This window comes from Bos indicus, chromosome 18 (genome assembly GCF_029378745.1).
Source record: "Bos indicus isolate NIAB-ARS_2022 breed Sahiwal x Tharparkar chromosome 18, NIAB-ARS_B.indTharparkar_mat_pri_1.0, whole genome shotgun sequence".
Taxonomy (NCBI): Eukaryota; Metazoa; Chordata; class Mammalia; order Artiodactyla; family Bovidae; genus Bos; species Bos indicus.
The window spans coordinates 15,748,062-15,892,240 of NC_091777.1; the positions used below are offsets into that span (position 1 = coordinate 15,748,062).

The 144,179-nt window shown below is 39.7% G+C and overlaps 1 protein-coding gene, 1 long non-coding RNA gene, 1 other non-coding gene and 1 pseudogene across 3 annotated transcripts; 2 read left to right on the forward strand and 2 right to left on the reverse strand.

Moving 5' to 3' along the window:
- Positions 1-1,038: 1,038 nt before the first annotated feature.
- C18H16orf87 (chromosome 18 C16orf87 homolog) lies at positions 1,039-35,158 on the reverse strand. Its single transcript, XM_070770510.1, has 4 exons — positions 34,867-35,158; positions 29,848-29,944; positions 10,618-10,800; positions 1,039-2,805 (listed from the first exon to the last, which is right to left on the reverse strand). The coding sequence occupies exons 1-4, from the start codon at positions 34,930-34,932 to the stop codon at positions 2,687-2,689; spliced, it is 465 nt and encodes a 154-aa protein (XP_070626611.1). The 5' UTR covers positions 34,933-35,158; the 3' UTR covers positions 1,039-2,686.
- A 117-nt stretch (positions 35,159-35,275) lies between these two features.
- Positions 35,276-67,257, forward strand: LOC139177061 (uncharacterized). Its single transcript, XR_011561468.1, has 3 exons — positions 35,276-35,409; positions 57,159-58,291; positions 62,030-67,257. It is a non-coding gene; the product is annotated as an uncharacterized lncRNA (long non-coding RNA).
- A 27,433-nt stretch (positions 67,258-94,690) lies between these two features.
- Positions 94,691-94,817, reverse strand: LOC139177404 (small nucleolar RNA SNORA11). Its single transcript, XR_011561850.1, has one exon. It is a non-coding gene; the product is annotated as a small nucleolar RNA SNORA11 (small nucleolar RNA).
- Positions 94,818-103,648: 8,831 nt separating this feature from the next.
- LOC139177062 (branched-chain-amino-acid aminotransferase, mitochondrial pseudogene) lies at positions 103,649-108,480 on the forward strand (annotated as a pseudogene).
- The last annotated feature ends 35,699 nt before the right edge of the window (positions 108,481-144,179 follow it).

A 144,179-nucleotide genomic window follows, 5' to 3' on the forward strand; every position in this document is an offset into this window, starting at 1 on the left:
AACATGATTTATTTACTATTTAAAGCTCACTATTAAGACCTACTCCTCAGAATAGGATTCCTTTCAAAATATTAATGCTCATTGACAATGCACCTTTGTCACCAAAGAGCTCTGATGGTGATGTACAAGCAAGATTAATATTGTTTTCATGTCTGCTAACATAACATCCATTCTGTAGGTCATGGATCAAAGAGTAATTTCAACTTTCAAGCCTTACCATTTAAGAAATATACTTCTTAAGGCTATAGCTGCCACAGGCAGTGAGTGCTCTGATAGGTCTGGATAAATTGAAAACCTTCTAGAAAGGATTCACCATCCTAGAAGCCATTAAGAACATCGTGAATCATGGTTAAAAGTCAAAACATCAACATACATTGGAAGGTTGGAAGTTGATTCCAACCCTCATGGATGGTTCAAGACTTCAGTGGAAGGAAGTAACCAAAGGTGTGATAGAAATACCAAGAGAACTAAAACCCTAAGTGGAGCCTAAAGATGTGACTGAATTGCTCCAACCTCATGATCTAATTTTAACAGATGAAGAGCTGCTTTGTATAAGTGAGTAAAGAAAGTGGTTTCTTGACATGAACTCTACCCCTACTGAAGATGCTGTGAAGAATGTTGAAATGGCAGCGCAGGATTCAGAATATTACATAAACTTAGTTAACAAAGCAGGGTAATAAAGGTGAGAGGACTGACTCCAATCACATGCTACAGAGAAATTGTTCATGAAAGGAAGAGGCAGTCAATGAGGCAGACTTCATTACTGTCTTATTTTAAGAAATTGCCACAACCACCTTAAGCCTTCACCCAGATCAGTCAACAGTTATCAACATCAAGCTAAGATCCTCCACCAGCAAAGACTATGACTCTCTGAAGGTTCAAATGATGGTTAGCATTTTTTAGCAATTAAGTATTTTTTAAAATTGAGGTGTACATATATATATATATATATTTAAAGACATAATACTATTATACACAATAAATTACAATATCATACAATATATACATAACATTTACATGCACTGAGAAACCAAAAAATTCATGTGACTTGCTTTATCACAGTATTTGCTTTATTGGAGGGGTCTGGATTTGTACCCACAATATCTTGGAGGTATGCCTATATAAGTTCATAAGCATTTTAAGATATTAATCATATAACTTTTCTTCTCAAAATGAAAAGCTTCTTATCATTTTATTTCATAGATAAAAGTCACATTAACATTCCTGGGAATAAACTTTATTACCAGGGTTTTAAAATGCATAAAAGATAAATGTAGTAGTACTTGCAGGTAAATATGGAGATTGAGGGAAAAGGAATTCTTAGGAAAAATCCTATATCCTACCTAGAGTACCTCTTAAGCTCCCTCTGCTGGCTACCATTTAAATAAAGAAAAAAAAAAAAAAAAGTAAACCTCTTTTCCTTGGAGCAGTAATGGGAGAAACAGCCTGAAGCTGACAATGCTGTTGTTGAAATTGAAAGGAAAATTCTCCCTAAGCAAGGGCAAGTCTAACTGCTGCTACCTTTCCTAATAAGGCTTTATAATTTCCAAACAGATTTGGGGGGTAGGGGGGAGGTGGGAGAGGCCACAACCAACTTAAAATAAGGAAAGTCATTACCAAGTTTGAATGTGTTAAGCACAAAATTGATATACAAAAATGCAAAAGCATTAAGTATAAAACAAATCAACTATAAACAATTATCATTAACACTAGGAAATTAATAATTTAAATACAGTTCACAAATTTCACTATAACAAAAAGCTTATAGCATACTATTTAATCTATTCGTTTCAATATTAAGGTTTATTTTCTTTTTCCTCCAGAGTGAGGTTAAGTAACAACTTAAATAATTTTCAGGATGTATAAATGAACATCCATTCAGAACGAACATTACTGCTTAAAAGTGGCTAAGAAATATTTTGCATGTAATAAATATATTCTATGTTTAGGTTAACAGGCACCATCTCGAGAGCAAAAAAGTTTTTTTTAACCAATAAATAAATTACATTCAAGAAAACAAAGTGTTTATATCTGAAGTATGATATATCCTTAAATGTTTTTCTTCATATATAGCACCCAAACTTCCAAACTATCTAGAAAGTAGCTTCTAAAATATAACCCATACCTTAAGTCATAAAAATAAAAGGCAAAAAAAAAATCAATTTAAGACAAAACTTACAGTTTATATTAATTCCCCATTCAATAAAATATTAATTGCCAATTTATTAAATGAACTGTAAATATGCAATGTTAGTGCTCAAATCTGAAATATATATTTTTAAAAGTCACTCTTTCTCAAAGTATTTAAAATATTGCATCTCTGGTGGCAAACCTGAAAACTATCATTTTATTTCTCTGGTTTTCAAACTTCTACTCTCAACCCTCTCCTTTAATTCTTTAACAGCCAACCAGTTTGTTTACTTTTTTTTCTTTTTTCTTTTTTGGAGTAAATACACTATATCCCAAACACAAACACTGACAATACTCCTTGGTAAACAAGGAAATCCCAAAACAGTCCAAGCCTATAGCTTCACTCCAAAAGTGTGGCACAGGCTAAATGATAAGGAAAAAAACCAATCAATGGCCCTTATTGATGCAATCAGAATGCTCCTGAGAGTCCACAACTGTTTTGAGAATTTGCTGATGTAATCCTGAAGAAAGTTTCAACACATTTTGCAGACAAATATCAGAGAATAAGTCTTTGATTAATAATTTTTCTATTTATTTCTGCCAAGGCGACTGAAAACACGAAAGCCTTTTCATCAGAGAGGTTAGCATAGATGTCAATTTCCTTTTCCTGTTTTTCTGTTAAAAGAAAAAGGGAAAGCTTTTAACATAAAGGCAGTAGATTCAGTAATTTTTTGAAGTTTTCACTATTTCTTTGACAATAAATACTACACATACTATGATGCATACTAAATGATATAAAGTATCATGTTATTAAACTGAAATATTAAAATTATACAAAGGAGTTACTAAAATGCATTAACTTAATTCTAAGACTAAATAGAGACTGGATATATATTTCTATATACACAGTCTAATATTTCTGTAAGAATCTCAAATATTTCTTTCTTCTCAGTAGCATGAGGTCCCTTGTCTCAATCAAAATGAATTTCCTCACCATAAATACAGGCCCTTCTGAACATCAATGGTGCCTTTATGAATATAATAAATTCTTCACCTTAGCCCTGCTACAGAATATAAGAATAATCAACACTTATTTCTACTTTGCCCCATCTGATTACAAATGTAATCCAAGCTCATGGTAGAATTTTTTTTTAAATACAGAAAACTAAAATAGAAAAGAAAAACCACCTATTTATCTCAAGCCAGCTAAAATCATGATTAACATCTTTGTGGATTACAAATTACTTTTTCAGGTTCTACTATCACAATAAACTGTGGAAAATTCTGAAAGAGATGGGAATACCAGACCACCTGACCTGCCTCTTGAGAAACCTGTATGCAGGTCAGGAAGCAACAGTTAGAACTGGACATGGAACAACAGACTGGTTCCAAATAGGAAAAGGAGTATGTCAAGGCTATATATTGTCACCCTGCTTATTTAACTTATATGCAGAGTACATCACGAGAAATGCTGGGCTGGAGGAAGCACAAGCTGGAATCAAGATTGCCGGGAGAAATATCAATAACCTCAGATATGCAGATGACACCACTCTTATGGCAGAAGGTGAAGAGAAACTAAAAAGCCTCTTGATGCAAGTGAAAGAGGAGAATGAAAAAGTTGGCTTAAAGCTCAACATTCAGAAAACGAAGACCATGGCATCTGGTCCCATCACTTCATGGGAAATAGATGGGGAAACAGTGGAAACAGTGTCAGACTTTACTTTTGGGGGCTCCAAAATCACTGCAGGTGGTGACTACAGCCATGAAATTAAAAGACGCTTACTCCTTGGAAGGAAAGTTATGACCAACCTAGATAGCATATTCAAAAGCAGAGACATTACTTTGCCAACAAAGGTCCATCTAGTTAAGGCTATGGTTTTTCCTGTGGTCATGTATGGATGTGAGAGTTGGACTGTGAAGAAAGCTGAGTGCTGAAGAATTGATGCTTTTGAACTGTGGTGTTGGAGAAGACTCTTGAGAGTCCTTTGGACTGCAAGGAGATCCAACCAGTCCATTGTAAAGGAGATCAGTCCCGGGTGTTCATTGGAAGGACTGATGCTAAAGCTGAAACTCCAATACTTTGGCCACCTGATGTGAAGAGTTGACTCACTGGAAAAGACCCTGATGCTGGGAGTCGGACACGACTGAGCAACTGAACTGACTGACTGACTATAATTCCACTTTTGTCTGGATTTTTTATTATGCTTTGATTTTTAATCAGTTAAACATGTATATAGTTTACTTTTGTTGTTCACTCGCTCAGTCGTGTCTGACTCTTTGCGACCCCATGGACTGAAGCATGCCAGGCTTCCCCATCCTTCATCGTCTCCCAGAGCTTGGTCAAACTTATGTCCATTGATTCGGTGAGGCCATCCAACCATCTCATTCTCTGTTGTCCCTTTCTCCTTCTGCCTTCAATCTTTCCAACCATCAGTCTTTTCTAATTAGTCAGCTCTTCATGTCAGGAAAATATTAAGAATTTCAGCTTCAGCATCAGTCCTTCCAATGAATATTCAGGGTTGATTTCCTTTAGGATTGACTGGTTTGATCTCCTTGCTGGCCAAGGAATTCACAAGAGTCTTTTCCAACAGCATAGTTCGAAAACACCAATTCTTTGGCGTTCAGTCTTCTTTATGGTCCAACTCTCATATCTGAAAATGACTACTGGAAAAACCATAGCTTTGACTATATGGACCTTTGTTGGCAAAGTAATGTCTCTGCTTTTTAATACGCTGCCTAGGTTTGTTCTAAGGAGCTTTTCTTCTAAGGAGCAAGCATCTTTTAATTTCATGGCTGCAGTCACCATCTGCAGTGATTTTGGAGCCCAAGAAAATAAACTCTGTCACCGTTTCCATTGTTTCCCCATCTATTTGCCAAGATCTTAGTTTTTGAATGTTGAGTTTTAAGCCAGATTTTCACTCTCCTCTTTCACTTTCATCAAGAGGCTCTTTAGTTCCTCTTCACTTTCTGCCATAAGGGTGCTGTCATTTGCATACCTTAGGTTATTGATATTTCTCCCGGCAGTCTTGATTCCAGCTTGTGAATCATCCAGCCTGGCATTTCATATGATGTACTCTGCATATGTTAAATAAGCAGGATGACAATATACAGCCTTGACACACTCCTTTCGTAATTTTGAACCAGTCCGTTGTTCCATGTCCAGTTCTAACTGTTGCTTCTTGACCTGCATACAGGAGGCAGGTAAGGTGGTCTGGTATTTCCATCTCTTTCAGAATTTTCCACAGTCCGCTGTGACCTACACAGTCAAAGACTTTAGTGTAGTCAATGAAGCAAAAGTAGATGTTTTTCTGGAATTCCCTTGCTTTTTCTACAAACCAGCATATCTTGGCAATTGGATCTCTGGTCCCTCTACCTTTTCTAAACCCAGCTTGAACATCTGGAAGTTCTTGGTTCACATACTACTGAAGCATAGCTTGGAGGATTTTGAGCATTATCTTGCTAGCATGTGAAATGAGTGCAATTGTGCAGTAGTTTAAACATTCTTTGGCATTGCCTTTCTTTGGGATTGGAATGAAAACTGACCTTTTCCAGTCCTGTGGCCACTGCTGAGTTTTCCAAATTTGCTGGCATATTGAGTGCAGCACTTTAACAGCATTTATCTGATGCAACATCTTGGACTTCTGGTTTCAGGCATTATAAACTGACTTTCCACCGTGAAAAATTAGGATTTATTGTTTTCTGTCTCTTGCCATCATACTCTTATCACATCTTCCCATTACAGTTATATTATCATTTTGATGAGATCAATATTGTGCTTACATTATTCATAACATAAATTATTTCACTTTTCATGTACATTGTTTTCCCTGAAAAGATTCTCTTTCTTCATTTGCTTAGTTTTCATTACTAACTGAACCCAAATTCTCTCCTAGTTGGATAAATCTTTCAGAATGTTTACATATATCAGTTTTATCTTCTTGAAGAAATTCTTCAAGAAAGTCTTCTGCTATACTCCAATCTGACATGGTTGCTTTCTAAGCCTACTGCACAATGATCATGTTGAGATCCCTCGTCAATATCATGCTGGAGATTTCTTATCTCTCTCTTGAGTTGGACCCTGTGTTCTAAGTTCAGGATACGTTCTTGGTTTATGTCTTCATTTTGATGCCATGTATCTTGCAGTAGCTTCCTGAGAAAGGGCGTATGGGTAGCAAATTTTTTGAGATCCTAAATATTAGAAAGTGTCTTGAGTCTTTCTTCACACTAGTTACTAGTGTGATTAAGTAAAGACCTGAAGATTTCCTCTTAGTATTTAAAGGCAAAATACTATATTCCAAATACTGGTGCCACTGCTAAGAAAATTCTATACCACTTTTTATAGTTATTTTTTAAGTTGTTGCTAATTTACCTAAAATGAAATATATGATCTTAAGTGTACAACTGGATGACCCACACCACAATCAAGATACGAAAATTTCTCATTCTCCTCTCCAGTCAATCCCTCTCCACCCTACCAGAAATATTAGTCCACCACCATAGATTCATTTTGCCTGTTCTTGAACATCATATAAGTGGCATTGTATAATATGTACTGTTTTGTGTCTAGCTTCTTTCATTCAACATGCTTTTGAAATTTGTTGATGTTGCTCATCACAAGCAGTTTGTTCCTTGCTGGATAGTATTTCACTGTACCATTTTGATTATTTCCTTTGAACACTTGAAGGATTTTCCTTTTAACCAAAGAGAGATAATTTATGATGATATAATTTTGCATAATATCTTGTTTTAACCATTCACTTAATTTGGTGGGGTATTTCAATACAGAAATTCAGTGTCCTTCAGGTTTGGGAAAATTACTCGAATTATTTCATTGATGGCTTCCTTCTCTTTCATCTTCTGTGTTCTTTTTCTGCAACATCAATTATTTACATATGTTGACCTCAAACTGGTCCTCTAAATTTCTTATGTTTCCTATTCTATTTTTAATCTCTTTTCCTATTGCTATACATTCTGGTACATTTCTTCAATTTTGTCTATCAGATTTCCGTTAAAGTTTGCCATTTTTGCAAATCATATAGGCATATCTATACACATATACACATATATGATTCTCATTTTAAAGTTACATTTTATATATATATATATATATATATATATATATATATAAGATTCTCATTTTAAAGTTCATTTTCCAGGTACTTTTTTGACATCTTCAATTTCCTTTTGAGAAAAAGGAAATTCCTTTTTGTTTCATTACTACCACAACTTCTCTTACAAAGAATATTAATGGCAGTTTTCATTTTGTTTTCACCCTGGAAAAACTCATCCAAGTTACTTTTTTTTTCCTTTATGAAAGCCTGACTGGAGAACCCAATATTTACATCTCTAATTTTCACCTAACTTTCCTCATTTTAATTTGATAGCCCTGCCCTCAATGATGCCTGGTATTTCCAAGACCAGAAACTCTTTTGCCTTATCTTTTATCAAAGGATAAACAGCCCTAGCAAGATATTAAAAAAAGACTTTCAAATAAAGTTTTTTAGCCTCACCTTCACCTCTACACTTCCAGACATAACTCGTACCAAAAATTGCTGACCTTAAGGAAGATGTAAAACAAAAAAAAGTTTCTTTCTTAGCTTTTCTCAAAGGAGCTTACAATTTAGGTTTCTTGGGTCTACTAAAGAAGTTATTACTTTCCAGAATTTTGCTGTTTCTCCTATTCCCTCTCCTTGTGGAACTTTGCCCTTGAAAAACAAAAAGTCCCTTTCCTACTTTACTAGGGTTTGGGGAGAGCATAGAGCTAGATGTGTTTATTCAATCTACCATCTTTAACTTGAAGTCTACCTTAATTCTCTATGTTCATTAATAAGATATTCAAAATTGGCTAATAAATTTTAATCAGTGAAAATGTCACTCTTACTAATATCCAAAATAATCATAACCCCTAATATAAAATGAAGACTTATTTTAAACCAACCAAAAATTAAGTTTAATGACTGGCTTTTATGATGTTGTTACCTAGATGTCTAAAAAGATTTCCTTTCATTCTTCTATTTTTCTCAAAATATACAAAATAAAGTCAATTAAAAATGTGCTTTTAGACACATTGTAAGGTTTTCCTTTTTAAAATAAAGGTAAAGCTTGCTTCAAATTCTTTAAGTGTCCTATGAGCAGGGAAAAATACTGAATCTAAGTGGCTACTAAACAATACGAGGAGAAGGCAATGGCAACCCACTCTAGTACTCTTGCCTGGAAAATCCCATGGACGGATGAGCCTGGTAGGCTGCAGTCCATGGGGTCGCTAGGAGTCAGATACGACTGAGCGACTTCACTTTCACTTTCATGCATTGGAGAAGGAAATGACAACCCACTCCAGTATTCTTGCCTGGAGAATCCCAGGGATGGAGGAGCCTGGTGGGCTGCCGTCTATGGGGTCGCACAGAGTCGGACACGACTGAAGTGACTTAGCAGCAGCAGCAGCAGCAAACAATAAGAAGTATATCAAAGAAGTCTATTCTAAAATATATAGACATTTTAAATGTTCATATTTCCCACCAGTATTATATTTAGAAAACATGGTGTGCCTTCAGGGACCGTAAGTACAGCCCAAGAGCAAAATCTAGTCTGCAACCTGTTTTTATAGTCTTACTGGAACACAGCCATGCCCATTCATTTACATATTTTCTATGGCTGCTTTCCAGACACAATGACAGAGCAGAGTGGCTTTGACAGAGACTTTATAGCCCTAAAATATTATCTGGCTCTTTACATAAAAAGCTTGCTGACTGCCCCTGTTCCTGACCTACATTAAAAGATTCCATTTGATTATACAAAAATTGCTTTGAGGTCTTCCTTGTTTGTAGTAAAAGCATATCTTACTCTAGAAACAACTTTCTTAAACCTTTTCTATAACAAACTAAAAATAACTGAAAAAAATGTATAGCCAAATAAATGCTTCTGTTTTCAAGTTAACACAAAATAAAAGATTCAAACCTGCACAGTGAGTACCAGAACTACAGAGTCTTCATTTCCCCAAAGAAAAGACTGTCGTTATCTATTTTCTCATCTCCTCTGACCCACCACCAGAAGCATTCCTTTTCCATTCTTTGGATTATGTTCTCTTTACTTCAACTGTAAAGAATGTTCTGTTTTCTGGGCCAAGCAGTATTTTCCTTTTCTCTTTTTTCTCTGTTAGACTTTCCTTTACCTAGTTTCCCTATTGAAATAGTCTTTGGCATATACTTTCTGGTCACCCCATTATTAAAGAAGCACATTCAAACTGAGAAGAAAACTCAAACTCTCTGGAAGACCAGCATAATAGAAGAAAAGAGAAGAAGTAGTAAAATTAGCCAAGGAATTAAGGAGTATCTAAGCACAGTCTTCACAGAATATACTTAAAGACATTATTAACCTTAATTCTTTAGCCATATGATATTAAGAAATCTTTAACTTTGATAAAAGCTATAAAGATGAAGTTATTTACACTAACAGTAGTAATTTTATTCAAATAGAAATACACAAAACAGGGAGAAATGGTGAACAGGTAAGAAATTCTCAATGTCTATAATATATTTATGGGTGAATACCTGAATACTTAAGACTGAATGCCTGAAAAGTATAGCGTAGCTCACAAATAACATAAAAAATTATAAACGCATTTAACTGAAGATGAAATTATTCTAACAGAGGTTTTTTTGATGTCTAATAACATTGTTATTTATTTTTAATTAAAGTGCAGTTGATTTACTTGATAGAGACTTTAAAAGAATTATAGAAAGCAACTATCTTTTTCATTTAATTACTGGCTTGAAATTAGGGGCATATGGGGGTTCATTATACTATTCTTTTTAATTTGTGTAATTTAAAAAATTTTCCACAATAAAAGGTTTTTTAAAAGATAAACAAAAATCAAAGAAAAAGAAGCTGAAGTTTAAGTTGATGGTTAAAAACATCATGGTTGATGGTTATTGGTAGGCATACTAGTTATCCAAAGAAAAGAGAAAATCTATAAGGAGAATATGAATATGTTTTAGACAAAGAAGAATTCACCTTAGCTTTTGGATACTGAAGAACACTGAAAATTCATACTGAAGAACACTTTCAATAGTAAATTTTTAAAACTCACAGTATAATAGTTTGAAACAAATCTTAACAGAATTTAGATTTATCTTTTAAAAAAGTATAACCATTTTAACAGACTTATTCAGGATGTCATACACAAATTATTGTCTCTGAACTTTACTATCATCAGTTTATAGGAAAGTGAATTTACCTAACTTAAGCCTTTATTTTTCCAATAAGAATTAAATTTATGGAAAAAAAAAAAGAATTAAATTTATGGATTAAAAAAAAAAACAAAACAAGTATCTACCTGAGAGAAAAGGCTTTTACAAACTAAAATATAAGTTGGAATTTTAAATCCAGGAGTTAAATGCCTACCAAATACTTTCTTCACTACTATCTAATTAAGATCTTAGAAAACTTTAATACTTGGGGGAAAAAAAAACTGCTTGGATTTACTCATACCTCTTTCTTCCTCATGTTTTTTGGCAGATGCACTTTTAGGTCTTCCTCTTCCTCGTCTGATATGATCTGAATGGCTGTTACTTCGAGACCTCTTTCTGTTTTCTAAATCTTTATTTACTGTAGAATTTATCTTCTCTCGCCTAACTCTCTCTGTTCGCCTCCTCTTGGCCTCATGCTTGTTTTCTGTATGGATGAATAAAAGTGATATATTTTAGGGCTTAAGCAAGAACTGTTTGCCCATGTTCACAATGCTTTCTTCTTTTTCTTTCTAAATAGCGCTAGAGTTTGCTGCCTGGCATATTTTATAAAATTACATCCATAACATCTATGCCCTTCAAACCCATGCAGAAAAAAAAGAAACAACAGAATTCAGATCCATATTAACATGTAAGGTAGGAGGAATATTAGAAAACAAGTATCTCTATTTGATATTCAGCCCCTGTAAATTCACACAATTCCAAGGCAACCTTTCTGCCTTTTTCCTTTTCTCTGTTTCTAAGCTAAAAATGGTGAAGTATTAAAAAGGAAAATAAATATTCCATTCCTTTTTTCCCCCTACCCAAATCACAGATTGAAATATATAAAATACACAGAAGTAAAACTGACCTTAGCTATACTATATTAATGTTATGGAAAAAAACAAACAGAAAGTATCTAGGGAAAACATAAAAACACTAGGGAAGTAAGCAGTTTCACTTTAGTTACAGACAAAGTCATTTCTGACATTCTAAGAGCATATTTATCCCAATTAGAATCCAATAGGGGAACTTTACTCAACATGGTGATTTAATTAATGCAAGGAGCCATCCTTCTCACTCCAAACAGATTCAAAGGTTGGGTAAGACAAACAATAAATTTAATACATACCTGACTTTAAGAGAAAGAAAATTCCTCAAATGCCTAAAATAATGGTGGTAAAGGGGCAAAACAAATAAAAAAATTCATATCCCAAACACTAAAGGGAAAAAATTCAAAGGCTATATAAATTAAGTATGCTTAATAGGTACTATAAAGCAAAATAAATTTAAGTAAAATATTAATAGTTATTTCCAAATACCATATCCTTAGAAAATTAGTTAATTCCAGGTCTCAAATGAGACATACACCAGATAATGCAAGAACATTTAATTATTCCAGATTGTAAGAAAGTTCTTAGTTTAACAAATAATTTGCAAGGAATAAAAAAGAAAATAATAGAGTCAAAAGAGATATCACCCATATACAATGTGAGGACCTTATTTGGAATCTGTTTTTAAAAACCATTTATGAGAAACCTGAAAATGTCAACACCAGTTGGATACTTGGTATTACAGAATTAGTGTTATTTTTTATTGCATGTAAGTTTTTAAAAATTATTTATTTATTTGGCTGTGCCAGGTCTTAGCTGTAGCATGTGGGATCTAGATCTTTGACCAGGGATTGAACCCAGGCCCCCTCCATTGGGAACATGGAGTCCTAGCCACTGGACCATCAGGGAAGGCCCTGTGCTTCAGCTTTTAAAGGTCAACCTTTCAGAAACATATAACGAAATATTTATAATTGAAATTATATGAGATTTGCTTAAAATGATATACAAAGACAAGAAATGGATGTGGATGTGACAGTGCATGCTTAGAATTTCTCAAAAAAATAAAAAATTGATTTGATACAGTTTCATTTATTATGGCATCTAGTATTACTGCTAAAGGCAGAAAGCTTATTATTTTAGTGATTTAAAAAAAAAAAAAACAATTTTAAATGAGGCTTGACACTTCTAATCCAATTCTGAAAATATAAAGAAATATGTTGTTTAAAAAAACAAGAAATTTACATGTGATTCCAGTATTATCTAAAGTATAGATTTTGTTCAAATTTCACAAAATTTTATACATGTCCACTATTGGTTTTCATACCTAATTCAAGATTTCACATTGTATTTCTTGGATTGACCAGTTTCAGCTACATGCAATGAATTCTGATAACTTCTCTTTTCATCTTTATTCTTTACAAATATTTTCTAATTTCTCTTGTTACGGCTTCTTAGATACACCCATTATTTAAAAGTAGGCATTTAATTTCCATAAATATGGGTTTTTTAAAGTATTTTTTATATTAATTTCTCATTTAAATGCTTTATTCTCCACAATCACCCTGTGTTTTTTCAGTCTTTTACTTTCTTGAGGCTTTCAATGGGTAAGACAAAGATCTCTCTTGGTTAATGTCACACTGCACTTGAAAATATGTGGACTATTTTCAAGTATCTTTTAATATTCATTTCTAACACAATTCCACAGTTATAAGAGAACAATAGACTCTGTTTGATTTCAACACTTTTAGATGATGAAATTTTTGCACCTTGTTTTATGTCCCTGGATATGTTTCAGGGTCTCCTGGTGTACAGTCTATAGGAACGTCAATAGAATTTGTACCCTGCTGTTGTGTGAAAATTGTATAAATTTTAATTATGTTGAATTGGCTCATAAGGCTAGTCTACTATATCCTTCTACTTTTCTGTCTATTCATTCTATTAATTTTTGAGAGATTTTGATGCAGAAACTCCACCTAAAAAATCTTAATTTATCTACTTAAAAAATAATTGTAATACAATGGAACTATATGTAACTTTGATCTGTATTTTCCAAGTCTCCAATAAATGTATTATCATAAAAAATTCAAGAGGACTACTCTTTTCCTTGAAATTAATTTCGTTGATTTTTCAGGTTCTCCAGGCTCCCCATCATACCAGCCATTCCTTTTTTATCTCCTTTGGAGTCTTCTCCTCCCTGTAGATTCTTTTCCATCTCTAATATTAAAGTTCTAGGACTCTGTCCTGAACTCAGATACTCCATGGACCCAAAACATTAAGTGCTGCTGTTATAATGGTTCTAAAATTCATACTTTCAGCTGTGACTTCTTCACAAAGCTCTAGATTGCCTACCTGACAGCTTCACTTGTATGACTCACAAGCATTTCAAAAGTGCCCAAAAAAATAACTCTTGATTTTCCCTCCTCCAACCTTCATTATAATAGTAAATAGCACCAACAGTTACAAAAGCCAAATAACCTAGTCATTTGTGACTCAGATTGTTTCTTCCATCATCACAAAAGTCCACAGGTACTCTGTGCAAAATATATCCACAATTTCATTTTTCCCATTTCTGTGGGCAACATCCAAACCAAATATATTCCCTAAACAGCTGTCAAAATTACCTTTAAGAAAAAACCAGACTATATAAGTTCCTTTTCTAAAATCTTTCATTAGGCTTTTCACTTTATTTAAAATAAAGTCAAATTTCCTGACAGAAGACTACAAGTCCCACTATGAGACCTGACATTCACCTCTCACCCATCTCATTTCATACCACTAGCCATTTTGTTCACTACTCTCCAGACATGTCTTCCTCTAAAACAAGTTCCTTCCTCCTCTTGAGGCTCTGCATTTGCTAATCCTTCTGCCTAGAGTTCTCTTCCCAACACTCTTCATGAGACAGGCTATATTTCCTTCAGATGTCAATTTACAGGTCACTCCAAGTCTCCAAGCCCAAGTTATTTGCTTCTTCTACTATTACTATAGTCTGGTTTTTATTTACATATATGCTCAATATGTCTCCCCCATCAAAGTATAAGCTCTACGAAAGTTGGGACACTTGTTTGTCTGTCTCATTCAAAGAAACTAGAACATTATGTACGCATGTTAAGTGGTGCTAAATAAACAAAATTAGACTGAGTACATGCATTTATCTCACTATGTTCTCAAAAATTCTACTGAAATGCAAATAAACATGGGTAAAAGGAAAAAGGAAAATAAATCAGCAGGGTTTGAAACAGGAAATAGTGGTATTAGCAATCTGAAATTACAGAATTCCAGCAAGCTGGCAAACTGACAGATTCTGATTAAGTAACCAGAAAAGAAGAAACTAAAATTCAAAATAAGACTATGAGGTGGCTCCTATAGAAGGGGTAGCTGTTCTTCCCAAAGACACTCCCAGGATAGGACAAAAAGTATAAAAGGAAGAGTAGGCCACAGAGTGATCATCAGAATAACTCTACAACTACTGTAGAACAGTTGGGCCTATGTATACAAAGCAACTGACAAAGAAATAAAGCTTTTAAGAACCAAGCAATGTTCAAGGGAACTCTGAACTTCCATATCATAGAAATATGAAAGGGGTTCCCAGGTGGCACTAGTGGTAAAGAATACAATTGCAATGCAGGAGACGCTGGAGCCTTCGGTTCAATCCCTGGGTCAGGAAGATCTCCTGGAGGAGGCAATGGCAATCCACTCCAGCATTCTTGACTGGAGAACCCCATGGACAAAGGAGCCTACGGGGCCACAGTCCACAGTGTCACAAAGAGCTGGACACGATTGAGCAGGCACACACATCAGAAATAAGAAATAAACAAAAAAAAGTAGTTCCTCATAAAAAAGAAACACTATAAAGGATTTCACATTCTGCCTCAGAATGACGCCTTTCTTATTTTGGCAATCATGGATTTCAACAGCATCTCCCAGCTTACCTAATTTACATCTAAAGTCTGTTTCTTCCAATTATACAGAACCTCAAACATTAGCTTCTTCCAAATACACACTAAAAATAAACTCCTTCCAATTATACACTAAAAAGACGATGTCAAATGGACCTTCAAAATAGTGTGAGAAGATTTTCCTGGTGGTCCAGTGGTTAGGAATCCACCTGCCAATGCACCTGCCAATCCCTGGTCCGGGAAGAGCTACATGCTATGTGCAGCAACAAAGATCCAGCGCAGTCAAAAACGAATGAATGAATAAATAAATAAATATTTTTTTAAAGTGTAGGATATGCATGCAAGTTACCTACACTGATAAACCAAGGCCTTCATTTACAAGCATCAACAGAAAATTAAGGATTACCAGCTATTTGAGGAAAATAAAGAGAGCAAGAGAGAAGGAACAAGATAAAACATGAGGAACAGGGAGTTTCCTGGTGGCCTAGTGGTTAGGATTCTGGGCTTTCACTGCTGAGGCCCAGGTTAAATCCCTGGTCAAGGCTAAAAACAGACGACAACAACAACAACAAACCCATAAGGAACAAAGGTATTCTAGGAAACAAAAACATCTTAAAATGCTTCAGATGATACCTTCAGAGAATATTATACCATTAACATTCTTTTGCAGAAACAGAAAACACCCTTCCAATCATATGGAATCTCAAAACCCCATATAGAAAGACAATCTTAGAACAGAACAAACAACCACACTTCTTGATTTCAAAACTTTTCCTAACAAAACTGCAGTAATCAAAAAATATGATACTGTGTTACCAGAGACAAACAGACCAACAGAATAAAATATCCGGAAATAAATCCACGGTCAAATGGTTTTCAGGAACGGTAGCCATGAAAAAACAGAACTTGCAATAAATGGTAATTGGGAAAACTGGATAGCCAGAGGCAAAAAAATGAAAGTGGACCCTTATACCACCTACAAGAATTAACTCAAAATGGACTGAAGACCTAATATAACAGCTAAAACCATAAAAGGCTTGGGGGAAAAAAACAAACAAATAGGAGAAAAGCTTCATGACAGTGGATTTGCCAGTGATTTCTTGGATAGGACACCAAAAATATAGGCAACAAAATAAAAACTAGACAACTTGGATTTCATTTAAAATTGAAAAACTTATGTACATCAAAAGGACACTATCAACAAAACAGAAAGGCAACTCATGAAATCGAAGAAAAAAAATATTTGCAAAAATGTATCAGGTAAGGAATTAACATCCAGAATAAAAAGAACTTCCACAATTCAACAACGAAAAAAAGGTCGAACTTCAACAAACATTTCTCCAAAAATAGACAAATGGCCAATAAACACATGAAAAAATGTTCAACATCACCAATCATAAGGGAAATGCAAATTAAAATCACAACATGACATCACTTCAATCCCACTGGATGGTTAATAGGAAAAGCACATAAAATAACAAGTGTTGCTGAGGATGTGGAGAAATAGGAAACTTTTTGCATTGCTGGTGGTAAAGAAAAACAGTGAAAACACCATGACACTTCCTCAGAAAATTAAACAATTACTATATGATCCAGCATTTCCCCACACAGGTATATGTCCAAAAGAAACGAAAGAAGGGCACTGAGCAGTGTGTACACACATGCTCACAGCAGCATTTTGCATAACACCCAGAAGGCGAAAGCAACTCAAGTGCCCATCAGTGCATTAGAGATAAACAAAATGGGGTATGTAATACAATAAAATATTATTCAAGAAGGAAATTCTGACATGTTACAACATGGATAAACTTTGAAGACATTATGCTATGCGACACAAAAGGACAAATATTGTATGATTCCATGTAAGAAGATAACTACAGCAGTCAAATTCAAATTCACAGGCACAGGAAAAACACAGGTGGTCTGGGGCATGATATGGGGATGGGAGGAAAATGAGGAGTTACTGTTTCAGGTATATGGAATTTCAGTTTGGGAAGATGAAAAGAGTTCTGGAAAAGGATAATGGTGAAGATTAAGCACATGATAATGAATGTATTTAATGCCACTAACCTATACAATTTAAAATTATTAAAATACTAAATTTTATAATAAAAGATATGAAAAAATAAGATTCAACGAAAAAGAAGAAATCAAAAAACAAAATGAACTGCTAATAACAAAGTGCAAAAGACAAGTTAAACAGGGATTTCCCTGATGGTTCAGTGGTTAAGAATCCACCTTCCAATGCAGGGGATGCAGGTTCAATCCCTTGTCAAGGAACTATAATTCCACATGCCACAGGACAACTAAGCCTGCGCATCACAAATAGAGAGCAGCTCACGTGCCACAGCTAAGACCCAATGTAGCCAAAAAGATACATTTTTTTTTAATTCTTAAAAAGACAAAATAATGGACGTGTCTGAACACAGAATTCAGGCATGTCCATTATGAGAAAAGGAAAATACTGAAATTTCCTGGAACAAAATGAAAACAGAATATATGACAATAAGGGAAGAGAAATACAGGAAAGATCTAAGAAATCTAATACTCATCTATAATATAATGTGTAATTATCTACCCAATATTCATTCTCCCCCTCTTCCTTAAGAATAGAATCCTGCTCTGGTCAAGAGGAAAATGTGCCCAGTTAAAATATACACATTCAAAGATTCTCCTACAGGTGAAGAGGCCATGAAATTTAGTTCTGACCAATGACATATAGTGGAACTGGTTAAGGTTTCCAGAAAGTTTTAAATTTTTTTTAAGGAGTATGATCCCTAGGTTGGGAAGATCCCTTGGAGGAGGGCATGGCAATGACCTCCAGTATTCTTGCCTGGAGAATCCCCATGAACAGAGAAGCCTGGTGGGCTACAGTCCATGAGATCGCAAAGAGCTGGACATGACTGAGCGACTAAGCACAGCACATGGCTGCTTTGTCCTGTCTGTGTCTGTCTCTCTTCTTTCTGCTTAGAATACTTAAGAGATGCCTGGATGTACAACAATTACTTTGTAACAATGAGCATGAACTGACTGGTTCCAAATTGGCAAAGGAGTACTCAAAGATGTATACTGTCATCCTGCTTTTTAACTTAGATGCAGAGTACATCACCTGAAATGTTGGGCGGGATGAATCATAAATTGGAATCAAGATTGCCAGAAGTAACATCAACAACCTCAGATATGTAGATGATATCACTCTAGTGGCAGAAAATGAAGAGGAAGTAAAGAACTTCTTGATGAGGGTGAAAGAGGAGAGTGAAGTTGGCTTGAAACACAACATCCCAAAAACTAAGATCATGGTTATCCAGTCCCATCACTTCATGGCAAATACAAGGGGAAACAGTGGAAGCAGTGATATTTTATTATCTTGGGCTCCAAAATCACTGTGGACAGTGACTGCAGACAGGAAATTAAAAGACGCTTGCTCCTTGAAAGGAAAGCTATGACAAATCTGCTGCTGCTGCTACTGCTAAATCGCTTCAGCTGTGTCCGACTCTGCTCGACCCCATAGATGGCAGCCCACTAGGCTCCCTCGTCCCTGGGATTCTCCAGGCAAGAACACTGGAGTGGGTTGCCATTTCCTTCTCCAATGCATTAAAGTGAAAAGTGAAAGTGAAGTCGTTCAGTCGTGTCTGACTCTTCGAAACCCCATGGACTGCAGCCTACCAGGCTCCTCCACCCATGGGATTTTCCAGGCAAGAGTACTGGAGTGGATTGCCACTGCCTTCTCTAGACAGGGTATTGAAAAGCAGAGACATCACTTTCCCAACAAAGGCCCATATAGTCAAAGTTTTTCCAGTAGTTATGGATGTGAGAGATGGACCATAAAGAAGGTTGAGAGCCAAAGAATTGATGCTTTTAGCTGTGGTGCTTGAAGAGTCCCCTGGACTACAAGCAGATCAAACCAGTTAATCCTAAAGGAAATTAACCCTGAATATTCATTGGAAGGACTGATGCTAAAGCTGAAGTTCCAATACTTAGGCCACCTGATGTAAAGAGCTGACTCACTGGAAAAGACCCTGATGCTCAGAAAGACCGAAGAAAAAAAGAGAAGGAGGCAGTAGAGGATGAGATGGTTAGATAGCATCATCAACTTAATAGACACGAATTTGAGCAAACTCTGGGAGATAGTGAAGGACAGAGGAGTCTGGTGTGCTGTATTCCATGGGATCACAGAGAGTTGGGCACGACTTAGTGACTGAACAACAATGAGCATGAAAGCCACATCTTCTCAAGAAAGGGAAGAGCTTAGGTCCTTGGGGACAACACTGAACAGTCCTGTACAGTGGTCCCTTGGTATCAATAAGGGTTTAAAAACCCCTGACAGATACCAAAATCTGTAGATGTTCAAGTATCTTATATAAATGGTATATTATTTGCACAAAACCTACACACATCTACCTGTATAGTCTGTCATTTCAAGATATAATAACTAATACAATATAAATGCTACATAAATACCAGGGCACAGCAAATTGAAGTTTTGCTTTTTGGAACTTTTCGGAATTTCTTCCCCTGAATATTTTCAAACCATGGTTGAATGAACGTGCAAACATGGAAACCCACAGATGCAGAGGACCAACTGTAATGCCAACTTTATTTTTCTTCACTAAAGGAAAAGTAAACTATTTGTCCAATCCAGTGTCAGCCAGGTTTTCCATGGATGGCGATCATGACAACAATTATCCAATAAGCATGCCAGAAAGAAAAGAGAATGGGGGAAAGAAATAGGTAAAAATTTCCCTAGCTGAAGACTGGAGCCTTCGGATGAAAAGGACTTACTGAGTAACAAGGAAGAATGACAATGACATTTAAGTGTGAGTACAAAGTAAAGGCGATCTGTGAGTACAAATCAGAAGATGATTGCTTCTTGGCAGGAAAGCAATGACAAACCTAGACAATGTGTTGAAAAGCAGAGACATTACTCAGCTGACAAAGGTCCATATAATCAAGGCTATGGTCTTCCCAGTGGTTATGTAAGTTCTCAGAGCTGGACCATAAAGAAGGCAGAATGCCAAAGAACTGATGCCTTCAAACTGTGGTGCTGGAGAAGACTCCTGGAAATCCCTTGGACAGCAAGGAGATCAAACCAGTCAATCTTAAGGAAGATCAACCCTGAATATTCACTGGAAGAAATGATGCTGAAGCTGAAGCTCCAGTATTTTGGCCATCTGACATGAACAGACAACTCATTGGAAAAGTCCCTCAAGGGAAAAATCTTTCCCTCATTGGGAAAGATTGAGGGCAGAAGGAGAAGACTGCGTCAGAGAATGAGTTGGCTGGACAGCATCACTGATGCAATGAATATGAACTTGGGCAAACTCCAGGAGATCGTGAGGGACAGGGAGGCCTGGTGTGCTGTAGTCCACGTGTGGCAAAGAGTCGGACATGACCAGGCTACTGAACAACAACAACAAAGTAAAGGTACTCTCTCCAATGGAAGACAGGAAATGTACCACCACGTATCTTTCATGAAAATTTTTTCAGGTCTAAAACAATTTTTAGAAAATTAGTTCCAGAAATAAAAACACATGGGTTTTTTTTTTTAAGTATGTAAGAAAAATTGAGATTATCCTTGTAGTACAACGGAAAGAAATTTTAGTATGACAGCTCTGCTGTGGATCTAAAATCAGGAATAAAATTGTAAGGAACGATTTTTCTGAAATAACAATACCAAATCTTCACTGTCAAGTAATTCAGAGTTAAGGATAACTTACTACTGAATTAATGTTGACTGACTTTGGATTTCTAAAAGGTATTGGTGATAATAATTTCTTCATTTTTCTCCTTAACAAAAGTGAGTACGCAATTTGTAGATTCTTGCTTACTTACCAGCCTTTGCCTATGAACTTAGAGAATAATTTAAAAATTGGGTTTAATATTTCTATCCCTTTGTTCCTTCTCCCAGTAAAAACTGGGGAGGTGGTTGCTTAACCTAAAGCTTGTGCTCACTGAGAAATTAACAGTTAAATATAAATGAGCTATCCCAATATCTTATTGTTTTAAGTCTTTTTCTTACCTTTAGAGGAAGTCTTCTATAAACTAGTATCTCATTTAGATTTTTGAGTTTATTTTTTCTTTACAGTTTTTATAACAAAAAAATGTATAAAGGAAAAAGGTATATCCATTGCTATTTAGTGCAAAATAGCATTCTTGATGCACTAAACCATCCAGGAACACCCATGTGGAAAACCAAATTTAAAGATTTGGAACAAATTGAGTTTATTCTCACCAAAAACTGCTTGTCAATATTATCTTTACAGGTATATATTATCCATTTTCATTTCTCCTATAAATTCTCTGGTAATTAAAACTGAAATGTTCTAGATCCTATTGACAACATTCATTAGAACTTGATAAAACTGGGGAGATTTTTTTAAAAATTATACTCAATTCCCTATACATAATGGACTAGCCAAGGCAATCTTACTTTTAAGAAATTTAATTGTAAAAATTAGTATTTATGTACCTATAACATATCAAGCTTTCTTGATATTCTGTTCAGTTCAGTTGCTCAGTCGTGTCCTACTCTTTGCGACCTGATGGACTACAGCACGTCAGGCCTCCCTGTCTATCACCAACTCCCGGAATTTACCCAAACTCATATCCACTGAGTTGGTGATATCATTCAATCATCTCATCCTCTGTTGTCCCCTTCTCCTCCTGCCTTCAGTCCTTCCCAGCATCATGGTCTTTTCAAATGAGTCAGTTATTCACATCAGGTGGCCAAGGTATTGGAGCTTCAGCTTCAATATCAGTCCTTCCAAAGAACACTCAGGACTGATTTCCTTTAGGATGCACTGGATGGATTTCCTTGCAGTCCAAGGGACTCTGAGTCTTCTCCAACACTACAGTTCAAAAGCATCAATTCTTCGATACTCAGCTTTCTATACAGTCCAACTCTCACATCCATACATGACTACTGGAAAAACCATAGCTTTGACTAGATAGACCTTTGGTGGCAAAGTAATGTCTCTGCTTTTTAAGGCTGTCTAGGTTGGTCATAACTTTCCTTCAAAGGAGTAAGCGTCTTTTAATTTCATGGCTGCAGTCACCATCTGCAGTGATTTTGGAGCCCAAAAAAGTAAAGTCTGACACTGTTTCCCCATCTATTTGCCATGAAGTGATGGGACAGGATGCCATGATCTTAGTTTTCTGAATGCTGAGCTTTAAGCCAACTTTTTCATTCTCCTTTTTCACTTTCATCAAGAGGCTCTTTAGTTCTTTCCTTCCTGCCATAAGGGTGGTATCATCTGCATATCTAAGGTTATTGATATTTCTCCCGGCAATCTTGATTCCAGCTTGTGCGTCCTCCAGCCCAGCATTTCTCATGATGTACTCTACATATAAGTTAAATAAACAGGGTGACAATATACAGCCTTGATGCACTCCTTTTCCTGTTCGGAACCAGTCTGTTGTTCCATGTCCTGTGTACATGGAACAACTGTTGCTAACAGTTGCTTCCTGACCTGCACACAGATTTCTCAAGAGGCAGGTCAGATAGTCTGGTATTTCCATCTCTTTCAGAATTTTCCACAGTTTATTGTGATCCACACAATCAAAGGCTTTGTCAGAGTCAATAAAGCAGAAATTGATATTTTTCTGGAACTCTCTTGCTTTGTCGATGATACAGCAGATATTGGGAATTTGATCTCTGGTTCCTCTGCCTTTTCTAAATTCAGCTTGAACATCTGGAAGTTCACAGTTCTCATACTGTTGAAGCCTGGCTTGGAGAATCTTGAGCATTACTTTACTAACATGTGAGATGAGTGCAATTGTGTGGTAGTTCTTTACATTAGACATTTTCATATGCACTTCATCTACACTTTAGTTCTCGAAGGTTGGTACTATAAATCTATGTATATACAAGTAAACAGCAGCTCCTCATGGAGGTTAATTAATCTGTTACACTTACCAAACTAGAATCTGAATCTGAAGCCAGATCTTCCATGTAACAACATATAGCTCATGTCTGTACTATACCAAACTGATTTCCAGGCTCTGAATATTGTTAGTCCTTAAGGGCTTCCCTGGTGGCTCAGTGATAAAGAATCTGCCTGTTAAATGAAGGAGATGTGGGTTTGATCCCTGGGTTGGAAAAGGTGGGTTTGATCCCTGGAGGAGGAAACGGCAACCTACTCCAAGATTCTTGCCTGTGAAATCCCATAGATAGAGGAGCCTATACAGTCCAAGGGGTCGCAAAGAGTTGGACACAACTTATAGACTAAACAACAGCCCTTCTTAAAACCCTTTCTTCCTCTGGTTCTATAGCACAGCTTGTTGTTCAGTTGCTCAGTTGTGTCCAACTCTTTGCAACCCCAAGGACTGCAGCATATCAGGTTTCCCTGTCCTTCACTATCTCCCAGAGTTTGCTCAAACTCATCTCCACTGAGTCAGTGATGCCATCCAACCATCTCATACTCTGTCCCCCCTTCTCCTCCTGCCTTCAATCTTTTCGAGCATCAGGGTTTCTTCTAATGAGCTGGCTCTGTGCATCAGGTGGTCAAAGTATTGGAGCTTCTGTATGAGTCCTTCAAATGAATATTCAGAGATCATTTCCTTTAGGATTGACTGATTTGATCTCCTTGCAGTTCAAGGGATTCTCAAGTCTTCTCCAGCACCAAAATTGGAAAGCATCTGCCTTTTCTAAATAAAGCCAGTACATCTGGAAGTCTCAGTTCACGAACTGTTGAAGCCTAGCTTGAAAGATTTTGAGCATTACCTTGCAAAATGAGTGCAACTGTATGGTAGTTTGAACATTCTTTGGCATTGCCCTTCTTTGGAACTAGAATGAAAAGTGACCTTTTCTAGTCCTGTAGCCACTGCTGTTTTCAAAATTTGCTGGCATATTGAGCGCAGCACTTTCACAGCATCATCTTTTAGGGTCTGAAATAGCTCAGCTGGAATTCCATCACTTCCACTAGCTTTGTTTATAGTAATGCTTCCTAAGGCCCACCTGACTTCACTCACACTTCAGGATGTTTGGCTCTCGGTGAGTGATCACACCATCATGGTTGTCCGGGTCATTAAGATCTTTTTTGTACAGTTCTTCTGTGTACTCTTGCCACCTCTTCTTAGTATCATCTGCTGCTGTTAGGTCCATACCATTTCTGTCCTTTATTGTGTCCTATCTTTGCATGAACTGTTCCCTTGGTATCTCTAATTTTTTTGAAGAGATCTCTAGTCATTCCCATTCTATTGTTTTCCTCTATTTCTTTACATTGTTCACTTAAGAAAGCGTTCTTATCTCTGCCTGCTGTTCTTTGCAACTCTGCATTTAGATGCAGATATCTTTCCTTTTCTCTTTTGCCTTTCACTTCTCTTCTTTTCTCAGCTATTTGTAAGGTGTCCTCAGACGACCACTTTGCCTTTTCCATTTTTTTCTTGAGGATGGTTTTGATCACCACCTCCTGTACAATGTTACAAAGCTCTGTTCATAGTTCTTCTGGCATTCTATCAGATCTAATCCCTTGAATCTATTTGTTACTTCCACTGTACAATCATAAGGGATTTAAGTCATACCTGAATGGTCTAGTGGTTTTCCCTACTTTTCTTCAATTTAAGTCTGAATTTGGCAATACGGAGTTCATCATCAAGCCACAGTCAGCTCCCAGTCCTGTTTTTGCTGACTATAGACCTTCTCCATCTGCAGCTTCAAAGAATATGATCATTGTGATTTCAGTATTGACCATCTGGTGACATCCATGTGTAGAGTCATCTCTTGTTATTGTTGGAAGAGGGTGTTTGCTATGAGCAGTGTGTTCTCTTGGCAAAACTCTGTTAGCCTTTGCCCTGCTTAATCTTATGCTCCATGGCCCAACTTGCCTGTTAGATAGCAAAGTCTATCTCTGATATTTCTCTGTCCTTTCTATTCTTTATTTATTTTGCTGGTTCTTCTTCCTCCTCCCTAGGATTCCTAGGCTTCAGCGTTTCATCTGTACTTCAAGGCCACAAGGCTACTCTAATTTATTAAACAACATTTAGGAAATGCCAAATGTAAAATAATAATGAATTGCTTCTCACTTATCACCCTGACATGTAAAAGCCACTGTTGGCTGTTCTCCTACAGCTGACATTTTTCCTCAGTTGACAGGACCTCCCTACCTACTTCTACCCATAAATACTGGAGTCTGCCAGAGTTCTCTTCCTTCCCTATAGACTGTAGAACTAGCCCATCCATTCCCATGATGTCAACAACCATGATTATTTGAAACCTTTATCTCTAGCTAAGGCTACTCCCTGAGCTACTCCCAGATTATATCTCCAACTGGGAAAAAAAATCTACATAAATGGTATTTCACAACTATATCCAAATCTAGTTTCTTCATCTTTCCCTCAAAACTTGTCTTCCCTTTTATCTTCCCTTTCTAGCCACTAATCCCAGTAAGAAATCTGGGAGTCATTCTAAAGCCTTCCCTCTCCTTCAACTGATTCTAACTTCTTAACACTTGGAGTATCTGACCCTTTCCACTGTCCTTATTAGGTCTCCACCTTACCTCACTTCTCACCTGAATAACTGGTATACAGAGGATCTCAAAGATATTTGTCCAATAAAAATAAAATAACACTAACAGCATGGACCACGTCTTACTCATTTTGGAGACTCAGAAATGAGTTGACATGCCTCCCCAGAAAATCTACAGAGTGAATCATTCCAGAGTTTCCATTCCTTGAATCAAACTCTTAGGAAGTAAGAACCAGGAATCCATTCTTAACAAGCTCTCTAGATGATTCCTATATAACCCAATCCAGCACCAGTCTTTAAGAACTAACGAATTAGTAGTAAATGCATTATCATGTTGAAAAGGAGCAAACTCAGAGGCAGAAATGGAATTAAAACAACTTTTTGAAAACAGTATGTTGATTCCTTAAAAAACTAGGAATAAAACTACCATACGACCCAGCAATTACCACTTCTAGGCATACACCCTGAGGAAACCAACACTAAAAAAAACACATGTATTTCAGTGTTCATCGTAGCACTATTTACAACAGCTAGGACACAAAAGATGTCCAACAACAGATGAATGAACAAAGCTGTGGGACATATATACAATGGAATACTTCTCAGCCATAAAAAGGAATGCATCTGAGTCAGTTCTAATGAGGTGGATGAACCTATTATACAGAGTGAAGTCAGTAGCAGAAAAACAAATATCGTATATTAATGCATATATATGGAATCCAGAAAGAAACTATTTGCAGGGCAATAATGGATACACAGACATAGAGAACAGACTTATGGACAAGGGCGGGGGAGAGGAAGGACAGGGTGAGATGAATAGAGAGAGTAGCATGGAAGCATATACACTAACATATGTAAAATAAATAGCCAATGGAAATTTGCTGTATGACTCAGGGAACTCAAACTGGGGGGTGGGAAGGAGGTTCAAGAGGGAGGGAACATATATACACCTATGGTTAATTCATCTTGCTGTATGATAGAAATCAAACCAATATTGTAAAGCAATCACTAAATCAATTAAAGATAAATATAATTATTAAAAAAATGAAAGAAGGAAATAATCTTTAAAAAAAAAAAACTTTCCACCCATCCCTCCATAGACCTCGGATAAACAGGCCTCCCACAGACATAAATATAAATAATCCTTGAATCACCTCCTACTATAACTATTCTTTGTCTAACCTGGCGCCCTTCACTTCCATCTTGTAACCCCACAAACTATTTTCTAGATAGTAGTCAGAATGATCTTTCTAAAAGGCAAATCAAAGCATGCCACCGTCCCCTAACCTCATCCCACCACCCAGGGATAATTTCTTCTCACACGGTAAGAACAAAAACCAAAATCTTACTCTAGTTTAAAAGACTTAAATAATCTGGCCCTTGCTTATCCCTCTGGCTTCATCACAAACTCTCCTGGTTTTACTGTCTACATTGCAACCATGCAGGCCCTTCTGTTCCTAAAATATATCAAACTTTTAACAACCTTAGAATTTTTGCATTTGCGATTTCTGTCAAGAATGGTCTTCTTCGTGGCTACTACCCCCCTGCCATGTTCCTATTCAGTCTCAACTTAAAATGTCACCTCTCAGAGAAGCCCTATTATTGTCACCCTGCTTATTTAACTTATATGCAGAGTACAACATGCGAAATGCTGGGCTGGATGAAGCACAAGCTGGAACCAAGATTGCCAGGAGAAATATCAATAACCTCAGATACGCAGATGACAACACCCTTACGGCAGAAAGCAAAGAAGAACTAAAGAGCCTCTTGATAAAAATGAAAATGGAGAGTGAAAAAGTTGGCTTAAAACTCAACATGCAGAAAATTAAGACCATGGCATCTGGTCCCATCACTTCCTGGCCAACAGATGGGGAAACAATGGGAACAGTGAGAAACTTTATTTTTGGGGCTCCAAAATCACTGTAGATGGTGACTGCAACCATGAAATTAAAAGATGCTTGCTCCTTGGAAGAAGAGCTATAACCAACCTAGAGAGCATATAAAAAAGCAGAGACATTACTTTACCAACAAAGGTTCATCTAGTCAAAGCTATGGTTTTTCCAGTAGTCATGTATGGATATGAGAGTTGGACTATAAAGAAAGCTGAGAACAGAAGAATTGATGCTTTTGAACTGTGGTGTTGAAAAAGACTCTTGAGAGTCCCTTGGACAGCAAGGAGATCCAACCTGTCAATCCTAAAGGAAATCAGTCCTGAATATTCATTGGAAGGACTGATGCTGAAGCTGAAACTCCAATACTTTGGCTACCTGATGCAAAGAACTGAATCATTGGAAAAGACCCCGATGCTGGGAAAGATTGAGGGCAGGAGGAGAAGGGGACGACAGAGGATGAGATGGTTGGATGGCATCACCGACGCAATGAACGTGAGTTTGAGTGGGCTCCAGGAGCTGGTGATGGACAGGGAAGCCTGGTGTGCTACAGTCCATGGGATCACAAAGAGTCAGACACGACTGAGCAACTGAACTGAACAGACAAGCCCCCAGTCACTAAGTCAAAAGCAGTCTTACAGTCACACACCACAGCACTCTATTTTAATTCCTTACAAGGCATTTATTACAAGTTGATATTCTCCCTATTTGTTCTCTATTTCCTGTCCACAGGAATGTAGTAAGATCTATGACAGCAGTGAACCTGCCTTGAGAGTAGATTGAGTCATTACTTTAGACCCAAGGCTTAGAACAGTGCCTGGCATACGGCAGGTGCTCATGTATACATCTGTAATCTCTACTCTTATTTGGGGTTCAAAAACATACAAAGTTCTTTTATTTTATCAAAGATGACAAAATTTAATTTCTAATAAATACATCCACTGAATACACCCAATCTGTCTATATTAATGGGAAGATAAAATTCAAACAAAAAAATTTTTTTAGATATTCTATATCAGAATTAATGTATCTAAAAATTATATTCACATCAAAGTCAGGCTGTATATTTTTCAGCCATCAGTTTAAAAAATACTACTTTAAAGTTGTTACAAATTTTACCAGCATTATGAGGGGAAAAACCAAATGTCTATCAAGCAGCAAACAAGTACACAAATTGTGGCATATCCACACAAAGAATACTATTAAAACTAAGCAATAAAAAGGAACGAATTCTTATTGATATATATAACAACATGGCTGAATCTTAAATTATGCTTAGTGAAAGAAACCAGGCAAATGAGTACATACTATATGATTTTATTTATATAATACAAAGTTCTAAAACAGTAACAGCAGATCAGTGGTTATCTGAGGGAAGGGGAAATAAGATGGACAGATCACAGAGAGGAACTAGAAAACTTATGGGAATGATGGACATGTTCATTATCTTGATTGTGGTGATTGTTTGATTAGTGTAAACAAAACTTATCAAAGATACACTTCAAATATGTGCAATTTATTGGATATCAATTATACCTTTATTAAACATTAAAAAAATTTTTTTCTTAAATCAGATTAGGTCACTCCCTAAGCCCTTCAATGGCTTTTCATCCTCCAAAAACAAAAAATAGAAAATCTGTCACAAGCTTTACCAGATTGGTGAATTAACATTTAAATAAAATGAATGTGGTACATATACACAATGGAGTATTACTCAGCCATTAAAAAGAATACATTTGAATCAGTTCTAATGAGGTGGATGAAACTGGAGCCTATTATACAGAGTGAAGTAAGCCAGAAGGAAAAACACCAATACAGTATACTAATGCATATATATGGAATTTAGAAAGATGGTAACAATAACCTGCTGTACGAGACAGCAAAAGAGACACTGATGTATAGAACAGTCTTATGGACTCTGTGGGAGAGGGAGAGGGTGGGAAGATTTGGGAGAATGGCATTGAAACACGTAAAATATCATGTAAGAAACGAGTTGCCAGTCCAGGTTCGATGCACAATACTGGATGCTTGGGGCTAGTGCACTGGGACGACCCAGAGGGATGGTATGGGGAGGGAGGAGGGAGGAGGGTTCAGGATGGGGAACACATGTATACCTGTGGCGGATTCATTTTGATATTTGGCAAAACTAATACAATTATGTAAAGTTTAAAAATAAAATAAAATTAGAAAAAAAATAAATAAATAAAATAAAATAAAGTAAAAAAATAAATAAATAAAATAAAATGAATGGCATATTAATGTCATAAAGCTGATTTCCAATAGCTAATAAAAACCAAACACATATTTCAATAGATTTTATTTAAATTCAAGAAAAATTGAATAGTAAATTCACAAAAACTAATTTTACATTTCTACATCGAAAAGCTAAAAATATGGTAAACTCACAATTACCTGTAGAAGATGGTGCTTTTTCTGGGTGTTTTGCATTTAAAAGTTTTCTGCTAATAAATATGTAACCACAGGGACATGATTTACATGCAACAGGAACCTATAGACAAAAAAAAAAAAAAACACACAATTTATTATTACTACTTTTCTGTTGTTAAACTTCTCAGTGTTTATTTAGTTTCCTGAGCTGAATGATAAATTACTTGAAGTAGGAATCATGGGTTTATTTAAACTCCAATTCCTTACAATAAATGATGAGATGGGTATTGGGTCCTCTACATCTTCACATTCTACTAACGCATTACAACACTAAGACTATAGCAAATACACGATAAAAGTGTGCTGATGTAAGTGAATAACAGAAAACCACAATAGGATCAGAGCCAAGGAAAATATATTGGAAAAAAGGTAGCATTTCCTAAAATATTAGTTTGATAGCAGTTGATAATAGAATAAGTTGGGGGGGCATGGTTGGGAAGTCATTAAAGTAATCCCAGCATAACATCTTGAGGGCCTCACTGGAATAATGAGATTAGAAATAGAGAAAAGGTAGATCTGTAAGACATTTCAGAGGGTAAAGAACTGAAAACAACCCAGGTTCCAACATGAGAGGGTAAGATGCCAATTACTACTGACAGGAAAACAAAATAGTTAACAACAACCAGTTTGAGAGGCCAAAGTACAGTATAAACAACAGAGAATGTAGGACAAAGCAGAAGTTGAGATCTAGGATTTTATAATCTCAGGTCCAGGAAGGAAGTTTGATAAAACACTTAAATTCTCCAGGCTTCTGTTTCAAAATCTATAAAATATTTTTACAAGAGGGTCCTTTCTCCATTTCATACAAATATTTTTTTTAAGTCAAATGTTACTGAAAATTACTGAAAAAAGTTTTAGATTTTCCTCTACAATTGTTTCATAATATTAACCTTAATGTTCCTTGGACTGGGGACACATCCACTAAGAACCAGAAATTAATCTCAACAAAAAGTACTCACAAAATAGTAATTACAATTCTGGTTTGTAAGATAAATTCCATTTGTCATAAAAGTTTAATTATGATTATAAAGCTTTCATCCATTTATGTTCAGAATGCCTCATATTACAGAATATAAACATTTGATCTAAATAAGCTAAATCATAATTTTGGGAGAATTCCTTTTCAGTAAAAAAACTAAAGAACGAACTTGTGTATTCATGAAAAATAACAATGAATCCTATTAAAATAATCAAACTCCAGTATGTCTAACAGGTTCCTTTATCAAGAATATAATGAGATTCTTTAAAAAAATGGCAGAAAATGTTACATTTCTTAATAGTGAAAAATATGCCTAAAATAGGTAAGTTTTGTCATTTTAAAATTTCACATCTTCACAGAAACCAAGCTCAAAGGTACTGACTCATTTCCTTTACACTTAAACACATCATTAAGGGCATAGCAGTAATATAAATTGTTTTAAGTTAAGGCTACCCCAAAAAACAACAGAACATGATGTTCTTATTCAACAGATCCTTTGCTACTCAACAGCCATTTTCTTTCAGCTACTGAAACTCAACAAATTGAAATTTGATTCTGTGTCTCATACACAAAAAATACATCAATCCAATCCAGAATTAACAGGGTGCTACAGTTAGATGAGAAATATAACATTTGGCTTTCAGATGACTAACGCAATCGATAGGCTGATTTACATCCCTTAATGAAAGCATCTTATGTGCAATGAACATTTAGGTGCCTGAGCTAAATCACCCTAAGGGCCTTTTGAAAATGGAAAGTTCCTTTCCCTCACACCAACCCTGGAAAAAAGCCAACTAACCACCATCACAATACAGATCCTGTAAAAAGAATTATTAAGCAGGGTGGCCAACTTCAGTAATATTAGTGTCTTTAAATTATTGTATAATTTAGATTTTTCAAAAAAAATCTAAAACTTTCTTTAAATTTCAGTTGTAATGCCAAAAACAACAGTAATGAAAGTTCTAATGCTATACTTTCAGGATTTTAAAATGGAAGAAAAAAATTTAAAGTTTTGTTTACTGATGGCTTGTGAATCAATTTATTCCTTGAAAAACAGGTATTTGGATTGTTTGCACATGCTTTACAAGTAAGACAGCTTAAAAAAAACTGCAAAAAACAAAATCCTGGCCCTATATTGTTTCACTGATTTAAAAAAGCTAAAAAAATAACCATTTTATGGAGAATACATTTATATTCTTTGTTGCTAAGGGGAAAGTTACCTATAGCAGACATATTTGCTAAAGGTCACATAAAATTTTCTAAAATTTTTTTCCAAAAAGGGGAAAAGCTGATCTAATAAAGGAGTAAACAAAAATGCAAAAACAGATACACCAAAGACACCAGAAAAATAATAAGGATCTTGACTACTACTATACTCAAAATGGCTCAGTAATTTGAATTAGTGGATGTGAAACCTATTGAAAATGAAAAGTATTGTGGTTTAGATGTTTCAAAACTATGTTTTCAATAGAGGCATGTAAAAGGGGATGTTATAAAGCAACTGAAAATCTAGGTCTTTCTTGTTTACTGATCTCTGTACCCGTTTTTAAACTTACACATACAGAACACATGTAAATCTACTCAGCTGAGGCAACTTCCTCAAACTTTAAAGATTTTTACATTTATGCTTATACACTGTATTTAAATTGTAATTTAATGTTCACCAGGCAACTTAGAATAACAGCAGTATTTTTAGTTTTTTTAAAATGGCTTTCAGGATTATGATTTTTCTCATTTATAAGAAATCTATACTTTCAAATAATTAGAAAGCTAAAATTAATCTATTATTTTCTTCGATTGAGTTACTTTTAGTAAAAGACAAACTGCTTTTAAGAATTACCAAAAGTTTGAATTAGTCATCATTTACGTTATCTTAAGTATTCAGAATAAAGGACAACACAAACTAACATTTTAAATTATGTTGTAGCTTGCTATGCAATGAATTGTGTCCCCACCCTGCCAAAAACATCCCAGCAATAAATTCATCTGTTAAAGCCCCAACTCCTCAATGTAATGGTTTTTAAAGATGAGATAATTAGGTTTAGATGAGTTCATGAGGGTGGGGCCCTCATGATGGCATTAGTGTCCTTAGAAGAGCTATCAGAAAGCTCCCTTTTCTGCCAGGATCTTGGGGCTTCCAGCCTCCAGAACTGTGACAAAATAAATGACTGCTGTTTGAGCCACCCAATCTACAGTATTTTCTTATGGGAAAGGGGTTTCTTTCTTTCCCATATTTTCTTATGGGAAAGCTGGAAGAGGGGTTGTGTGTGTGTTAACAACAAAATGAAATACGGTATTTCCAAATAAAATGCTGATCACATTTTGATGAACAGATAAAAAGACTCCTACAAGTTTACAATCCTTTCCTCTTTCTTCAACCAGGATATTCAAAACAGGTTAAGGTTACTTCATGCCAAGTACTGCAAGGTCATGATTCACACTAATTGATGCCCTTACAGACACTGGAATGCATAATCCATACCATGTAAACCTTATATTTCTGCACAATTGGAACAAATGGAAATGATTTAAATATTGAAATAATCTTCGACAAGGAGACTTAAATAAAGAAGTCCAATTTTTTCAGAATTTAACAAATTTAGTTCAATGGTAAGAATGGAAATTTAACTTTGGTTTGGAAAACATGGCTAAATTGTTTTTAAAGTGCATAGTCAATAAATTCATAAAATCAATAAACCATAATTCTCCTTGCACAGCCTTCCTCTAATCAGTATATCTACCATTGCCCATAAAAGATACTGAATAAAACATGTAACATTTTCTGTTAAAAGATTTGCTCAATCTTTAAGCTTGCTCCTTAAAGAATGCTCTAAAATCAGCTTATTAAAAGAATCTTCAGCCATTTCAAATTATTCCTCATTTTAAAAAGAAAGAAAAAGAAAGGGGGAGGAGAGAGGTAGTCATTTTGAAAAAATTCTCCCAGTGGAAAAGGAAAAAACACACCCAGATCAGCATGCTGGCGAGAAACAAGGGCCCTTACTAATGCTTTTAACTGAGAGTTTTAACTCATTAGATTATAAGGTTTTAGAGGAACGGGTGAAAAATGAGGCATTCTTAAACTAAAAGAGTAAATGAGATTTAAAACATTACAGCTATGACACCATTAATTCTGTGTGGAAAGCAGTCATTTAAAATTCATAAAACCCCATACATATTTTTTAGAAGATCTGGAAGCAGAAATCCTAAATTTTTAACAGTGGATACCGCGGCGGGTAGGGGAACGTGAGGAGCGCCCAGAAAGGAAGGGCTTCAATGGGGACGTAATTCAATTATATTCCATTTAAAACAATGTACAGAAAAGATTCGTGATTATTTACGGCAAAAATAATACGTTTTAAGAGAAAAAAAACTCCATATTTCGCCAAAACTTATAACTATTACACTGTGGGCCTTATTGTCACATTTAAGCATCCGCCCAAGTGGCGGGGGGACAGTTTGGGGGGTCCACCGTACACATCTGAAATGGGAACAAAGCAACCCTGAGTGGCAGGAGGGGGATTTGGGAGCCAGGAGCCCTGACTTGGGAGTTTGCACATCAGGCACTCTCGTCGGGGCAGGAGGGGGCTGAGGGACCGTTCTCGTCCACTTGGGCCGCTGCCCCACTCCTGCCGCTGTCACCGGAGCCGGCCAGGCGACTCGGGGAGGCTCCGGACAGGGCGCCCCGTCTGCTCAGGATAAACCCACGCCCCCTCTCACGCAGCCCAGCCACAGGGCACGACACTCGCCCGTCTGACCGCCGCCAGGTGGACACCGGCCGGGCCGCGGCTCCGGGCGCTTCCCCGGCAACCCCTCGGCTCGGCCCGGCCCGGCCGGTTCGGGGCTCCCGCGGTGGCCACAGAGCCCGAAGGCCGGCCCACTCGCTCGGTCGCCAGGACCCCGGCGAGGCGGCCTCTCCACAGCCAACGGCCACAGGCAACGGCCGCCTGCCCGCGCGCACCCGCTCCGCTGGCCCGCGTGTTCGGTGCCCGGCCCCCGACGCCCACCTGTTGGTCGCACTCGGGGCATGATTTGGTGGCCATCTTCACTTTCTTAGCTCGAGTTGCAGACATGCTTCTCTCAGGCGGCGGCGGCGGCAGCAGCAGTGGCGGCGGCGGTGGCGGCGGTTCGGACTCCGCCCCTCGTACCTCAGCAGCCCAGCCTCTGCCCGCGCGATCCCCGCTGGCCAGACCGAGGCTCTGACGGGTGCGCGCGCGCGCGCGTCCGCGAACTCAAGGAGAGCCTGCGGGCCGAGGAGGCGGGGTGCGGCGTGCGCCGGCTCCAAGAAACTGCGGAAGACGCTTCCACCCACACCGCTCCGGTCCTCCAGCGGGTCTCGATTCTCACGAGAAGACACACATGGATTTTCCGACGGGACAATGGACACGCCCTCTCTCGGCCGGATGAACGGCGTGGGGGCGTGGCTTAGCCGGATTCGGCAGTAACGGGCGTCGGGCTCCACCAACGAAAGCACAGAAAGGGCGGGTCGTGGTGCTGAGCACGCCCCCTTCCCCGGAGGAAGAAGGTGAGAGTGAAAAAGCAGGTGGGAGGTAAGACTTTTCGTACAGATACCGACATTTGATAGATTTCAATAAATGTTAGCAAGTTTAATCACTGATAAATTATAATATACAGCTGATGAGTCTGCTAGATGCCAGCCTTGAGCTCATCACCGGGAGGTGTGAAATTCGTTGAGTCAAATATGTATTGAGGGCCAAATCTGCCAGACAAATTTGAATACTGGGAGGTGCCTGTCCTCAAACACGTAGTCTAGAGGTGTAGAGGGCCTAACATTCGAATACAGGGGAAATGAGTTGTTGGGAGGAGTAATTCGGTTGACTACAATATCAAAATTTAAAATTCACCTCGCCTTTGATCTTGCAATCCCATCCCTAAGAATTTGAAAAGATATCCTCCCTAAGAATTTGAAATATATTCACCAGCTGTGCTTAAATGCATTTGTGCAAAGATGTTGCACTTCGCAGCACAGCTTGATCAGAAACAGCCCGGGTGTCCACCAACAAATTGCCTGAGCAAATTTAGGTATGCATACATCAGAATTATCATTGCAGTTTTTCAAAAGAATGATAGTTCTATATGAAGTGATATAATGATCTCCAAAATAGTATTAATTGGAAGAGCAAAGTACTCTACACCTGTTTAATATTGTGTAAAATAACATGAAAATATATTTATGGTTACATATACATTAAGAGCCGGAGAAGGCAATGGCACCCCACTCAAGTACTCTTGCCTGGAAAATCCCATGGACGGAGGAGCCTGGTAGGCTGCAGTCCATGGGGTCGCTAAGAGTCGGACACGACTGAGCGACTTCACTTTCACTTTTCACTTTCATGCATTGGAGAAGGAAATGGCAACCCACTCCAGTGTTCTTGCCTGGAGAATCCCAGGGACGGCAGAGCCAGGTGGGCTGCCGTCTCTGGGGTCGCACAGAGTCGGACACAACTGAAGTGACTTAGCAGCAGCAGCAGCAGCATACATTAAGATACTAGAAAAGAAAGTGGAGGGCAGGAAGAGGAGGGAGACATATTCCATATAGTATTGTATTAATGTGAATTGTCTACCAGGTTAACCTAATATAACATAGGACAACCCCTCACCCCCCACCCACTCCTCCACCCCCCGCAAAAGAGAAAAGGATTTGTATAGTTACTGAAGTCAGCTGACACACTGTCAAGGGAGTTTGTGTTCCTAGGCTTTCTAGTAGAGCTATCTCCAATGCTGAATCCCTAAGAAGATCCAATTGCCAACATCCACTGGATCATCGAAAAAGCAAGAGAGTTCCAGAAAAACATCTATTTCTGCTTTATTGACTATGCCAAAGCTTTTGACTGTGTGGATCACAATAAACTGGAAAATTCTGAAAGAGATAGGAATACCAAACCACCTGACCTGCCTCTTGAGAAACCTGTATGCAGGTCCGGAAGCAACAGTTAGAACTGGACATGGAACAACAGACTGGTTCCAAATAGGAAAAGGCTGTATATTGTCACCCTGCTTATTAAACTTATATGTAGAGTACATCATGAGAAATGCTGGGCTGGAGGAAGCACAAGCTGGAATCAAAATTTCCGGGAGAAATATCAATAACCTCAGATATGCAGATGACACCACCTTTATGGCAGAAAGTGAAGAGGAACTAAAAAGCCTCTTGATGAAAGTGAAAGAGGAGAGTGAAAAAGTTGGCTTAAAAGCTCAACATTCAGAAAACTAAGATCATGGCATCTGGTCCCATCACTTCATGGGAAATAGATGGGGAAACAGTGGAAACAGTGTCAGACTTTACTTTTGGGGGCTCCAAAATCACTGCAGATGGTGATTGCAGCCATGGAATTAAAAGACGCTTGCTCCTTGGAAGGAAAGTTATGACCAACCTAGATAGCATATTCAAAAGCAGAGATATTAATTTGCCAACAAAGGTCCGTCTAGTCAAGGCTATGGTTTTTCCAGTGGTCATGTATGGATGTGAGAGTTGGACTGTGAAGAAAGCTGAGCGCCGAAGAATTGATGCTTTTGAACTGTGGTGTTGGAGAAGACTCTTGAGAGTCCCTTGGACAGCAAGGAGATCCAACCAGTCCATTGTAAAGGAGATCAGTCCTGGGATTTCTTTGGAAGGAATGATGCTAAAGCTGAAACTCCAGTAGTTTGGCCACCTCATGAGAAGAGTTGACTCCTTGGAAAAGTCCCTGATGCAGGGAGGGGTTGGGGGCAGGAGGAGAAGGGGACGACAGAGGATGAGATGGTTGGATGGCATCACCAACTCGATGGACGTGAGTTTGGGTAAACTCCAGGAGTTGGTGATGGACAGGGAGGCCTGGCGTGCTGCGGTTCATGGGGTCGCAGAGTTGGACATGACTGAGCTACTGAACTGAACTGAACTGAACTGAAGGAAGTCAGGTGGAGTTGCCCGATCAGAGGTGAGAAACCACCAGGCAGATGAGACAGAGTAAGCAAAGGCAGAGAAGTCAGTAGCTTGGTGTTGTGAGTGCACCAAGTGCAAGACAGAGTTAAGACTGGAGATGTGGATCATATCCAGCTGGGCAGACAGGGTCTTTGCTACCATGGGAGGGAGTTTGGGCTTCTTCCTGAGTGCAGTGGGGCAGTAGAGGTTTTAGTTTGGGGAGTTAACAGGGTTATATTTGAAGTTGGTAATGATTGGACCAGTAAAATACCTCAGATATTACGACCTGAGGCATGGGGAGAGGATGGACAATAGAGGAGAGGAATTTTAAAAATATGAAGGCCATAGTGTTAGTAAAACTTAAGGAGCTATTTTATTTTGTTGGTGGAGAGCAGCAGCCATGGATATTTCCAGGATGACTCTCAAACTTCTAATACAAAGAAATGGAGGAATAGAAGTAACAGAGGAAGATAGTACCTCAGTTTTCCTTGGAGAATAGTGTAGGCCATGAATTGGGAACCCAGGTCCTGTAATCCTGGCCTTGAGGAGTTTTCTGAAAATTGCATTTGACTAGGTCCTTTTTAGGAAACTCTCCCCAAAAGGGCACTTGGTTGGTGTGGGTAAGGAAGAGGTCTTTATCTCTTTGGGGTTTTTGGCAGAAACTGACAGTTGACTGATGCAAACTCTATCTAGGCCCCCCCTCCCTTCTCTCTAGCCATCTTCTAAGTAGGAATGGGTCATGTGTTATCGCTGGCCAATAAGATATAAACCGAAGTCCACTGAGTGGGATTTTTGGAAAGGCTCTGAGTTCCTGATAAAAATGAAGCAATTCTTGTCCAGAAAAATCTCTTAGTCCTTTGCCTTTCACACTTTTCTTACTCTCTGGAGCATGAACTTGAGGCCCTATAGGTAAAGCAGCCATCTTATGACAATGAGACAATGAGGTATTGGTTATATATTGTTACATAACAAATTACGCCCAAAATTAGTGGCTTAAAACATACCTGTTTCTGTGAGTCAGGAATACAGATGTAGTTCTGCAATCTCATCTATGAGTGCTCAACGATGGGGAGATCCACTTCTCAGTCAGTTCAGTCACTCAGTCATGTCCGACTCTACGACCCCATGAACCGTAGCATGCCAGGCCTCCCTGTCCATCACCAACTCCTGGCGTTTACCCAAACTCATATCCATTGAGTCAGTGATGCCATCCAACCATCTCATCCTCTGTCGTCCCCTTCTCCTCCTGCTCTCAATCTTTCCCAGCATCAGGGTCTTTTCCAATGAGTCAGCTCTTCACATCAGGTGACGAAAGTATTGGAGTTTCAGCTTCAGCATCAGTCCTTCCAATGAACACCCAGGACTGATCTCCTTTAGGATGGACTGGTTGGATCTCCTTGCAGTCCAAGAGATTCTCAAGAGTCTTCTCCAACACCACAGTTCAAAAGCATCAATTCTTCTGCACTCAGCTTTCTTCATAGTCCAACTCTCACATCCATCCATACATGATATACTTCTAAGCTTACTCATTTGATTGTTGGCAAGCCCCAGTCCCTCATCACATGGAGATCTGACCTATGGTAGAGTAGAGTAATCAAAGAGGACTTCCTGGAGTAATCAAAGAAGAAATGTGCATGATAGGTAGAGTTAACGAGGTAAAGAGGAATAGCAAATATTCAGCCAGAAAGAGCAGCTTGGGCAAATTAACTGAGGTAAAAGGAAGTGAAAGGAAGCTATTGTTGCTGAAGCACCAAGAGAAAGAGGAAGAGAGAATCTGACATATTGAGGATGGGTGCTGGAGAATCTACTTTCCACTGGCTTTCAATGCTACTTCTAACTTTGTTCAAGATCTTTTATATGTGCTGTTAAAGTGGCTGTAGGTGCTCTAGTCTCATAATAAGCAATTAGACCAGACAGGAACTATAATATTTTAATACAGGGATTATGTACTTGAGAAACCAAAATGGCCATTTAAATGTGGTTGTTTTTTTTTTTTTTTTTTTTTGGCTGAGCTTACTCAGCTTGTGGGATCTTAGTTTCCTGACTAGGGATCAAATCCAGGGCCTCGGTAATGAAAGTGCAGTCTTAGCCACTGGACCACCAGGGAATTCCCTCAAAGCTGTTCTTTATACCCTTTTGTATACCCAAGCTGTGGGGAGGTGGTGGGGAGGAGGGATGGTGGTAAGAAGAAGTGAGGCGTAACAGCCTCCATCTCCATTCCTTTATTTTGATACTCAAAGTTTCTACCAAGGAGCCCTTTAAAGCTTCTCTTTCTTTTCTGGGAAAGGAGAATGAAAGCACTTGGCTGCTTGGGAGGTCTTGATTTCCTTAAAATTTCTCATTTTTCTTGAAAATCTAATATAGCTCCTAAATTAAAGAGTTAAAAGTTTAAAGCTGTAGTTCCTACTTTTCCAAAGCAATGGAGAGATGATCATCACAATGATGAAAATGTAGTCATTTTGTGTTGATTCTGTTCACAACACTATACTCTGGATTTCCAAAAAGGAGCAGTCCATGATTTTAAAAAAAGAAATATCAAATAATAGACAAAGAAGATGCTATCTTTCTCCTAAAAGAGAGCTTTTCTTTTCTCCCAACGAAGCCAATAACACACTGCATCAAGGAGCACTCACTGCAGGAAAGCCACAGGCTCAAAGCAACTCAAGAGGCCAGCCCTCTTTTACAGCTGGGTACCTCTGGCCAGTTCAAGACATGTACCAGGCTTCACTGAGTACTGAACTCAGCCCACTGGCCTGCCCTGGACACAGAGGAGCCTCCAGAGGTGTTCCATGCCTTGCTTTGCCTCCTTTTTCTTTTTCTCTCACAGTATTAAATATTACTTTATTAGGCATCTACTCTGTGCCTATCCTTACATTATGTTCCTCTTCCTCCCCAAATCCTGCAGAGTATACAGTTAAATAAAGGCTCAAGGAGCATTATCAGTCAGGAATTTTTTTGTTGTTGTTTTTTGCCAAACAAAAAACCCAAATCAAAATGGCTTAAACAAAAAGGGTTACTGGCTCACGTAACCAAAAAACATGAATAGTAGTACCAGTTTCCAGAGAAGGCAATGGCACCCCACTCCAGTACTCTTGCCTGGAAAATCCCATGGATGGAGGAGCCTGGCAGGCTTCATTCCATGGGGTCGCTAAGAGTCCAACACAACTGAGCGACTTCACTTTCACTTTTCACTTTCATGCATTGGAGAAGGAAATGGCAACCCACTCCAGTGTTCTTGCCTGGAGAATCCCAGGGACGGGGGAGCCAGGTGGGCTGCCGTCTATGGGGTCGCACAGAGTCGGACACTGAAGTGACTTAGCAGCAGCAGCAGTACCAGTTTCAGGCACAACTGGATCCATGTTCCCACATAAACAACAGCATCCATTTTTGTCTTTCGGGTCTACATCCCTTCTTGGAGGTGATAGGAAAGATGGCTCAGGTAGCTCACCATCCTATATTTGCTCCTTTTCCTGTCTCATTACACTTCACTGCTTCTGTTTGGTTTTCCTACCTATACCAGAATCACTCATCTGGGCTGGACAAGGACATCCACTGATTATTTTGGACCAAAATTCAGCATCCAGCTCTGGAAATCTTACAGGGGGTCTGGGAACTGAGGGAAGGATGGGTGGGTCACGGAACAACTACCATCCAGAGTAAGTAACTTTACAACAGCACTTTCTTTCACAATGGCCAAGCCACTGCCTCTCTGCCCTGTTACCATTTAGCCTCACCCTGACCTTGATCCTGGGAAAGACTGAAGGCAGAAGGGGATGGCAGAGGATGAGATGGTTGGACATCACTCATGACTCAATGGACATGAGTTTGAGCAAACTCCGGGAGCTAGTGATGGACAGTGAAGCCTGGCATGCTGCAATCCATGGGGTTGCAAAGAGTCGGACACCACCGAGCGACTGAACTGAACTGTGCTGCCTTTGAAATAAAGTCCTTCCCACACTTTTGGTCTTAGTCCTCTTACCCCATCAGTCTGAACTAAATCAGAAGCTTCACTGTCCTGGATGTAAGCAAGAGTCCACAGAAACTGTAGATTCCTTGATAAACCCATAGATGTAGTAGTACAACGAGCATGTGACTCCCAACCAGGGCATCCAGCAAAGAGAGTAAATTAAGACTAGAAGCAGGCTATGCTCTGCTCACCAAGCCTTGTGTCATGGTGCAGGACTGCAGCTACCCCAAGGAAAGAACACTTTTTTTTTCCTTTTCTGCAACAATACGTCCCATTGTCCTTAATCCTTGGGATCATAGTCAATTTTACTTTAGGGAATTTCCATGCCCTCTCTTCTTCCATTTCTCTCCTTCCCTCCCTTTCAGTGTCTCTCTCCCTGTCCAGGTTAAGATTCATTCCAGAATGTCCTCTTACCTCTTACCTTTCAAGATTCCTTAACTCTCCTCTCTTTCATGGATTAGACATAGCAGGTTGTCAGCAGGGAAAGAGGCAGAAAGAGGACCATCCCAGTATCTTTATCACAACTTAATCCCTGGATGCGGAGAAGGCAATGGCACCCCACTCCAGTACTCTTGCCTGGAAAATCCCATGGACGGAGGAGCCTGGTGGGCTGCAGTCCATGGGGTGCTAAGAGTCCGACACGACTGAGCAACTTCACTTTCACTTTTCACTTTCATGCATTGGAGAAGGAAATGGCAACCCGCTCCAGTGTTCTTGCCTGGAAAATCCCAGGGACGGTGGAGCCTGATGGGCTGCCATCTATGGGGTCGCACAGAGTCAGACACGACTGAATCGACTTAGTAGCAGCAGTAGCAGTAATCCCTGGATGCCACAAAGAATAACTGCAATTTAGTTACAAAATCATAAAGAGGCCATTAGCTATGGCCTCTGACAGGCCACTTACATTTAAAAAAATAATAAAATCAGAATGGAAAATATATGAATGAAAGGATTGGCTCTGTGTGACAGAATGAGTATTATCATCCCAAAGCATCACTGAGCCATGTGTGCATGGCATTTAGTATTAGAAACATGCTTTCATTTCTTTAGTGAAAAAATATTTTCTGAGAGCCTCTGATGAGGCAGCTCATCTCTCTGGAACCCACTTTACTCAGACCTTTGCATGACTGACTCCTAAGCATCTTTCACATACACATACACTCTGGGCTCCACATTCCTCCAGTGAAGCAGCCCAAAACTCAGGGGCAGCTTGTAGTTTTCCAGCACCCTAGGTTCCTTTCCATATTCATGTTCTGCCAGGCTCTGGGAAGGTATCAAGTTGAACCACATGAAATTGCCTTTTTATGGGCTAAATGAAAATGTTAAATATTTTGGAGAAAAAATGCTATACTCAACCAAAATATGCACTGTTAGCATTAACTGCTTTCCCCAACCGGTAAGGTTCCCCCAGTATTAAATGGTATATACTATATTTATAAAATTCAGCATTATTAATATTTATTCAAATCCTCCAATTACTGCTTCTCAGTTGGAGAAAGTTTTGTTTCTTAGAGTTCCAAATGACAGGAAAGGTGGTAATTGGTTGAAAAAAAGTCAGGTAAATATGATGAATGTGGTAAAATTTCTTAGCTCAATTAAATTAATCAATTTAATTAATAATTAAAAAATTATGGTGGTTTGTGATTTCTGTGGTCAGATGTCATGGAAAAATATAGGTTCATGTCTGCTAACCAATACAGAGTACTTTTAGGTAAACTTTTTATATATAATTTAAACTTTTTGGCAATAAGATGCTACCATTAGTTATACCTGGGTTAAAAAGCAGTAATGAAACAGTCTTTGTAGACCACCATACCATTACCAGAACCTTTTTTTTTTATTACAGTGATGGTTTGAACACATGTTCAGGAACTTCATCAACATCTATCCATTGTCCAGATCACCTTCAATGTCATTTTTTTGTCAAAGCTTATGATCCTCTCCAAAATATGTCTCTGTTCTCTCAAATCTTAAGAGATGAGAATATCTCTAACCATCTGAGTTTATGATCATCCATTAACTGGTGTGGTACCTACCCATGCGTCCATTTTTTTTTAACCTTTCCTATTGCAGCCAGGTGTCGAGAAACTATTGTAGCAGAAGCTCCTAAAGTCTGCTGCAAGACTTCGAATTGCTGTTTTGGGGTTAGCTTCTACCATAGCTCTCAACTGATCTTCATTTAAAACAGATTTGGGTTTCCCCAAAGGCTCATTTTTCAGACCCAGAACAAAATTTTTCAAACTAACATCCAGCACTAACAGAGCCTTTCCCAAAGACAGAATTGATATTTCTACTTGCCATGGCTGCACTATGTCCTTAAACAATAAAAACTCAATCATCAAAGAAAACTGAACATATACAAAATTGTATATTTAGATTCTGTTACAAAACTTTTATTTTCTTCAAATTTTCACTCACTGATTTTACTGCCTATCAGTTCATCTTGTCTGCAACAAAAATTACTGTTTAGCTAATGCTGGTTTTCTATTTCCTGTAGTTCTTCCACAGTTATTAAACTGAAGTTCTACTATGAAGGAAGAACTGTCCCTTTCCCCTCATTTTAAAATTTATATCAGTAGGGCTCACAGATATATACTTTATTAATTCAATGATAACATTATTTCTTTTGCTCAAACTAGTCCAGCTTTGGCCATTAGGAACTCCTTTAGTTTGGCTCCTGTGTTCTTTCAGCAATATTCTCCCATTTCTTTCTTTAAAAAAAAAAACAAAACTTTTTTTTTTAATTATCTGGCACACCTAAAGATTTTCCAGCCAGCTTTATCCCATCTTAGTCCTGTAGTTGACCTCTTCTCTAAAGATCCCTGGTTCCTTTTATTGAAGAATCATACTTAAAGATTGGATGCTAAGTTTCTTCATCACTGCTGAGGTGTCATCACTTCTAGTTCCTCACACTGAACAGTTAGGAAAAATATGTGTGCATACTAACTGACACGTATAGTGATAGCTCAGATTCCAATCCAACCCAGAAGAGTTCATTTTAGCCTCGTCCTCTCCTTATGAAAAACCCAGTTCTTATCTAAAACATATTTACCGGTTTGTTCAGTTTGAGTACACACATAAAGCACAGAATTGTTCATCTATACCCCTGTGAGAAATACATTTACTGACTAGACTACAGCATTAACCCACGGTTCTTTGATGTCTTTAACATTACTGTATCTACTCAAGATAGTATTTTCCACAATTGCTTGGGTTAGTTCTTTTCTTCCCCATCCTATTCAGTGTCACTCTTTCCTCATTCCACTACCCAATTCCCATCTTTCCATTTCCCTACACCCCTATAGATTGCCAGTCACTTCATTTTGTGGTTTAACTCCACTGGCATTGATTTTGGACAAATGATCAACTACATATATGTATTGTCTTATGTCTCCTTTCTTACATAAAAGGTAGGATACTATAAATACTATTATGCTTGATTTTTTTTTTACTTAACTGTATATTCTGGAAAGAACTGCAAAGAACTGACTCATTAGAAAAGACCCTGATGCTGGGAAAGATTGAAGGCAGGAAGAGAAAGAGTTGACAGAGGATGAGATGGTTGGATGGCATCACCAACCCGATGGACGTGAGTTTGAGCAAGCTCTGGGAGTTGGTGAAGGACAGGGAAGCCTGGCATACTGCAGTCAATAAGGTTGCAAAGAGTCAAATGTGACTGAGTGACTGAACTGAACTGGTATTCTGGAAAACACTTCAGATAAATTAATAAAGATTATCCTCATTTCTAAAATATAGCTCTATTATGCTGCTGTACAGATACACCAGTTTAATTACTTTCCTATGTACAGGCATTCAGACTGTGTCCAATATTTTGCAGTTACATACAATGCTGCAGTAAATATCTACATGTGTTTTCATATTGCTGGAGATATATCTTCATGGTAGATTCTCAGAAATGGTCTTGCTGGGTCAAAAGGTAAATAAATACTAAAAAAAAATACTATGTAACTTTTTTTTTTTTTTTGCTAAGTCGCTTCCGTCGTGTCCGACTCTGTGCGACCCCATAGATGGCAGCCCACCAGGCTCCCCCATCCCTGGGATTCTCCAGGCAAGAATACTGGAGTGGGTTGTAGGTATTGCCAAATCTCCCCTCAGAAGAGTTACAGCAATTTGTATTCTCACAAGCAATGTATGACAGTGCCTGTTTCCCCACAGTTTCACCAACAAAGTGTGAAAAATTACCATTTTTATATCTGGTTGTTAGAATTTTATCTCTCAATTTTTAAGACCTCTTTATAGATTAAAAAATTAATAAGCACTGACTATAAAGTACAGGAAACTCTACCCAATACTACGTAATGACCTATATACAAAAAGAACCTAAAAAATATATAATATACACACTATGTTATATAGCAGAAACAATATTATAAATCAACTATACTCCAATAACTAAAAATTAATTTAATAAAGAATTGTAGAAGTATTCTCATCTAAAATATTATCATCTTTATGGCATAGATTGTGAATATTTTTCCCCACAAACTTTGTCTATGGGACTTTTGTCATGCAAGAATTGAATTTAGTGACATTTATAAATCTTTTCTTTTAATGCTTCTGGATTTTAAGTCACAGTAAGCCTTATTTTCTAAACCAAGATTATAGAGGAGCTAGTTTATGTTAGCAGTGGATTGAAGTGAACTTTTAAATAATATTACAAGGACAACAAAAGTAAAAATAGGTAAATTGAACTACATCAAAATTTAAAACTTCAGTGATGAGGACACAATCAACAGAGTGAAAAGGCAACCTATAGCATGGAAGAAATAATTACAAATCAGATATCTAATAAATGGTTAAATATTCAGAATATATAAAGAACTCTTAGAATTCAACAAAAAAAAATTACCTGATTTTAAAAAATGGGCAAAGGACCTGAATAAATATTTCTCCAACAAACATACACACATGGCCAACAAGCATATGAAAAAATGCTCAACATCACTAATCATTCAGTTCAGTTCAGTTCAGTCACTCAGTCGTGTCCGACTCTTTGCGACCCCATGAATTGCAGCACTCCAGGCCTCCCTGTCCATCACCAACTCCCAGAGTTCACTCAGACTCACGTCCATGGAGTTGGTGATGCCATCCAGCCATCTCATCCTCTGTCGTCCCCTTCTCCTCCTGCCCCCAATCCCTCCCAGCATCAGAGTCTTTTCCAATGAGTCAACTCTTCACATGAGGTGGCCAAAGTACTGGAGTTTCAGCTTTAGCATCATTCCTTCCAAAGAAATCCCAGAGCTGATCTCCTTCAGAATGGACTGGTTGGATCTCCTTGCAGTCCAAGGGACTCTCAAGAGTCTTCTCCAGCACCACAATTCAAAAGCATCAATTCTTTGGCGCTCAGCTTTCTTCACAGGCCAACTCTCACATCCATACATGACCACTGGAAAAACCATAGCCTTGACTAGACGGACCTTTGTTGGCAAAGTAATGTCTCTGCTTTTGAATATGCTATCTAGGTTGGTCATAACTTTCCTTCCAAGGAGTAAGCATCTTTTAATTTCATGGCTGCAGTCATCATCTGTAGTGATTTTGGAGCCCATAAAAATAAAGTCTGACACTGTTTCCACTGTCTCTCCATCTATCTGCCATGAAGTGATGGGACCAGATGCCATGATCTTCATCTTCTGAATGTTGAGTTTTAAGCCAACTTTTTCACTCTCCTCTTTTGCTTTCATCAAGAGGCTTTTTAGTTCCTCTTCACTTTCTGCCATAAGGGTGGTGTCATCTGCATATCTGAGGTTATTGATATCTCTCCCGGCAATCTTGATTCCAGCTTGTGCTTCTTCCAGCCCAGTGTTTCTCATGATGTACTCTGCATAGAAGTTAAATAAGCAGGGTGACAATATACAGCCTTGACGTACTCCTTTTCCTATTTGGAACTAGTCTGTTGTTTCATGTCCAGTTCTAACTGTTGCTTCCTGACCTGCGTAAAAATTTCTCAAGAGGCAGGTCAGGTGATATGGTATTCCCATCTCTTTCAGAATTTTCCACAGCTTATTGTGATCCACACAGTCAAAGGCTTTGGCATAGTCAATAAAGCAGAAACAGATGTTTTTCTGGAACTCTCTTGCTTTTTCGATGATCCAGCGGATGTTGGCAATTTGGTCTCTGGTTCCTCTGCCTTTTCTAAAACCAGCTTGAACAACTGGAAGTTCATGGTTCACATATTGCTGAAGCCTGCCTTGGAGAATTTTGAGCATTGCTTTCCTAGCGTGTGAGATGAGTGCAATTGTGCGGTAGTTTGAGCATTCTTTGGCATTGCCTTTCTTTGGGATTGGAATAAAAACTGACCTTTTCCAGTCCTGTGGCCACTGCTGAGTTTTCCAAATTTGCTGGCATATTGAGTGCAGCACTTTCACAGCATCATTTTTCAGGATTTGAAATAGCTCAATTGAAATTCCATCACTTCCACTAGCTTTGTTCATAGTGATGCTTTCTAGGGAAATGCAAATCAAAACCACAATAAGATATCACCTCACACCCATCAGTGAGAGGGTAACAGGCAGGAAGGCCAGGGGTCTCCAAATGGAGGAAATAGCCTGCAAGTGTCAGACATTTTTATCTCTCTTAAGCAGCAGTAGGAAACAAACTAGTGATATTTTTTTCTTCTCTATACAAATTTAATAGGAGGTTTCTCTTAAAATACTGTGTTGCCATAATGAAACCTGGTTTCACTGAAGATAACTATTCTCAAACCTTGAGTTCACCAATGCATTTTTCTTATGGAAATGTTTGTCTTAAGCTATGCTAATGTGCTATGCATTTACCGCAAATTCTGTCTTCAAGTCGGTTCCACCTAATGGGTCAGAACCTACTTGACAAACCAGTATGTTATACCCAGATATTGTTCCCTTAATCTATGTAAATGAGACTATGTGTATGGTAATCTGCCCTTCTACAAGATTCAAGTTAATCATTTTATGGCCCAGGATGAAACGTCTGGTGCCAAGATTACCCCAAAATACATCTTATGGGTGAGGGGCCTGGTGCTATTCTGAGTTTTAAGACATTCCTTTCTTTCATTAACAGACTGCTAGTGACTATATAACATCCAGCTGAAGACTAACGGGGGGGTACTCTTTCTGCCCCCTTTTGATGCCTATGTCAAGAGCTTTCTCTATCTCCTTTATACTTTAATAAAACTTTATTACACAAAAGCTCTGAGCAATCAAGCCTCGTCTCTGGCCCCAGATTGAATTCTTCTCCTCTGGAGGCCAAGAATCCTGGCATCTTTTCATTCAGCAACAACCTTTCATGAGGAAAGCTGCTAACAATAACAACAAAATAATGGAAAATAACAAGAGTTGGCAAAGATACAGAGAAATTGGAACCCTTGGGTACTGCTGGTAAGAAAATGGTGCAGCCACTATGGAAAACAGTATATTGGTTCCTTAAACAATTAAAAATAGAATTACCATATGACCCAGTAATTCCACTCTGGGAACTGAAAAGAATTGAAAGCAGTGTCTCAGATATTTGTACACCCAAATTCATGGTGGCATTATTCACAACAGCCAAAAAGTAAAAGCAACCCAAATGTCATTCAAACAATGAATGGATAAACAAAATATGGTAAATACCCAGTGGAACATTATTCAGCCTAAAAAAGGAAATAAACTAAGTCACATGCTACAAAATGGATGAACCCTGAATACATTATGCTAAGTGAAATAAACCAGTCACAAAAAGACAAATACTGTATGATTCCCCTTATGTGAGGTACATACAGTAATCATATTCACAGAGATAGAAAGTAAAATAGAGGTAGGTTACCCGAGGCTGAGGGGAGGGAAAAATGGGAAGATGTTGTTTAATGGGTATAGAGTTTCAGATTTGGTAGATAAACTAGTTATGGAGATCAGTGGCACAAAGATGTGCCACTTAATACTTCTAAACTATATATTTAAAAATGGTTAAGATGGTAAACTTTATATTTTGTATTGCAGTGAAAGTGGCTCAGTTGTGTCTGACTCTTTGGGATTCCATGGACTGTAGCCCATTAGACTCCTCTGTCCATGGAATTCTCCAGCAAAGAATACTGGAGTGGGTAGCCATTCCCTTCTCCAGTGGATCTTCCCAACCCAGGGATCAAACTCTGGTCTCCTGCATTGCAGGCAGATTCTTTACTTCTGAAGCACCTTACCACAATTAATACAAATTAACAAAAAGTAGATAAATTGGGCTTCATAAAATTTAAAAATTTTGTGTGTCAAAAGACACTATAAAAAAGGGAAAAGGACTTCCCCAGTGGTCTGGTGGTTAAGAATGCACCTTGCAATGCAGGGGACATGGGTTTGATCTCTGGTCTGGGAACCAAGATCCTACAGATCTTAGTTGGAACAACTAAGCCTGCTCAAGCCACAACTAAGAGTCCATGGGCTGTAACAAAAGATCTGCGTGATACAACGAAGATCCCATCTGTTGCAACTAAGACCCGACACAGCCAAATAGATAAAAAAGAAAAGGAAAAGACAACCTACAAAATGGGGGGAAATGTTTGCAAATCATGTATCTGACAAGAGATTAATACTCAGAATATAGGGAATTCCCCAAAACTCAACATTCTAAAAATGAAGATCATGGCATTTGGTCCCATCACTTCATAGCACATAGATGGGGAAAAAATGGAAACAATGACAAACTTTATTTTCTTGGACACCAAAATCACTGTGAATGGTGACTGCAGCCATGAAATTAAAAGATGCTCCTTAGAAGAAAAGCTATAACAAGCCTAGACAGCATATTAAAAAGCAGAGACATTACGTTGCCAATAAAGGTCTGTATAGTCAAAGGTATGGTTTTTCCAGTAGTCACATATCAATGTGAGAGTTGAACCATAAAGAAGGCTGAGCACCAAAGAATTGATGCTTTTAAACTGTGGTGTTGGGGAAGACTCTTGAAAGTTCCTTGGATTGCAAGGAGATCAAACCAGTCAATCTTAAAGGAAATTAACTGTGAATATTCACTGGAAGGACTGATGCTGAAGCTGAAGCTCCAATACTTCAGCCACCTGGTGCAAAAAGCCGACTCATTAGAAAAGACCCTGGTGCTGAGAAAGGTCAAAGGCAGGAGAAAGGGACGTCAGAGGATGAGATGATTGGATGGCATCACTGACACAATGGACATGAGTTTGAGTAAGCTCCAGGAGATGGTGAAGAACAGGGAAGCCTGGCATGCTGCAGTCCATGGGGTTGCAAAGAGTTGGACACAACTGAGTGACTGAACAAACAAAGGTATTAAATGCACAGTGTAGGGAATACAGTCAATAATAATGTATATGGCTGTATGGTGCCAGATGGTAACTAGACTTATTGTGGTGATCATTTTGTAATGTACAGAAGTACTGAATCACTATGTTGTATACTAGGAATTAACACTGTGTTATAGACCAATTACATGTCAAAAACAAACTCAAAGACTTAAGAGATCATATTTGTGTTTACCGGAGTCTTATAGAGAAGGGTGGGGGAATTGGATGAAGTACACAAATTGTACACATTTCCAATTACAAGATAAATAAGTACTAGGGATGTAATGTGCATACATTTGCTTCCTTAGTTGCTTCAGTCGTGTTGAGTCATTGATCCTATGGACTGTAGCCCACCAGGCTCCTCTGTCCATGGGATTTTCCAAGCAAAAGTACCGGAGTGGGTTGCCATGCCATGCCATCCTCCAGGAGATCTTTCCAACCCAGGGATCAAATCCTCATCTCTCTTGTCTCTTGCACTGGCAAGCTGGTTCTTTACCACTAGTGCCACCTGTGATGTAATGTACAACATGGTAAATATAATTAACACTGCTGTATGTTACATATGAAAGTTGTTAAGAGAGTAAATCCTAAAAATTCTCATCGGAAGAAAAAATTTTTCTTTCTTTTATTTAGTATCTATATGAAATGATGTGTATTCACCATGGTAGTCATATCATGATGTATGAGAGTCAAATATTTGTGCTGCATATGTTAAACTTATGCTGTATGTCAATTACATCTCAATAAAAATGGAAGAAACAAACAAGAATAAATCCTAATAGACTCTGCATTAACCTGAGAGGCTCTTTGCTTAGGGCAAGATTTAACAGTTACCTTAAAGAAGACTATTTAATCCTGGAGACAGCCAGCCAGATCACATGGAATTACTGGGAAGCCTTAAGAAAAAATGAATGGAACAAAAATTATAATAAAGTATGATTCAGTGGGTTTTAGTGTATTCTCAATGCTGTGAATCTAATTTTAGAACATTTTTTTGCTCCACCTCCATAAAAAAACTCTGTACCCATTAAAGTTATTCCACATTCTCCCTCTATCCATTTCCCAGTCCTGAACTGTAAATCTATTTTCTGTCTATAAATTTGCCTATGTAGATATTTCCTATAATTGGAATCCTACACTATGTGATCATTCATGACTACTTCTTTCACATGGTATATTTTCAAGTCACTCACATTGTAGCATATATCATTACTTCCTCTCCATTTATTGTCAAATAATATTTCATTATATGGATATACAACATTTTTGTTGTTGTTCAGTTGCACAGTTGTGTCCGACTCATTGCAGCCCCATGGACTGCAGCATGCCAGGCCTGCTTGACCCTCACCATCTCCTGGAGTTTGCGCAAACTCATGTCCACTGAGGCCATACAAACATCTCGTCCTCTGTCATCTCCTTCTCCTCCTACCTTCAATCTTTCCCAGCAGCAGGGTCTTTTCCAGGGAGTCAGCTCTTCTCATAGATGACCAAATATTGGAGCTTTGGCATCAGTCCTTCCAATGAATATTCAGGGTTGCTTTCCTTTAGGATTGACTGGTTTGATCTCCTTGTTGTCCAAGGGACTCTTAAGAGTCCTCTCCAGCACCACAGTTTGAAAGCATCAATTCTTGAGTGCTCAACCTTCTTTATAGTCCAACTCTCACATCTGTACATGACTACTGGAAAAACCATAACTTTGACTATAAGGACCTTTGTCCTTACTTTGTCCATTACTTTGTTAGCAAAGTAATGTCTTTGCTTTTTCATACGCTGTTCATTTAGTCATAGCTTTTCTTCCAAGAAGCAGGCGTCTTTTAATTTCGTGGCTGCGGTCACCGTCCACAGTGATTTTGGAGCCCAAGAAAATAAAAGTCTCTCACTGTTTTCATTGTTTCCCCATCTATTTGCCATAAAGTCACAGGACCAGATGCTATGATCTTAGTTTTCTGAATGTTGAGTTTTAAGCCAGCTTTTCACTCTCTTCTTTCACCTTCATCCAGAGGCTCTTTAGTTCTTCTTCCCTTTCTGCCATAAGGGTGGTTTCATCTGCATATCTGAGGTTATTGCTATTTCTCCCAGCTTTCTGGATTCCAGCTTGAGCTTCATCCAGCCCGGCATTTCACATGATGTACTCTGCATATAAGTTAAAGAAGCAGGCTGACAGTATACAGCTTTGATGTACTCCTTTCCCAATTTTGAACACTTCGTTGTTCTCTGTCCATTTCTAACTGTTGCTTCTTGACCTGCATACAGATTTCTTAGGAGGCATATAAGGTGATCTGGTATTCCCATATCTTTAAGAATTTTCCAATTTGTTGTGATCCACACAAAGACTTTAGCATAGTCAGTGAAGCAGAGTAGATTTTTTTCTGAAATTCTCTTGCTTTTTCTATGATCCAGTGTATGTTGGCAATTTGATCTCTGGTTCCTCTGCCTTTTCTAAATCCAGCCTATATATACGGAAGTTCTCAGTTCACAAACTGTTGAAATCTAAGTCTAGCTTGAACAATTTTGAGCATTACCTTGCTAGCATGTGAAATGAGTGGAACTTGTGCAGTAGTTTGAACATTCTCTGGCATTGCCCTTCTTTGGGATTGGAATGAAAACTGGTATTTTCCAGTCCTGTGGCCACTGCTGAGATTTCCAAATTTGCTGGCATATTGAGTGCAGTACTTTCACAGCATCATCTTTTAGGGTTTGAAATAGCTCAGCTGGAATTCCATCATCGTTATGCTTTGTTTGTAGTAATGTTTTCTAAGACCCACTTGACTACACACTCCAGGATGTCTGGCTCTAGGTCAGTGATCACACCATTGTTACCAGTTACTCAGGTCATTAAGACCTTTTTTGTATAGTTTTTCTGTGTATTCTTGCCACCTCTTCTTAATATCTTCTGCTTCTGTTAGGTCTGTACCATTTCTGTCCATTATTGTGCCCATATTTGTATGAAATGTTCCCTCGGTATCTCTAATTTTTCTGAAGAGGTCTCTAGTCCTTCCCATTCTATTGTTTTCCTCTATTTCTCTGCATTGCTCACTTAAGGAGGCTTTCTTATCTCTCCTTGCTATTCTTTGGAACTCTGCATTCAGATGGGTGTATCTTTCCCTTTCTCATTTGCCTTTCACTTCTCTTCTTTTCTCAGCTATTTGAAAGGCCTCTTCAGACAACCATTTTACCTTTTTCATTTCTTTTTCTTGGAGGTGGTTTTGATCACCAGCTCCTGTACAATGTTAGGAACCTCCGTTCATATTTCTTCTGGGACTCTGTCTATCAGATCTAATCCCTTGAATCTGTCATTTTCACTTTATAATTGTAATGGATTTGATTTAGGTCATACCTGAATGGCCTAGTGGTTTTCCCTACTTTCTTCCATTTAAGTCTGAATTTGGCAATAAGGAGTTCCTTATCTGAGCCACAGTCAGCTTCAGGTCTTGTTTTTGCTGACTCCATAGAGCTTTTCCGGCTCTATCATCTTTGGCTGCAATGATCATAATCAATCTGATTTCAGTATTGACCATCTGGTTATGTCCATGTGTTGAGTCATCTCTTATTGTTGGAAGAGAGTGTTTGCTATAATTCGTGTGTTCTCTTGGTAAAACTGTTAGCCTTTGCCCTGCTTCATTTTGTACTCCAAGGCCAAACTTGCCTGTTACTCCAGGAATCTCTCAACTTCCTACTTTTGCATTCCGGTCCCCAATGATGAAAAGGACTTCTTTTTTTTGGCGTTAGTCCTAGAAGGTGTAGGTCTTCATAGAACTGTTCAATTTCAGCTTCTTCGGCGTTAGTGGTTGGGGCATAGACTTGGATTACTGTGATATTGAATGGCTTGCCTTGGAAAAAAACCAAGATCATTCTGTCATTTTTGAGACTGTACACAAGTACTGCATTATATACTCTTTTGTTGACTATGAGGGCTACTCCATTTCTTCTAAGGGATTCTTGCCCACAGTAGTAGTCATGTGAATGGTCATCTGAATTAAATTCACCCATTCCCATACATTTTATTTCACGGATTCCTAAAATGTTAATGTTCACTCTTGCCATCTCCTGTTTGACCAACTTCCAATGTACCTTGATTCATGAACCTAACATTCCAGGTTCTTATGCAATATTGTTATTTACAAAATTGGACTTTACTTTCACCACCAGACACAACTGGGTGTTGCTTCCACTTTGGCTCAGCCTCTTCATTCCTTCTAGAGCTATTTCTCTGCTCTTGTCCAATAGCATATTGGGTACCTACCAACCTGGGGAGTTCAGCTTTCCATGTCAGTGTCATATCTTTTTGCCTTTTCATACTGTTCTTGTGGTTCTCAAGGCAAGAATGCTGAAGTGGTTTGCCATTCCATTCTCCAGTGGGCCACGTTTTGTCAGAACTCTTCACAATGACCTGTCCATCTTGGGTGACCCTATATGATGGCATGGCTCATAGCTTCATTGAGTTAGACAAGGTTGTGATCCATGTGGTCAGTTTGGTTAGTTTTCTGTGACTGTCATTTTCATTCTGTCTGCCCTCTGATGGATGAGGGTAAGAGGCTGTAGATAAGCTTCCTGAGAGACTGGCTTTTGGGAAAACGGGGTCTTGCTCTGGTGGGCAAGGCCATGTTCAGTAAATCTTTAATCCAATTTTCTGCTGATGGGTGGGGCTGTTTCCTCCCTGTAGTTTGGCCTGAGGCCAAACTGTAGTAGGGCTAATGGAGACCTCCTCCAACAAGCCTTATGCCAGAATGCCGTGCTTCCCAGGACTGCTGCAGTCAGTGTTCCTCACCCCACAGGAGGCTGCTGTAGATGCATGCATCCACCAGAGACTCCCGAACACACCCAGGCAAGTCTGGCTCAGTCTTTTGTGGGATCACTTCTCCTTTCTCCTGGGTCCTGTTAAGCACAAGGGTTTGTTTGTGCCCTCCAAGTGTCTCTGTTTCCCCAGTCTTGTGGAGGTTCTGTAATCAAATCCACTGGCCTTCAAAGTCAAATTCCATGAGGGTTCTGAGTCCCTTTGCTGGATCCCCAGGTTGGGAAATCTGTTGCAGGGCCTAGAACTTTCATAACAGTGCAAGAACTTCTTTGGTATAATTGTTCTCCAGGTTGTGAATCGCCTGCTTGGTGGCTCTATAGTTGAGCTAATAGCGACCTCCTCAAGGAGGACTCCCTGGTGGCTCAGATGGTAAAGCATCTGCCCGTGATGCGGGAGACCCAGGTTCAATCCCTGGGTTGGGAAGATCCCCTGGAGAAGGAAATGGCAACCCACTTCAGTACTCTTGCCTAGAAAATTCCATGGATGGAGGAGCCTGGTGGGCTACAGTTGCAAAGAGTCGGACATGACTGAGCGACTTTACTCACTCACTCACTCACCCAAGGAGGACTTATGCCACATGCCATGCCTACCAGGACTGCTGCTGCCAGAGCATCTTCTTGTCTTCATTCCTAAACTCATTTGACCCCTCATTCAAAGGAGTGAGCATTCCTACTTTTAAAATACCACTTTCTATTGGTAATAATACCACATTTATTATCAAATAGACATAAGGACTGTTTTCCTTTTTTAGGTATTATGAATAAGGCTGCTAATAACAGCATATTAGTTGCTCAGCCATGTCTGACTCTTTGCAATCCCATCGACTGTAGCCTACCAGGCTCCTCTGTCCATGGAATTTTCCAGGCAAGAATACTGGAGCAGGTTGCCATTTCCTTCTCCAGGGGATCTTCCCCAACCCAGGGACTGAATCCAGGCCTCCCACATTGCAGGCAGATTCTTTACCATCTGAGCACCAGGGAAGCCCCAAAGCAGCATGTACAAGCATAATTCACATACAAGTTTTAGTGTAGACATAGGTTTTCAGTTCTGTTAAGTATATACCTAACAAACTGCTGGAGCACATAGGACTACTCTGTTTAACTCTTTGAGAAACTGGCAGGCTGTTTACAAAGTGGTTGCACCATTTTACATTTCTATTAGCAGTGTACAAGAGTTTCAGTTTTCCAATTTCTACACTAATACCTGTTATTTTCTGTCTTTTTTATTATTGCCATCAGTGTGTAAAATAGTATCTCATGATTTTGATTTGCATTTCTCCAGTGCTGAGTATCTTTTCATGTACTTATTGTCCATCTGAATATCTTCTCACATTTGCAGGTGGATTCTTTACCAGCTAAGCCATGAGGGAAGCCTCACCTGCCTCCTGAGAAATCTGTATAAACAACAGTTAGAATTGGACATGGAACAATAGACTGGTTCCAAATAGGAAAAGGAGTACTTCAAGGCTATATATTGTCACTCTGCTTATTTAACTTATATGCAGAGTACATCATGCAAAATGCCAGTCTGGATGAAGCACAAGCTGGAATCAAGATTTCTGGGAAGATTATCAATAACCTCAGATATGCAGATGACACCACCCTTATGGCAGAAAGTGAAGAGGAACTAAAGAGCCTCTTGATGAAAGTGAAAGAGGAGAGTGAAAAAGTTGATTTAAAACTCAACATTCAGAAAACTAAGATCATGGCATCCAGTCCCATCACTTCATGGCAAATAGAGGGGGAAACAGTGGAAACAGTGACAGGCTTTATTTTTCTGGGCTCCAAAATCACTGCACATGATGATTGCAGCCATGAAATTAAAAGATGTTTGCTCCTTGGAAGAAAAGCTATGACCAACCTAGACAGTATATTCAAAAGCAGAGACATTACTTTGCCAACAAAGGTCTGTCTAGTCAAAGCTATGGTTTTTCCAGTAGTCATGTATGGATGTGAGAGTTGGACTGTGAAGAAAGCTGAGCATCGAAGAACTGATGCTTTTGAACTGTGGTGTTGGAGAAGACTCTTGAGAGTCCCTTGAACTGCAGGGAGATCCAACCAGTCAATCCTAAAGGAAATCAGTCCTGAATATTCATTGGAAGGACTGATGCTGAAGCTGAAACTCCAGTACTTTGGCCACCTGATGTGAAGAGTTGACTCACTGGAAAAGACTCTGATGCTGGGAAAGATTGAAGGTGGGAGGAGAAGGGGAGGACAGAGGATAAGATGGTTCGATGGCATCACCAACTCAATTGCCGAGTTTGAGTAAGCTCCAGGAGTTGGTGATGGGCAGGGAAGCCTGGTGTGCTGCAGTCTATGAGGTCACAAAGAGTCGGACACAACTGCATGACAGAACTGAACTGAACTGAATATCTTCTCTCCGTGCATGCTAAATTGCTTCAGTCATGTCTGACTCTGTGTGACTCTACTGATTGAAGCCGACTAGGCTCCTCTGTCCATGGGATTCTCCAGGTAAGAATACTGCAATGGGTTGCCATTCCCTCCTCCATAGGATCTTCCCAACCCAGGGATCAAACACTCGTCTCTTTATGTCTCCTGCACTGGCAGGCGGGTTCTTTACCACTAGTGCCACCGTATCTTCTCTAGACAAATTCTATTCAAATCTTATGCCGATTTTTAAAACTGGGTTTTTTGTTTTTTTTTTTTTACCGAGGTTCAAGATCAGTTCAGTTCAGTTCAGTCACTCAGTCGTGTCCGACTCTTTGTGACTCCATGAAATGAAGCACGCCAGGCCTCCCTGTCCATCACCAACTGCCGGAGTCTAACTAAACCCATGTCCATCGAGTCGGTGATGCCATCCAACCATCTCATCCTCTGTCGTCCCCTTCTCCTCCTGCCCTCAATCTTTCCCAGCATCAGGGTCTTTTCAAATGAGTCAGCTCTTCACATCAGGTAGCCAAAGTATTGGAGTTTCAGCTTCAACATCAGTCCTTCCAATGAACAACCATGACTGATCTCCTTTAGAATGGACTGGTTGGATCTCCTTGCAGTCCAAGGGACTCTCAAGAGTCTTCTCCAGCACCACAGTTCAAAAGCATCAATTCTTCGGTGCTCAGCTTTCTTCACAGTCCAACTCTCACATCCATACATGACTACTGGAAAAACCAAAGCCTTGACTAGATGGACCTTTTTTGACAAAGTAATGTCTCTGCTTTTTACTATGCTGTCTGGCTTGGTCATAACTTTCCTTCCAAGGAGTAAGCATCTTTTAATTTCATGGCTGCAATCTTGGAGCCCAGAAAAATAGTCAGCCACTGTTTCCACTGTCTCCCCATCTATCTGCCATGAAGTGATGGGACCAGATGCCATGATCTTCATCTTCTGAATGTTGAGTTTTAGGCCAACTTTTTCACTCTCCTCTTTCGCTTTCATCAAAAGGCTCTTTAGTTCTTCTTCCCTTTCTGCCATAAGGGTGGTGTCATCTGCATATCTGAGGTTATTGATATTTCTCCCGGCAATCTTGATTCCAGCTTGTGCTTCTTCCAGCCCAATGTTTCTCGTGATGTACTCTGCATAGAAGTTAAATAAGCAGGGTGACAATATAAAGCCTTGACATACTCCTTTTCCTATTTGGAACCAGTCTGTTATTCCATGTCCAGTTCTAACTGTTGCTTCCCGACCTACATACAGATTTCTCAAGAGGCAGGTCAGGTGGTCTGGTATGCCCATCTCTTTCAGAATTTTCCACAGTTTATTGTGATCCACACAGTCAAAGGCTTTGGCATAGTCAATAAAGCAGAAAGAGATGTTTTTCTGGAACTCTCTTGCTTTTTTGATGATCCAGCAGATGTTGGCAATTTGATCTCTGGTTCCTCTGCCTTTTCCAAAACCAGCTTGAATATCTGGAAGTTCACGGTTCACGTATTGCTGAAGCCTGGCTTGGAGAATTTTAAGCATTACTTTACTAGCGTGTGAGATGAGTGCAATTGTGTGGTAGTTTGAGCACTCTTTGGCATTGCCTTTCTTTGGGACTGGAATGAAAACTGACCTTTTCCAGTCCTGTGTCCATTGCTGAGTTTTCCAAATTTGCTGGCATATTGAGTGCAGCATTTTCACAGCACCATCTTTTAGGGTTTGAAATAGCTCAACTGGAATTCCATCACCTCCACTAGCTTTGTTCGTAGTGATGCTTCCTAAGGCCCACTTGACTTCAGATTCCAAGAGTTCTTTGTATATTCTGAATACAAGTCCTTCATCAGATATGTGATTTGCATATAGCTCTTCCAATTCTGTGAATTGTTTTTTCACTTTCTTCATAGCATTTGCAGCAAAAAAAAGGTTTTAAATTTATACATAGGCTAATTTATTTTTCATTTTGTCACTTGTGCTTTTGGTGTCATAGTTAAGAAACCATGGCCTAGCCTAATGTCACAAAGACTTACCGCTGTTTTCCTTGAAGGCTTTTATGGTTTGTGTTGAGTCCCACCCCAAAGCCACAGGTGCAAGGCCTTGTACCAGGGCCACAGAAGTGGAGCCCAGAACGAAGGTCACCTCCAAATCTGACTGAACCCCTTTGTAACCATTGCCAAAATCCCCCATGATCATCACCAGCAGGCTTCCTGATTGCAAATTAGGCAAAGATACACACCCCTGTAGTCACCCGATAGCGCCCTAACCAATTACCTAATGCCAACCTTCCAGCCAGAATTTTGTCTTGAGACTATAAAAACTGGCTACTAACCCATAGAAACTGTCGACTCTCCCTGGTCTGTCAGGAGGTCACAGCACCTTTGTTATCTCTGCTCCCCACTCTTAATAAACTCAGTCCCTTCTGAAATGTTCTTCCTGGAAATTCTTTTCCAACCCACACTCGGAATGCCTCAACATTTGGTGGCCCGTACATGAATTTTAGGGGGCTCCCCCCACTCTCACCTTTCTTCTTTCTTTTCGTTTTCCTCAAACCCTCCATGAACAGGCAAGTGTCTATGGAAGCAATTGAGGAACTCTGGCCAGAGCTACTCTCTGGCATGTTTCAAAGTCTCCACTGCCCGCTTTGGGCCAGTAGCTGCCACCCAAGTGGGCAAGGGCTCTCTTTTCCTCTTCCTCCTCCTCCTCCTAAGCTGAGGGCCAGGCCAATTAAAATTATGCAGACACAGCTCAGGTACCTAAAAGCCATTAGGGCACCTGCCGCTTGAAGACTCCTGTGACAGGATAAGGGGGTCATAGACCACACCAGGCCATCAGAAGTGTCTGCCCCCAGCAAAACAACTTCCATGCACCATGTCAGGCATATACTGGTTCAAGCAAAACACTAAGCCCGTTCTCCAGGCCACCACCTTCCTGGCAGGACTGCAGGGCAGATTCCTCAGCCTGTCTTCCCTGTCTTTCTTGTCCTCCCATGGTGCAGATTAATTTACAAGAGCCTAGGAGCTGCCTCTGAATCATCCCAAAGGGTGCCTTTCACATTTCAGGGAATTGCTAAAGAGTAAGTCATGGTTGGTTCTAGGAAGTTCTTTTCTGTCATTTCCTGCCCTAGCTGCCTGGTGCATTTTCACACAGTTTGTGCCTAGGCTTGTGCCTAGCCACATCACATGCTCAGGGGTTACCTCTCTGTTGGACGTGACTGTTGGGATGGCTGGCCATTTGTACCATTAGCCACACAGTGCCTTGTCGCACACAGAATGTTCATTGGGACAGTTGGGATGCCTTCTGTGGCTGGTGAGTTCTCAGTACCTCCATTAAGAATGGGCTCAGGTACATCTCAAGAACCTCCCTCAGACTCACCTCTAGGCTGTATTCTCAGGACCTGGAAAAAAAATTGATCCTGAAAATCTTAAAAAGAAAGGTTCACATTCTTTCTCAATAAAACTTGGAGCCAGTATGAATTGGGGGACCAAGAAAAATGGCTTCTTAATGATACACTAAATTAAACACAATCCTCCAACTTGATCTCTTTTATCATTCCTTATGCTCAAACCTTAATGGCACTCACTCAGAATCTGGACCCAAGGGACTCATACTGCTTATGTCTTTCTGTTGCTGCCCTATCCCCTCATCCCCCTCTGTCTCTCCTTCCATCAGATCTCCTAGCCCAAGACTCTCTCCTACAGTCAAAAGTCTGAAAAAAACAAAAAAAGACTCTCCTAACACGCTAAAGAATCCCCTTCTCCAATCTTTTGGGTGGTGGTGGATAGAGGGCGGGAACCAAGCTTCCACTCACTATTCCTGCTATTTCCCTTACTCCTTCAGATTCTTCTGATCAAACTAAGACTCCACCTCCCCAGAGGAACAACACCTGCTGGAACAACATCTTATCAGTCAGTCTGCCCCTGTCATCTGAGCCAGTTTGAACACTATTTGGTCTATATTTTAGCTATGAAACTATAAATGCAAAAAGGAAAAATGACATTTTTTGACACTGGATGTTATGATATTCTTTAGACTCCAGAGAAAACTGGTTACAATGAAATCTTTTTGAAATTACAAAACTGTTTCTTTTTGCATGTGCAATTAGAAAAACCTGGCTTATTAAATACTTTTTTTGGAGCTCTGATCCTGCCTCAGAAAACAGCAACATGCTTAGGAAAAAGCGTGAAGTTAACTCTTATGTCCTTGAGATACACAGCCCACTCTGCCTGAGACTTCAGCTTTGGGCATATCAGTAGAACTTCAAGCCAAGAAGAAAAAAAAAAAAGGTCAAAGAGACATTTTAAACATCAAACAGAAAATTGTGAAATCTCTGTCTGGATATATATATATATATATATGTATGTCTCAGTGTGTATCTTTGTCTTTGGATAATATTGCTGAGGTTCATTTGTAAATGAGCTCTAATTTAATTGGTCTAAAGTAAGCACTTACAAACAAACCTAAATATAAGAGAAATTAAATGAGTTTCAGGTTCATGTGAACTGGGAAATATTCAATATTAAATTTAATACCTGATATTAATGTTTATTGATCTAATCAATATAGATATATCTTAAGGTTCATCAACATTACGTGTAATAATTTCATTATGCCTACGTTTAAATAAACTAAACTCTGAATATGTATATTGCAGATTTGACAACAAGAAAAATAACTTGCTATAAAGAAACTTTTAAGAAAAGAAAATGAGATAACAGCTTTGGGTAATTTATGCTTGCCAATCTACAGAATGGCAATATAAAGTACAGTTCATGGTTGCTTAAGGAAAATAGGATGCATGTTTTCAGTAAGAAAGTTATAAGGAATGGAATTACATTTTGTCAAGGGAAAAGGAAGTAAGTCTAAACTTACAGGTGGCTGTTCTTTGAATGGGCAAATAAAGTGATGAACACAGAAAGTGAAAAAAGAAAAGGTTTGTGGAAAATGGACCCACAGAAGAGAGTTTTGTGCATGGTACAAGTTTCTAAGATATTAAACTGCCTTTGAAATCTTTTATTGTTACTTTGGCTAAGTGAATAACTGTTGTTCCACAGTGAATATAAGCTGGTACCAAACTGGAATTTGGTTTTCTCTCCCTGTTAAAAGAACAAAGTTTTCTTGGAAGGCAGCTTTTGATAACAGACTATGTACATTTCTTCACCTTGAAGTGATTTATATTTGTTTTTAAAACTTACTGTTACAACTTTTGTTGTGATAAATAAGAATTTCAAATGATCTGTGAGGACTATGGCACACAGGCAAAGCTCATTCTGCTTATACAAAAATTAACCCTTCATCTACTCATAAATCAGGGAATTTAAAATGGATAAGTGAAGTGGCTCAGTCGTGTCCGACTCTTTGCAACCCCACGGACTGTAGCGTACCACGCTTCTCCATCCGTGGGATTTTCCAGGCAAGACTACTGGAGTGGGTTGCCATTTCCTCCTCCATGCTGTAAATCAGTCAGTCAGGGCCATAGGAAATCCAAGGTGGCTGCTTGGATTTTGGCTCCCTGACAAACTTCACTTTTATTTGATGGGATAAAGCCTTTTCTGGCTGCAGGGTTGATGCTCTCACAATGCAGGAAAAAATTATTAAAAGTGTGTCTTCCACTTGGGTATACGTTCTACAATCTCCAGTGATCAAGGCACCCACTTCATCGGACAAATTATATATAAATCTTAACAAAAACTTCACAAACTTCTTAAAACTATCACTGTCACTATCATCCTCAATCATCAGGCAAGGACAACAGAACAATTAATTATGTGGGATTAAATAAACTGCTAAATAAGATTACAATGTTCATGACCTTTTGTCTGATATATTACTGGCTTCTAATCTTAAGGAGAAGAGCTTCTTCCTCCTCAAGCTACTTATGGTTCAAAACAATTTGGTAATTTATACCTGTGGGTAAAATAAACATTTATCTTTCCTCTCTGCCTTGTCTCTCCAGAAACTGGAGACACTTGGGTTCTGAAGAGCCTTGTCAGGTAAATAAAAAGACTGTCTCCTGATATAAACAGGAATCTCAAAGTATACTGGGGACCTCTAGAAGAAAAAAAATCCACTTAGATAAAATCTGATGACAGGTTTATGACATCTGTAGTCAATGGACCAAACTTATTTAAAAAACAAATCAGTCTTGGCTATGTTTAATAAAAATGGGAATAATTTTAGAAAAAAGAGTTTCACTAAATATTAAATTCTGTATGCTGTACTAAGTCATTTCAGCTGTGTCTGACTCTTCGCAAACCTTTGGACTGTAGCCCACCAGACTCCTCTGTCCATGAGATTCTCCATGCAAGAGTACTGGAAAGGGTTGCCATGCCCTCCTCCCGGGGATCTTCCCGACCCCAGGGATTGAACCCGCATCTCTTATATCTCCTGCAATGGCAGCCAGGTTCCTTACGACTAGTGCCACCTGGAAAGCCCAAATATTAAATTCTAGTTTTGTTAATAAGGTCTGTATTTACCAAGACTCACTTCCCAGATAGTCCTTTGCTGTTATACTGTTATAAGATTTAACCGAGTTAATAAAGGGCACTCTAAGTTTGTTTTTGAAAACTAACTTCATAATCAATCTTTAGGTAAAGATCAGATGCACCATGATCAACAACCAGGTTAACACTGGCTATAGTCATTTAACAGATTAAGTCAGCTAACCTAGGTATATACTGGGCTACACCTAATAAAAATTCTTAAATTCTTACTTGTGAAGTTACTATTACTGCTAGCTATATGGCTATCTATAGTGCCTATTTTATAAAATTGTTGTCTCTTATATTACCAAATGTGTGACTGAGTCTCTAATAAAATGATGATATATAGTTCCATATGAGATCAATGATCATAATTATGTAACTCTAAATATGGGAAGAAGCAACAAGATGGAATATTTTCCTGGACTATAAGAGACTACTAGCTTCCTTACTATTCCATCTTTTTGCTTCTTCCCATAATTATGAGTTACATAATTATGATCATTGACCTCATATGGAACTCACTCCAGTACTCTTACCTGGAAAAATCCCATGGATGGAGGAGCCTGGTAGGCTGCAGTCCATGGGGTTACTTAGAGTCAGACACGACTGAGCGACTTCACTTTCATGTATTGGAGAAGGAAATGGCAACGCACTCCAGTGTTCTTGCCTGGAGAATCCCAGGGACGGGGAGCCTGGTGGTCTGCTGTCTATGGGGTCGCACAGAGTCGGACACGACTGAAGTGACTTAGCAGTAGCAGTAAGGAAGCTATGGTCCAGAACTTTTACTATTTTCATGACGAAGTCCAGTAACAGCATATTAAGTGATCTATCAGAAAAATCGTCACTAGATCTGGGAATGAGCATTCCTAGTATCATGGGACAAAATGATCATAAAATGCCCCCACACCGATGGTCAAATTTACTGCCATGAAGGAGCCCTGCTAACCTGGAACTGGCACTTGCTGTCTGCCTCTACAAAGATTAAATCAGGAGCCACTGCAGCTACTGACTTTCAACATCTTCTGAAAGGAATTCAGGGTAGAAATCAGAAATAAGGCACTCTGTGCTCTGGGAAATGAGGTATTTTCAAACAAAGATTTTCATAAGCCCCAATTCTTTCATCTTCTCTTACCGAGAGAAACACTAACATCACAAACCAATGTCTATCTGGTCCTGGTTCTCCAGGCTAGCCCCTCTTCCAGGCCCCTTGGTAGCTTTTCTGCTTCTACTGATCTTTGGGCCATGTATATCTAACTTTCTTGTAAAGTTTGTTTCTTCTAGAATATAACTAAATCTCCAGATGATGCTACAACAAGGATAGCAGCCAGTTAGCACACAGACTACACTGGAACAAGCCGTATGATCATTTCATGGACTCTCATCTTCCTCCTCAAATGCACCCTGACAGAGAGCAGGCTTTGGAACCCAGGACCCCATGATGCTCCTGTCCAGCAGGAAGAAGCCAGAGCAGTCTCCACCCCTTTCCCCAATGACCTGGCTCCCCATGATCTGAGATGAGGATAGGCAGGTAGTTAGACATAAGCAGGGATTAAGGGGCCAAAAATTTGGCCCCTTAATAAGAAGAGGGGTGAATGTTGAGTCTTGCCCCAAGGCCACAGGGGCAAGACCTTGTACCAAGGCCACAGAAGTGGAGCCCAGAATCAAGGTCACTCCAAAGCTAAGCCCCTTTGTAACCATTACCAAAAGCCTCTATGATCATCACCAGCAGGCTTCCTGATTCCAAACTAGGCAAAGATGCCCACTGCAGTAGTCACTCTATAGTGCCCTAACCAGTCCTCTAGGGCCAACCTTCCAGCAGGAATTTTCTTTGTCTTGAGGTTATAAAAATTGGCCACTAACCCACAGAAACTGTCCACTCTCCCTGGTCTGTCAGGAGGTCAGCCCACTTCGCTCACAGTGCCTTCATTATCTCTGCTCCTTGCTCTTAATAAACTCACTCCCTTCTGAAATTCTCTACATCTGGAAATTCTTTTTCAACCTGCACTCAGACTGCCTCAACAGCTTGATTAGCTCTTGCATTTAGGCTTATGATAGAATTTGAATTGGTTTTCGTGAATGCTGTGACATAATGGCCCAACTGCTTTCTTTCAGATGTAGATATCCAGCAGGGTGTACTAATACTATTTGCTGAAAAACTTTTCTTTCCCATTTAGTTTCCTTGGGACCCTTACTGAAAGTCAATTGACAATTTTCCTGGTTATTTTTTGCATATTTGTTTTTCCATATGAACTTAAAAAAAATCAGTCTAATTCAGTAAAATAACTTCTTAGAACTTTTAGTAAGGTTGCATTGACTTTATAAATTAGAAAGGATTGACATATTCATGTTTTGCTATTTGTTTAAATTTGCTTTAATGTCTTTCAGGGGTGCCTTAAATTTCCTTATATAGGTTTTGCACCTTATTAAATTTATTCATAAGTATTTAATCTTCTAGTTAGCTGTTGTAAATGGGCTTTTCTCTAACATTATGTTTTGCTTACTACAGGCAAACCTCAGAAATATTGCAGGTTTGGTTCCGGACCATGGCAATAATGAATACTGCAATAAAGCAAGTGACACAAATTTTCTGGTTTCCGAGTGCATGTTTATAAAAGTATATTTATATTATACTATAGTTTATTAAGTGTGTAATAGCCTTATGTATAAAAATGTATATACCTTAATTTAAAACTACTTTATTGCTTTAAAAAAACCTAACCATCATCTGAGACTTCGGTCATTCTCTTTTTGCTGTGGAGTCTTGCCTTGCTGTTGATGGCTGCTAACTGACCAAGGCAGTGGTTGCTGAAAGGCTGGGGTGGCTGTGGCAATTTCGTAAAATAAGACAAAAAGGAAGTTTGCCACATCAATTAACTCATTCTTTTGTTGCAGGAAGGGGGACCCCTTCCAGGGCCCAAGTAGGCTCTTGTCTAACACCTGGAAATGAACTGTCTGAGGAGACACACGTGTTGAGAAAGCCGGAGACTTTATTGGAAGGAGTGCCAGGGCAGAGACCATCAGGGTAGGGGAACCCAGGAGAACTGCTCTGCCCTGTGGCTCGCAGTCTCAGGTTTTATGGTGATGGGGTTAGTTTTCAGATTGTTTCTGGCCAATCATTCTGACACTCAGGGTCCTTCCTAGTGGCGTGCACGTATCGTCCAACCAAAGTGGATTCCAGCGAGAAGAATTCTGGGAGGCCGGTAGAACATATGGACTGGCGTCTCCTCCCTCCTTTTGACCTTTCCCAAATTCTTGTTGATGGTAGCTTGTTAGTTCCATATTCCTTACCAAAACCTCCTACTGTAATGTGACTCGTGCAAGTGGCTAGTATCTCGCCTAGCCAGGGTGGGTGATTGCAGTCAGTGGTTCCCCTAACACTTTCATAAATGACTTCTCTGTAGCATGCAATGCTGTATGACAGCATTTTACTCATAGGAGAACTTCTTTCAAAATTGGATCCAATCCTTTCAAACCCTGCCTCTGCTTTAATAACTAAGTTTATATAATATTCTAAATTATGTGTTGTCATTTCAATGATCTTCACAGCATTTTTACCAGGAATAAAGTCTATCTCAAGAAATCACTTTCTCTGAGACTCCTTGAGTGTTGTAAAGTTTTTATCATGAGATTGCAGCAATTCAGTCATATCTTCAAACTCCACTTCTAATCTTGCGAAAATTACCAAAATGTGATAGAGACACAAAGTAAGCAAATGCTATTGGAAAAAAGACACATAAAGATTTGTCTGATGCAGTGTTGCCACAAACCTTCAATTTGTAAAAAATGCAGTTATCTGTGAAACTCTATAAAGTGAAGCAAAATATGGTATGCCTGCCTTATGAAAGCCAATTTTTGTTAATTTTAAATCCTGCTCCTTCACTGAATTCTTTCCGTTTGAGTTAGTTTTATTACTGATTCTCTGAGGGTCCAGGTATACCATTGTCAGGCGAGTGTATGCTCCTCAGTTCTGTCTCATCACAACAAAGATTTGGAGTGACGGACATTAAAGCCTTCGGCACGTCACAGCTCTCGGGTCTTGGACAGACAGTGTTATAGCTCTTAGACAAATCAGTGTTACAGCTCTATTTTATTTAGAAGATAGTAGGAGACTCCATCCTGGAAGCGTGAGGGCATGCCAACCCAAGGACGTGAAGACAAGAGAGTGGAGGAGCGTGCCAGCGTGAGGGGGGCGGTGGGGTGGGGAGGAGAGAGGGAAAGAGAGAGAGAAAGAGCGCACGCACGCAGCGGGGGGAGAGAGAAAGTGCTTTGGCTCCTCCTCTTATATGTTTTTTCCTCCCCCTGGGCCTGCCCTATGCAAATTGGGCTTAGCCAGAAGTGCTGTTTGCTCTATCTGAGGTCTTAACTCCAGTCCTCGGACCTTCCTTTGACCTTCCTTTGTTCTATTTTTGCAGGCTTTCCCCTTCCTTGTCTTTTGGCCACCACAATTTTGGACTCCTGTTTCCTATTCTAACTACCTAACATTCCCCCCTCAAGAGATGGGAGGCCCAATTCTTTGGGAATAGGGGCGTCGAGGTCTTTCTGGCTGCTTCCTGCTGAACTGGGATGGCGAGTGGTATTGGGCCTCCCCCTCTTGCTAGTCTCAGGCCTCAGAGTCCTCAAAGCGGTGTCCATCTAAGGGTGTGATATTTTCCGTGGTTGGCTGTAGTTTTGTATCTTTGCTGAACTGGCACCTCATGTTTTAGCTTGTTGACCTGAGCAGAGACAAAACAGGTTAGACAATTGATAACACATGGAACAATCATAAGCAGCATCAGTATGGTGTAACAAGGACTAGTAGGGGCATCGCTGCTGCTGCTAAGTCGCTTCAGTTGTCTTCGACTCTGTGCGACCCCATAGACGGCAGCCCACCAGGCTCCTCTGTCCATGGGATTCTCCAGGCAAGAACACTGGAGTGGGTATTAGCTAATTCTAAATTCACATCGCCAGGATGGCTCAAGTCCCGCATTGTTCGGGGATCAGAAGATCTATCTCCTGTCTGTTTTGGAGTACAGTCTCTGTCAAGCTGTGTTGGCTCTTTAGAGTTATCCTGAGAAATCTTATCCCCAGAAACCAGATTTTGGGGGTGTTCATTAGAATGGCAATCATTTGTAGTCCTGAATAGGTATTTGAGATCTCCCAGGGGCTCACAGGTGTATTGAGTGTCCTCTTCTGTTTTCTTCCACAGCTTGATTCGCGAGTAGTGAATCCAGGAATCATGTCCTGGTACCTTGACTGCTGCAGGGGTAGAAAGAATTACAGGGTAGGGGCCCTTTCATGTGGGCTGGAGTTAAGTCTTTGGGGACCCATCTTTCCAGACTTTAATTAGGATTTGTGTCCCTGGAGCATATAGTGGTGACTCCTTAGAGTCTTTGGGGTCCTGGTTCATACCCCACAAGCATATATCCTGTTGGAATTGCCCAAAGGCCATGGTATAAGACTGGAGGGCCTGAACCTCTGGATCTAGGAAGAGATTGTTGACATAAACAAAAGGTTTCCCATATAGCATCTCATAAGGACTAAGACCAACCTGTTCCTTAGGGGCAATACAGGTGTGGAGGAGAGCTATTGGTAAAGCCTCCTTCCATCCCAGGGAGGTTTGGGTTATTTTTTTTATCGCTGATTTTAAGAATTGGTTGGCTCTTTCTATTTTTCCTGAAGACTGAGACCTCCAGGTACAATGGAGATAATAAGTAATCCCCAATGCTTTAGAGACCCCTTGGGTGACCTTATGTTAGATAGTTAGAATAGGAAACAGGAGTCCAAAATGGCAGTGGCTAAAAGACAAGGAAGGGAAAAGCCCGCGAAAATAGAAGAAAGGAAGGTCAAAGGAAGGTCCAAGGACTGGAGTTAAGACCTCAGGTAGAACAAACAGCACTCCTGGCTAAGCCCAATTTGCATAGGGCAGAGGAAAAAACATATAAAAGGAGGAGCCAAAGCGTTTTCTCTCTCTCCCCACTGCGTGTGTGCACTCTTTCTCTTTCTTCCTCTCTCTCCCACTCTCTCCCTCTGTCTCTTCCTCACCACCCCCGCCCCCACCCCCCTTTCTCTCTCCCATGCGCTGGTGCGCTCCTCCACTCTCTTGTCTTCGCGTCTTTGGGTTGGCATGCCCTCACACTTCCAGGATGGATTCTCCTGCTATCTTCTAAATAAAATAGAACTGTAACATTGATTTGTCTAAGAGCTGTAACACTGTCTGTCCAAGACCCGAGAGCTGTAACGCACCGAGGGCTTTAATGTCCGTCACTCCAAATCTTTGTTGTGATGAGACAGAACCGAGGAGCATACACTCGCCTGACACTATGATCTACAAATAGTTACTGGTTTTTACTTCTCTGTTACTCATTCTTATCCCTCTTACTGATTTCTCTCATTTAACTGTCTTGGCTAACTTGCCTCTAATATAATACTGAACAGTAGTGGAGATAGTGGGGATGCTTGCCTTGCTCCCAATATAATGGATATGCCTATAGTGTTTCCTTAGGTTCCCTGGTGGCTCAGAAGGTAAAGTGTCTGCCTGCAATGTGGGAGACCTGGGTTCGATCCCTGGGTCAGGAAGATCCCCTGGAGAAGGAACTGGCAACCCACTTCAGTACTCTTGCCTGGAAAATTCCATGGACGGAGGAGCCTAGTAGGCTACAGTCCATGGGGTTGCAAAGAGTCAGACATGACTGAGCAACTTCACTTTCACTCTCACTTTCATAATATTTTCCCATTTAAGTAAGACACGAACACTAAAATACATACTTTATTAAGGGCTTCCCTTGTTGCTCCGCTGGTAAAGAATCCACCTGCAATGCAGGAGACCCCAGTATGATTCCTTAGTCAGGAAGATACCCTGGAGAAAGGATAGGCTGCCCACTCCAGTATTCTTGGGCTTCCCTGGTGGCTCAGACAATAAAGAATCCACCTGCAATGTGGGAGACCTGGGTTCAATCCCTGGGTTGAGAAGATCCCCTGGAGAAGGGAACAGTTAACCCAGTTACAAAGAATACTACAGTATTCTGGCCTGGAAAATTCCAGGACAGTCCATGGGGTTGCAAAGAGCCGGACATGACTGAGTAACTTTCACACACACAACATATACTTTGTTAAATTTTTCTTCAATTCCTATTTTCTTGAGTGTTTCTATCATGAATGGGCACTGAATATTGCCAAAGACTTTATCAGTGTTGATATGCTATTAATAGATTTCCTTATATTACACTGATGGGGCCAAGTTTGCCACTCTGACTTGTGGATTATTTTGAGCTGAAAACAATCAAAGCACAAATGACTCAGGAAGAACCTTTGAACTTCCCTCTTAACTGCCTAAAGGAATTTAAGATAGGAGCTCTGTCCTAGGAAGAAGCTATCACCATAGATAACTGTAGAAAAGTATAAGGTGTGGTAGAGGGAGGAACCTAGCAAAGCCCATTTGATCAAAGTCCTCTTTGTGTCCCATTAGCTTTGGACGGCCCAGCAAACATTTGTCAACCAAACATTATCTCTTTTTCTCTTCCTGTGAATTACTTTATTTTCCCTTGAAGCTTCAGACCCCTACCGCCTTCTCCTTAGTCCAGAATATATATTTACAGACCTCTCCTTGCTTTCTGTGAAATTCTCTATACTTATATGGATTACCATGCACATGTAATAAACTTGATTTTCTCCTGTTAATCTGCCTTATGTCATTTTAATTGCTAAGCAAAAAGAACAAAGAGGAAATGGAGGGGAAATTTCCTTTCCCCCGTAGTACCAACTTTGGACTCCGGAATAAATCCAGCCTTAGAATGTTTACCTTTGTTTTCCCCTTGCCTAAAATTTGACTTCCCTGGTTTTCATGTTTAGCCCCTTATCTATTCAGATATTAGCTAAAATATTACTTCCTCAAGATATGCATTGCCTGACACACAAGCAAAATTTATCTTCCAGTCATCCTCTAAAACAGTACCCTATTTTAATTTCCTCCCTAGACTTATTACTAGCTGCTATTTTTCCTATATGTTCCATATGTACATTCCTATATATATATTTTTTCCATTGTGATAGCACTGAATCTGTCTTGGGAATAGATTTTTTTTGCCAAGAGACAGAATACCTGGCACATGTTAGCCTCAATAAGTGTTTGTAATAAATATACTCCCATTTGGGGTTCACTGTCAGAAATCTGATCTTATCACAGAAAGAAAAGAAAAACAAAAACTCACCTTCTCTGAATGCACTTCTTGAATAAATCTAGGTTTGTCAACTTTAAAGAGAAAGCTATAAACTCAAAATTAAAATAAGCAAATTTTTAGATAGTCTAAATCAGCAAACTGGACAAAATAGTACTTTTGAAAATTATATTAATAATAAAACTAAAATTCTCTTTTTTCCAGTTAACACTCTCAAACTAAAATTATTATTAAAATTGTTACAAAGTTTATCAGTATTGTGAAGGAGTTAACATTTAAATTGGATAAAAAACAAATCATCATAAATTGATTTACTGTTTCAGTAAAAGCTAAAAATGTACTTCAATATTATAACTTCATGAGCAAAAAAAATTTTTTTAACTCACAAAAACTAGTTTTAAATTTAAATAATAGACACATAAAAGATAGAAAGATGGTAAACTCTCACAACTACCTGTACAAGGTGATAATTTCTCTGAGTGTTTTATTTTTAGAGGTTTCCTATTAATAAAAATGGAAAAGGTCAGTTTTCATTCCAATCCCAAAGAAAGGCAGTGCCAAAGAGTGCTCAAACTACCACACAATTACACTCATCTCACACGCTAGTAAAGTAATGCTCAAAATTCTCCAAGCCAGGCTTCAGCAATATGTGAACCGTGACCTTCCTGATGTTCAAGCTGGTTTTAGAAAAGGCAGAGGAACCAGAGATCAAATTGCCAACATCCGCTGGATCATCGAAAAAGCAAGAGAGTTCCAGAAAAACATCTATTTCTGCTTTATTGACTATGCCAAAGCCTTTGACTGTGTGGATCACAATAAACTGTGGAAAATTCTGAAAGAGATGGGAATACCAGACCACCTGACCTGCCTCTTGAGAAATCTGTATGCAGGTCAGGAAACAACAGTTAGAACTGGACATGGATCAACAGACTGGTTCCAAATAGGAAAAGGAGTTTGTCAAGGCTGTATATTGTCACCCTGTTTATTTAAATTATATGCAGAGTACATCATGAGAAACGCTGGACTGGAAGAAACACAAGCTGGAATCAAGATTGCCGGGAGAAATATCAATAACCTCAGATATGCAGATGACACCACCCTTATGGCAGAAAGTGAAGAGGAACTAAAACAGCTCTTGATGAAAGTGAAAGTGGAGAGTGAAAAAATTGCCTTAAAGCTCAACATTCAGAAAACAAAGATCATGGCATCCGGTCCCATCACTTCATGGGAATAGATGGGGAAACAGTGGAAACAGTGTCAGACTTTATTTTTCTGGGCTCCAAAATCACTACAGATGATGACTGCAGCCATGAAATTAAAAGACGCTTACTCCTTGGAAGGAAAGTTATGACCAACCTAGATAGCATATTCAAAAGCAGAGACATTACTTTGCCAACAAAGGTCCGTCTAGTCAAGGCTATGGTTTTTCCTGTGGTCATGTATGGATGTGAGAGTTGGCCTGTGAAGAAGGCTGAGCGCTGAAGAATTGATGCTTTTGAACTGTGGTGTTGGAGAAGACTCTTGAGAGTCCCTTGGACTACAAGGAGATCCAACCAGTCCATTCTGAAGGAGATCAGCCCTGGGATTTCTTTGGAAGGAATGATGCTAAAGCTGAAACTCCAGCACTTTGGCCACCTCATGCGAAGAGTTGACTCATTGGAAAAGACTCTGATGCTGAGAGGGATTGGGGGCAGGAGGAGAAGGGGACGACAGAGGATGAGATGGCTGGATGGCATCACTGACTCCATGGATGTGAGTCTGAGTGAACTCCGGGAGTTGGTGATGGACAGGGAGGCCTGGCGTGCTGTGATTCATGGGGTCGCAAAGAGTTGGACACAACTGAGCAACTGATCTGATCTGATCTGATTAATAAAAACATTACCATAGGGACAAGATTTATATGCAATAGGAACATGGGGGGGAAATGAAAAAAAAAATCACTATTTTACTATTTATTAAATTTTTCAAGTATTTATGTGGTACCTTCAACTAAACAATAGTAACTTGAAGGTAAAAATCACATTTATATTTAAATGCCTCCTCATAAGAGTTAAGAATCATGTCCTTCCCATTCTCCAGGTCCTTTAGAATTGCACATATTTAGTAAATGTTTAATATGTGAACAGCCAGGGGAAGAATGTGAAATACAAAAAACTGATTCCCTAAAATGTCAATTTCAGAATAGTTACAACATGGATTAGATGAGAAGAAAGGAATTAGTTAGAAAATTATTACATTAATCCCAGAATGAGAAGCTGTTGGTCTGTTCTGCAGTGCTGATAGAATGTATTAAAAAACAAAAAAAAAAAGATAACATTTGACAGACTTCAAAAGGGAGTAAGGAGTAAGACTTAGACAAATAAATTACTGATAATAAAACAGAACTGAAAATGAATGTAAGAATTCAAACATGAGAGGAGAAGAGGGTTAGTGCCAATTATAGAAAAAGGATCATTCACAACAGCCAATTTGAGGGTAAATAACATGGAAGACTACAAAAAAGGTGTTGAGACATAGGTTTTCCTAGTCTCTGCTTGAGGAAAGACTTTGAACAAATCCTGTAAGCCCTGCAGTTTTCTGTTTCTTTTCTAAATTCCTTTACTACCTGAAGTGGTCCATGATTTTTACACATTTTAAAAAATTATTTTTTATTGAAGGATAATTGCTTTACAGACTTTTGCTGTTTTCTGTCAAACCTCAACATGAATCAGCCACAGGTATACATATATTCCCTCCTTTTGAACCTCCCTCCCAACTCCCTCCCCATCCACTCCACTAGGTTGGTACAGAGTCCCTGTTGAGTTTCCTGAGCCATACAGCAAATTCCCATTGGCTATTTATTTAACATGTGGTAATATGTTTCCATGTTACCCTTTCCATACATTTCACCCTCTGTTCCCCTCTCGCCATGTCCATAAGTCTATTCTCTATGTCTGTTTCTCCATTGTTGCCCTGTAAATAAATTCTTCAGTATCATTTTTCTAGATTCATATATATGTGTTAGAATATGGTATTTATCTTTCTCTTTCTGACTCACTTCACTCTGTATAATAGGTTCTAGGTTCATCCACCTGATTAGAACTGACTCAAATGCATTCCTTTTTATGGCAGAGTAACTTTATGTACCACAACTTCTTTATCCATTCGTCTGTCAGTGGACATCTAGGTTGCTTCCATGTTCTAGCTATTGTAAATACTGCTGTGATGAACAATGGGATACATGTGTCTTTTCAATTATGGTTTCCTCAGGGCATATGCCTAGGAGTGGGATTGCTGGTTCATACAGTGGTTTTATTCGTCGTTTTTTAAGGAATCTCCATAGCACCTTGCATAATGGCTATATCTATTTACATTCCCACCAACAGTGTAAGAGCGTTCCCCTTTCTCCACACCCTCTCCAGCATTTACTGTTTGTAGACTTTTTGAAGATGGCCATTCTGACCAGTGTGAGGTGATATCTCATTGTTTTAATTTGCATTTCTCTAATAATGAGTGGTGCTGAGCATCTTTTCATGAGTTTGTTAGCCATCTGTATGTCTTCTTTGGAGAAGTGTCTGTTTAGGTCTTTTTCCCACTTTCTGATTGGGTTGTTTGTTTTTCTGGTATTGAGTTGTATGAGCTGCTTGTATATTTTGGAAATTAATCCTTTATCAGTTGTTTCATTTGCTGTTATTTTCTCCCATTCTGAGGGCTGTCATTTCACCTTGCTTAGAATTTCCTTTGCTGTGCAAAAGCTTTTAAGTTTAACCAGGTCCCATTTGTTTACTTTTCTCTTTATTTCCATTACTCTAGGATGTGGGTCATAGAGGATCTTGCTTTGATTTATGTCGAGTGTTCTGCCTGTGTTTTCCTCTAAGATTATTATAGTTTCTGGTCTTACATTTAGGTCTTTAATCCATTTTGAGTTTTTGTGTATGGTGTTAGGATGTGTTCTAATTTCATTCTTTTACACATAGCTGTCCAGTTTTTCCAGCACCATTTATTGAAGAGGCTGTCTTTGCCCCATTGTATATTCTTGCCTCTTTTGTCAAAAATAAGGTACCTATACATGCTGGCTTTATTCCTGGGATTTATATCTTGTTCTGTTGGTTTATATTTCTGTTTTTGTGCCAGTACCATACTGTCTTGATGATTGTAGCTTTGTAGTATAATTTGAAGTCAGGAAGGTTGATTCCTCCAGCTCCATTCTTCTTTCTCAAGACTGCTTTGGTTATTTGGGGTCTTTTGTGTTTCCGTATGAATTGTGAAATTTTTTATTCTAGTTCTTTGAAAAATGCCATTGGTAATTTGATAGGGATCACATTGAATCTGTAGACTGCATTTGGTAGTATATAGTGATTATCACAATATTGATTCTTCCTACCCAGGAACATGGAATATCTCTCCATCTGTTTATGTCATCTTTGACTTCTTTGATTAGTGTCTTATAATTTTCTGTGTACAGTTCTTTTGTCTCCTTAGGTAAGTTTATTCCCAGATATTTAATTCTTTTTGTTGCAATAGTGAATGGGATTGATTCCTTTATTTCTCTTTCTGATTTTCCATTGTTAGTATATAGAAATGCAAGTGATTTCTGTGTATTGATTTTGTATCCTGCAAGTTTGCTAAATTCACTGATTAGTTCTAGTAATTTTCTGATACTATCTTTAGGATTTTCTGTGTACAGTATCATGTCATCTGAAAACAATGAGAGCTTTACTTCTTTTCCAATATGGATTCCATTTCTTTTTCTTCTCTGATTGCTATAACTAGAACTTCCAGGACTATGTTGAATAACATGGTGAAAGTGGACACCCTTCTCTTGTTCCTGATCTTAGAGGGAATGGTTTCAATTTTTCACCATTGAGTATAATGTTTGCTGCAGGCTTATCATATATGGCCTTTATGATGTTGATGTACATTCCTTCTATGCCCATTTTTTGAAGAGTTTTAATCATAAATGGGTGCTAAATTTTGTCAAAGGATTTTTCTGCATCTATTGAGATAATGAGATAGTTTTTATCTTTCAATTTGTTAATATGGTGTATCACATTGATTGATTTGCATATATTGCAAATCATGGGATAAATGATTTTATCATGGGATAAATCATGCATGAACCCTTGCATCCATGGGATAAAACCAACTTGATCACAGTGTATGAGCTTTTTGATGTGTTGCTAAATTCTATTTGCTAAAATTTTGTTGAGGATTTTTGCATCTATGTTCATCAGTGATATTGGCCTGTAGTTTTCTTTTTGTGTGTTGTCTTTGGTTTTGGTATCAGGGTAATGGGGGGCCTTATAGAATGAGTTTGGAAGTGTTCCTTCCTCTGCAATTTTTTGAAAGAGTTTTAGAAGGATAGGCATTAGCTCTTCTCTAAATATTTGATAAAATTCTCCTGTGAAGCCATCTGGTCCTAGGCTTTTGTTTTTTGGGAGATTTTGGATACAGCTTCAATTTCAGTGCTTGTAATTGAGTTGTTCATAATTTCTATTTCTTCCTGGTTCAGTCTTGGAAGATTGAACTTTTCTAAGAATCTGTCCACTTCTTCCAGGTTATCCATTTTATTGTCATATAGTTGTTCATAATAGTCTCTTATAATCCTTTGTATTTCTGCATTGTCTGTTGTAACCTCTCCTTTTTCATTTCTACTTTTGTTGATTTGATTCTTCTCTCTTTTTTTCTTGATCAGTCTGGCTAAAGGCTTGTTAATTTTGTTTATCTTCTTAATCTTTACTCTTGTGTCTTTCATTTCTTTTTCATTTATTTCTGCTTGGATCTTTATGATTTCTTTCCTTCTACTAATTTTGGGGGGTTTTTGTTCTTTTTCCAGTTGTTTTAGGTGTAAAGTTAGGGTGTCTATTCAATGTTTTTCTTGGTTCTTGAGGTGCTATTGTACTGCTATAAACTTCCCTCTTAGGACTGCCTTTGTTGCATACCATAGGTTTTGAGTTGTCATGTTTTCATTGTCATTTCTTTCTAGAATTTTTTTAATTTCACTTTTGATTTTTTCAGTAACCTGTTGGTTATTTAGAAATGTGTTGTTTAATCTCCATGTGTTTGTGGTTCTTGCAGTTTTTCCCTTGTAATTGATATCTAGTCTCATAACATTGTGGTCAGAGAAGATGCTTGATACGATTTCAATTTTCTTAAATTTACTGAAGTTCAATTTGTGACCCAAGATGTGGTCTAGCCTGGAGAATGTTCCATGAGCACTTGAGAAGAAGGTGTATTCTTCTGCATTTGGATGGAATGTCCTGAAGCTATTAATGAGATCCATCTCATCTAATGTATCACTTAAGATGTGTGTTTCCTTATTAATTTTCTCTTTTGATGATCTGTCCATTGGTGTGACTGGGGTGCTAAAGTCTCCTACTATTATTGTGTTACTGTCAATTTCTCCTTTTATGTCTGTTAGTGTTTGTCTTATGTATTGAGGTGCTCCTATGTTGGGTGCATAGATATTTACAATTGTTATGGCTTCCTCTTAAATTGATCCCTTGATCACTATGTAGTGTCCTTATCTCTTGTAATCTTCTTTATTTTAAGGTCTATTTTGTCTGATATGAGGATTGCTCCTCCAGCTTTCTTTCGCTTTCCATTTGCATGGAATATATAGTTCCATTCTCTCCCTTTCAGTCTATATGTGTCTTTAGGTCTGAAGTGAATTTCTTGTAGACAGCATATATATGGGTCTTGTTTTTGTATCCATTCTGCCAGTCTATGTCTTTTGGTTGGAGCATTTAATCCATTTACATTTAAAGTAATTACTGATATATGTGTTCCTATTGCCATTTTCTTAATTGTTTGGGTTTGATTTTGTAGATGTTTTTTCTTCTCTTGTATTTCTTGACTATATAAGTCCCTTTAACATTTGTCGTAAAGCTGGTTTGGTGGTACTGAATTCTCTTAACTTCTGCTTGTCTGAAAAGTTTATTTATCCATCAATTTTGAACAAGATCCTTGCTGGGTACAGTAATCTTGGTTGTAGATTTTTCCCTTTCAGTACTTTAAATATATTCTGCCATTACCTTTTGACCTGCAGAGTTTCTGCTGAAAGATCAACTGTTAAGCATATGGGTTTTCCCTTGTATGTTACTTGTTGCTTCTCCCTTGCTGCTTTTAATGTTCTTTCTTTGTGTTTAGTCTTTGTTAGTTTGATCAGGATGTGTCTTGGCGTGTTTCTCCTTGGGTTTATCCTGTATGGGACTCTCTGTGCCTCTTGGACTTGATTGACTTTTCCTTTCCTTGGTTGACTTGTTTCCTTTTCCATCTTGTGGAAATTTTCAACTATAATCTCTTCAAAAATTTTCTCATACCCTTTCTTTTTCTCTTCTTCTTCTGAGACCCCTATAACTCAAATGTTGGTGCATTTGATATGGTCCTAGGGGTCTCTGAGACTGTCCTCAATTCTTTTCATTCTTTTTACTTTATTCTGCTCTTCAGAAGTTATTTCTACCATTTTATCTTCCAGCTCACTGATTCGTTGTTCTGCTTCAGATGTTTTGCTATTGATTCCTTCTAGAGTATTTTTCAGAGAAGGCAATGGCACCCCACTCTAGTACTCTTGCCTGGAAAATCCCATGGGCGGAGGAGCCTGGAAGGCTGTAGTCCATGGGGTCGCTGAGGGTCGGACACGACTGAGCAACTTCACTTTCACTTTTCACTTTCATGCATTGGAGAAGGAAATGGCAACCCACTCCAGTGTTCTTGCCTGGAGAATCCCAGGGATGGGGGAGCCTGGTAGGCTGCCATCTATGGGGTCACACAGAGTTGGACACGACTGAAGTGACTTAGCAGCAGAGTATTTTTAATTTCAGTAATTGTGTTGTTTGTCTCTGTATGTTTACTCTTTAATTCTTCTAGGTCTTTGTTAATTGATTATTGCATTTTTTCCATTTTGTTTTCAAGGTTTTTCATCATCTTTACTATCATTATTCTGAATTCTTTTTCAGGTAGTTTGTCTATTTCCTCTTCATTTATTTGGACTTCTGTGTTTCTAGTTAGTTCCTTTATTTGTGCAGTATTTCTCTGCCTCTACATTATTTTTTTATTTAACTTACTGTGTTTGAGGTCTCCTTTTCCCAGGCTTCAAGGAAAGTGGAATTCTTTTCTTGAAGAAGGTTGAATTCTTTTTTCTTTTTGGTTTCTGCCCTTCTAAGGTTGGTCCAGTGGTTTGTGTGAGCTTCATATGGGGTAAGATTTGTGCTGAATTTTTGCTTGTTTGTTTTTCCCCTGATGGGCAAGGCTGAGTGGGGTGATAATCCTGTCTGCTGATGACTGGGTTTGTATTTTTGTTTTGTTTGTTGTTTAGATGAGGCATCCTGCACAGGGTTCTACTGGATGATGCCCAGTCTTGTATTCATGTGGTTTCCTTTGTATGAGTTCTCACTATTTGATACTCCCTAGGGTTAGTTCTCTGCTAGTCTAGGGTCTTGGAGTCAGTGCTCCCACTCCAAAGGCTCAGGACTTGATCTCTGGTCAGGAACAAAGATTCCACAAGTGGTTTATTATGGCAGTAAGTCAGATTAAAACAAATATCCAAAAATGAGAAACCAAAGATGAATCCCAGACAAATGGCAGTTACAAAATCAGGCAAATAATAATCAAAATAATGCACATATACATATACATCCATGAGCAAAGTCAAAACAGTCCAACAAAAATAAAGTACAGTAGACTGACCCAGTGAACAAAGGAAATCAAAAATTATATTTGCCAGTTAAGAACAAAACTAACTAAAGCACAAAATGCAAAACAAAACTAAAGTAAGGTGCCAAGTGTGGAATAAAGCAATGAAAACAAAACTAACAAATACGTTGAGAGGAAGGGAAAGAAAGAAAAGAAAGAAAGGATATGCAAAGTTAACTAATGGTAGATGAAGAAGACTTATATACATTAAAGAGTAATTGCAAGGGGAAAAATACAGCAGGAAAGGCAAACAAAGGAATAAATGTAGAAAAAATATAATAGGTTTAAAAAAATTAAAATCATAAAAAAGAGAAAAGAAAAGAAAAAAAAAGGAAGAAGAGAGAAAGAGAGGTGGGGGAGGAAAACTCCACAGACCTGCAAAAGTCTAATGTAGAGACAGAGGTTTATAACAACAATAGAAAGTGTGACTGAATATACACATATACATATACACCCATAAGCAAAATCAAAACAGTGCAACAAAAATAAAGTACAATAGATTGACTCAGCGAACAAAGGAAACCAAAAATTATATCTCTCAGAACAAAACTAATTAAAGCACAAACTGGAAAATAAGACTAAAGCAAGGTGCCAACTGGGGAATAAAGCAATGAAAATAAAACTAACAAATATGTTAAGAGGAAAGGAGAGAAAGGAAAGAAAGAACAGATATGCAAAGTTAAATAGAGGTAGATAAAGGTTGCTGCTATGGCACCCCACTCCAGTACTCTTGCCTGGAAAATCCCATGGATGGAGGAGCCTGGTGGGCTGCAGTCCATGGGGTCGCTAAGAGTCGGACACAACTGAAGCGACTTAGCAGCAGCAGCAGCAGCAGCAGATAAAGGCTGCTGCTGCTGTTAAGTCGATTCAGTCGTGTGCGACTGTGTGCGACCCCATCGACGGCAGCCCACCAGGCTCCCCCGTCCCTGGGATTCTCCAGGCAAGAACACTGGAGTGGGTTGCCATTTCCTTCTCCAATGCATGAAAGCAAAGAGTGAAAGTGAAGTCGCTCAGTCGTGCCCGACTCTTAGCGACCCCATGGACTGCAGCCCACCAGGCTCCTCCGTCCATGGGATTTTCCAGGCAAGAGTACTGGAGTTGGGTGCCATCACCTTCTCCGAGATAAAGGTTACTATACATTAAAGGTTAACTGCAAGGAGAAAAGCACAGTAGGAAAAGCAAACAAAGGAATAAATGTAGAAAAAAATTGAAAATTAAAATTAACATAGGGGAAGAAAAAAAGAGGAAAACTCCACAGAACTGCAAAAGCCCAATGGAGAGGCAGAGGATTATGACAACAATAAAAAATGTGACTGAGGGGAAAAAAAAGCTCAAGAGCTTAATTGGATTTCTTAGTGCCAATTAAATCAACAACTACAACAGGGGGGAAAAGGAGGGGAAGAAAAAGAAAAAAAATCCAAAAGTATCTATAGAACAAGTCAATAAGAATAATAAATGTTTTTCTTGAGTCACTGATATCAGAGTCCTTTTTCTTTTGTGGGAACCTCTCAATGACCTTTTATATATTCCATAGACACAGAGTCTGCCTAGTTAATCATGTAGATTTAATCTGCAGCTTGTACAGCTGGTGGGAAAGTCTTCTTCTTTAGCCACACTGCCCTTGGGTTTCAATTGTGGTTTTATTTCCACCTCTACATGTGGGTTATCCACTGGAGATTTGCACCTGAGGCTGCCCTGGAGGGCTTGGGTTTGCCCCTGTGAGGGCCAGGTGTGGAGGTGGTGCAGTTGCTTGGGTCACAGGGGTTCTGGCAGCACCAGGCACTCAAGGGGGTTGGCAGCTAAGGCAGCAGGAAATATAGTGCTCTAGAAGGGTATGGCTGGAGAAGGTGATGGCACCCCACTCCAGTACTCTTGCCTGGAAAATCCCATGGACGGAGGAGCCTGGTGGGCTGCAGTCCATGGGGTCGCAAAGAGTCGGACACGACTGAGCGGCTTCACTTTCACTTTTCACTTTCCTGCATTGGAGAAGGAAATGGCAACCCACTCCAGTGTTCTTGCCTGGAGAATCCCAGGGACGGGGGAGCCTGGTGGGCTGCCGTCTCTGGGGTTGCACAGAGTCTAACACGACTGAAGCAACTTAGCAGCAGCAGTAACCTTTATCTACCTCTATTTAACTTTGCATATCTGTTCTTTCTTTCCTTTTCCTCCTTTCCTCTTAACTGAAGCGACTTAGTGGCAGCAGCAGAAGAGTATGGCAACCAGTATTGGCCAATATGCTCCAGTATTCCTGCCTGGGGAAACCCCTCTCTGACAGAGAAGCCTGGCAGGCCACAGTCTACAGGGTCGCAGAGTCAGACACAACTGAAGCGACCCTGTGCACCTAGACGAAAGACTTTTTTTGCCTGTGGCAGCTCTGCCCCAGTGAGAGTTGAGTGTGAAGGTGGTGCAGCTGCTTGGCTTGTGGGGACCCTGGCAGCACCAAGTGTGCAGGGACACGGACTGCGTCTGCTGCAGGAATTATGGCCCTATCAGAGCCTTTTTTTGAGTCTCTTTTAGCTGGCGACCAGAAAGCCTCTTTGCTGGTCTTTCTCTGTAGCTCTGCCCATTCAGGCACTTAAAGGGCTCCTTTGCCTGGGGTCCTTCTCTGTCGTTCGAGGCATCAGGCCCATAGAGGGGGCCCCCCTCTCTAGGGTCCTACTCTGTAGATCGGTGTGTCAGGCACTTAAAGGGGCACCCTGGGTGGGGTCCTACTCTGTAGTTCCGTGTATCAAGTATTTGATGCGCTAGCCTCTCTACTGTTCAGCTACTAATGCTGGCATGCGGGGAGAGAGAGGCTGTGGTGATGGCGCCACCCCCTACAGTGACTCAGCAGTACTGCCTTGCTTCCATGGTTGCCTGGCTTTCCTCCACCGGCAATTCCCACCAGGATCTCTTCCCTCACATCCCCTCAACCTGTCTCTCTACAGTCAACAGCAGCCCTCACCCTGGGATTGCTCCACAATCCCTAAACTCCAGCTCCCAGCTGCTGAGCCTTCCAGGGGACCAGCGTTCCTGTCCGGAGTATCTATGGCTGCAGCAAGGACTGTCTGATTCTCATTCAATTTAGGCTGCCACAGATCAGCTGTGGCACTCTCAGCCTTAAATGTTTCTTCTCTGACTCAGACAATTGCCCTGATGTGGGGATCGGACCCCTGCTTCAGTTCCCCCACCCTCTGAGGGCAGGTCCAGTCCTACTAACACTCCTGTTTTTCCCCTAGTTCCTTCATCCTACTGAGTTTTGAGTGGTTCTTTTCCACTGGTCAGGTACTCCTGTCCTCTCTCAGCTGGTGTTCGGCATGCACTTCTGTGTCTGAAGGTGTATTCCTGATGTATCTATGGAGAGAGATGTAGTCCATGTCCACCTACTCTTCCGCCATCTTGTTCTCTCTGAAGACTTGATCTTCTTCCAGGAAAGAGTTTACAGTTCAAGATGAGAGTGCTGAATGATGATGGAGGCAGTCCTGGGAGTCAGGCGAGCTCCCAGCTGCTCCACAGTCTTCCTGCCAGCCTCGATTTTTACACATTTTTTAAGTGAAAAAAAAAAAAACAAAACAAAAACCTATCACTTTAACAACTTCACTAAGGTATAACAAACATACAATAAAATACATACATTTAAAATGTACAGTTTGATATGTTTTGACATGTGTATATACCCATGAAGCCATCACAATCAAGACAATAAATATATCTATCATCCCCCAAAATTTCCTCATGTCCCTTTGTAACCTCCCCTCTTGCCCTTCCCTTTTTTTAAAGTTTTTAAAATAACATTTCTTAAAAGTAACATGTGCATAATAGGAAATAAAAAAACACGAGAAACAAAAAACAAAGTCATTCATAATCACAAGCAGTTTACCATTTGACGTGTCCTTCCGGGTCTCACTGTGTATTTTCACAACTAAGCATCCATTTTTATGTAATTAAGATCCTATAGTTATGTATCATGCTGTTTCACACATCATGAATATTTATCATTTCAAAGTCCCAAAGCTATGAGTATTTCGATAACCAAGATTACACTACATCAAGTCAACCTGGAAGGAAAAAAATTGTAATCCTGCATTTCCTGCCTTCTGGTGACAAAAATTTCAGAAAAGACAAAAATGGCAATAGGCCTCTAGATAAAGATATTGGCAGAATTGTTATTAATATACCGCATTCCCTGAATGTTCAGTTAAAAATGAGACATAAAGCAACAGAGTACATAAAGTAAATGCTTCTAAGATGCTTCATTATCCAATCTAAATTATTCAAGTATTAGCAAACAGGTGTTTCCACCGAATTACTTAAAAGTGCATTCCTACAGTACAGCCAAGAGATGCACACACAACAGTGGTTTTCATTAAAATATAAACATGAACACATCCACATACATCTCTCCCTTTATACTTCCTTCTGCCCCTCTGCTGCCAAACTAAATGGACAAGTCCTGACATACATTTCTCAGACATGGTTTAACAATTCCATGTCCAAGATGCTGTTTATTCAAATCAGTTATAACAAAGATATTTATAAATTGGTTAATTCACTAGCTCTACTTTTTACCATACATTGTCACCTCAGGACATCCCCAGGTAACTACTGACCAGCTTTCTGTCACTACAGATTAGTTTGAATTTTCTAAAGTTATATATAAGTGGAATCATAAGTATATGCTCTTTTTTTTGTTTAGCCTCTTTCACTCAGCATAACTATTTTGAGATTTATCCATAGTGTTCCATGTAATAAGTTCATTGGTAAATACTCTTCCATGTAAGGATATATCATCATTTGTTTATCCATCAACTTGCTGATGTACATATAGACTATTTCCAGTTTTTAGCTATTACAAATAAAGCTGCTATGAATACAGCAAACACATGTCCTTGTACAGACATACTTTCTTTCCTCTTGAATAAATGTCTAGTGGTTGGATTATATGTGTGCCCAGTCACTCAGTCGTGTCCAACTCTTTGCAATGCCAGGGCTGTAGCCTGCCAGGCTCCTCTGTCCATGGAATTTTCCATGCAAGGATACTGGAGCACACCTCCTCCATCCATGGAATTTTCCAGGCAAGAATACTGGAATGGGTTGCCATTTCCTACTCCTGGATTATATAGTAGGTAAATATTTAACTTTCTAAGAAAACTGCAGAACTACTTTCCAAAGTGTACTACTTTACATCACCACCAGCAGTGTATGAGAGTTCCAGTTCCTCAGCATCCTCAGCAACACTTGGTAGGTTCAGTTTTTAATTTCAGCTATTCTAGTGGGGTAGTGGGGTTTCATTATGGTAATATGCATATCCCACACGACTAATTATGTTGAACATTTTTTTCATGTGCTTATTGCCATCTATATGTCTACTTTGGTATAACATCTATTTAAACTTTTGCCCATGTTTTAATTAGATGTTCTTATTATTGAGCTTTGAGAGTCCTTTATTTTGGATACAAGTCCTCTATTGGTGTCTTTCAAAAAGCAGGAGTTTTAATTTTGATGAAGTCAAATTTATCATTTTATCAATTTTTCTTTTATGGATCATGCTTTTGGTGTGTAATTAACAAACGTTTGCCTAACTTATGTTCATAAACATTATTCTAGAAGCTTCATAGTTTAAAATTTAACTTAAAATGTACAGTTATAATTAAAATGGTTAAGATGATAAATTTTATGTCATATGTATCTCACCACAACAAAAACAAGTGGGGAAAAATGTTCTTTTTTTTTTTTTTAGTTTTTGCATGTTCTATCCACTACACCACCACTTGTTGAAAAAAATCCTCTTTCTAGCACTGTGCTTACCCTACAGAGATGAAAGGACCTATTATCCAAAATTTGGTTCAGATGTTGACCCTGATGATACCGTCCAGTACCTGGAAGGTGTGTAAAGGGTTTCATAATGTGTCTTTTTGGGGAGAGCAGGGAAGGCTCCTAAGGAGGTCTAAAATGGTTTGAGAGAGCAAGGCAAAGAAATTGGTCCTGTTTTTACTGTAGTTAGGGAAAGGGACTGGGGTGAGGGTTTCTGTATGTGAGCAGCTGTGGCTTACATGGCTTGAACTTTCTGTTCATTAAAGAAGAAAGCATCTGAGCTTTCTCATCAACTTCCCCAGATATAGGACAGAAATGGATAGAAGTGCTAGGGTTTCAAATGTGTTAGTGATCAAGTATCAAAATCAAAGTCAGGTGTTTTATTACAATTCACTCCTCATACTTAACTGGTGACATTTCACTTAATTGAATGTGAACTTCTTTAATTAAGCTATTTTGGCACTATATGAGGTTGGCAGCTTGAGAATAATAAAGATGAGAGTTCCACTGAATGCCACGTTCAGCAGCTCAGCATTGTATATTTTGAGAAGTGAAATGAGTGCTTTGGTCACTATGGATAATATCTGGAACTCCAAAAGAGATAAAGAATGTCTTGATGAGGCTTCTGTGGCTTTAGCACATGCACAGAAATATTTGGTTAATACTGGGTGTCTTGTAAGGCAAGAGGTTCCCAGAGTTCTTTTTACCTAAAGGATTAACCTTGGGTAAGTTGTTGTTGCTGTCACTGGCAGGACCAGACCACCAACTATTGGCCATGGCTCAAGAGTCAGAAAAAATGTGAGAGAGAATTGACTGTTGAGTAGAGCATATAGTGCTAAGATAACTGTGTGGAGTTTGGCCAGGAGTGCCAACCCTCAGATCCTGCCCTTGATCAGGAAACATCCTGCTTAAGGAATTAATAGCAACAGCTTTCCCATGGGCTCCATCAACTGTGATGCCATCCAAATTGTACAAACTCCTTTTAACATTCACTCAGTTGATTCTCGGGGCTCCCCAAGTATCTAAAAGGTCCAATAGAAGGGCGACATTCTCCAGCACTATGGCATCTAGCAAAGGACTGAGGACGAGGGAGACCAATCCCCCCTCTAGGTGGAATATGCCAGAGGCTCAGGTTTAACTATACTGTACTGCTTTTGTTTTGGGAAGGAAGCCTTGATGACGTACTGAGTACTTCCATGACCTAAGGCATAATAGGCATCTGAGGAGGAAGGGTCATGGTCTTAGGACCTATCAGATTTTCCAGTAAAATCAGTATGTAGCCAACAATTACTACTAATGGTGTATAGCATAGGATCAAGGAGGGCAACTTCTTGCATCAAAAGTTTCCAGACAATTTATGGCCATAATGGGTAGCCAAGAGACTTTAGGCAGCAAAGGAAGAAGTTGCTAAAGCCTCTGCAGTGAAGAGGTCTTTGGGGGAACTAAGGTGTGGGGAAAGTATTTAGGCAACATGGCATCAGTCAGGCTCTCCTGCCCCACTCCCTCACGCCCTCTTACCTATGTTCTGTAAACAACATTGCTGACCTTGCATGGTTATGTAGCAGCTGGAGCACTGTGCCTGCACACCCACTTGACCATGGGCCACTTTTGTTCTTAGTATATCAGTGCTATTTGAGGACTCCTGGCTGCTGTTGCCCAGAGAGAATAAACATGTCTGCAGTCCCCACAGCTCCTCGAGTCTTCTTCCAGCTTCCCCAGTCGCACCTTATCTACCTTGGGTTCAGTGAACCATGCGAGCACCAAGACATAAGGGGACTGCATGTTTTTTTCAACCTGGACAAAATTTCAGAGCATTTTGTTATAAAATCTCCATTCAAAGTATCTGTAAGTAATAGCATAAATAGGCTTAAGTAAAATTTATAAATGAGAAATGTGTTGTCTTCAAAAGCTCAAAAAGCCAAAATGATATTATGCTTATTTGAACACTGCCAAGAGAGTCAATCCCCTTCATGGATTGCAGCCTTATCACGGCAAAGGGACTTGCATAATTGAATGAAGCTATGAGCCATGCTGTGCAGGGGACCCAAAATGGATGGGTCATAGTGAAGAGTTCTGACAAAACATGGTCCACTCAAGAAGGAAATTGCAATCCACTCCAGTATTCTTGCCTGGAGAACCCCAGAGACAGTATGAAAAGGCAAAAGGTATGACACTGAAAGATGAGCCCCACAGGTTGGAAGGTATCCAACAAGCTACTGAAGAAGAGCAGAGGGCAATTACTAACAGCTCAGGAAGAATGAAGTGGCTGGGCAAAAGCAGAAAAGACATTTAGCTATGGATGTGTCTGGTGTGAAAGTAAAGTCTGATGCTGTAAAGAACAATATTGCATAGGAACCTGAAATGTTAGATCCATGAATCAAGGAAAATTGGATGTGGTCAAGCAGGAGATGGCAAGATTGAACATTAACATCTTAGGACCTATCAGTGAACTAAAATGGACGGGAATGGGTGAATTTAGTTCAGATGACCATTATATCTACTACTGTGGGCAAGAATCCCATATAAGAAATGCAGTAGCCCTCATAAGCAACAAAAAAGAGTCCGGAATGTAGTACTTGGGTGCAGTCTCAAAAACAACAGAATGATCTGTTTGTTTCCAAGGCAAACGATTCAACATCACAGTAATTCAAGTCTATGCCCCAACCACTGATGCTGAAGAAGCTGAAGTTGACCAGTTCTGTGAAGACCTACAAGACCTTCTAGAACTAACACCAAAAAAAGATCTACTTTACAGTGTAGGAGATTGGAATGCAAAAGTAGGAAATCAAGAGACCTGGAGTAACAGGCAAGTTTGGCCTTGGAGTACAAAATGAAGCAGGGAAAAGGCTAACAGAGTTTTGCCAAGAGAACACACTAGTCATAGCAAACACCCTCTTCCAACAACCCAAGAGACAACTTTACACATGGAGCAAGTGTTTTTTATTTTCGTGGCTACAGTCACCATCCACAGTGATTTTAGACCCCAAGAACATGGTCTCTGTCACTATTTCCACTTTTTCCCCATCTATTTGCCATGAAGTGATGGGACTGGATACCATGATCTTAGTTTTTTGAATGTTGAGTTTTAAGACAGCTTTTTCACTCTCCTCTTTCACCCTCAAGAGGCTCTTAGTTCTTCACTTTCTGCCATTAGAGTAGTATCACCTAAATATGAGGCTGTTCATATTTCTCCCAGTGATCATGATTCCAGCTTGTGATTCATCCAGCTCAGCATTTTGCATGGTATACTCTGCATGTAAGTTAAATAAAGCAGGGTGATAATATACAGCCTCATTGTATTCCTTTCCCAATTTTGAACCAGTCAGTTGTTCCATGTCCAGTTGCTTCTTGACCCACATACAGTTTCTCAGGACACAGGTTAGGTGATCTGGCACTCCCATCTCTAAGAATTTTCCACAGTTTGTTGAGATTCACATGGTCAAAGTTTTAGCATAGTCATTGAAGCATAAGTAGATGTTTTTTTGGAACTCCCTTGCTTTCTCCATGACCCAACAAATGTTGGCAATTTGTTCTCTGATTTCTCTGCCTCTTTGAAGCCCAGCCTGTACATTTGGAAGTTCTCAGTTCATGTACTGCTTAAACCTAACTGGAAGGATTTTGAGCATAACCTTGCTAGCATGTGAAGTGAACACAATTGTACGGTAGTTTGAACATTTTTGGCATTGCCCTTCTTTGGGACTGGAATGAAAACTGATCTCTTCCAGTCCTGTGGCCACTGCTGAGTTTTCCAAATTTGCTGACATACTGAGTGAAGCATTTTAACAGCATCATTTTTTAGATTTTAAATAGCTCAGCTGGAATTTTGTCTCACTTTTTTCATAGTAATGTTTCCTAAGACTCCAGTACACATCTATTAGAATAGCCAGAATCGGGAACACTGACAACACCAAAGGCTGACAAGGACATAAAGCAATGGGAACACTTATTCATTGTTGGTGTGAATGCAAAATGCTACAGCCACGTTAGAAGACAGTTCGGCAATTTCTTACACATCTAAACACACTCTTATCTTACAGTCCAGAAATTATGCTTCCTGATATTCAACTGAAACAGTTAAAAACTTATATCCACACAGAAACCTGAACACAATGTTTAAAACAGCTTAATTCATAGTTGCCAAAACTTGGACACAATCAAGATGTCCCTCAGTAGGCAAATGGATAAACTGTGGAACTTCCAGAAAATGGAACATTATTCTCTAAAAAAAAAAAAAAAAGAGCTATCCAGCCCTGAAAAGACATGGAGGAAGCTTAAAGAGATATTACTAAGTGAAAGAAGCCAATCTGAAAAGGTTACACCCAGTATGATTCCAACTATCTGACATTCTGGAAAAGGCAGAACTAAGGAGATGGTAAACACATCAGTGGTTCCCAGGGATCACGGGGAAGGAGGGATGAACAGGCAAAACACAGAGGATTTTTAGGACAGTGAAAATGTTCAGTGATTTTGTAATGGTTTTTCAGTTCAGTTCAGTCGCTCAGTCGTGTCCTACTCTTTGTGACCCCATGAATCACAGCATGCCAGGCCTCCCTGTCCATCACCAACTCCTGGAGTCTACCCAAACTCATGTCCATCGAGTCGGTGATGCCATCCAGCCATCTCATCCTCTGTTGTCCCCTTCTCCTCCTGCCCCCAATCCCTCCCAACATCAGGGTCTTTTCCAATGAGTCAACTCTTCGCATGAGGTGGCCAAAGTATTGGAGTTTCAGCTTTAGCATCATTCCTTCCAATGAACACGCAGGATTGATCTCCTTTAGGATGGACTGGTTGGATCTCCTTGCAGTCCAAGGGACTCTCAAGAGTCTTCTCCAACACCACAGTTCAAAAGCATCAATTCTTCGGCACTCAGCTTTCTTCACAGTCCAACTCTCACGTCCATACATGACCACTGGAAAAACCATAGCCTTGACTAGACGGACCTTTGTTGGCAAAGTAATGTCTCTGCTTTTGAATATACTATCTAGGTTGGCCATAACTCTCCTTCCAAGGAGTAAGCGTCTTAATTTCATGGCTGCAATCACCATCTGCAGTGATTTTGGAGCCCAAAAAAGTAAAGTCTGACACTGTTTCCATTGTTTCCCCATCTATTTCCCATGAAGTGATGGGACCAGATGCCATGATCTTAGTTTTCTGAATGTTGAGCTTTAAGCCAACTTTTTCACTCTCCACTTTCACTTTCTTCAAGAGCCGTTTTAGTTCCTCTTCACTTTCTGCCATAAGGGTGGTGTCATCTGCATATCTGAGGTTATTGATATTTCTCCTGGCAATCTTGATTCCAGCTGTGCTTCTTCCAGCCCAGTGTTTCTCATGATGTACTCTGCATATAAGTTAAATAAGCAGGGTAATATACAGCCTTGACGTACTCCTTTCCCAATTTGGAACCAGTCTGTTGTTCCATGTCCAGTTCTGTTGCTTCCTGACCTGCATATAGGTTTCTCAAGAGGCAAGTCAGGTGGTCTGGTATTCCCATCTCTTTCAGAATTTTCCACAGTAATGGTGGTACATGTCATTATATATTTATTCACACACAGAATGTACAACACCAAGAGTGAACCATAATGTAAACTATGGACTTCAGGTGGCAATGATGTGTCAATGTAGAGTCATCAATTTTAACAAATTTACCAGTCTAGTGGAAGATGCAATCATGAAGGAGGCTATGCATGTGGGAGGGCAAAGGATATATAAGAAATCTCTGTATCGTCTTCTCAACTTGGTTGAACCTAAAACTGCTATAAATAAAGTCTTACTGTGTGTTCATTTCAAAATATATACAAATACCAAATCATTATATTATACACCTGAAACTAACCCAGTGCTATTACTAATACAAATAACTAATATAACATTACATCAATTTTTAAAATATTTATTATAGTTGATTCACAATGTTAATTTCTGCTGTACAGCAAAGTAATTCAGTTATACATATACATTATTTTTCATATTCTTTTCTATTATGGTTTATCACAGGAAATTGAATATAGCTCCCTGTGCTACACAGGAAGACCTTGTTGTTTATCCATTATATATACACCAGTTTGCACCTGCTAATTCCAGACTCCCAATCCTTCTCCCGTACAACCCCTGTTGGCAACTATAAGTCTGTTCTCCACGTCTGTGAATCTGTTTCTGTTTCATAGATATGTTCATCTGTGTTGTATTTCAGATTCCACATACAAGTGATATCATATGGTATTTGTATTTCTCTGACTTACTTCGTTTAGTATGATAATCCCTAGATCCATCCATGTTGCAGGAAATGTCATTATTTCATACTTTTTTAGAATGAGTAATATTCCATGGTATAGATATACCACATCTTCTTTACCCATTCATCTGTTGATGGATACTTAGGTTGCTTCCATGTTTATAGTGCTACAATAAACATAGGGGTTCAGGTATCTTCTCAAATTATAGTTTTATCTGGCTATATGCCCAAGAGTGGCCTTGCTGGATCATATGGTAATTCGGTTTTTAGTTTTTGAGGAACCTCTACACTGTTGTCCACAGTAGCTGTACCACTTTACATTCCAAACCATAGTGTTCCCTTTTCTCCACACCTTCTCTTACATTTATTACTTGTAGACTTTTTTTTTAGGTTAATTTGTGCTTTTATTTGCCAGTATAATTTAACTACAGTGGCCTAGAAATTTTTTGATGTTTAAAAAAAAATCACAATCCAACAAACACATACACACATATAATATGCATATATTTATAAAAGTGAAACAAAAGTTTTGCCAAAAACTTCTTTCCTGAATGTTAATTTTTTTGAGACTTTTTAAAAGAAGTTTTAGGTTTGCAACAAAACTGACAGGAAGGCAAATTCCCCATATCACCCTTCTCCTCACATGCACAACCAATATCAACAGATTAGTACCTTTAAAAAAAAAAAAACAAGGATGAACTACATTGACACATAGCACCAAAGTCAAAGTCCACAATTCACCTTTAGGTTTCCCTTTAATGAAATGAATAGTGTTCCACATTCTATGGATTTGGACAAAACTTTGATGACATATAACCATCATTATAATGTCATTCAAAGTATTTTCACTGCTCGTAGAAACTTCTGTATCTGTGTATTCATCTCCCCTTCACTCCCCTCAAACTCCTGGCACTGATCTTTTTATTGTCTCCATAGTTTTGTCTTTTCCAGAATAGCATATAGAACCTATTTTTTTTTCTTTCTTTTCCCTTAAACAGAGAGGTTCAAAGCTTTTATGTCTGTAAGATCGCTCATGGCATACCCATGTATGGACCAAATAGACTCTAGGTGGCAAACTCACCTACTAAATATTGTAGCTTTCCTTCAAATATTGAGCCCTGTCCCACTGGTCCTGCCCAGCAGCCACGTGGAGGTACAGGGGGACATGTGTTGGATACTCATTCATAGAAGGCCAGAAATTTTGTGCCTCTTGTTACAATGAACCCAGATTCCTGTTGGGTGTGTTGTAAACAAAGGAGCCATTTCTTCAGGCCCCCTACTCTGAGCTACAGAGTAGCTAAAAGCTAAAAGTCCCCTACCCCAGACTTCTAAATGATGGCCATTCTGACTAAAGTGAGGTGGTACCTCATTGTAGTTTTGATTTGCATCTCTCTAATAATTAGTGATTATAAGCATCTTTTCATGTGCCTATTGGCCATCTGTATGTCTTTCTTGGAAAAATATCTACTTAGGTCTTCTCCCTATTTTTCACTGGGTTGCTTCTTTTTTTGTTCTTGAGTTGGATAAGCTGTTTATATATTCTGGAAATTAAGCCTTTGTCAGTCATATCATTTGCAATTATTTTCTCCAAAATTATATATTAAATTTATAATTATGTTTGTAATATATATGACTTCCTGGTGGCTCAGTGGTAAAGAATCCGCCTGCCAATGCAGGATACAGGGGTTTGATCCCTGAGTCCAGAAGATCCCCTAGAGAAAGAAATGGCTACCCACTCCAGTCTTTTTGCCTTGGAAATCCCATGAACAGAGAAGCCTGGCAGCCTACAGTCCATAGGGTCACAAAAGAGTTGGACACGACCTAGCAACTAAACAACATGTAATCATAATTATGTATATTATACACTATTACACCTTAATTTCTAAAACTGAATTATAGTTGATGTACAATGTTATATGCTACATGTATATAATAAAATAGTGATACAAAATTTTTAAAGGTTGTACTCCATTTACAGTAGTTATAAAATACTGTCTATATGCCATTATACAATATATCCTTTTAGCTTATTTATACATGACAGCTTGTAGTTCTTAATCTCCTACCCCTATATTGCCCATCCCCCCTTAATTACACCTCAATTTTTAAAAAGTCTTTAAAAATTAATTCTAGACAAAGGAGACAAGAATATACAATGTAGAAAAGACAGTCTCTTCAGCAAGTAGGGTTGGAAAAGCGGGACAGTCACACGTAAATCAATGAAGTTAGAACACTCCCTCACAAACACAAACTCAAAATGGCTTAAAGACTTAAATATAAGACATGACACCATAAAATTCCTAGAAGAAAACATACGCAAAATATTCTCTGACATTTCTTAGATCAGTCTTCTAAGGCAATAGAAATAAAAGCAAACGTAAACAAATGGGACCTAATCAAATATACAAGCTTTTGCACAGAAAACTGTAAACAAAATGAAAAGACAACCTATGGAATGGGAGAAAATATTTGCAAATAATGTGACTGACAAGGGCTTAATTTCCAGAATACATAAACAGCTCCTACAGCTCAATATCAAAAAAACAAACAATTCAATTAATAAATGGGCTGCTGCTGCTAAGTCACTTCAGTCGTGTCCAACTCTGTGCGACCCCATAGATGGCAGCCCACCAGGCTACCCCGTCCCTGGGATTCTCCAGGCAAGAACACTGGAGTGGGTTGCCATTTCCTTCTATGCATGAAAGTGAAAAGTGAAAGTTAAGTCACTCAGTCATGTCTGACTCTTCATGACCCCATGGACTGCAGCCTACCAGGCTCCTCCATCCATGGGATTTTCCAGGTAAGAGTACTGGAGTGGGGTGCCATCACCTTCTCTGAATAAATGGGAAGAAGACCTAAATAGATATTTCTCCAAAGAAGATATACAGATGGCCAATACAGGCACCTGAAAAGATGCTCAGCGTTGCTAAGTGTTAAGAGAAATGCAAATCAAAACTACAGTGAGGTAACACCTCACAGTTAGAATGGCCATCATCAAAAAAATCTACAAACAATAAATGCTGGAGAGGATGTGGAGAAAAGTGAACCCTCTTAACAGTTTCGGTGGGAATGTAAACATAATGGAAAACAGTGTGGAGGGACCTCAAAATCTAGAGTTACCATATGATCCAGCAATCCCATTCCTGGGCGTACATACCCAAACAACACTCTAATTCGAAAAGATACATGTACCCCTATGTTTATAGCTGTGCTATGTACAATAGTGAAGACATGGAAGCAACCTAAGTGTCCATTAATTGATGAATGGATAAAGATGTGGTAATACTCCTCCTAAAATAGAATTATCAGCAACATGGATGGACCTAAAAATTATCATATGAAGTAGAGTAAATCAGAGAAAGACAAATACTATATGATGCCACTTATTCGTGGAATCTTAAAAAAATGATACAAAATGAACTTATTTACAAAACAGAAACAAACTCACAGACGTAGAAAATAAACTGAAAGATACCAAAAAGGGAAGGGGGGAAAATTAGAAGTTTGTGATGAACAGATACACATAACTATATATAAAATAAAAAAAAAAACAAGGACCTACTGTATAGCACAAGGACTATATTCAATATTTTGCAATAACCTATAATGGGAAAATCTGAAAAAAGATAAATATACACACACATACACCTGAATCACTTTGCTGTATACCTGAAACTAACACAACATTGTAAATCAACTATATTTCAATTTTTTTAAACAGTCTTTAAAAGAATCCTGTGTATCAGTAAGAAAAGAAAAACTAAAGAGTGTAATGCTGGCAATAAGAACAGACATATAGATCAATGGAATAGAATTGAGAGTTCAGAAATAAATGCATTAATCTGTCAACTGACTTTCAACAATGGTGCCAAGACCGCACAATGAGGAAAAACTAGTCTCAACTAAAGATGCTAGAACAGTGAAATATGCACATATAACAGAATGAAGTTGAACTCTTACCTCACACCATATACAAAAATCAACTCAGAATGAATCAAGGACATACATATAACAACAAAAACTGTAAAACTCTTAGATGAGAGAAAGGGTAAATCTTTATAATGTTGGGTCAGACAATAGTTTCTTGGTGCCGGCACCAAAAAGCACAAGCAATGAAAGAAAAAATACACATATTGGACTACATCAAAATGAAAAACTTTTGTGCATCAAAGGGTACCATCAAGAGAGTAAAAAGACAACCCACATAATGGGTATTAGCAAATATTTACAAATCATGTCTGATAAGTCACTCATCTCACACGCTAGCAAAGTAATGCTCAAAATTCTCCAAGTGAGGCTTCAACAGTACATGAACCGAGAACTTCCAGATGTTCAAGCTGAATTTAGAAAAGGCAGAGGAACCAGAGATCAAATGGATCATAGAAAAAGCAAGAGAATTCAGAAAAACATCTACTTCTACACTAAAGACTTTGACTGTGTGGATCACAACAAACTGTGGAAAATTCTTAAAGAGATGGGAATATCAGATCACCTTACCTGCTTCCTGAGAAATCTGTATGCAGGTCAAGAAGCAACAGTTAGAACCAGACACGGAACAGACTGGTTCCAAATTATGAAAGGAGTACGGTAAGGCTCTATATTGTCACCCTGCTTATTTAGCTTGAAAATCCCATGGACAGAGGAGCCTGGTAGGCTGCAGTCCATAGGGACGCTAAGAATCGGATACGACTGAGCGACTTTACTTTCACTTTTCACTTTCATGCATTGGAGAAGGAAATGGCAACCTACTCCAGTTGCCTGGAGAATCCCAGGCACGGGGAAGCCTGGTAGGCTGCCGTCTTTGGGGTTGCACAGAGTCGGGCACGACTGAAGTGACTTAGCAGCAGCAGCAGCACCAGAGTACATCATACAAAATGCTGGGCTGGATGAAGCACAGGCTGGAATCAAGATTGCTGGGAGAAATATCAATAAGCTCAGATATGCAGATGACACCACCCTTATGGCAGAAAGCAAAGAGGAACTAAAGAGCCTCTTGATGAAAGTGAAAGAGGAGAGTAAAAAAGCTGGCTTAAAACTCAACAATCAAAAAATGAAGATCATGGCATCGGGTCCTATCACTTCATGGCAAATAGATGTGGAAACAATGGAAACAGTGATAGACTTTATTTTCTTGGGCTCTAAATTCACAGCAGATGGTGACTGCAGCCATGAAATTCAAAGACACTTGTTCCTTGAAAGAAAAGCTATGACCAACCTAGACAGCATATTAAAAAGCAGAGACATTACTTTGTCAACAAAGATCCGTCTAGTCAAAGCTATGGTTTTTCTAGTAGTCATGTATGTGAGAGTTGGACCATAAAGAAAGCTGAGCACCAAAGAACTGATGCTTTTGAACTGTGGTGTTGGAGACGACTCTTGAGAGTCCCTTGGACTGCAAGGAGATCCAACCAGTCCATCCTAAAGGAAATCAGTCCTGAGTGTTATTTGGAAGGACTGATGTTCAAGCTGAAACTCCAATACTTTGGCCACCTGATGCGAAGAACTGACTCTTTGGAAAAGACCCTGATCCTGGGAAAGATAGAAGGCGGGAGGAGAAGGGGACAACAGAGGATGAGATGGTTGGATGGCATCACTGACTCGATAGACATGAGTTTGAGCAAGCTCCAGGAGTTGGTGGTGGACAGGGAAGCCTGGCGTACTACAGTCCATGGGGTTGCAAAGAGTCAGACATGACTGAGCAACTGAACTGAACTGAACTGAAGGATCTAGTATCCAGGATATACAAAACCACTTAGAACTCAAATAAAACAACCCAAATGACAAGTCGTTTAAAAATTGGCAATGAGGGCTTTCCTGGTGGCTCAGTGGTAAAGAATCTGCCTGCAAATGCAGGAGACACAAGTTGGATCCCCGATCCAGAAAGACCCCACATGCTGCAAAGCAAGTAAGCCTGTGTGCCACTACTATTGAGCCTGTGCTCCAGAGCCTGGAAATCACGACTACTGAACCCATGTACTACAACTACTGAAGCGCACACACCCTAGAGCCTGTGCCCCACAAGAAGCCACCTCAAGAGAAGCCTGAGCACCACTACTGAAGAGTAGTCCCTGTTTGCTGCAACTAGAAAAAAGCCTGTGCAGCCAAAAATAAATAAAATTAATTTTTTAAAAAATGGGCGATGAACCTGAATAGATATTTCTCCAAGGAACAAATATAAATGACCAAGAAACACATGAAAAGATGTTCAATGTCTTTATTAGGGAAATGCAAACCACAATGACATCCCAGTTCACATGTACTAGGATGACTATTCTAATCCCACCTCCCCAAGCAGAAAGGACTATTTGTCTCTTTTATTCACTGTTTTATTTCCTGAACTGGAACAGTCTCTGACACAAAGCAAGTACATAATAAATATTTGTTAAATTAATAACAAGCTCTAGGAAATTACATTTCAGAGGAACCTCCAGAACTAGGAAAATATCATAGTATCCATTTTTCTCCATTGTTGGATTTGGTTATGGTTGTAAAGAGCCAACACTGCAGCTTAAAGCTTTTTGAACATGACAATTTTCCTTCTTTTTTTTTGGTGTCAAACTACACTAATTCTTTTAAAAAATGAAAAATAACAAGTATGAGTGAGGATGTGGGAAAATTAGAACTTTCATATGATGTTGGTGGGAATATAAAATGCAACAACTCCTGTGAATGACAGTTTGGCAGTTCCTCAATAAGTTAAATGCAGAATTACAGTATGATCATGCTGCTTCATTCATGGGAATATAATAAATGAAAACAGATGTTAAAACTTGTGGGTGGTCTACTGGTTAGGATTCAGCACTTTCACTGCCATGGTCCAGGTTCAATCCCTGGTTGGGGAATTGAGATCCTATAAGCCACACGGCGCAGCCAAAAAACAAAAATTGAGTAGTAATGCCCTAGAAAGAATATATTAAACACACACACAGTTGGACATGAATATTAACAGCAGCACTATTCACAATAAGCGAAAGGTGGAAACCACCAAAATGTCCATCAACTGCCGAAGGGATTAACAAAATGTGAACTATCCATACAATGGAATGTCATTTGGCCATAAAAAAGAACAAAGTACTGATATATAGTACAATATGGATAAACTAAATGAAAGAAGTCAGATATCAAAGGACACATTGCATGACTCCATTTATATGAAATATCAATAATAGGCAAATCTACAGAAACAGAAAGCAAATTCGTAGTTACTAGGGACTAGAAGGAGCATGAATCAGGAAGCGAGTGCTTAATTGAAAACAGGGTCTCATTTTGAAATGATGAAAATATTCTAGAACTAGACAGTGGTGATGGTTATACCATACTGTGAATATATTATGCCACTGAAGTATATATATACTTTAAAATGGTTTATATGGTGAATTTTATATTTTTCAATAAAAAAATAAATTTTATTTCTATATATAATTAATGAACATTGATAAAATGAAAAATTTAAAATAATTCCACTTATAGTAGCATACAAAAAATTAAATTCACAACCATAAACTTCACAAATATGTATAAAATCTATACATTGAAAACAATAAAGCACTGCTGAGAGAAAATAGAAGCAGTAAATTTCTCTTGCTCAGAGAGAAAGTAAAAAAAGAAGTAATAATTTTAAAAGAAACATATATTAAGGTCTGCATTTTGGCATAAAAGATGTCTTACAAATGGTTTTAATTGAGAGAGCTTGAAATGAATTACTTTTTCTAGTTAAGAATAATCAAATTTTATACATATAGGAGTCAGTAAAAAAATTTTTTTCCATTAGGTTATGTATAACACATTAGTAAGGGGTAAACAAAACTGCATCATGAGAAAAAATACCTTTGGTTACCTTTCTATCCCTCTAACCCTATCAGCCCAATAAAGATGGAATGGCAGCAGTGTTAATAAGCAATCCTGCTTAAAGTAAAACTGACCCTTTGTTGGCATCTGGACTGGAAGGCTCCTGGTGAGAAGCCACAGCTTTGGGCTTCCCTAAATGCAGTATAATCATTCCATTCTTTGGAAAACCTTGGAAGTCAAGGCCTTGCTCATGGGCTAAGAAACATGAAATTACCAAGCCATGACAACTTGCAACCACTGGCATGAGCTTTTTTTCTTCTTCTTTACACCTGGGCTGTCACTTAGGAAAGCAGAGAAAGCCTCAGGAATGCTGTGAGGATCCTTACTGACCACGATTCTAATGCTGTTCTCACCACATGCAGTGTTTACTGTCATAGCTGAGAGCTTTTAAGTTTAAATGTCGATCTGAACCCCAGATCAACAGCAATCATAAAGCCACTGCATGACCTAATGAATTTAGTTTAGAAAGCAGATATTAAAAGTTCAAGAAACCACATAAGGCAAATTCACCTCTTAAAAAGTTAGAAGAATATGCGACATTATAAGAGGAGAGAACTCAGAAAAATAGGACTTTAATGGGGACTTAGTATTTTAAAGCGTCTACTAAAAACTAGACCAAATTAATGACTATTCAGTTCAGTTCAGTCGCTCAGTTGTGTCCGACTCTTTGCGACCCCATGAATCGCAGCACTCCAGGCCTCCCTGTCCATCACCAACCCCCGGAGTTCACTGAGACTCACGTCCATCGAGTCAGTGATGTCATCAGCCATCTCATCCTCTGTCATCCCCTTCTCCTCCTGCCCCCAATCCCTCCCAGCAGCAGAGTCTTTTCCAACAAGTCAACTCTTCGCATGAGGTGGCCAAAGTACTGCAGTTTCAGCTCTAGCATCATCCTTCCAAAGAAATCCCAGGGCTGATCTCCTTCAGAATGGACTGGTTGGATCTCCTTGCATCCAAGGGACTCTCAAGGGTCTTCTCCAACACCACACTTCAAAGACATCAATTCTTCAGCGCTCAGCCTTCTTCACAGTCCAACTCACATCCATCCATGACCACAGGAGAAAACCATAGCCCTGACTGCTGCTGCTGCTGCTAAATGGCTTCAGTTGTGTCCGACTCTATGCTACCCCATAGACGGCAGCCCACCAGGCTCCCCGGTTCCTGGGATTCTCCAGGCAAGAACACAGGAGTGGGTTGCCATTTCCTTCTCCAATGCATGAAAGTGAAAGGTGAAAGTGAAGTCGCTCAGTCATGTCCGACTCTTAGCGACCCCATGGACTGCAGCCTACCAGGCTCCTCCATCCATGGGATTTTCCAGGCAAGAGTACCTTTGTTGGCAATGTCTCTGCTTTTGAATATGCTATCTAGGTTGGTCATAACTTTCCTTCCAAGGAATAAGCGTCTTTTAATTTCATGGCTGTAGTCACCATCTGCAGTGATTTTGGAGCCCCAAAAAATAAAGTCTGACACTGTTTCCACTGTTTCCCCATCTATTTCCCATGAAGTGATGGGACCGGATGCCATGATCTTCGTTTTCTGAATGTTGAGCTTTAAGCCAACTTTTTCACTCTCCACTCTTACTTTCATCAAGAGGCTTTTTAGTTCCTCTTCACTTTCTGCCATAAGGGTGGTGTCATCTGCATATCTGAGGTTATTGATATTTCTCCTGGCAATCTTGATTCCAGCTTGTGCTTCTTCCCCCCCAGCGTTTCTCATGATGTACTCTGCATAGAAGTTAAATAAGCAGGGTGACAATATACAGCCTTGACGTACTCCTTTTCCTATTATGCAAATTATTTAAAAGCATATAGATCACCAATTATTTAAGTCTAAGAGGAAAGCATCATTGTACTGCAGGCCTTACTGTCACATTTAAGCATCCGCCCAGGTGGCGGGGGGACAGTTTGGGGGATCCACCGTACACATCTGAAATGGGAACAAAGCAACCCTGAGTGGTAGGAGGGGGATTTGGGAGCCAGGAGCCCTGACTTGGGAGTTTGCACATCAGGCACTCTCGTCGGGGCAGGAGGGGGCTGAGGGACCGTTCTCGTCCACTTGGGCCGCTGCCCCACTCCTGCCGCTGTCACCGGAGCCGGCCAGGCGACTCGGGGAGGCTCCGGACAGGTCGCTCCGTCTGCTCAGGATAAACCCACGCCCCCTCTCACGCAGCCCAGCCACAGGGCACGACACTCGCCCGTCTGACCGCCGCCAGGTGGACACCGGCCGGGCCGCGGCTCCGGGCGCTTCCCCGGCAACCCCTCGGCTCGGCCCGGCCGGTTCGGGGCTCCCGCGGTGGCCACAGAGCCCGAGGGCCGGCCCACTCGCTCGGCCGCCAGGACCCTGGCGAGGCGGCCTCTCCACAGCCAACGGCCACAGGCAACGGCCGCCTGCCCGCGCGCACCCGCTCCGCTGGCCCGCGTGTTCGGTGCCCGGCCCCCGACGCCCACCTGTTGGTCGCACTCGGGGCATGATTTGGTGGCCATCTTCACTTTCTTAGCTCGAGTTGCAGACATGCTTTTCTCTGAAGGCAGCGGCAGCAGCAGCGGCTGCGGCGGCTCGGGCTTCGCCCCTCGTACCTCAGGCGCCCAGCCTCAGCCCGCCAGGTCCAGGCTAGCCGGACCCAGGCTCTGACGAGTAAGAGCCGGAGCGTCCGCAAGCTCTCTCAGAGCCTGCGGGCCGAAGGGGCGAGGCACGACGTGCGCCGGCTCTGAGGGTCTGCGGCACAGCTCCCATTCACAGGGATCGGCTCCTCACAAGATTACTTGGCCTGGATCTTCTGGCTGAACAATGGGTACGCCCCCTCTAGGCCGGCATGGGGACGTGGCTTGGCCGCGACTCCGCAGTGAAGGGCGTCGGGCTCGACCAACGAATGGGTCGTGGTATTGAGCACAGACACGACTGAAGCGACTTAGCAGCAGCAGCAGCAGCAGCAGCAGGATCATGGTGCTGTGCACGCCCCGTCTCTGAGAGGAAGAAGAGAGAGTGAAAAGCAGGTGGAGAGTGAGGTGCTTGGCACAGATCCTGATGTTTGATAAACTTCCGTTTCGCAAGTCTAATCACTGAGGAATTGGAGTAGAGATGTCATTAATGCCCTGGACCCAGGGTTGGGGATTAAAAATTCGTTTAACGAATAATTGCCTAAGGCCCACTATCGGGCAAATTTGAATAATATGCAATTTGTCTGCCTTCAAACACCATCTAGCTGTTTAGATCTGTTACTACTTGCTGCTGCTGCTGCTGCTGCTAAGTCGCTTCAGTCGTGTCCGACTCTGTGCGACCCCATAGATGGCAGCCCACCAGGCTCCCCGGTCCCTGGGATTCTCCAGGCAAGAACACTGGAGTGGGTTGCCATTTCCTTCTCCAATGCATGAAAGTGAAAAGTGAAAGTGAAGTCGCTCAGTCGTGTCCGACTCCTAGCGACCCCATGGACTGCAGCCTCCCAGGCTCCTCAGTCCATGGGATTTTCCAGGCTAGAGTACTGGAGTGGAGTGCCATTGCCTTCTCCGGTTACTACTTAAGAGCCCACAATGAAAGACCAGTTTGTTTTAAATTCATCATGTATTTTTAGGAAAAAAAAAAATTACTCGTAAAATGAAGTGAAAAAAAAAATATACAAAATACAAGTTCATTTTTTAAATGTGGAATTCAACAGCCATAAAACTACACTTAAAAAATTACATTTCAACAATTGGAGCAAACATAACAAAGAAAATAATTTAAGAAAGTAAACTTCATTCTGACAAAATTTGCCAATGAGCATTTATTACAATGGGTATTGCACTGATAGTTGTTCTACAATTTTAAGGAAAGCAAAGGCATTAGTGAAATTTCTACTCTACATGTTAATGTCTGTAAGCACACTTTGAATGAAGACAATGTATATAAAAAGACAATGTATAAAAAAAGTTTTCAGTGTGACAAATAAGGTTGTTTCTTGTTTACTTATTCACCTAAATGAGTTTGGATTGATAAAAGCACCACTTGTAGAGAAAAATTTACGTCGAAACTGTCTCTGGGTTCTTGTGGCAGGAAAACTATCTTAAACCATTAAACTATGTTAATGGTGATGGAAGAATAGATTTTAAAGCAATTTTAGTACATTCATGATTCATTCTTACCCTTTCTCCAAAATGAACTGATGATGTAGTTTCATAATTCATATTCGAAGGAGGAGGAGCCCCCTCAGAAAGGAGCACGAGGCTTTAGAGGGGATGAAGGGAGAGAGATTTGGACCCCAAATTTTCTCTCTGTTCTTTGGCTTCTGTGTGGTCCCAGACGATATGCCTCATCCAGCTTCAAGGCTGCTGACAGGCAGCTGGAAATGACACAGGAGCTTCAAAAGAAGCCTGACCCCAGCCAGCCCCTGCTGTTCAGGAAGGTGTTCACCGATCACATGCTGATAGTGGGACGAAACAGGGAGAAGGGCTGGGGTCAGCCCCAAATCCAGCCCTTCCAAAACCTCACTCTGCTCTCGGCCGGCTCGGCTCTCCACTACTCCCTGCAGCTCTTCGAAGACCTGAACGCGTTCAAAGACGGGGGACCAGCGCGTGCTCCTCTTCCGACCTTGGCTCAACGTGGAACTCATGCTGTGTTCAGCTCTGTGCCTCTGCCTGCAGTTTTGACAAAGCTGAGTTGTTGGAGTGCATCCGCCAGCTAATGAAAGAAGACAAGGACTGGGTTCCTGAGGACGTAGGCTCCAGCCTCTATGTGCTGCCAGTGGTAATCCAGAAGGAGCCCTCACTACATGTCTGCAATCTTCCCCTGGCTATGCCTTGAGCCCTGGCTCCCTCTTGGAGGATTCATCCTTCATCTGAGCCTGGGTAGGTGGGGTCGGCGACTGCAAGATGAGGGAAAATTAAGTGCCCACTGTGTTCGTGCAGCAGGAAGCACAAAAGAAGGACTGCGAACAGGTCCTCTGGCTATACGGGCCTGACCTCCAATTAATCGAGGTGGGCACCATGAACATCTTCGTCTTCTGAACCCACAACTATGGGGCGCTGGAACTGGTGATCCCACCACTGGACCATGTCATCTTGCCTTGATTAGTCTGACAGAGTCTGCCAGACCTGGCTCGGACCTGGGGTGAGTTCCAGACTGTGGAGTGTAAGATCACCATGAATATGTTCCTGCAGGCGCTGGAGGAACTGCTTGTCAGGTCTGCCACATGCATCGAATCCTGTACCAAGGCAAGCATTTCCACATTCCCACTAAGGAAAATGGGCTGAGCTTATCCTCCACTTCCACAAGGAGCTGAAGGCGATCCAGTAGGGATCAAAAGCCCACAAAAGGATGTTCCCGGTGCAGTGCTGCAGGCTATGCCGAACCACTCACTCCAGGGACCACCGACCTGCAGCATCCAGCCCAGTTGGACCTTTACCTCCATACCAATGACTCACCTGAAGTGATATGAAATAAAAGATGGAGGAACCTGGGACTCTGGTGCCCCCACATTACACTCCCAAAGTCATAAGGGCCTGACTCAGGCATCTTGGCCTCTAGCCCTGCCACTCAGGCCTTGGGGACCTGTACTGCCCTCTGTTCTGTATTGTGTGGTCAAGGATTGTGGAGTCAAGATGTTTAGGAAACACCTTGACTCCAAATCTGCATCTCTGTTTTCAGGCTGGATCTCCCCAGGGCTGCCATTGAGTTTTTTCCTTTAGCTGCAATTTTGGAAAAAAAAAAAAAAATGCCAAGGAACAAGAAAAGAAATTCATATTCAATCCTAATGAGTAGCTAGATCTGACAATTTATCCAAGAGAGTAATGGTTAGAATTTAAAATGTCTTTCAGTGAAATAAATTGATTCCAGATCCATGATTTTCCTGTATGGGGATCTTCTTTTGAGGTAAAGTGAATTCAAACTGTTCTATAACATTTGCATAATATTTAATTATAATTTTTCACATATGTGCAATGTCAAGTTCATAGTCTCTTTCACTGATAATTATTGTTAGAATATGAAATAATACATGTTCTTCCAACTTTCTAACTTAAATTTTTGTTCTTCAGTCTTAACTGCTATACTTGCATTCCTCCCTTCCACTGATACATTAAAATCCAAAAAGCTTCCCTGGTGGCTCAGATAGTTAAGAATCTGAGACCCGGGTTTGATCCCTGGGTCAGGTAGATCCCCTGGAGAAGGGAATGACCACCCACTCCAGTACTCTTGCCTGGAGGATTCCATGGACAGAGGAGCCTGGTGGGTTACAGTCCATGGGGTCACAAAGAGCTGGACACAACTAAGCTACTAACACTTGCACTTCACTCCTTTCATCCTTCACAAAATAGTAGCAAACCAAATTTAGCAACATATTGAAAGGTTTATATGTCATGACCCAAATGAGATTTATTCTCAGAATTCAGGGAAGTTCAACCTACAAAAACCATTCAATGGAATAACCCACAGGGGTAACAGCAACAAAGTGGTGGAGTAGGAGTTTTCTACCATCCTCCCTTCAAAGAACACTAGTTTTGACAACATGCACAAGTGAGGGTATCTTTGTGGAAGTCCAGGAGTCCAGTGAAGAAGTTCTAGCACATCCTTGGAGCAAAAAGCAAATCCAAGACTGGACCCACTAAAGACCAAAAAAGCAGTTTTACATTATTTGTGCCATTCCTCCCTCAGTGTAGCACGTCTCAGAGGCAAAAGAGACCTCCTAGGGCTGGAATTTCTTTCACAGCAGCAAGTGAGAGCATGTGAGTGAGTGCCCAGCTTCTCCCTCAGCTGTGCAGGACACTCCCAAAGAGGCCCACTTCTTTCCGGCCCTATCCAGAATATGAGGCAAGTTACACAGCTAAGAGTGGGGAGAGGCTGGGAACACAGTAGGCAGTGCTTGAAATGCATCAAAGAGATGTGAATTCTGTTTTGTAGACTCCATTAAAGGATCACCCACAAACCTCTGAAGAAGCCTTACCAGCAGATCCCCCCAACTGGCCCAAAGGCGTTCCCAACACTCTCCACACCTCACCCACACAGTCTTCTGCCTTGCAACCAGCGTCCTGTGTGTGCCCCTGAGGTGGCAAGTACAAGCATTGGCAGAAAGCTTGTGAGTACATGCAGAAAGCTGGCCCAACTCTGCAAGACTGTGAGAAAGCAAACAAACTTCAACATTCCCCAATAGCTCAGTTGGTAAAGAATCCACCTGCAGTGCAGGAGATCTCGGTTTGATTCCTGGGTTGGGAAGATCCCCTGGAGAATGGAAAGGCTACACACTCCAGTATTCTGTCCTAGAGAATTCCATGGACTGTATAATCCATGGGGTCGCAAACAGTCATGAGCAACTGAGCGATTTTCACTTTCTTAAGAAAAGTAAAATTGATTCTGTCAGTTCAGGGTCTAGACTGAATCATGAAGAAATTAAACACTTGAACAAACCAGTAACAAGCACGAAGGCTGAATTAGTAATTTTAAAAACTTCTCAAATAGAAAAGCTTAGGATGAAATGGTTTCATTAGTGAATTCTACCAAACATTTAAAAAGTTAATTCCAGTCATTCTCAAATTCTTGCAAAAAAATTGAAGGCAAAGGAATACTTCTAAACTTATTTTAGAAGGCCAACATTACCCTGACATCAAAACAAGAAAGGAAAACTAGAAAATAACAGTACAATATCCCTGAAATCATAGATGTAAAAATCCTCAGCAAAATATTAGGAATATGAATTCAACAGCATAGTAAAAGGATTATATGGTGATGAGCAAGTGGAATTTAACCCTGAGATTCAACATATACAAATCAATAATGCTGATACACCACCTTAATAGATTCAAGGAGGAAAATCATATGATCATCTCAGATGCAGAAAAGGCATTTGCCAAAATTCATCGTCTGTCATGATAAACTCTCAACAAATTAGGTATAATGATAATAAAGGCCACATATGATAAGCCCATAGCTAATAACTTTGTTGCTGTTATTGTTCAACCACTCAGTTGTGTCTGACTCTTTGTGACCCCATAGACTGCAGCACCCCAGGCTTCCCTGTCCTTCACTAGCTCCCGGAGTTTACTCAAGCTCATGTCCATTGAGTCAATGATGCCATCCAACCATCACATCCTCTGTCATACTCCTCCTGCCTTTGATCTTTCCCAGCATCAGGGTCTTTTCCAGTGAGTCAGCTTTTCGCATCAGATGACCAAAGTATTGGAGTTTCAGCTATAGCATCAGTCTTTCCAATGAATATTCAGGGTTGATTTCCTTTAAGGATTGACTGGTTTGATCTCCTTGTTGTCCAAGGGACTCTCAAGAGTCTTCTCCAGCACCACAGCTTGAAAGCATCTATTTTTCTGTGCTCAGCCGTCTTTATGGTCCAGCTCTTACATTCATACATGACTACTGGAAAAACTATAGCTTAACTGTATGGACTTTTATCATTCCTCTTTCCCCTGGGTCCTGGTGCACACAAGGTTTTGTGTCCTCCAAAAGTCTCTGTTTTCCCCAATCCTATGGAAGTTCTGTAACTAAATCCCACCGACCTTCAAAACGGGATTCCCAGTCCCTTTGCCCTAGTTTGGGAAGTCTAAGGTGGGGCCTAGAACCTTCACAACCACGCGAGAACTTCTTGGGTATAATTGTTCTCTCAGTGGCTCTATGGTAAAGCTAATGATGACCTCTTCCAAGAGGACTTATGCCACCACTTCACGCATCCCAAGACTACTGCTGCCAGTGCCCATCCCTGCAGCAGGCCACTGCTGACCCATGCCTCTGTGGGAAACCCTCAAACATTCACAGGCAGGTCTGGTTCAGTCTCTTATGGGGGTCACTGATGAGCATACTTGGGTTGACATATTAGGTACTGGTGAGCCTTGACATACTCCTGGGTACTGGTGAGTACCCTGGGTACTGATGACCACAAGTTTTTATCTGTCCCCTCCGAGAGTCTCTGGCAAGTATGCGGTTTGATTTTAATGTAATTGAAGCCCTCCTACCATCTTGTTGTGGCTTCTCCTTTGTCCTTAGACATGGGGTATCTTTTTTTGGTGGGTTCCAACATAATCCTGTACACGGTTGCTCACCAGCTAGTTGTGATTTTGTTGTTTTCACAGGAGAAGATGAGAGCACATTCTTCTAATCTGCCATCTGCATCAAAGCTAGCTAATATCATACTCAACAGTGAAAAGCTAAAAGCTTTTCCCTTAAGACCAGGCCAAGACAAGGGTGCCCACTCTCACCACTTCTATTCAACATGGTACTGGAAGTCCTAACCAGAGCAATTAAATGATAAAAAGATATATAGCCTACATAAATAGAAATTATTTTTGGAAAATTCTTAAAGAGATGGGAATAACAGACCACCTAACCTGCCTCCTGAGAAACCTGTAGGCAGGTCAAAAACAGCAGCTGGAACTGGACAAAGAACAACAGACTGGTTCAAAATTGAGAAAGGAGTATGTCAAGGCTCTATATTGCACCCTGCTTATTTAACTTATATGAGGAGTTATATAAGTTAACATATATAATATAAACTTAAATAAGTTATGTAACATCATGTGAAATGGCAGGCTGAATGAAGCACAAACTGAAATCATGATTGCCAGGAGAAATGTCAACAACCTCCAATATGCAGATTACACTACCCTAATGGCAGAAAGCAAAGAGGAACTAAAGAGCCTCTTGATGAAGGTGAAAGAGGAGAGTGAAAAGGCTGGTTGAAAATGCAACATTCAAAAAATGAAGATCATGGCATCAGGTCCCATTACTTCATGGCAAATAGATGGGGAAACAATGGAAACAGTGACAGACTTTATTTTCTTGGGCTCTAAAATCACTTCGAACAGTGACTTCAGCCATGAAATTAAAAGACACTTGTTTTTTGAAAGAAAAGCTATGACAAACCTAGACAGCTCATTAAAAAGCAGAGGCATCACTTTGCCAACAAAGGTCCATATAGTCAAAGCTGTGGTTTTTCCAATGGTCATGTAAGGACGTGAGAATTGGACCACAAAGAAAACTGGGCACCAAAGAATTGATGCTTTTGAACTGTGGTGTTGGAGAAGACTCTTAAGAGTCCCTTGGACTGCAAGGAGATCAGTCTGTCCTAAAGGAAATCAACCCTGAATATTCATTGGGAAGACTGATGCTGAAGCTGAAACTCCAATACTTGGGCCACCTGATGCGAAGAACTGACTCATTGGAAAAGACCCTGATGCTAGGAAAGATTGAAGGCAGGAGGAGAAGGGGATGACAGAGGATAAGATGGTTGGATAGCATCACCAATTCAATGGACATGAGTTTGAGCTAACTCCAGGAGACAGTGAAGGACAGGGAAGCCTGACGTGCTACAGTCCATGGGGTCACAAAGAGTTGGACACGACTGAGAGACTGAACAACAAAAATAAATAGTAAAGGAAGAAGAAAATCTGTCTCTGTTTGCAGATGACATGATCTTTTGTAGCTAAAACTATAACAACAAAAGCCATTAGAATTAGTAAATTAATTCAATAAAGTTGCAGGACAAAAAAATTCAATAAATAAAAAATCAATTGCAGGGGACTTCCCTGGTCATCCAGTGGCTCTGTGCTCCCAATGCAGGGGCCCCAGTTTCTATCTCTAACCAGGAAGCTAAATCCCACATGCTACCACAAATATTGAAGATCCCACGTACTGCAACTAAGACCCTGCATAACCAAATAAATTAATTAAATAAATATTTTTAAAAATCAGTTGTATTTTGAAACACAAACAATGAACTGCAAGAAAGATAAGTTAAGAAAGCAGCCCCATTGATAATAGCATCAAAAGTAATAAAATATTTAGGAATAATTTTACCCAAGGAGGTGAAATATCTCTACATTAAAAATTATAAGTGAAAGTGTTAGTTGCTTAGTTGTGTCTGACTCTTTGTGACACCGCACTGTAGCCCACCAGACTCCTCTGTCCATGGAATTCTCCAGGTAAGAATGCTAGGATGGGTAGCCATTCTCTTCTCCAGGGGATCTTCCCGACCCAAGGATCAAACCCAGGTCTCCTGTATTGCAAGCAGATATTTTACCACTGGATATAAAAATTATAGGACTTTCCTGGTGGTACAGTGGATAAGAATCTGCTTGCCAAAAATTCACATGCAATCACAAAAGATGTTGAATGGCCAGATGAACCCTGAAAAAGAACAAAGCTGGTGGCACTGGGGAAAGGGGAGAGGCAGATGAAGATGAGAGACGGTATTGGTGGGTGACTCCGTTGGCCCCTTTCCCATGGAGGGAATTCAGGGCCAGGAGATGGTGGTGGTATGTGCATGCCACCATACTAATCCATGCCTGGGTCCTCCACCATCACTGGTGCAAATGTGGGCCAGAGGGCCTGGTCAGTCATTGGCCCTTGCTCTCTTCCTTTCCACAGTGCAGGGAAACCAGCAGTCCTGGCAGGCTTGGGCTGAATGTCCCAGCAGACTGGCTAAATGGTTACAAAACAAGACACATATATATATGCTATCTATAAGAGACCCACATCAGATCTAGAGACGCATACAGTCTGAAATCAAGGTAATGGAAAAGAAGTATTCCATGCATATGGAAATCAAAAGAAAGCTAGAGTAGCAGTACTCATTTAAGACAGAATAGACTTTTTCAAATAAAGACTATTACAAGAGACAAAGAAGGACATTACACAATCAATAATCAAGGGATCAATCCAAGAAGAATATATAACAATTGTAAATACATATATATTCAACATAGGAGAACCTCAATATATAAGTCATTACTAAGAGTTTAAAGGGAGAAATGGACAGTAACACAATAATAGTGGAGAACTTTAGCACCCTACTTCATGAATGAAGAGATCATCTGGACATAAAACCAATAAGTAAACAAAGGCAGGAAATGACAAATTGAATCAGATGGGCTTAATGGATATTTATAGAGCATTCCTTCCAAAAGCAGCAGAATACATATTCTTCCCAAGTACACATGGAACATTCTCCAGAATTGACCATATCCTGGGCTAAAAAGTGAGTCTCAGTGAACTTAAGAAAACTGAAATCAAATCAAGTATCTTTTCCAACCACAACTCTTATGAGATTAGAAATCAACTATAAGGACTTCCCTATGATGCATTGGATAAGAGTCTGCCTGCCAATGCAAGGGACATGGGTTCGATCCCTGGTCTGGGAAGATTTCACATGCTGCAGAGCAACTAAGCCTGTGCATCACAACTATTGAGCCTGAACTCCAGTCTGTGAGTTGCAACTCCTGAGTCTTCCTAAGGCTCACTTGACTTTGCATTCTAAAATATCTGGCTCTAGGCTGGTGATCACACCCTTGTGATTATCTGGGTCATGAAGATCTTCTTTGTATAGTTCTTCTGTGTATTCTTGCCATCTCTTATTAATATCTTCTGCTTCTGTTAGGTCCATACAATTTCTGTCCTTTATTGTGCCCGTATTTGCATTAAATGTTCCCTTGGTATGTCTAATTTTCTTGAAGAGATCTCTAGACTTTCCCATTCTATTGTTTTCCTCTATACACAGAAGAACTATAGAAACTATACAAAAAAGATCTTCATGACCCAGATAATCATGAGGGTGTGATCACTCACCTAGAGCCAGACATTTTAGAATGCAAAGTCAAGTGGGCCTTAGGAAGGATCACTACGAACAAAGCTAGTGGAGGTGATGAAATTTCAATTGAGCTATTTCAAATCCTGAAAGATGATGCTGTGAAAGTGCTGCATTCAATATGCCAGCAAATTTGGAAAACTCAGCAGTGGCCATAGGACTGGAAAAAGCCAGTTTTCATTCCAATCTCAAAGAAAGGCAATGCCAAAGAATGCTCAAACTACTGCACAGTAGCACTATCTCACACTCTAGTAAAGCAATGCTCAAAATCCTCCAAGCCAGGCTTCAACCATACGTGAACCATGAACTTCCAGATGTTCAAGCTGGATTTAGAAAAGGCAGAGGAACCACAGATCAAATTGACAACATCCACTGGATCACTAAAAAAGCAAGAGAGTTCCAAAAAAACATCTATTTCTGCTTTACTGACTATGCCAAAGCCTTTGAATGTGTGGACCACAACAAACTCTGGAAAATTCTGAAAGAGATGGGAATACCAGACCACCTGACCTGCCTCTTGAGAAATCTGTATGCAGGTCAGGAAGCAACAGTTAGAACTGGGCATGGAACAACAGACTGGTTCCAAATAGGAAAAGGAGTACGTCAAGGCTTTATATTGTCACCCTGCTTATTTAACTTATATGCATGGTACATCATGAGAAACATTGGACTGGATGAAGCACAAGCTGGAGCCAAGATTGCCAGGAGAAATATCAATAACCTCAGATATGCAGATGACAACACACTTATGGCAGAAAGCGAAGAAGAAGAGCCTCTTGATGAAAGTGAAAGTGGAGAGTGAAAAAGTTGGCTTAAAGCTCAACATTCAGAAAACTAAGATCATGGCATCCGGTCCCATCACTTCATGGGAAATAGATGGGGAAACAGTGGAAACAGTGTCAGACTTTATTTTTTGGGGCTCCAAAATCACTGCAGATGGTGATTGCAGCCATGAAATTAAAAGACGCTTATTCCTTGGAAGGAAAGTTATGACCAACCTAGATAGCATATTCAAAAGCAGAGACATTACTTTGCCAACAAAGGTCCGTCTAGTCAAGGCTATGGTTTTTCCTGTGGTCATGTATGGATGTGAGAGTTGGCCTGTGAAGAAGACTGAGTGCCAAAGAATTGATGCTTTTGAACTGTGGTGTTGGAGAAGACTCTTGAGAGTCCCTTGGACTGCAAGGAGATCCAACCAGTCCATTCCGAAGGAGATCAGCCCTGGGATTTCTTTGGAAGGAATGATGCTAAAGCTGAAACTCCAGTACTTTGGCCACCCCATGCAATGAGCTGACTCATTGGAAAAGACCCTGATGCTGGGAGGGATTGTGGGCAGGAGGAGAAGGGGACGACAGAGGATGAGATGGCTGGATGGCATCACTGACTCCACGGACTTGAGTATGAGTGAACTCCGGGAGTTGGTGATGGACAGGGAGGCCTGGCGTGCTTCGATTCATGGGGTCACAAAGAGTCGGACACAACTGAGCAACTTAACTGAACTGAACTGAAGGAGGCAAAAGACCTATACTTGGAAAACTTTGAGATACTGATGAAAGAAATCAAAGATGACATGGACAGATGGAGAGATAGTCTATGTTCTTGAACTGGAAGAATCAATATTGTGAAAATGGCTAAACTACCAAAGGTTATCTATAGATTCAGTACAATTTGAGTTAAATTACCAGTGCCATTTTTCACAGAAGTAGAACAAAAAAAAATTTTTTTTTTAATTTGTATGGAGACATGAAAGACTCCGAATAGCCAAAGCAATCTTGAGAAAGAAAAATAGAGCTGGAGGAATCAGGCTCCCTGACTTCAGACTACACTACAAAGCTACAGTCATCAAAGCAGTATGGTACTACCACAAAAACAGATATATAGATCAAGGTAACAGAATAAAAAAGCCAGAAATAAACCCATGCACCTATGGCCAATTAATCTCTGACAATGGAGGCAAGACTATGAAATGGGGGAAAGGTCTCTTCAATAAATGGATCTGGGGAAACTGGACAGCTACATGTAAAAAAAAAAATTAAATTAGAACATTCTTTTACACAATACACAAAAACAAACTCAAAGTGGATTAAACACCTAAATGTAAGACCAGATTCTATAAAACTCTTACAGGAAAACAAAGACAGAATGTTCTTTGACATAATGTTGACACTATATTTTTGATCTGTCTCTCAGAGAAATGGAAATAAAAACAAAAATAAACAAGTGGGACCTAATTAAATTCAAAAGCTTTTGCACAGCAAAGGAAACCATGAACAAAATGAAAAGACAACCCACAAAATGGGAGAAAACAGTTGCAATCAATGTGACCAATAAAGGATGAGTCTCCAAAATTTACAAACAGCTCATGTAACTCTATATAAAAAAACAAATTTTAAAAAAAGTCCAAAAATGGGCAAAAAACCTACAGAGACATTTCTCCAAAGAAGGCATACAGATGGACAAGACACACATAAAATGATGCTCAACTTTTAGAGAGCATTGCTAGTTTTTAGAGAAATGCAAATCAAAACTACAATGAGATATCACCTCACACCAGACAGAATGGCCATCATCAAAAAAGCTGCAAATAGTGAATGCTAGAAAGGATGTGGCAAATAGGGAACCCTCCTACACTGTTGGTGGGAATGTAAATTGGTACAGCTACTATGGAGAACAGTATGGAGATTCCTTAAAAGACTAAAAATAGGTCTACAATATCATCCTGCAATCTCACTCTTGAGCATATATTTAGAGGAAAAACATGGCTTGAAAGGATACCTTTACCCCAATGCTTATTGCAGCACTGGTTACAATGGCCAAGACATGGAAGCAACCTAAATGTCTATCAGCAGCTGAGCGGATAAAGAAGATGTGATGCATATATATGATGGAATATTACTCAACCATTAAAAAGACTGAAATGATGCCATTTGCAGCAACATGGATGGACCTAGGGAGGGTCATACTGAGTGAAGTAAGTCAGACAGAGAAGGAGAAATATCATATAACATCCTTCATATATGAAATCTAAAAAAAAAAAAGATTCAAATGAACTTATTTACAGAACAGAAAGAGACTCACAGACTTAGAAAGCAAGCTTATGGTTGCCAGGGGGAAGGGATAGTTAGGGAGCAGGGGATGGATATGTACACACTGCTATATTCAAAATGGAAAACCAACAAGGACCTATTGTGCAGTTCATGGAACTCTACACAATGTTAGGTGACATTCTGGATGGAGTGAGGTTGGAGGAGAATGGATACATGTATATGTATGGCTGAGTCCCTTCACTATTCACCTAAAACTACCACAATATTGTTAATTGGATATACCCCAATAAAAATTTTTTAAAAATTAAAGTTTAAAAAAAAGAATGAAATAGTGCCATTTGCAGAAACATGAATAGACCTGGAGATTATCTTATTAAGGGAAGTAGGTCAGACAAAGAAGTATCATGTGATATCACTTATACGTGGAATCTTTTTTAAAATAATACAAATGGACTTATTTACAGAACAGAAAGAGACTCACAGACTTAGAGAATGAACTTATAGTTACCAAGGGGAAGGGTGGATAGACTGGAGTTTGAGATTGACATGTGCAATCTGTGATATTTAAAATGTTTTTCCCATGAAAAAAATTTTAATAAACTGTATTATAAGGATACAGTAATCAAAACAACGTGGTTCAGGAGTTCCCTGGTCGCCTATGGTTTTCCAAGCTTTCGCTACCATGGCCCAGGTTCAGTTCCTGGTTGGGGAACTGAGATACTGCAAGCCATGCACATGAAAAATAGAACAAAACAAACAAACAAAAACAGTATGGTATAGCCATAAAATTAGGCACATAGATCAATGGAACAAAACAGAGTGCCCAGGACTTTCCTGGTGGTACAGTGGATAGAAATCTGCCTACCAATGCAGGGGACATGGGTTCAATCCTTGGTCCAAGAAGACTCCACATGTCCATGTCACAGAGCAACGAAGCCACAACGTACACAACAACCACAACTACTGAAACCTGAACACTCGAGGGCCCACAAGCCACAACTACTGAGCTTGTGTGCTGCAGCTGAAACCTCTGCACCAAAGCCCGTTCTGCGTGACAAGAGAGGCCACTGCAGAGAGACGGCTGTGCACCACAACCTGAGAGTAGCTGCCTCTCTCCCCAGCTAGAGAAAGGCTGCACACAGCAACGAAGACCCAGTGCAACCACAAATAAAATAAATAAATTATCTTTTAAAAAATAGAGTGCCCCCAAATAAAGCAACATATATAGTCATCTGATATTTGACAAGGGCACCGTGGAACACACAACTGAGAAAGGATCATCTCCTCAGTAAATGGTGTTGGGAAACTGGATATTAACATGCAAAAGAATGAAACTAGACCCCCAAACTATGCCAAACATCTTGATTTTAAACTATACTACAAAATTATCTTGAGATGGATTAAACACTTAAGTATAAGACCTGAGACTGTAAAACTCCTAGAAGAAAACATAGAGGGAGTTCTCCTTGACATTGATGTTGGCAGTGATGTTTGGGGCATCACACCAAAAGCAAAGCAACAAAATAAAAAATAAATGAAAATACATCAAATTTTAAAACATCTGCTGCACAACAAAGGAAACAGTCAATAAAACAAAAAGGCAACTGCAAAATGGGAAAAAAAAAATTTGCAAGCTATGTATCTGTTCAGTTCAGTTCAGTCGCTCAGTCGTGTCCAACTCTTTGCGACCCCATGGACTGCAGCACGCCAGGCCTCCCTATCCATCACCAACTTCCAGAGCTTGCTCAAACTCATGTCCATCAAATTCTCATCCGGTTCTCCACCTGCCTTCAATCTTTCCCAGCATCAGGGTCTTTTCCAATGAGTCAGTTCTTCACATCAGATGACCAAAGTATTGGAGTTTCAGCTTCAGCATCAGTCCTTCCAATGAATATTCAGGACTGATTTCCTTTAGGATGGACTGGTTGGATCTCCTTGCAGTCCAAGGGACTCTCAAGAGTCTTCTCCAACACCACAGTTCAAAAGCATCAATTCTTTGGTGTTCAGCTTTCTTTATAGTCCAACTCTCACATCCATACATGACTACTGGAAAAACCATAGCTTTGATTAAACAGACTTTTGTTGGTATATCTGTTAAGGGTTTAATATCCAAAATATTTAAAGAATTTATGCAACTCAAGAGCAATAAAAAATAATAATCCAGTTTAAAAATGAGCAAAGACACAGATGTGGGAAATAAATTTTAGAGTTACCAGAGTGAAAGGGGGAAGGATAAATTGGTATATTGGGAGTGATATGGACACACTACTGTATGTAAAATAGATAACTAAGGACCTACTATATGGCACAAGAAACTCTTCTCAATACTCTACATTGCCCTATATGGGAACAGAATCTAAAAAAGAGTGGATGTTTGTATATGCATACCTAATTCACTTTGTTGTACAGCAGAAACTAACACAACATTTTAAATCAACTACACTCCAGTAAAAAAAATTTAGAGAAAATATACATATTCCTAGGCTTCTGTATAGAAAATTATGTTCTGACAATAATGACAATTTTTAAACATCTTTCCTTTTGAACAAATAACATTTTTAAAATAAAATTAAATTAGTGAGGATCCAAGTGGAAATTTTTTCCAAAAAATATATACAAATATCCAACAAGTATAAGAAAATGTGCTCTATATCACTAACTAGTAGGGAAATGCAAATCGAAACCACAGTGAGCTATAACCTCACAGCTGTTGGGATGGATTTTATCAAAAGACAAGCATTAAGAAGTATTGATGAGGATATGGAACAAAGGGAACTCTTGTCACTGGTTGTGTGAATAAAATAATATGCATAATGTACAACCATTCTGGAAATAGTATGGACGTTCCTGAAATAATGAAAATTATTATAGCTACCATGCATGCATGCATGCATGTACGGGTGCTAAGTCACTTCAGGTGTGTCTGGCTCTTTGCAATCCTATGGACTGTAGTCCACCAGGCTTCTCTGTCCATGGGATTCTCCAGGCAAGCATATTGGAGTGGGCTGCCATGCCCTCCTTCAGGGGATCTTCCCAACCCAGAGATCAAACCCAAGTCTTCTGTGTCTCCTGCATTGTAGGCAGATTCTTTACCACTGAGCCACTGGGAAAGCCCTGTAACTAAAATACCATCCAGCAATTCCATTTCAGGGCATATATAGGAAGGAAATAAACTCACTGGCTCAGAGAGGCAATGGCACCCCACTCCAATACTCTTGCCTGGAAAATCCCATGGACGGAGGAGCCTGGTAGGCTGCAGACCATGGGGTCGTGAAGAGTCGGACACGACTGAGCGACTTCCCTTTCACTTTTCCCTTTCATGCATTGGAGAAGGAAATGGCAACCCTCTCCAGTGTTCTTGCCTGGAGAATCTCAGGGACGGGGGAGCCTGGTGGGCCGCCATCTATGGGGTCGCACAGAGTCGGACACGACTGAAGCAACTTAGCAGCAGCAGCAGCAGCAGAGATTATCTACTCCCATGTTTGTTGAGGGCTTCCTAGGTAGCACAGTGATAACGAATCCACCTGCCAACGCAAGAGACACAGGTTCAATCCCTGGGATTGAAAATCCCCAGAAGAAGGAAATGGCAATCCATTCCCGTATTCTTGCCTGGGAAATCCCATGGAGAGAGGAGTCTGGAAGGCTACAGTCCGTGGGGTTGCAAAAGAGTCAGACACACCTTAGTCACTAAACAACAGCAACAATGTTTCACAACAATGTTTCAACAACACTATTCACAGTAGCTAAGATAGGGACACAACCTAAGCATCTGCCAATGGATGAATAGATAAAGAAGATGAATATATATATATACATAAATGTACATATATATACATATATATTACACATATGCAATACATACATATTATTGTTGTTGTTCAGTTGCTAAGTCATGTCTGATTCTTTGTGACCCATGATCTGCAACATGCCAGGCTTCTCTATCCATCACTATCTCCCTGAGTTTGCTCAAACTCATGTCCATTGAGTCAGTTCTTCTGTCACCCCCTTCCCTTGCCCTCAGTTTTTCCCAGGATCAGGGTCTTTTCCAATAAGAAATCTCTTCACATCAGGTGGCCAAAGTATTGGAGCTTCAGCTTTAGCATCAGTCTTCCCAATGAATATTCAGGGTTGATTTCCTTTAGGATTGACTGGTTTGATCTCCTTGTTGTCCAAAAGACTCTTAAGAGTCTTCTCCAGCACCACGGTTCAAAAGCGTCAATTCTTCAGCACTCAGCCTTTTTTATGGTCCAGCTCTCACTTCCCTACATGACTACTGGAAAAACCATAGCTTTGACTATATGGATCTTTGTCATCAAAGTGATACCTCTGCTTTATAACACACTGTCTTGGTTTGTCATAGCTTTTCTTCCAAGGAGCAAGTGTTTTAATTTTGTGGCTGCAGTCACCATCCTCATTGATTTTGGGGCCCAAGGAAATGAAATCTCACACGGTTTCCACATTTTCCCATCTATTTGCCATGAAGTGATAGGAATGGATGCCAAAGTCTTAGTATTTTGAATGTAGAATTTTAAGCCAGCTTTTTCACTCTCCTCTTTCACTTTCATCAAGAGGCTGTTTAGTTAGTTCCTCCTCACTTTCTGCCATTAAAGTGGTATCATATGTGTAGCTGAGATTGTTGATATTTCTCCCAGCAATCTTGATTCCAGTTTGTGATTCATCCAGTCTGGCATTTCACATAATGTACTCTGCATATAAGTTAAATGAGCAGGGTGACAATATAGAGACCTGATGTACTCCTTTCCCAATTTGAAACCAGTCCATTGTTCCATGTCCAATTCTGTTGCTTCTTGTCCTGCATACAGGTTTCTCAGGAAGCAGGTAAGGTGGTCTGATATTCATATCTCTTTAAGAATATTCCACAGTTTGTTGTGATCCACACAGTTAAAGGCTTTAGCACAGTCAATGAAGCAGAAGTAGATGTTTTATGGAATTCCCTTGCTTTTTCTATGATCCAGAGTATTTTGGCAATTTGATCTCTGGTCCCTCTGCCTTTTCTAAATCCAACTTGTACGTCTAGAAGTTCTCGGTTCACGTACCTAGCTTGGAGGATTTTGAGCATAACCTTGCTGACATGTGAAATGAGTGTGATTGTACAGTAATTTGAACATTCTTTAGCACTGCCTTTCTTTGGGATTGGAATGAAAAGTCCTGTGGCCACTGCTGAGTTTTCCAAATTTGCTGGCATAATGAGTGCAACTCTTTAACAGCATCATCTTTTAGGATTTGAAATAGCTCAGCTGGAATTCCATCACCTCCACTAGCTTTGTTCGTAGTAATGCTTCCTAAGGCCTACTTGGCTTGACAAATTCCATACATGCACATAAACACACTAGAATATTATTCAATCATGAAAAAGAAGGCTATCCTGCCATTTGTTAAAACATGAATGAACCTAAAATACATAATGCTAAGTAAAATAAGTCAGATACATAAAGATGAATATTTATCATCTTACCTAAAGATAAATATTTATGTGTAATTTAAAAAACAAACAAACAAACAGAAAACCCCAAAAGGTATGATTCATAGAAACAGAGAGTAGAATGGTGGTTACCAGGGAATAGGGAAAGTAGCGAGATGCTGTTCAAAGGATATAAGCCTTCAATCATAAGATGGATAAGTTCTGTGGATCTAATATATGTACAGCATAGTGACTTTAGTTAATGACACTTTATTGTATACTTGAAATTTGCCAAGAGAGTAAATCATAAGCATTCTTGCCACAAAAAAGACAACTATGTAACATGATGGATATGTTAATTAATCTGTTTGTGATAATCATTTCATACAGTATACATATAGGAAATAATCATGTTTACCCTTTAAGTATATATAATTTTATTTGTCAATTATACCTCAATAAAGTTGGAAGAAAAAAGTAATACACCAGATTAATAGAACTAAGGGGAAAAAAATCACATGACCATTTTGACTGAGGTGGAAACGGCATTTAACAAAACTCAACACCATTAAAATTTTTTTTCTATTATAGTTTAAGATATTGAATATAGTTCCCTGTGCTATACAGTAGGACTTTGCTAATTATCTATTTCAAACTTAGTAACTTCCATTTGCCAATTCCAAATCCTAGTTCATTCTTCTCCCCCACACATACACTTTCCCCTTTGGTAACCAAAGTTTATTTCCTATGTCTGTGAGTCTGTTTCTGTTTTGTAAACAAGATCATTGGTGTCATGTTTTAGATGCCACATATAAGTGATACCACGTGATATTTGTCTTTCTGTTTCTCACTTACTCCATTTAGTATGATAATCTCTAGGTCTATCCATGTTGCTGCAAATGGCATTATTTCATTCTTTTTTGTGGCTGAGTAATATTCCATTGTATATATACAATAAGTTCCCTACAACAAATGGTTCTATTAAAAGAGCCTGTTCATATTCAATTTGTCTGTAAATCCAAGAAAGTAAGCCTAGGTACCTAAATAACACAATTGGCTATGTAATATTGAACTGTAATACATTGATAGTACTTTTCACACAAATAATACATAAAAACAAACCAAAAAAATAGACATTTGTAATTTTACAGTACAATACCTTGAAAAGTAAAATAGTACAGTACAACAGCTGGCACATAGGGGCTGGCATCAAGTGGACAGACAAGAAGAGTTATTGACTGGAGAAGGGAGACGATGTGGGAGATAGTAGAGCTGAAGGATCATCAGCAACAGGAGATGGAGAGCAAGCTGCAATTTCACTCATGCCTGATGTTGAGGCACAGGTTCTAGTTCCTTGTTGGATTAAATTCTGTCTAAAAAACCATTTAGTGCTGACTGTGCATTAGCTCTCTTTTCCTCATCATAGGTGATACTGTAGCACTGGATTGCATTCTGAACGGCTGCTGTAAACTTCATGCACTGTTCTACGTTCGGATCCTGTGTCTCAAAAACCAACAGTGCCTCCTCAGATAAAGAACATCCCCATGCCGTTTCTTGCATCGTGAATCTCTGGTTCTTCAGTTACTTCTTCCTCTTGTCTCTCTTCATCCTTTCTCTGGGCCTCCAATTCCATCAGGTCTTCATTGGTGAGAGCCTCGTGTTGCACATGGGGTTGCAAAGAGACACGACTGAAGCAACCAACACTTTCACTTGTTGCACAGCAAGTTCAGTGTTATAAGAATGAGCAATGTTTGCCATCTTTTCACCTCTCTTTGGTCTCTCAATTATTTTCAGTTTTTTCCTCGTTTTTTAAAATTTATTTTTAATTGGAGGATAATTGCTTTACAATATTGTGTTGGCTTTTGCCATTTCATCATTATCCCTTGGCACTTCTTAGCAATACCAGCTACATCACTCCTGCTTTTACTCTTGCTTCTGGATATCCTGGCCTTGAAATAAAGATACTGTACTGCTGTACTCTATACAGTACTCCACAGTAAAGTACACGAAAGTACAACCACTTGTATTATAGGATGCATACATGTGACAATGTACACCAGACCCCTGCATTAACTTGCATGATTGGACATGCAAACGCTGGTTCACATCTTTCAAAGTTCGCAGCCTGCAGGAGACTTAACTGTATAACACAACGTCTTTACCATTCATCTGTCAGTGGACATTCAGGTTGCTTCCATGTTTTCACTGTTGTAATAGTACTGCTATGAACGTTGGGGTACATGTATCTTTTTGAATTAGAGTTTTCTCCAAATATGGTACCTTTATTTTTTAGTTTCTTAAGGAATCTCCATACTGTTCTCCATAGTGGATGCACCAATTTACATTCCCATCAACAGTGCAGGAGGGTTCCATGTTCTCCACACCCTCTCCAGCATTTATTATTTGTAGACTTTTTGATGTATGGGGTGATACTTCATTGTAGTTTTGATTTGCATTTCTCTAGTAATAAACAAGGATGAGAATCTTTTTATGTGCCTGTTGGCCATCTGTTCAACTTCTTTGGAGAAATGTCTATTTAGGTCTTCTGCCCATTTTTTGTTTGGGTTGTTTGGGGTTTTTTGGTTATTGAGTTGTGTGAGCTGTTTGTATATTTTGGAAACTAAGCCTTTGTCTGTTGCATTCTTTGCAAATGCTTTCTCCCAGTTGTAGGTTGTCTTTTCATTTTGTTTATGATTTCCTTTGCTGCTCAAAAGCTTATAAATCTGATTAGGTCTTGCTTATTTATTTTTGCTTTTATTTCTATTGCCTTGGGAGAGTGACTTCAGAAAACACTGCTATGATTTATGTCAGAGAATGTTTTGTTTTGCCTATGGTCTGTTCTAGGAGTTTTATGGTGTCATGTCTTATATTTAAGTCCTCAAACCATTTTGAGTTTATTTTTGTGTATGGTCAAGACCCTTTCATGGTAAGAACACTCAATAACAGGAAACAGCAAGTGTCGATGTGTTATGGACATGGAGGTATCAGAACCTCTGGGGAAATGTAGTGGAAATGTAAAATGGGACAGCTGCTGTGGAAAGCAGCATTGAGATTCCTAAAAACATTTAATAAAGAACTACCATTTGATCCAGCAATTCCACATGTGGATATATACTAAATATTTTGAAGAAGGGATTCAAACAGATATTTGTGTAGCAGTTTTCATAGCACCATGGATCGCCAATAGCTGAAAGGTAGAAACAACCCAAATGCCCCTCCACAGATGAACAGATAAACAAAATGTGGTCTATACATACTATAGAATACTATTCAGGCATTAAAAGGAATGTACTTTTGATATCTGCTGCAACATGGATAGAACTTGAAAACATTGTGCTTAGTGAAATAAAGCAGACACAAAAAGGCAAATATTATATAGTTCCACTTGTACGAAATACTTAATGTAGTCAAATTCATAGACACAGAAAGCAGAGCAGTGGTTAGTTACCAGGTGCTTCTGGGAGAGAAGGGGGAGAATTTTTTAATAGATTTATTTTTTCAAATTTTATAGAAATATAATCAACATACAACACTGTATAAATTCAAAGTGTACAACATTCTGATTTGATATATGTATATATTGCAAAATGATTACATGTTTAATTAATCTCATCACCCCACATATTTACAGTTTTTTTTCTTTTTTTGGGCCATGCCATGCATCATGCAGGATCTTAGTTCCCTGACCAGAGGTCCAACCCGTGCTCCCCGCATTGGGAGCTTGGAGTCATAACCACCGGACTGCCAAGGAAGTCCCTACATTTTTTTCTTGTGATGAGACCTTTTAAGATCTACTCTTTTAGCACCTTTAAAATATACAATACAGTACTGCTAAGTATAGTCACCATAATGTACATTATATCCCCTGAACTTATTTATCTTATAACTAGAAGTTTTACTTTTGACTGCCTTCACACATTTCTCTCATCTCCTATCCCTACCACTGGTAACTACCAATCTGTTCTGTTTCAATGAGTTCAGCTTTTTTTAGATGCCACATGTAAGTGAGATCATACCTTCTCCATCCCTGTTGTATTTCTGCAATGGCTCCACCATTTCATGTCAACTGCCACTCCATCACACCCCCCCACAGACACACACACTACAATACACACAACTACCCTACTCCCCCTTCTTGGACCTGACACCTTGGCCTAGTTGCTATCACCCTTCCCTATGCATGCTCTCCTTACCCACCTGGAATTCCAACTCTCCATATTTGCTTTCTTTAACCCACTTGAGCCCAACACTCCACCATCCCTCCTTTTATTGCCCCCTCTCCAACAGGTGGATATATTCTTCATTCTTGTCAGGCTTCAACAGCTTGCTTTGGGCCATTACCTCCTTTCCCCCAATCCCCCACACAGGCTCAGACACTATAGGGAAATTCTCCTCTAATTTGTGAAACCTCAGCTGAGATGTTCATGGGGTTCTCAAACTGTTCATGGTGTGAGAACCCCATGGACAGCTCAGCTGAGGTTTCACAAATTAGAGGAGAATTTCCCTATAATGTCTGAAAGAGGAACTCCCCAGGTCGAAAGGTGTCCCATATGCTACTGGAGATCCAGAAAGAATGAAGGGATGGAGCCAAAGCAAAAACAATACCCAGTTGTGGATGTGACTGGTGATAGAAGGAAGGTCTGATGCTGTAAAGAGCAATATTGCATAGGAACCTGGAATGTTAGGTCCATGAATCAAGGCAAATTGGAAGTGGTCAAACAGGAGATGGCAAGAGTGAACGTCAACATTCTAGGAATCAGCAAACTAAAATGGACTGGAATGGGTGAATTTAACTCACATGACAATTATATCTACTACTGTGGGCATGAATCCCTTAGAAGAAATGGAGTAGCCATCATGGTCAACAAAAGAGTCTGAAATGCAGTACTTGGATGCAATCTCAAAAATGACAGAATGATGTCTATTCGTTTCCAAGGCAAATTATTTAATATCACAGTAATCCAAGCCTATGCCCCAACCAGCAATGCTGAAGAAGCTGAAGTTGAACGGTTCTATGAAGACCTACAAGACTTTTTAGAACTAACACCCCAAAAAGATGTCCTTTTCATTATAGGGGACTGGAAGTCAAGAAACACCTGGAGTAACAGGCAAATTTGGCCTTGGAGTACAGAATGAAGCAGGGCAAAAGCTAATAGTGTTTTGCCAAGAGAACGCACTGGTCATAGCAAACACCCTCTTCCAATGACACAAAAGACTCTACACATGGACATCACCAAATGGTCAACACTGAAATCAGATTGATTATATTCTTTGCAGCCAAAGATGGAGAAGCTCTATACAGTCAGAAAAAACAAGACCAGGAGCTGACTGTGGCTTAGATCATGAGCTCCTTATTGCCAAATTCAGCCTTAAATTGAAGAAAGTAGAGAAAACCACTAGACCATTCAGGTATGACCTTAATCAAATCCCTTATGATTATACAGTGGAAGTGAGAAATAGATTTAAGGGACTAGATCTGATAGATAGAGTGCCTGATGATCTATGGACAGAGATTCATGACATTGTACAGGAGAGAGGGATCAAGACCATCCCCATGGAAAAGAAATGCAAAAAAACAAAATGGCTGTCTGGGGAGGCCTTACAAATAGCTGTGAAAAGAAGAGAAGCGAAAAGCAAAGGAGAAAAGGAAAGATATAAGCATCTGAATGCAGAGTTCCAAAGAATAGCAAGGTGAGATAAGAAAGCCTTCCTCAGCAATCAGTGCAAAGAAATAGAGGAAAACAACAGAATGGGAAAGACTAGAGATCTCTTCAAGAAAATTAGAGACATCAAGGGAATATTTCATGCAAAGATGGGCTCGAAAAAGGACAGAAATGGTATGGACCTAACAGAAGCAGAAGATATTAAGAAGAGGTGGCAAGAATACACAGAAGAATTGTACAAAAAAGATCTTCATGACCAAGATAATCACAATGGTGTGATCACTCACCTAGAGCCAGACATCCTGGAATGTGAAGTCAAGTGGGCCTTAGGAAGCATCACTACGAACAAAGCTAGTGGAGGTGCTGGAATTCCAGTTGAGCTATTTCAAACCCTAAAAGATGATGCTGTGAAAGTGCTGCACTCAATATGCCAGCAATTTTGGAAAACTCAGCAGTGGCCACAGGACTGAAAAGGTCAGTTTTCATTCCAATCCCAAAGAAAGGCAGTGCCAAAGAATGCTCACACTACTGCACAATTGCACTCATCTCACATGCTAGTAAAGTAATGCTCAAAATTCTCCAAGCCAGCCTTCAGCAATATGTGAACCGTGAAATTCCAGATGTTCAAGCTGGTTTTAGAAAAGGCAGAGGAACCAGAGATCAAATTGCCAACATCTCCTGGATCACGGGAAAAGGAGAGAGTTCCAGAAAAACACCTATATCTGCTTTATTGACTATGCCAAAGCCTTTGACTGTGTGGATCACAATAAACTGTGGAAAATTCTGAAAGAGATGGGAATACCAGACCACCTGACCTGCCTCTTGAGAAACCTATATGCAGGTCAGGAAGCAACAGTTAGAACTGGACATGGAACAACAGATTGGTTCCAAATAGGAAAAGGAGTACATCAAGGCTGTATATTGTCACTCTGCTTATTTAACTTATATGCAGAGTACATCATGAGAAACGCTGGGCTGGAGGAAGCACAAGCTGGAATCAAGATTGCTGGGAGAAATATCAATAACCTCAGATATGCAGATGACACCACCCTTATGGCAGAAAGTGAAGAGGAACTAAAAAGCCTCTTGATGAAAGTGAAAATGGAGAGTGAAAAAGTTGGCTTAAAGCTCAACATTCAGAAAACGAAGATCATGGCATCTGGTCCCGTCACTTCATGGCAAATAGATGGGGAAACGGTGGAAACAGTGTCAGACTTTATTTTGGGGGGCTCCAAAATCAATGCAGATGGTTATTGCAGCCATGAAATTAAAAGACGCTTACTCCTTGGAAGAAAAGCTATGACCAACCTAGATAGCATATTAAAAAGCAGAGATATTACTTTGCCAACAAAGGTCCGTCTAGTCAAGGTTATGGTTTTTCCAGTGGTCTTGTATGGATGTGAGAGTTGGACTGTGAAGAAAGCTGAGTGCCGAAGAATTGATGCTTTTAAACTGTAGTGTTTGAGAAGACTCTTGAGAGTCCCTTGGGCTGCAAGGAGATCCAACCAGTCCATCCTAAAGGAGATCATTCCTGGGTGTTCATTGGAAGGAATGACGCTAAAGCTGAAACTCCAATATTTTGGCCACCTCATGCAAAGAGTTGACTCGTTCAAAAATACTCTGATGCTGGGAGGGACTGGGGGCAGGAGGAGAAGGGGACGACGGAGGATGAGATGGCTGGATGGCATCACCGACTCGATGGACATGAGTTTGAGTGAACTCCAGGAGTTGGTGGTGGATAGGGAGGCCTGGTGTGCTGCGATTCATGGGGTTGCAAAAGTCGGACACGACTGAGCAACTGAACTGACTGACAGCTGAGCTGCTTTACGCCCACACAGACTTACGTTGCTTGGAACCACCTGATGGCTTTTGGAATTAACCCTGCAGGAAGAAAGGGAGAGAGAGAGTAAGGAAAGAAAGGAGGAAGGAAAGAAAGAGAGAAGGATGGAAAGGAGGGAGGAAGGGTTACCTTCTGTTCATGACTAACACTGATTTTTCATTTACAGCACATAGAGAATACAATTTTTGTTAGTAGATTATTTTTAGATCAGTTTAAGGTTCACAAAAAATTAAACAGAAGTACACAGATTTCTCATATATACACAGTCCCCACAAATGCACAGCCTCCCCAACTATCAAAAGAGGGCAACAGAATAGTTAGTCATAATCAATGAACCTACATCGACATATCATTATTTCCCAAAGCCCATAGTTTAGATTAGGGTTCATTCTTGGTGTATGTTCTGTGAAAGTGAAAATGTTAGTCGCTCACTTTGTGTCCAACTCTTTGAGACCCCAGGGACTGTACCTCACCAGGCTCCTCTGTCCATGGAATTCTCCAGGCAAGAATACTGGAGTGGGTTGCCATTTCCTTCTCCAGGAAATCTTCCCAACCTGGGGATTGAACCCGGGTCTCCTGCATTGCAGGCAGATTCCTTACCATCTAAGCCACCATAGAAGCCACAGGGAAGTATATTCTATGAGTTTTTACAAATGTATAATGATATGTATCCACCATTATGAGGCTTCCCTGGGGGCTCAGTGGTAAAGAATTCACCCGCAATGTAGGAGACGTGGCTTCAATCCATGGTTGGGAAGACCCCTTGGAGGAGGGTATGGCAATTAACTCATTTTCTTGCCTGGAGAATCCCACAGACAGAGGAGCCTGGCAGGATGCAGTCCATAGGGTTACAAAGAGTTGGACACAACTGAAGTGACTGAGCATGCATACACTCACATCCACCATTATAGTCTCATACAAAATAGTTTCACTGCACTAAGAATCTTCCGTTCATTCCTCCCTCTCCCTTAACACCTCACAACCACTATCTCCATCGTTTAGTCTTTTTCAGAATTTCTTATAATTTGAATCATACAGTATGCAGCCTTTTTAGATTGGCTTCTTTCACTTAGTAATATACATTTAAGCTTCCTCCATGTCTTTTTCTTAGGGCTTGATAGCTTATTTCTTTTTAGCACTGAGTTATATTCTTTTGTGTGGATGTACCAGAGTTTATTTATCCATTTCACCTATTAAAGGTCTTCTCGGTTACTTCCAAATTTGGGCAATTGTGAATTCAGTTCAGTTCAGTTCAGTTCAGTCACTCAGTCATGTCCAACTCTTTGTGACAGCATGGGCTGCAGCACGCCAGGCCTCCCTGTCCATTGCCAACTCCTGGAGTTTACTCAAACTCATGTCCATTGAGTTGGTGATGCCATCCAACCATCTCATCCTCTGTCCTCCCCTTCTCCTCTTGCCTTCAATCTTTCCCAGCATCAGCGTCTTTTCAAATGAGTCAGTTCTTCACATCAGGTGGCCAAAGTATTGGAGTTTCAGCTTCAGCATCAGTCCTTCCAATGAATATTCAGGACTGATTTCCTTTAGGATGGACTGGTTGGATCTCCTTGCAGTCCAAGGGACTCTCAAGAGTCTTCTCCAACACCACAGTTCAAAAGCATCAATTTTTCGGTGCTCAGCTTTCTTTATAGTCCAACTCTCACATCCATACATGACTACTGGAAAAACCATAGCTTTGACTAGATGGACATTTGTTGGTATATCTGTTAAGGGCTTAATATCCAAAATATTTAAAGAATTTATGCAACTCAAGAGCAATAAAAAATAATAATCCCGTTTAAAAATGAGCAGACACAGATGTGGAAAATAAACTTTATAGTTACCAGAGTGAAAGGGGGAAGGATAAATTGGTATATTGGGAGTGATATGGACACACTACTGTATGTAAAATAGATAACTAAGGACCTACTATATGGCACGAGGAACTCTTCTCAATACTCTATATTGCCCTATATGGGAACAGAATCTAAAAAAGAGTGGATGTTTGTATATGCATACCTAATTCACTTTGTTGTACAGCAGAAACTAACACAACATTTTAAATCAACTACACTCCAATAAAAAAAATTTAGAAAAAAAAAATTTAGAGAAAATATACATATTCCTATAACATATTCAAAAGCAAAGACATTACTTTGCCAACAAAGGTCTGTCTAGTCAAGGCTATGGTTTTTCCTGTGGTCATGTATGGATGTGAGAGTTGGACTATGAAGAAGGCTGAGAGCCAAAGAATTGATGCTTTTGAACTGTGGTGCTGGAGAAGACTCTTGAGAGTCCCTTGGACTGCAAGGAGATCCAACCAGTCCATTCTGAAGGAGATCAGCCCTGGGATTTCTTTGGAAGGAATGATGCTAAAGCTGACACTCCATACTTTGGCCACCTCATGCAAAGAGTTGACTCATTGGAAAAGACTGTGATGCTGGGAGGGATTGGGGGCAGGAGGAGAAGGGGACGACAGAGGATGAGATGGCTGGATGGCATCACTGACTCAGTGGACGTGAGTCTGAGCGAACTCCGGGAGTTGGTGATGGACGGGGAGGCCTGGCGTGCTGTGATTCATGGGGTCACAAAGAGTCGGACACGACTGAGTGACTGAACTGAACTGAACTGAACTGAGGCTTCTGTATAGAGAAACAATAGCTTTGACTAGACGGACCTTTGTTGGCAAAGTAATGTCTCTGCTTTTTAATATGCTGTCTAGGTTGGTCATAACTTTTCTTCAATGAGCAAGCATCTTTTAATTTTGTGGCTGCAGTCACCATCTGCAGTGATTTTGGAGTCCAAAAAAATAAAGTCTGCCACTGTTTCCATTGCTCACCCATCTATTTGCCATGAAGTGATGGGACCAGATGCTATGATCTTAGTTTTTTGAATGTTGAGTTTTAAGCCAACTTTTTCACTCTCTTCTTTCATCCTCATCAAGAGGCTCTTTAGTTGCTCTTCACTTTCTGCCATAAGGGTGGTGTCATCTGCATATCTGAGGTTATTGATATTTCTCCCAGGAATCTTGATTCCAGCTTGAGCTTCATTCAGCCTGGCATTTCACGTGATGTACTCTGCATATAAGTTTAACAAGTAGGATGACAATATACAGCCTTGTTGTACTCCTTTCCCAATTTGGAACCAGTGTGTTGTTCCATGCCCAGTTCTAGCTGTTGCTTCTTGACTTGCATACACATTTCTCAGGAGGCAGGTAAAGTGGTCTGGTATTCCCATCTCTTTAAGAATTTTCCAATCATGGAGTACTAAAGTCCCCTATTATTATTTAAGGCATCTGGTCCCATGGCATCTGATTCCCCTCAATTATTATTATATCACTGTATATTTCTTCTTTTAGTTCTGTTAGTATTTGCTTTACATATTTAGGTTCTCTAATATTGGGTACATAAAAAATTAAAATTTTGATATCTTATCGATGGATTGATTCCTTTGTCATTATTGAAAAATTCAGTCTTAAATTGAAAAAAAATGGGGAAAACTACTAGGCCATTTAGGTATGACCTAAATCAAGTCCCTTAAGATTATACAGTGGAGGTGATGAAAAGATTCAAGGGATTAGATCTAGTAGATAGAGTGCCTAAAGAACTATGGACAGAGGTGAATAATAGTAAGTAGTGACCAAAGCCATCTCCAAGAAAAAGAAATGCAAGAAGGAAAAGTGGTTGTCTGAGGAAGCTTTACAAATAGCTGAGAAAAGAAGAGAAGCTAAAAGCAAGGGAGAAAGGGAAAGATATACTCAACTGAATGCAGAGTTTCAGAGAATAGCAACGAGAGACAAGAAGGCCTTCTCAATGAACAGTGCAAAGAAGTAGAGGAAAACAATAGAATAGGAAAGACTAGAGATCTCTTCAAGAAAATTGGAGAAATCAAGGGAACATTTCATGCAAGGATGGGTGCAGTAAAAGACCTAACAGAGGCAGGAGAGATTAAGAAGAGATGGCAAAAATACAAAAAAGGTCTTAATGACCAGAATAAACATGAAGGTGTGTGTGGTCAACTCACCTAGAGCCAGACACCCTGAAGTGTGAAGTCAAGTGGGCCCAGAAGCATCGCTACAAGCAAAACCAGTGGAGGTGGTGGAATTCCATCTGAGCTAATTAAAATCCTAAAAGATGATGCTGTTAAAGTTCTTCACTCAACATGGCAGCAAATTTGGAAAATTCAGCAGTGGTCACAGGACTGGAAAAGGTCACTTTTCATTCTAATTCCAAAGAAGGGCAGTGTCAAAGAATGTTCAAACTACTGTACAATTGCACTCATTTCACATGCTAGTAAGGTTATGCTCAAAATCCTTCAAGTTAGGCTCCAGCAGTATGAACTTCAAGATGTACAAGCTGGGTTTAGAAATGACAGAGTAACTAGGGATCAAATTGCCAACATGCTTTGGATTGTAGAGAAAGAAAAGGAATTTCAGAAAAACATCTACTTATGCTTCATTGACTATGTGAAAGCGTTTGTGTGGATCACAACAAATTGTCAAAAATTCTTAAAGAGATGGGAATACCAGACCATATTATCTGCCTCCTGAAAAATCTGTATGCAGGTCAGGAAGCAGCAGTTAGAACTTTACATGGACTAACTGACTGGTTCAAAACTGGGAAAGGAGTACGACAGGCTGTATATTGTCACCCTGCTTATTTAACTTACATGCAGAGTACATCATGTGAAATGCTGGGCTGGATGAATCACAAGCTGGAATCAAGATTCCTGGGAGAAATATCAATAACCTCAGATATGAAGATGATACCATGCTTAATGGCAAAAAACAAAGAAGAACTAAAGAGCCTCTTGATGAGGATAAAAGAGGAGAGTGAAAAAGTTGGCTTAAAACTCAACATTCAAAAAACTAAGATCGAACATCTAGTTCCTTCACTTCATGGCAAGTAGAAGGGTGAAAAGTAGAAGCAGTGACAGATTTCATTTTCTTGCATTCCAAAATCACCGTGGAGGGTGACTGCAGCCATGAAATTAGAAGATACTTTCTCCTTGGAAGGAAAGGTATGGCAAACATAGAGAGTGTCCTAAAAAGTAGAGACATCACTTTGCTGACAAAGGTCTGTAGAGTCAAAGCTATGGTTTTTCCAGTGGTCATGTACGGATATCAGAGTGGGACCATGAAGAATTCTAAGCACCAAGGAATTGATGCTTTCAAAGTGTAGTGCTGGAGAAGACTGCTGACATTCCCTAGAACAGCAAGGAGAACAAACCAATCAATCCTAAAGGAAATCAACCCTGAATATTCATTGCAAGGACTGACGGTGAAGCTGAAGCTCCATGATGAGCCGACTCATTGGAAAACACCTGGATGTTGGAAAAGACTGAGGGCAAAAGAGGAGACCACCAGAGGATGACATGGTTAGACAGCATCGTCGACTCAATGGACATGAATTTGAGCAAACTCCGGGAGCTAGTGAAAGACAGGGAAGCCTGGCATGCTGCAATCCTTGGGATCGCAAGGAATTGGACATGACATAGCAACCAAAAATGACCTTTTGTATCTTTAGATCATTTTTAGCTTAAAGTCTGTTTTGTCTCATAAGAACAGCTATCAAATGGAAGGCTACTGGGAACCAGCAGTATAGCACAGGAAACTCAGCTTGGTGTTCTGTGGTGCCCTATATGCGTGAGATGGAGGGGGATGAGAAGGAAGTCCAAAAGGAAAGGATATACCTACACATGTAGCTGATTCACTTCATTGTATACCAGAAACTAACACAACATTGTAAAGCAGCTATACTCCAATTAAAAGATAAAAATAAAAAAGAGGCCTCTCCTTTGGGGTCCTCACACCTCAAGGGTATACTGTCCTTTGTTTGCCAAATAAAACGCTGAGCTGTAACCAAGCTGTAACATAGGTAGTGAAGTCACTCAGTCATGTCCCACTCTTTGCGACCCTGTGGACTGTAGCCTACCAGCCTCCTCCGTCCATGGGATTCTCCAGGCAAGAATACTGGAGTGGGTTGCCATTTCCTTCTCCAGGGGATCTTCCCGACCCAGGGATTGAACCCGGTCTCCCGCATTGCAGGCAGACGCTTTAACCTCTGAGCCACCAGGGAGCTGTAATATAGTCCGCTGTAAAAAATAAGTAAATAAACAAAAATAAAAAAGGACAGTTACCCCTGATTTCTTTCGGTTACTGTTTGCTTGAAATATTTTTTTCTATCTCTTCATTCTCAGTCTATCTACATGTATCTTTAAAAACTAAACTAGATGTCTTATAGACAATATTTCATTGGATCATCTTTGGATTGAATAATTTAATCCATTTATGTTTCAAACAATGATTGGTAGGTAAGGATTTCAGTTCAGTTCAGTCGTGCTCAGTCCTGTCTGACTCTTTGCGACCCCATGGACTGCAGCATGCCAGGCTTCCCTGTCCATCTCCAACTCCTGGAGCTTGCGCAAACTCATGTCCATCAAGTTGGTAATGCCATCCAACCATCTTATCCTCTGTTGTCCCATTCTCCTCCTGCTTTCAATCTTGCCCAGCATCAGGGTCTTTTCCAGTGAGTCCATTCTTTACATCAGGTGACCAAAGTATTGGAATTTCAGCATCAGTCCTTCCAATGAATACTCAGAAATTATTTCCTTTAGGATTGACTGATTGGATCTCCTTGCAGTCCAAGGGATTCTCAAGAGTCCTCCAACACCACAGTTCAAAAGCATCAATTCTTCGGCACTCAGCTTTCCTTATAGTCCAACTAGTACATCCATACATGACCACTGGAAAAACAATAGCTTTGACTAGACAGACCTTTGTCAGCAAAGTAATGTCTCTGTTTTTTAATATGCTATCTAGGTTTGTCAAAGATTTTCTTCCAAGGAGCAAGCATCTTTTAATTTCATGGCTGCAGTCACCATCTGTCATGATTTTGGAGCCCCCAAAAATAAAGTCTGCCACTGTCTCCATTGTTTCCCCATCTATTTGCCAGGAAGTGATGGCACCAGATGCCATGATCTTCGTTTTCTGAATGTTAAGTTTTAAGCCAACTTTTTCACTCTCCTCTTTCACTTTCATCAAGAGGCTCTTTAGTTCTTCACTTTCTGCCATAAGAGTGGTGTCCTCTGCATATCTGAGGTTATTGATATTTTTCCTGGAAATCTTGATTCCAGCTAGGGCTTCATCCAGCCTGGCATTTCACATGATGTAGTCTGCATATAAGTTTAATAAGTAGGGTGACAATATACAGCCTTGACGTACTCCTTTCATAATTTGGAATCATTCTGTTGTTTCATATCCAGTTCTAACTGTTGCTTCTTGACCTGCATACAGATTTCTCAGGAGGCAGATAAGGTGGTCTGGTATTCCCATAATATTGCCATTTTGTTAATTGTTTACTGCTTTGTGGATCCATTATTCCTTGATTCTTATCTTGCTGTCTTTTATGATCTGATATTTTTATGTAGCAGTATACTTTGACTCTGTTACCATAATCTTCTTGTTATTATGACAGAGTTTCCTTTGTGGTTACCATGCTGCTGCTAAGTCGCTTAGTCGTGTCCGAATCTTAGCGACCCCATGGACTGCAGCCTACCAGGCTCCTCCGTCCACGGGATTTTCCAGGCAAGAGTACTGGAGTAGGGTGCCATTGCCTTCTCCAGTGGTTACCATGAGGTTTATATAAAATATCTTACATTTATAACATTCTATTTTAAACTGAAGACAGCCTAACTTTGATAGCATTCCCAAACTTGACATTTTTACTTTACACATGGGCTTCCCTGGGAGCTCAGCTGGTAAAGAGTCTGCCTGCAATGCAGGAGACTCTGGTTCAATTCCTGGGTCAGGAAGATCCCCTAGAGAAGGGCTAGGCTACCCACTCCAGTATTTTTGGGCTTCCCTGGTTGTTCAAGAATCCAGGGCCCCTGGGTTTGATCCCTGGGTTGGGAACATCCCCTGGCGAAGGGATCAGTTACCCACTCCAGTATTCTGGCCTGGAGATTTCCATAGACTGTATAGTTCATGGGGTCTCAAAGAGTCAGACATGACTGAGCGACTTTCACTTTCATCTAAAATTTTAGGTTTTTGATTTTACAGTTTACATTTTTATAGTGTGTATTCAAAAGCAAATTATTTTAGTTATGGTTATTTTTAATATGTTTGTTTTTAACTTTTTTTCACGCCATGCTGTGCAGAATGTGGGATCTTGGTTCCTTGACCAGGGCTTGAAACTTTGCCCCCTGCATTGGAAGTGTGGAGTCTTAATCACTGGACTACCAGGGAAGTTGCTGTTTTTTAACTTTTAAACTAGAGTTGGAAGTGAATTACACACCACCATCACAATATTAGAAAATCTGACTTTGACCTCATATTTACTGTTCACAATGAGTTTTACACAACTACCTTCATATATTTTTATGATGTTAGTGTCCTTTTATTTCCACTTGAAAAACTTTCTTGAGCATTTCTTGTAAGTGGCGAGGAGCTCCCTCAGCTCTTGCTTACTTTATTTATTTATTTTTTTCTTCTTCTTTTTTTTTTTTTCTTCTTGCTTACTTTAGAAAGTCTTTTATCACTACTTCATTTCTCACAGGCAGCTTTTCCAGGTGTAGTATTCTTGGCTGATGTTGTTGTTTGTTTGTTTGTTTTCTTTCAATATTTTGAATATACCATCCCATTCTTTCTTGGCTTAAAATGCTTTTGTAGAGAAATCTTCCAACAGTTCCATGGGATTCCCTTATATGTTTGTAACTTGTCGCTTTTCCCTTGTTGCTTTCAAAATTCTCTCTCTCTTTTTTTTTAGGTAAGAAGTAGATTTATTTAGAGAGAACACACTCCACAGAAAAGAGTGCAGGCCATTGCTGAGGGCAGGTACAGCCCCAAATTCTCTGATTTCAAATAATTTAAATCTAGTGAGTCTCTGTGTGGTCCTTTTCCATTCAGTTTTGGGGTATTCTTTGGGCCTCTTTTGGATGTCAATTTCTCTTCCCATGTTAAAGAAGCTCTGAGCCATTACTGATTTAAATATATTTTTGGTCTCTTTCACCTCTCCTAAGGTTCCCATAATGTGAATGTGGTCTGTCTTGATAGTGTCCCATAAGTCCCATAGGCTTTCTTCTTTTTTTTTCATGTTTACCTGATTCTTCAAGGTCCTTGATTCCTTTTAGTTGGTATAAGCCCGTTTGTGTAAACTGTCTCCTCTTTCGGACTTCACAGATTCATTTTGGCAGAGTCAGTTCTTCACCAGTCAGCTTAGCTTGGGGTTCTAGATGGGTCACTTGGTATTGTCCTTGAGCAGATTGGGCATGCAAATCTTTTATGGGCTCAGAAAGTAATGGGGAAATTAATTCCACAGTATTCTGTTGGTAACACAGGGCTGGGCCATATTCACTATGAAAGGGAACTATACAAGGACATATCATCAGTTGTCATTATTTGTAGTATTTAAATTCTCCAAGTTTTCTAAATTAACTTAATTAACTAAAAGTAAATTTAAATAAATAGATGAATTCAACAAAGTCACCATGAACACTGAATTAGTGAATACTGAACCATTGCTTCCAGAGGAAATATAAAGTTGGGTTCCTGCAAGCCTCTGGTCACAACACTTTTGCCAACTGATTAATCCATAACTTATTTTTATGCTTGTTTCCTTTTTAAAGACACCTTATTTACTATATATTGTTGATCCTTCTGCATTAATCTAACAGCCAATGGCACTCTAACTCATACCAGAACAAAGCTTTTCTAATACACTTATTTCCTCCATAAGACAACTGCAGACTTCTTGAGCTCCAGCACTCAAACACCAGACAGCACTTCAACACTCTTCTTGAGGACTACCGGACTAATAAAGGCCATCACTAATCTTCTTTTAGTCTCTGTGAACTTAGACCTTTTCTGATGACTTTGTATAAATGAAATCATATAGCCTGTAGTGTTTTCCAACACCCCTTCTGGCACCGAGTATGAGGGGAGTTTTTTCCCCACATTAACCAATTCCCTTGCTCACTAGACACTAACTGGGTGTCCTACAATTATACATTTATTCTTTTTGGCCACTCTGCACAGCTTGCGGGGTCTTAGTTCCCCAACCAGGGATTGAACCCAGGCCCTCAGCAATTAAAGTGCAGATTCCTAACCACTGGACTACCAGGGAAGTGGACAGGACAATACATTTCTGACACTAACATTACTGATGCTAACTGGAGTTAGCCCAGAACCCACATTTTAAGAATTTAGTCCCATAAGACTACCCCAGCTTTAGATACCAGTTGCAAGTTCCTGTACTTCTGACCAATCCACTATAAATCCAGAGTCCCCATGATCCCCTCCAGAGTTTTATTTTCTAGAAAAGCTCACAGGACTCAGAAAAACATACCACTTACTATTACCAGTTTGTTAGAAGAGGGTACACCTCAGTAACAGTTAAATGTAAGAGATGCATAGGACAAGGTATGGGGCTATGGTCACAGGGCTTCCACTCCCTCTCTGGGCACACCATCCTCCTGGCACCTCAATGGGAAAGCTTTCCAAACCTTATCATTTAGGGGTTTTATAGTGGTTCCATTACATAAGCAGACTGATTAATTCATTGGCCATTGGTGATTAAACTCAGTGTTCAACCCTCTTCCTTCCCAAGAGGTCCAGAGATGAACTGAAAGTTCCAACCCTCTGATTCATATGCTAGGTTGCATTAGCAACCAGCCTCCATTCTGAAGCTATCTAGAGCCTCACCAAGAGATATCTGACTAGCATAAAGCTTGGTATAGTCAAAAGGGGCTTGTGAATAACAAAAGCTGCTCCTGTGGCCCTTACCACTCAGGAAATTCCAAGGGTTTTTGAAACTCTGTAACAGGAACTGGGGAGAAGATCTTATTGTATCACATACAGTGTGTTGTCTTTTATGACTAGCTTCTTTTATGTAACATAATGTTTTCAAAGTTTTTCTCTGTTGTAGAAAGTACCCCTGTTTTGTTTCTTTTTATAGCTGTATTATATTCCCTTGTATGGGTATTCCACATTTTGTTTATCCATTCACAGTTGATGGACATCTTTTGTGATGAAAGGGTTGTTTCCACTTTTTAGTTATTATAAACAATGTTTCTATAAACATTCAAAAGCTCTTATGTAGACATGTTTTCTTTTCTCATAAGTATATACCTAGGTTTGGAATTGCAAGATAATGTAGTAACTTTATCTGGAGGAGGGCATGGCAACCCACTCCAGCGTTTTTGCCTGGCGAATCCCCATGGACAGAGGAGCCTGGCAGGCCCAGTCCATGGGGTCACAAAGAGTCAGACAAGACTGAGGGACCAAGCACACACGGTAACTTTACATTTAACTTTTTTAAGGAACTGCCAACCTGTTTTTCAAAGCAGTTCAGCTATTTTTCTGTTGCCTCCTTAATTCAGTAATCTTTCTTTTGAAAGGTTATTTTGACAAGAAAGGAAGATTTTGTAACTATGTATGGTATTGGATGTTAACTAGACTTATTGTGGTGATCATAAGCTATCTAGAGCCTCACCTAATATCTAATAATTTAATGATTTGATATTTAGTAGTATTTACAAAATATCAAATCATTGTGTGGTATACCTGAAACAATTTGTTAATTGTACTTCAATTTAGAAAAGATTATATTTATTTTTAATTAATTTATTTGTGTTTTGTTTGTATATGCTATTTAAGTTTTGACAGTTTCATTGTTTCATTGGTCAGTATACTTCCACAAATAATACACTGCAGTCTTAGCTCTTAACTGTTAAGTTTGGCATGTATATTGACAAAAATAACCCAGAAATAATAAAGTTTGTTTTGACACATTAGGAGTGAAAATAAATAAATTTTCCTTCTCTAATTTAGCCAATGGTATCAATATTAAATTAGATATATAGTTTTAAGACTTAATTAAAAACTTAAATGACTATAAAATTGGGAGCAGCTTAACCACGTGGTTCTGGCACAGAATCTCTCATAAGGAGGTGGCAATCAAGCTGTCAACAAGGCTACAGCCATCTGACTTGACTAGAGCTAGAGGATATGCTTCCAAGGTGACTCACATGTGGCTGTTGGCAGGAGGCCCCGGTTCCTCACCTCGTGGTCTTATCCACAGGGATATTTGAGTATCCTCATGACATGTCAGCAGATTCCCTCCAGATCAAGTGATCTAAAAGAGAGCTGGGGTAAAGTTGCCATTTCGCTCATGACCAAGTCTCAGAAGTCACAAACCATCCTGTCTTCTATATTCTATTTATTAGAAGTGAGTTGGGACTTCCTTGGTGGTCAGTGGTTAAGACTCTGTGCTTCCACTAATGGGAGCAAAGTTTCAATCCCTGGTCGGGAAACTAAGATCCCTCATGCCGCAAGGCATGGCCAAAATAAGAGTTGTAATTCTTACCTTCATTAAACTACTGTGGTGAATAAAAATTCCATTCCCATTAGTTCAGGATACCAAAAAAAAGAAAAAAGCTCAAAATGAGCAAAAACAGTATGACAATGTAAATAATTATTTTAAAAAGAAGTGAGTTAACAAGTCCAATCCATACTCAAGAAGGGAATTAAGCTCTATCTCTTAAGAGAGATGTATAAAAGAAATGGTGGATGTGTTTTAAAGCCACCACACTGGCTACTGGCAAGAAGCCTCAGTTCTTGAAAAGCCATGTGGACTTCTCCGTTGGGTGCTTGAGTGTCCTTATGACATGGCAGCTGATCTTTCAGTGTGGACGAAGGTGGAAGAACAATAAGGAATCCACAGTACCTTTTATGGCCTAACTTCAGAAGCTACACTCTGTCATTTCTGCAGTTTCCTATTGGTTATACAGGTCAGCTTTATCCAAGGAGGCAAGAAAGTAAATGAGGGTGTGTATCCCAGGAACATGACTGAGAGCCATCCTGGGTGCTGGCAACCACAGGTATCCAGGAAGTAATAACTAATTCTGCCAGGGCATTCTGGGGTGGGTTTCGTAAAGAAATGATATAGAGGTGGGCTTCTGGGGTCTCACAGATACTGAGAAAAATGAGAAGGATCGGTAAAGGTTATCTGGTTTATCCCTGACTTAAAGACAGAAAGTAAGAAAGAACCAGGACAGATGGCAGAGAAGTCCACTTTCCACTGGCTTTTGATGCTATTTCTAACTTTGTTCAAGATCTTTCACATGTGCTGCTAAAGTACCTGTAGTTGCTCTAGTCTCACAATATGCAATTAGACAGTCAGAAGCTTCTTTAATAATAGGTATTAAGTACTTGGTGAACCAAAATGGCTATGCAAAGCCACTTTTTGTTCACTCCTGTAATTAGGACACGCGCTTCCTCGGGGAGATTGGGAGAATTTAGATGTAACAGCGCCTTCTCTCCCCAACTCCTGTCATTGTTTTAATATTCAGAACACAAAATCTCTACTGGGGAGTCAAAGTTGTTATAATTTTGGCGGGAGAGGAGAAGAAGAACAGTGGGAAGCTCAGCAGATCTTTAAAATATAAAGTTTCTTATTCCTCTTGGAAAACTAAAAATAACTCCTGAGTTATAAATTATAGGTCTTTGTGCTTTCTTGGTTTTTCCCCCTAAAGCGTTGGCATCATCACAACACTGCAAAGGTGTCATTTCATATTTATTCTTTTTATTTTGCTATAAACTTCACATATTTCCACAAAGGAATAGTCTACAAACAATAATAGTAACAAAAACAAATACAGAGAAGTGTCCATATAAAGAAAAAGAGAGTGAGAAGACTCTCTCATCTTGTCCTGAAAGAGAGCTTTTCTTATCTTCCTATAAGGCCGGTAACACACTGGATCAGGGAGCATTCACCGCAGGAAAGTCACAGGCTCAAAGCAACTTAAGAGGCAAGCCCTGTTTGATAGCTGAGTACCTCTGGAAAGTTCAAGACAGGTACCAGCCTTTGCTGAGCACCGAACTTAGCCCACTGGCCGGCCCTGGACACAGAGGGCCCTCCAGAGGTGTCCCTTGCCTTGCTTTGCCTCCTTTTCCTTTTTCTCTGATAGTATTAAGTACTATCTGGGGACATCTACTCTGCGCCTGTGCTTTATATTAGTTGTCCTTCTTCCTTCTCAAACCCCAAGTCACATTTTACAGTTAAGGAAAGTAAAGCTCAGAGAGCATATTAATCAGGAAGGTTTCTTTTGCTGAAAAAGAAAACTCAAACTCGAATTAGCTTACGCAGAAAGACTGTTCACTGGTTCACATAACCAAAAAAGCCAAGCATGCGACTGGGCTTCAGCTGTAGCTGAATCTATGTACTCAAGTGAGCCACCAAGACAACACTTCTCTCTGGGCCTATTGTTTCTTTTCTTTTAATATTTA

Coding starts and splice junctions, on each gene's coding strand:
- C18H16orf87 (XM_070770510.1), bottom strand. CDS start 34,932: ATGTCTGCAACTCGAGCTAAGAAAGTGAAGATGGCCACCAAATCATGC. Junction 29,945..34,866: donor GCCCCGAGTGCGACCAACAG/GTGGGCGTCGGG, acceptor TTTTGTCTATAG/GTTCCTGTTGCATGTAAATC. Junction 10,801..29,847: donor AAAAGCACCATCTTCTACAG/GTAATTGTGAGT, acceptor TCATCCATACAG/AAAACAAGCATGAGGCCAAG.